General features: G+C 38.4%; 10 protein-coding genes across 13 annotated transcripts in view; 9 read left to right on the top strand and 1 right to left on the bottom strand.

The window, feature by feature from the left end:
• LOC140932330 (uncharacterized) overlaps positions 1-2,525 on the top strand; it is a 7,099-nt gene extending 4,574 nt beyond the window's left edge. Inside the window, exon 2 of the mRNA XM_073381952.1 lies at positions 1-2,525. This exon is cut by the window's left edge and continues 1,688 nt beyond it. Coding sequence (XP_073238053.1) covers positions 1-1,479 — 1,479 coding nt within the window. The 3' untranslated portion in view covers positions 1,480-2,525.
• Positions 2,526-5,135: 2,610 nt separating this feature from the next.
• On the top strand, positions 5,136-6,239 carry LOC140932331 (uncharacterized). The gene has a single exon (XM_073381953.1). The coding sequence runs from the start codon at positions 5,136-5,138 to the stop codon at positions 6,237-6,239; it is 1,104 nt and encodes a 367-aa protein (XP_073238054.1).
• A 16,120-nt stretch (positions 6,240-22,359) lies between these two features.
• Positions 22,360-23,340, top strand: LOC140932332 (uncharacterized). The gene has a single exon (XM_073381954.1). The coding sequence runs from the start codon at positions 22,360-22,362 to the stop codon at positions 23,338-23,340; it is 981 nt and encodes a 326-aa protein (XP_073238055.1).
• Positions 23,341-32,383: 9,043 nt separating this feature from the next.
• On the bottom strand, positions 32,384-36,824 carry LOC140931154 (protein LSM12-like). The gene is made up of 4 exons (XM_073380902.1): positions 36,575-36,824; positions 34,713-34,953; positions 33,913-34,036; positions 32,384-32,706 (listed from the first exon to the last, which is right to left on the bottom strand). Exons 1-4 carry the CDS (start codon positions 36,807-36,809, stop codon positions 32,665-32,667), a joined length of 642 nt encoding a protein of 213 aa, XP_073237003.1. The 5' UTR covers positions 36,810-36,824; the 3' UTR covers positions 32,384-32,664.
• Positions 36,825-37,031: 207 nt separating this feature from the next.
• Positions 37,032-56,789, top strand: LOC140929751 (uncharacterized). Its single transcript, XM_073379464.1, has 22 exons — positions 37,032-37,051; positions 37,411-37,520; positions 38,715-38,790; positions 39,758-39,946; positions 40,435-40,599; positions 41,162-41,284; positions 42,444-42,567; positions 43,538-43,993; positions 44,494-44,713; positions 45,732-45,797; positions 46,557-46,633; positions 47,165-47,239; positions 47,326-47,366; positions 47,852-47,966; positions 48,530-48,570; positions 50,029-50,197; positions 51,641-51,712; positions 52,457-52,538; positions 53,312-53,373; positions 54,399-54,470; positions 55,469-55,690; positions 56,586-56,789. Exons 1-22 carry the CDS (start codon positions 37,037-37,039, stop codon positions 56,675-56,677), a joined length of 2,664 nt encoding a protein of 887 aa, XP_073235565.1. The 5' UTR covers positions 37,032-37,036; the 3' UTR covers positions 56,678-56,789.
• A 1,527-nt stretch (positions 56,790-58,316) lies between these two features.
• On the top strand, positions 58,317-77,728 carry LOC140931155 (rac GTPase-activating protein 1-like). The gene is made up of 24 exons (XM_073380903.1): positions 58,317-58,653; positions 58,932-59,032; positions 59,152-59,192; positions 59,427-59,487; positions 60,524-60,657; positions 61,368-61,449; positions 61,923-61,961; positions 62,305-62,331; positions 63,172-63,204; positions 63,793-63,892; positions 64,476-64,566; positions 65,629-65,674; positions 66,843-66,893; positions 67,015-67,060; positions 67,336-67,430; positions 67,523-67,579; positions 68,686-68,750; positions 70,209-70,269; positions 70,985-71,096; positions 71,565-71,670; positions 72,295-72,427; positions 73,275-73,416; positions 75,144-75,231; positions 76,782-77,728. Exons 1-24 carry the CDS (start codon positions 58,560-58,562, stop codon positions 76,849-76,851), a joined length of 1,875 nt encoding a protein of 624 aa, XP_073237004.1. The 5' UTR covers positions 58,317-58,559; the 3' UTR covers positions 76,852-77,728.
• A 1,609-nt stretch (positions 77,729-79,337) lies between these two features.
• On the top strand, positions 79,338-87,565 carry LOC140931156 (uncharacterized). 2 transcript variants are annotated; one of them, XM_073380907.1, is made up of 2 exons: positions 79,338-80,330; positions 85,051-87,565. In XM_073380907.1, the coding sequence occupies exons 1-2, from the start codon at positions 79,616-79,618 to the stop codon at positions 86,598-86,600; spliced, it is 2,265 nt and encodes a 754-aa protein (XP_073237008.1). In that variant the 5' UTR covers positions 79,338-79,615; the 3' UTR covers positions 86,601-87,565. The 2 variants fall into 2 exon arrangements, with proteins under 2 accessions (XP_073237008.1, XP_073237007.1); XM_073380906.1 differs by lacking the exon at positions 79,338-80,330 and having other exon boundaries at positions 83,962-87,565.
• Positions 87,566-91,749: 4,184 nt separating this feature from the next.
• On the top strand, positions 91,750-110,937 carry LOC140931157 (receptor-type tyrosine-protein phosphatase N2-like). Its single transcript, XM_073380908.1, has 22 exons — positions 91,750-91,932; positions 92,050-92,097; positions 94,113-94,145; positions 95,193-96,113; positions 97,368-97,419; positions 99,058-99,146; positions 99,266-99,339; positions 101,290-101,429; positions 102,285-102,351; positions 103,601-103,725; positions 103,845-103,899; positions 104,122-104,175; positions 104,829-104,922; positions 105,553-105,626; positions 106,055-106,132; positions 106,626-106,688; positions 106,837-106,899; positions 107,010-107,081; positions 107,511-107,605; positions 108,336-108,454; positions 109,460-109,533; positions 110,160-110,937. The coding sequence occupies exons 1-22, from the start codon at positions 91,848-91,850 to the stop codon at positions 110,229-110,231; spliced, it is 2,547 nt and encodes an 848-aa protein (XP_073237009.1). The 5' UTR covers positions 91,750-91,847; the 3' UTR covers positions 110,232-110,937.
• A 3,499-nt stretch (positions 110,938-114,436) lies between these two features.
• LOC140929752 (uncharacterized) lies at positions 114,437-118,363 on the top strand. Its single transcript, XM_073379465.1, has 5 exons — positions 114,437-114,728; positions 115,749-115,824; positions 116,602-116,676; positions 117,922-117,973; positions 118,122-118,363. Exons 1-5 carry the CDS (start codon positions 114,519-114,521, stop codon positions 118,273-118,275), a joined length of 567 nt encoding a protein of 188 aa, XP_073235566.1. The 5' UTR covers positions 114,437-114,518; the 3' UTR covers positions 118,276-118,363.
• Positions 118,364-121,772: 3,409 nt separating this feature from the next.
• Positions 121,773-137,500, top strand: part of LOC140931158 (uncharacterized) — a 39,148-nt gene continuing 23,420 nt past the window's right edge. The window contains exons 1-4 of one of the 3 annotated variants that reach the window (XM_073380910.1): positions 121,773-121,918; positions 128,878-129,007; positions 136,309-136,377; positions 136,830-137,029. In XM_073380910.1, coding sequence (XP_073237011.1) covers positions 128,986-129,007; positions 136,309-136,377; positions 136,830-137,029 — 291 coding nt within the window. In that variant the 5' untranslated portion in view covers positions 121,773-121,918; positions 128,878-128,985. Of the gene's footprint in view, positions 121,919-128,428; positions 128,629-128,669; positions 128,805-128,877; positions 129,008-136,308; positions 136,378-136,829; positions 137,030-137,500 lie in introns of those variants that run through there. The other 2 variants (XM_073380909.1, XM_073380911.1) reach the window with 2 other exon arrangements.

Genomic DNA, 137,500 nt, shown 5'->3' on the forward strand with positions numbered 1-137,500 from the left:
CCGTGCAACCCATCCGGGACTTGCCACTGTGGAATTGTCGTTAGCGGAACTAGATCAGCTACTGTTTGTGATAAGTCGTGCCTTTGTCGGAAAGGTAGTAAAGACCGTTTTTGTTCACACTGTCGTGAAGGTTATTATAAGCAGGGAATCTTGTGTCATGCTTGTCCAAAGTCTGAAAGTAGCGTCTACATCTTGGCAGCTCTTGTTGTGACCATGGTGGTTTTAACCGTTGCATTTTATTTCTACCAAAAGAAACGTCTCCTTTCCATTTTAGTCGCCTTTGCTCAAACCATTATTTTGTTCGTGTTAGCCATGTTCCAGTTCATTCCCGGTTGGTTTCTTGAACTCAATATAGTATACCTTTTTGTTGGTCTAGCTGGAAGAGGAAAAGCATCAAGAGGGATACTCAAGATCAGCGTCTTTTATTTCCAAACCTTGGATGCTCTAATTTCCGACATGGATATTTGGCCGAAGAAGATTCTTCAAGCTCGGCGATACATGAGTGGTGTGTTTAATCTTCAGTTTTCAGGTTTTGCTTGTGTTTTTCCAGTTCTATTTACTCCACTTGGTGAGTTGTTATCCCTTATTCTCTTTCCCGTCATCTGCATTTTGTCCATTTGGCTGTATTTTTCACTTGGGTGTTTGCTTCGTCGACTTTGGAATCCATTTGAAAGGTTCTTCCCATCTCGAAATACTTGCTTTCACCTTTGCATTGTATCTCTTAACCTCACTTATTTCCCTATTGTGAAGAAGACTGCCACTGTCTTGGCGCCCTGCGACGAAGACAACAGCTATCGTTACTTGCGAGAGGCACCGTGGCAGGGATGTGGAGGTCGCACTTACACCATCTTGCAAGTGTTTGGTTGGTTCGCCTTGACACTCTATGTCTTTGGTGTTCCTCTGGGAGTGTTTTTACCCCTTTTATGTATATATGTTCGGAAAAGAGAAGAACTTTCCGAGGAAGAACAAACTGTCTTAGACAGCTGGCTAGGTTCCATATATCTTCCATACAAGAAAGACTTTCATGCCTATTTTGAGATACTCTACCTCATAAGACGCATGCTAATTGCATTCTCGATTTCTTTGATCCCGAGAACATCACCGTATCAAACCACTGTAACGAGTTCAGTTCTAATAGCCTGTATGTGCTTTCAGCTTTTCTACAGGCCTTTTAAAGATTCTTACAAGAAAGTTCCGTTAGAAAATACAGCCGAGACCATCGTACTTTTAATTTTGCACTTCTCTTTCGTAAACGTCAGGTATGCGTTGCAAAATCAAGCTGCATCCAAGTCGATTGTTTGGATGCTAATTGTTGTCAACTTAATGGTACTGAGTTTTATAGTCATTTCTTTGATCCTGTTGCTTGGTAAAAGAGTCCCCACACAACCTTCAGGAGAACCAACACATCATGCCTCTGGAGCTTCCGGAGAGGAGAGCGCTGTGCTCATTGAAGATGGATCAGAGGGGCCAAGCAAATGAACAGCTGCCGTGAAACTGCTAAGAAACGTTCTTTTTCTGGTGATAGCAGAAGACTGAGATAACGCAATTTTCCAAGGGCTTCACGGTTTCAAAATGGCGTCAGGAGAAACGCCGCCATATTGGAAAACGAGAAGACTGCCCTGGGGAAAGGTTGTTTGCGTGTAACAAAGTCAGGGAAACACTAGCTTTTGTTTTGAAAAACAATTCATTGACAGTTGTTATATAGAGTTTCTATTTAACAACTGTCGATCAATTGTTTTTCAAAACAAAAGCCAGTGTTTTCTCTGACTTTGTCACACGCAAACAACCGAGGGTCTTAAGTGCTAGCGCTGCATATAGAACAGGGTCATCGACCAAGAAGATGATAACCTCACCAAATTGTTTTTAACAATAATTGAGCGATTTCTTGCGCGCTGATTGGCGGAGAGCTATGTTCAATAAGAGTAACGTTTTTTTGCTCTTTCTCTCGCGCGCGATGTTCCGAGACAAATCCAAGAAAATGGACGTCAAAAACTGTTAAGAGAATGTTATTGTGAAAAGCAAATCGACAACCATTTTCCATGATCTGTACTCTCATCGACCATAGCAATGACGTCAAAACTTTGCAGTGAAACTACTCGCCCGCGGTTTGTGGTTCCACTTGAGTTTTGAACATTTTGAAGTCATTTCTATGGTTGATAAAGGTACATACCACGGAAAACTGTTGTCGATTTTTTTAAAGAGAAACTTAAATCTCTTCAAGTCACCCGCGTCGAAACTATTTGGGTTAGGAAGCAGGAACTGAGGAACCGGAAAACTTTGCTTACCTCTGGTAAAATCCAGTACAGTACTATTCAGTAACTTAGCCTCCTTTAGGAAGAAATGAGCTCCTTTCAAACAATGCCCCTCAGAAAAGTAATTTTAATTAATCTAAACAGCTAAATAGGATGCAAGTAAGGGATGGGCAGATATGGGAGGGACAACCAAAAGGCAGCCAACCTTCTTGTGTTTGTTATTGTAGTCGTTTTGTGGACAATTTTTTTTCTTTATTTCCCTTTTTTTCTCCCTTTCAAAATAGATATATGTTGTAATGAAAGATAAATTTTAGTAATCGATAATTAGACTTAGTGGTAACGAATTGTAAATGTCTGTAATGAATTGTAATTGTTTGTTTGTAAAGAATAATAAAAAAAAGTACAGGACTATTCAGTCCAGTTTTATTAAGATGTATCGACCAGGACCACGCTATTCCGTACCCCTGTTATAACCGGGACACAAACTTCTCAGTTCAGGCCGGGCAACAACAACAACAACAACAATAAGCTTTAAAATCTTTATGACCGTAAATTTTACAGTATTGCGAAAGCGTACGAAAAATAAAAGACTAGGATAACGATTAAAAGCTGCATTAATATACACACAAAAATATAACAAAAGGCTCAAAAACAAGATAGATTTATTTACAAAAAGGTCAATCATGTATATTGGAAAACAAAAATGCAAACATGAGAAGCCGAGTTTTCAATCAAGTTAATATTAATTAGGGTAAATCAATATAAATAATCATTTCATCTCAAAGTTTTTGAAGTAAAGTATCGTGGACGGATATTGATTTTTAAGTTTTCTTTGTCGGTTTGGAGTTTTTTCCCATGCATATCTAGGATTGATCTCGAGCTTTAAATTTTTTTTGCTCCTTTACAAATGTATTCAGAATATTGGTTTTAATCTCCAAAACCGGTAAGCAGTGAATTTTATGGCCTGGATGAGATGGTTATTTGCTAGTTCGATGAACAAGGCAATAAGCCTCCCCGCAGACGTCCTTTGGGGTTCGTTTGTCACGCATTCATTTCTCCCCCACGGTCCGTGGGGGAGAAATGAATGCGTGACAAACGAACCCCAAAGGACGTCTGCGGGGAGGCTACAAGGCAATAAGTATCTTTCCTCTTTGTCCCATGACATTCCACAATAAGAATATATCAAAGATAAATCTCTTCCACAAGGTGGTTTATAGCGGTTTATTTTGCTATGTTTCCAGTCTCAAAATCTTGACCAAACTTCGATAACTTGTAGGCGTCTTCAGCCATCGAAAAAGAGAAAATCTTATCAGAAGAGTTTAATGAAAGCATTCATTCATTTATTCGTGCCAAAATTTTGATTGGAGCAAAAGGGAGATAAAATAGAGAAAAAGCGAGTTTAAACTTCAGACATATGAAACCATTTCAGTGCGAGGTATTTGGTAAAGTCTTATTCGGAAACCCTTCACCGAGGAATGACGTCACTATAATTAAGAAGACCGACCGAAGATCATAGGGTCTTTCGACGGATGTTATTGAGTGTCGACCTCATTATGTCTGCATATACTGAGACAAAGTCGTCGATGAACTAAAACAAAAAGAGGCTTGTTAGCGCTGGAATTCTATTGTCTTTCACCTCAGGGTCGTAATGGGCCGACCATTTAACTCTTGAGGGGAGGGGGGGTGGGTGATTTTGAAGAAACATTTCCTGCAAGCGTTTGTCGGAAGAAAAAAATTGCATGCAGCACAAATGTAATAGAAAGCTTATGGGAAAAAAGGGAAAAAATATCCTGCCCACCAGACTGTTAGGGAAAAAAAATTCTTGATGACCAGAAATCACCCACCACCCCCGCCCCCCCCACCCCCCTCTCAAGAGTTAAATGGTCGGCCCCTAACATGGTATATGGGCTCAGGGCTCAAAGCCCTAAATATGAGTAGGATCATAGGATCAGGGCTCAGAGGAAAGGGCTCAGGGCTCAGAAGAATGGGATCAGGGATCTCAAGGCTTTTGAGCCCGAATCATTGATCAGATTTACTACACGGTCTAACAATCTCTTATCACAATGTTTTTCCGCATAATAAGGTTTGTGTCCATAGAATTTCCTGTCCGAGGTACATTACCTATTCTTGCTTCCGGTTGGCGGCAGTTCCTGTCATACGAAGTCCTGGTTGTTTGACGAAAACACGGTATGAGCATATTCGCAAAAGTAGGTGACGTCACCGGACAACATTTATTCATTGTAAGGGACGGACCATTAGAAAACTTATGCGGGGGGGGGGGGGGGGGCGAGCAAAGTACAAAAAAAATATTCGCGTAAGGGAAAACTAAATGAAAAAAATTCATGCACGCCAATTAATCCTAAAAAATATTCATGCTATTGCGTAAAAAAATTCACACAAGTTGATAACGAAAAAAAATTGCTGCGGCTCGAAAATTCCCCTCCCCCCCATAACTTTTCTAAGGGTCCGTCCCTTACCAAGAGCCATAATGGCACATACGCTCAGAATTCAGACGTCTCTCTCCCCCACGCCCCCCACTGGTTAGGTGTTGCAAGCGTATAACATTTCAGACTTGCGATTTCAGACTATTTTTTCAAGGGTAAAGAGAATCGCTCATTATACCGAAGACTTCGTTATATAGAGGTAAGTTATGTCGAGGTTCGACTGTATTATGAACCACAGGCAAACAATTTTGTTCTTAGAGGGAATGTATGTCTGAGAAAATTATTTGCCAGACGTCCGCCTCGGAGTTGAGGGCCAACAAGACAACGAATGTGTTGAAATGTTTCATACATGCATACATGCGATATTTGAAGTAGTGTACACAGACTCATCGCTGATTGTGTATTCACGTTTTGCAGATAACGGGAAGCCCTTTTCAAAATGAAAATGAACTTTAACAGGAGGCTCGTTTGGCTTCCTGTCATCTTGATTCTGGGTTCATTCTATGGTTACATGGTACTCAAGACCGAAGACATTAGTGACACAACTTTCCATGAACCTAAACTTCGCTTCGTTTATAACCATAGTGTCCCTAGGACTTCGAACGCCAAGGAAAGTGTAGCTAGTAACAGTACAGAAATTGATGGTGATGAAAGGCTCCAAATCGGCCATTATGTTGCTGGATTTAACTCGTCCCTAATCGGAAAAGAGTTCAAGTTTGATAGTTCAGATTTAGCCTTAGTAAAAGCTGTTCTTCGGGACCAAACGTTTAAGCGAAAGCCAGTCGAGTCCATAGATGCCAAGACCCCATTTTTCGATCTGGTCGCTCCAGTAACTGGGTCTTCCAGTAACCACTACGGAGAATTTAAGCATCATATCGAAGAATTTAGAAAGCAATTTCCAGGAATAAAATGGTTTTTCTACGATCTTGGATTAAATGACGCGGAGATTAATGAAGTAAGAATAATGCCTGATGTAGTGTACAGAAAATTCAACTTTGATGCATACCCCCAACACATTCGTAACCTGCATAATTATGGTTGGAAAATCCTGATTATTCAACAAATGCTGTCTGAATTTGACGGGACAATGTGGTTTGATTCATCTGTCAAGTTCACAGGAAATCAAACAAATGTTTTAATCGAGCTTATGTCCCGCCACAATACGGGTGCAGTGTTTTATGTCAGCACAACCGGTCACTCCATAATAACCGCTACGCATCCAACAATGCTGAAGTACTTTCCGATGGAAACGGCAGGAGCAGTTAAGGACATGCTACAAGGTGGTGCAGTGGTTTATGTAAACAAGGATGAAGTCCAAAGACGTGTCATGAAATGGCTTGTTATTTGCGTGCTTAAAGAAGACTGCATTGCTCCACGAGGTTCAACTTTATATTGTGGGTTTAACTTTCCTCGAGACAGGTTTGGCGGTTGCCACAGATATGACCAGTCTCTCCAAAATATACTTATTTCAAACGCTTATAACTACGAACAGGAGAAATATTTCTATTGGAATGATTCTTTTACCATTATAGAGCGATCATGATCTAAAGAGGATTAACAGGATTAATTCACTATACTTTCAATTGTCATAACTCAAACAAGTTGGTCAGTTGTCGATCAAGCCTAGTTACGGTCTGTTTTTAACGACGGTATTTCAACTTTCGACGTATTGATTGTGTGTTCTAAGCTATGAAGTGGCAAATTCAGGCGAGAAGATTCCTTTAAGTTACGCTTTTATACGAAAAAATGAAAATGTCCATCACCAGACAATGCTTAAACTCTTTGCATGACTGATGAAAAGCGCTGATGAAAATAGCAATATTGATATCGGCGCTATATAAGTATTATTATTATTATTATTATTATTATTATTATTATTATTATTATTATTATTATTATTATTATTATTATTATTACTTGATCACTTGATCAGCGCGCGCGCTCGCGTTCTACTATCCCTGAGGAAAAAAATGGAGACTATTCGTAGCCTAACTTTCGGTAAACACGAAAACAGTTCAAAAGTAAACTGTTTTCGTGTTTACCGAAAGCTGACCACGTGATCACAGTCATGCAAAGAGCCTATCGGAGCCCGCTCCTTGCTATTAGTCCAGTCAAATCGTAGTTTAATAGAATATTGTGATTCCTACATTAGTTCAGTAACATCTGTAAACCTGAAGAAGGCTGGTATGGCCAGCCGAAAAATATAAAAAGTAGGTTGAGTTTGATCGTCCGGGTGAACGTAGTCCTGAATAGGACTGTTGTTGTTGACAGTGACTGACGTTTCGACAACCCGCGAGGTAGTCATCCTCAGAGTCAAAGTGAGTTGTATCACGTCAGTTGATGGTATTATACACTGGTTGTTGATCTGATTGGTCAATTACGTCACGAAGTTATTGGTCGTCTGTCAGTTAAGCCGTGATGTTATTGGCTATGAAGACTCGTAATCAGTAATTGGTGCGTTTCGATCCGTCTATTGTCACAGTTTTAACTGTTTAAAAACAACGACTGACTGTTTAAAAACAGTCGTCAATTGTTAGTCAAATTGTCAGTTCTCCAGTCGTCCTCTCGTAGTTAGTTTTGCTTGATATCGTCAATAAGTCGTTTGTACGGCGCTGGTAACTGTTGGCTACGATCAGTGAAGTTTGTTCTAAGTTAGTAAACCAGCTTTCTAAAGTAAGACGTTGATAGTAGTCTGTAGAATACTTTATACATGTCGTAGAGTCCCAGTCAATATATTGTTATGAAAAAACAATACAGGTTGTTCTGAATCCCCTTTGCAGTAGTCTTCGGACCTCTCGTTTTTGGTTCTTTATATTTTGGCTGATTAGGTCTCTTTTCTAGAGATCCAACGTTTACAACTAGCAGGATCTTTGTCCACGGTTTTTGCAGTTAATTCAATCCTTTACTAAAAGGAACGTGAAAAAATTCCTGTTTGGAGTCTTAATTTCAATAATTTTTTTAAAGTCTTTGGATGATTTTTCGGATGTTTTTAATGCTTAAAAATTAGGGGGATGTTTAAAACTTTAAGAAATTGATAAAGATTGGTAGTTGTTAAGAATTGAAATCAACCTCGTTCCCAGGCAACGGGGCCGATCCGTTATTTTGATTGGTTGATTGATTTAGGTAATTCATGTAAGAAAATGGCCATATGAAAATAATTTATACATTATACCGAAATCGAAATGGCGGAAAGTACGTCGACTCCAACGAAGATTTCTGCAAGAAATCGAGTTCGCAGGCTATGTGGCGGGTTCTCATGAGAGTCGCTATATGCTTTCTGGCCCACCTCCAAAGCCAGAAAAAGCGCCCTGGGGACGAGGATGACCCTGCGTGACAGGCGTTCGAAAGGGAAGGGACAAGGAATTAGGGCGCCCCACGCGCTCTCGCGCGCCTAAATTCCCCCTTCCCCTTCCCCTTTTAACGCCTGCCACGCAGGCTATAGGGAGGTCGGAAACAAGAGTGATTATATGGACTGTCCGCCAAAACTAAAAATGGCCGTTGTAGAGAGGCGGCCATTAGTGGAGGTTGCTTATTAGTTTCTACTTTTACAATTTATTTGTTTATTTTTTTTTTGCTTTGGTCTGTTATCTAGTCCTCATCCATATTACGATTTTCGTTTCATTGATTTCTTAACTGTAAACTTTCCTTAGTTAATAGCCTTAGTCTTTATTTTTATATTTTGCACGCATTGTCCCGCCTCGAATAGCCTTACTAGCTGCGGGCAATACTTCTGTAATTTTATTGTTGCATCTGGATTTTTGGCGTTGTGTCTGCCCGTTTTAATACGTTAAGTATTCCCTAAACGGAATTTTTTTTTTTTTATGGCAATATATTTTATGTGGGGGATTGTTTATCAAATCAGTCACTGCTGTTTTCCTGACATCTTTTTTGAAAGAGGCTTAAAAGTTTAGTTTTCGGTTTGTATTAATTAACGATATTTCACAACGTTTATTTTTAGATTTGACCTGAGATGGGAGGTTAAGAGGTTTGTATCGTAAACTATTTACTCTGAGCATAAAACTTCAAGTGAGATGTTTCGATCAGCTAAGTTTGTGGATAACTGTAGACATCGATCGCCGGTTATTTACACCTAGCGTTTGTTTCCAAAAATATGTATGAGTTTTTTCTATTTCATCTCTCTCCCTCGTGGAGAAATTATCTTTGCCATAAGCACCCCAAACTTCTGTACCATAAAGTAAAGTAGGAAGAAAGAGGGAATCAAAAAGCATCGAAAGAGCAAGTGGTAATTTTGTGAAATTTCCGCGATATCGGCGAGTTGCAAATATGGATCTACGTGTTTATTGTTCTAAAACTGTTTTGCAATCTCTGAATTTGCCTGTAGAAGAGAAATTAACTCCGAGGTAAGTATAATTGTTAACACTTTCGATGCTGTTATCACTAATGTGAAAGCAATATTTGTTTTGTGTTGATTTTCTACACTTTTGTTGGAAAACTAACTTTTGTTTTCTTTGGGTTTATGGAACTAGTAACCAGTCATTACAGAATTTTCCAATAGCATTTTGAAGTTCGTCTACAGGTAGCCCAAGCTCGAAATATGAGCATCGGCGAACATCGGCATTGTTGCGTAGCATTCAAAATATATGGATTTGTATGGGAAAAAAACCTATCGTTTCTGTAACCTACGAAAACTGAAGGATTTCAATAAAAAACAGCTTACCTTACTTAAAATGTGTGTTACGTCTCTCCTGTGTGGTCCACGGGCCGATTTATGGCCGTTTTGTTTACATAAAAACCAATAAAACGGTTCATTTCAACTGAACTAAATTAACGAGCTTACTCCAATATCACACACTCTTGGGTTGCGTTTAAGATGTTTACTATGTAGTAAAAGCTGTTTTTTTCCTTACTCCCGGCTATTTTCTTCAAGCTCCCGATAACTCGTACTTTTTTCGATTTCCCTTGCAGGTTCGAGTCATCGGGAGTCGACTGTATTTCATTAAAGTACAGTTGAACAGCATGGGTGAAAGGCTGCATCCTTGTCGTACGCCTTTAAGGTAGTTCAAAAATTCCGTTCTCTGATTATCAATCTTAATCAGAACATTTCGACTTAGAGTGAGGGAGTTTTAATTAGATCATAGAATCTTCCACCTATGTTATATTGTAAGAATTTGTAAAAATTAATTTCCGTGACCATCCTTTTTAATTTTGAAGTCGATAAAACACGTAAATAGTTTCCCTTTAGGAGTATTTAATACATACTGGACAATTAAAGTTCGTAGTGTGATTATATCAGAGGTGCGATGGTTTGTTACGAAACCTATTTTGAGCAGAATGTAAAATGTTTTATAATATTCCGTGTATTCCGCCATTCTACCGAATAGGGTCACCCAAATATCGAGGAGGACATCTTAAAAAAAGATTGGAGACCTGTAGGATTTTTAAATCGATGAAAGCGCGCGTCTCACTCGTTTTGCAACTTCAAGTAAACGCATGTCTTACAGATAATGAATGGTTGATAATGTCCTTCCTCTTAGGTTGTTATAGTTACGGAAAAATCAGAGTTTAACTCGGAAGAAACATTAGACTCTTGCACTAAAAGAATTTCAGAAACGTTATGATAGCTCGAGTGTTTTGCCAGATTAGGCCTCGATTCATGCCAAGCCATTTTAAAAATATCTCTACACTTGTATAGTTTACTAAATGGAATTTTATTGACTTCAATTACTATTCCAAGTAGTCTGAATGAATATCAAACATTTATAAAGGTCTTAAAACCCTGGGCTTAAAAGTACTAAAGATAGAGGCCGTATGTTCCGTTGGCGTCGTTGCAGCGAATGCGGATTGTCAGACTGGCAAGGAACTAAAAAATTATTATTGAAATTCCGACAGGCGACACGAGAATGTTCCGAAATTGCGACATAGCTGGCTGTGAAATTCAGACGGGGGACACGGGCACTCCCCCTAACAGGGCCTCTGTAATAGAAGACGACGTTCACTTTCTTTTTCAATGTCCTGTATACTCTATGATTAGGAATAAATTTTACTATAAAGTCAAGTCACTGTTTCCAAATATTACCCATTTACCTATAAACGGTTTGATCAATGAACTGATGAACTCTTCTAAATACTTTATCAATATACAATTCATAAAATATATTTCAGCTTGTTTTGTTGTTCGTGACAAATTATTAGTATAAGTAATAGCATCATTAGTGGTGATATTTGGCATAAATACCACGAGTGATATTTCAAAATTGGTATACGTAATTTCACGAGCCGTTATAGGCGAGTGAAATTTGAGACAATTTTGAAATATCACGAGTGGTATTTATGTCAAATGTCACGTACAAATCATGCTATTATTTGTTAATACTACTACCTGCAAAGGATTTGTAATTTTCACATGTAGGTATTTCAAATTTAGCTGAAATACCACTGCTCTAAGCCAATCAAATTGCAGAAATTTCTCATGTAGTGGTATAATCAAAGTAACGTAATTGCCCTATGTTGTAATTTTGATTCCTAAACATAGCTTTTGCAGTTCTGTATGTGTTTTTATGGTCATGTAAATAAACCTCGTTGTTGTTGTTGTTGTTGGCACATAGTAATATAAGTTAATGTGCCACCTGGTCATCAGCCGGACAGAAAAATGTCAGAAAACAGCATTTCTGGTTGCAAAACTTTGTTGCTTTCGTTAACATTAATATAATATCACTTAACTGTTAACTTGATCATTTATCGGTTAACTACTAATTTGTTGGCCAATTATCAGTTAACTACTATTTATTTGGCCAAATATCAGTTAACTGTTAACCCCATTCGCACCCTCCAGTAAGACACGTATTTATTTTTCATTGTGCCGATATACCGATTAACTATTGAGTCATTCAATGAATTACAGGAACTTCGGCTGGACGAGCGTTGTCCTTGTTAGTAGCACTGGGCTGAGTCGTGCAAATATAGAATGTTGAGATTGGACTACAGACTGTAGACTACGAGAGAAGGGGCAGAGAGGGAGACAACACGCAAAGATTTTCTTGTTTTCATCACAGTTCACAAAAATGCAAGTCAGTTTTGCATGTGATCTTATCTTTAGAACAATGAACAAATTCTTCCATACCTTAAGGAAGCAATTACGTCGGGTGAAATTGGTGTACAAAGTTTTGGTTACACAGGTTTTATTTTTTTCGCTCATGAATACTTATGTCAAATGTTAAAGAAATAGACAGAAATAGTAATAGCTCATTTATTAGATTTAGAAGATGGACTTCTCCGACTACTGATCTGATGTAGTTTGAAGTATTGAAATGTCGTTTTCATTCAGCAAATGCGATACAAAACCTCGCATAAACAAAGGTTACACAGGTAGAAAGACACACTAATCAGTTCGAACAAACATTGAAACTTTTCAAGTGCGAAGAGAAAGTAAATTACCTGCATGATTTCTCTTCTCCTCGGTTGTATATAAATACCACTCGTGATTACCTATATTAACAATTCGTGGTATTTATGCCAAATATCACTACAAATCATGCTATTACCTATACGGTCCTATACAAATTGCCAAGTTCGTGACAAAATTCATACGGTTCGTACGTGGCAAACTTCGAATCATACTGGAACAACCGAAACAAGAAGACGATTGTTAGCGCTAAAGCTGCTTACTAAACTTGGAGTTTTATTGTCTCGACTAATCCAGGAAGATCAAGGGAAACTCTGTTCGCAGGGTAGCAGTCACGAGAAGTCAGCGTTATAATATAGGAAGGTAAGGCGGGCTTCTTTAACTTCATTGCTTGTTTCAGTGATCAGTGGGTGTTCTCATTCAGGAACTGAACAATACAAAAAGTAATATTTTGGATTATTGGGGAAAGTAAAGCTTATCAGAAAAGAAGAACGAATTTTGTCCAACGTTTTGTCTATTGAGCACAACGATGTCTCAGAAAAATTGTTTAAGTCTTAAAATATATATAGTGCATGCGGCATCAATAGAGTTGAGTTCTGTCCGGAAAATCGTGTAAAATTCACGTAAAATTGTGAAGCGATTAGAAGGAAAAAGTTATCGTATCACAAGTTACTAGGTTTAATCATTGATAAAGATCTTAGCTTTGAAGCACACACAGATGAATTATGTAGGAAACTGTCAAAACGACTTGGACTTTTGAGGAATATATCTCAATCAAAGACACAACTTAACTTTCTATCTTGCCACTATAAAGCCAGTTATGCTGTACCTGAGTCCAATCGGTCATCGTGTAATAAAGAATTGCTAGAAAGAGTCTTACGGATGCAGAAGAGAGCTGCACGCATTATATTGGACGCTGAAAGAACAACACGCACATTAATTAACAATTAAGAATGAGGCTATGAAGAATTATGGAGATCGAAGAGGGTGCTATCGGTCTCGACGGATAACACCCTCCGAGATCTCCATAATTCTTCATATGATACGAAAGCCGAATTCAATAATTATTTTATTATTCATTCAAAATTATAACTCCTAGTTTAAAAACATAGCTAAAACGTGCTTACCTCCATCGATTCATCGATGTTAAGTTCAACTCCGATAGTGCACGTTTAGGGTTGTTCAGCTCCTCAAATATTCTCCAAATAGCAGATGCCACCCTTCGAGTTGTCTTCTTACTGTTCTTGCCATGTTTTAGCTATTATTTCGCCTAGTCTTCTTCGAGTCGTTATTACTAACCTCAGTAACGCCTGAATCGACTGGCCGTTCATGCCGTACAGTGACGTCACTACTCCTTTGCTTTAATTCATGCAAAAAGTAACGAACCTGTATTCAGTGGTCACCTCTATTAAGCGGACGCGGACACTAAAAAAAGGTGTCTTTGGGTAATTTTTATTGTTAAAAACCTCTATTAAGCGGACACCGGACTTTATTGACAGTAGTAGTATTGGATTGCGTCCTTGAAATAAGTACTGAAGTTAGTTAAAGAAGCTGTGTCACGAAATTCAGCCAAATTAGGAAATTACAAAATGCCCGTTAAAGTAGCAGAAACATTAAAATAACCGCTTAAAACATTAAAGGAAGGTTAAAATAACACAACAGAAACAACAGATGCCACGGATGGGCAAAACTGAAGAAGATTGAAACGGATTGAAATTAGGGTTTTTGAAAACTGTTCAGCCTAACAGTTTTTCAAAGTTGATCCCTGCTGCTTGCAACTTCAAAAATAATGCTCAGGAGACATATTTGTTTGTCTGGGATCTCTGATTTTGTCATTTACATGTAATTTCTTTGCTTACTTTAAGTACCATAGCGATTGAGGGCGAGTAATTGGCAAAATTAAACAAAATGAACTGTACTGCCACGACACAGCCCCTTCAATTTTTTTTGCATTTACAAACAAATTAAAGTTAGTGATTAAAGGTAATGAACTTGAACTCTGGATAGCTTCTTTAACAACCTGCAGCTTTATCACAGTACAGAGTAACCTCTGAATGTTGATCGTCAACAAACATTGCGCAATTTTTACAACCTCTTTTAAGTGGATACCCTCTATTAAGCGGACACTTGGGAAGGTTCCGAAAGTGTCCGCTTAATAGAGGTTTCAGTGTAGTTTTTAAATAGTTAAAATTTCTAAATAAGACTCTAGATAGTTTTCTAAATGATATTTTTGCTTGTTTTTAAATTGCATCTATTGATGTTAATTTTTATCTTTTTATAGTGATAGTGTAAAATTATTTTAATATTAATTTTGTTTTTCTATTTTATAGAGGGCTACAAGTTTATCAGTTTTTTCATAACTGTCACGTGTTTACCCTCTTTAAGTAAAAGCGTTACCTGACCTCATAAAGGCGTTAACTAAACGCTCTCAGACGACTGAGACAATCGGGAAGATTGATGGCCATCCCAGAAATTATCCCTTTTCAGGACTTTTATTCCAGTAATCGAGAATAAATTCGGCCTGGATGGCGCTGAAGTCGCGAAAAAAAATAATACAAAAATGTTCGCACCGCGTATGGGCGCTGTTTGAAACAAGAAGCTAAGTGAGCGCGCAATTCAACGTCGTGGTTGTGGAATTATATGTACTTGCGAATGCAGAGGAATAGTGAGAAATGATATTTTTCCGTATACCCTTGCGTGAAAATACCCTTACTTTTCTCCTTTGAGTAACAAGACGTCTTAACTTCTTCATCGGAAGGCTGCTAGGTGCATGTCCGCATTTCGATTGTAATTTCTGTCATAAATAAATTGCGCACGACGAGATATCAGCTCCACTTCCTTTAATTCCTCTATAACAACACTTTCCTTATGTACAGTTAACCCCACACCTTCTCCAGCAACGTTGCTAACATCACTACTCTATTTTACAAAACTTGCTGAAAATGCACAATCTCCACACCGAGGATAATTCATATACAACATCGCAACATAAGCTTTAATAAATTATTACATGAAAAGCAGTAACACGCAATAGAAACACAAATACAAAAACCACTACTCTTCCGAACAAAACTAAATGAAGAATAATGATAATGATGCTCATACCACAACGATCCACAACGGTTACGAAACCACGGTAAATGCGTTTTGCTTCTCCTTGTCATGCCTTGTCGACAATCTATCGCTTTCCGAATCGTTTCGTCTGCACGCAACGCAAACAACCATACCACTTCCTCGATCTTCCTCTTTCGAATCACTCTTGCTGCAATTATCTTCAGTAATCACTCTTATCGCTATACACATTTCTGTTCCCAAACTTTTTCCATGAAGGCGTGTAACTTGTGTAACCTTCCGGCCTCACTTCGGAAGCAACTTAGGTTAGGATATTCTTCAGCGTCGCAAATCCTTTAAATAAATACTTTGCCCTCCGCCTCAAATATTTATTGTAGCCGAAAGAACTAGAAGTGATCTCGCGATATCTTCAACTCATTCCGGTGTCACCACGTCAAATACCCATCAAGCCGACAAGAGGGGGGCGTAAGGGTTTGCGGTGATGCGGTTTTGCGTTATTTTTGGTGCGGTTTTGCGGTAATTTTTATTTTAACTCGCGGTATTGCGGTTTCAAAACACTAAGCGGTTTGCGGTTATTACAACCTTTAAGTCGCGGTTTTCGGTGAAAAAAAAGTGTCTGCGGTGATAACACTCTTTAGAACGGTCGGCATCCGGTTGTTTTGCAAGCGCGAGCCAAGTGTTTTGTTTTACAACGCATCAGGGTTCATTATATCAGCTTACAATTTAACTCTGTGGTTTGCAATTACGGCCTTTTCCAGTTAATACTTAATGTGATTAACCGTTTTGGCTAATGACGCGTCGACTTCGTGAAATTCCATGCCGGATGTTAGCTCGTACAGCCGTACAGCCGTACAGCCGTACAGCCTCGTGTTCTCATTGCTTTGATTCAATTCGCGACAATGGCAACTGAGGTCGTCGAGGTCGCAACTGAAAGCGAAGAGGACGTAATAATTAATTGCGTGGCAATCTTCTATGAAGAAGGAAAGGAAGGGGAGAATTTCAGAAGAGCTGTACGTTTTAACAATCGTCTTCTCCACTGAACGTGAACTCTTTACGAGACAAGAAGGTCACAATTCCAGAAGAAACATTTATTCCGCGTTCCACAACTAGCACAGGGTCATCCAAAGTAATCAGTCACCCAATGTAAGACGTACAGGATCAGTGACAGAGTTTTTCAAATTAAAGTCAAGGGAGATAATCGATACTCGTTCAAGTACATGACCAGCATACTTGGCATTTAGTTAGTAGTAAATAGAGTATAACAGTGTAGTACAAGATATCGTTAGCGTTATGATGGTACGTTTAATGCTAACGCACAATGTTATCAGAATATATCACAAGTCTTGCTGACGTCAGCTTTCATATTGTGGCCTACATGTACGCGGTTTCGGTATTCGGGAAAAAATCCTATGCGGTTTGCGGTTTTTTGGCGTATTTCTGTGCGGTTTTGCGGTTTTCAGACCCCCCTTACGCCCCCCTCCGACAAGTAACAAAACTAAACTTGTGTGCCGAATCTTTTCCCATACCTCGTGCATAACTTATGGCTATTTTACCTTGCATCGCAGTGGCGCAATCGGCTAATCCCTCAATTTAGAGTCTCGTCTGATGTGACGGGTCACACGTAAGCCCGTTCAAACCCTTGGTAAGGTAGCCTCCCACGCAGACGTCCTTAGGGGTTCGTCACACGTTCCTGCCCCACGAACGTCTGCTGAACTGAAAAATTAATTCCTTTCCCATTGTTCGCAAATATCGGCTGGAGATCACATGCAGATTATCGGGGATCCAATCAGTGTTGTTGAAGAAAACGTGTTGACAAGCTAAACACACACGTACAAGCTCTGTAGAGTGTTATACGTGACCAAATATTTTTGCTCCTTATGAGAATATAGGAGATAAGCGTTGGCTTTTTGTATATTTCTCTCTGTAAAGGCTGATTAGGTGTCATTTGTAAAGTTGTTTTTTGGGCGATGCAACGGCGGAGTTACCTTGCAAGACTGAACAGAAGGTAGAATTTTTTTCACACGTTATTGTTTTGTAGGAACGCCGACTTTCGTTCAGCAAATTTAACCTCCGAAGTAATTTTTTTCAACGAGATTCTGAGGGTAGCCACTAGTACGAACGCTTGTGAGTTAACTAAGTAGTCTGTTCTAAAACTGTAAGGTCTTCACCTTTCATGCGACCTTTCTGCACTCTTCTGGAGCTATATAAAAAGTCAAGCGCGAAATTTCTCAAGGTCCAAAGTGCACTTCCTAGATCTGGAAGTCTGCTGTGATTGGTCTACGTTTTTTTTCGCTCAAGTCAGCAGACGTTCGTGGGGCAGGAACGCGTGACGAACCCCTAAGAAAGTCTGCGTGGGAGGCTATTGGTAAGGCAGTTATAGTAATTATTTATTCCTTACTTCTTTCAGAAGTAATACTTCCTCATAATTATTTGTTTCGCCTGAAAGAATAAATCAAAGAACTCGAAGATATCTCGAACTAATTCCGAAGCAACTTCGGGACATTCGGAAGCAACTTCAGGACATCCGAATGCAACTTTCGAACATTCCTGAGCAGCGCGAATCCTTTAATTCGCGCTCCGCCGAATTAATTAGAGAATATAATAATAATAATAATAATAATAATAATAATAATAATAATAATAATAATAATAATAATAATAATAATAATGATGATGATGATGATGATGATGATGGTTTATTAAAATACACATGGTGGCATAAAAACTATGAATTACAATGTGCTTACATAAGTTACAACTAAAAATAAAATTACATTTGTTTCAGACGGACTGGGATTACAGGCTATTTATAAGTTATTTACAATTCAGATATAGATAAAGGACAATACTAGAGATAACTAGACTCGCAAGATTAGTTAATTTTCGCCATTGCTGGGAAAAAAACTAGAACCGAAGCGTTTTGTTCTATACTGGAAGCGGCTAGAACTGCTACTGTTCCTAAGATGGAAAGAGTGGCATTCAGATCGCACGGGAGGGAGAAGGCGGTGCAGCTGGCAATCCGGGTTATTTCTGATATTGTGCCACACTTTAAGACACAGGTGGGCGCGTCTATCCTCTAAACTGGAAATGTTGGCTTGTGCAAGAGCCTGTTGATAGTGGAGGTCAGGGTATACGATTCGCAGGGCCTTCTTCTGGATAGCTTCAAGCTGGTCAATGAGGAAGCGAGGAAGGCAAGTAGCCCAGACAACAGAAGAGTATTCTAGGACAGAGCGAATCAGGGCGCTATAGATGGTGACATCAAGTTCTCGACGTGATACTGTCTTCGTGGAACTCTTCTAGCTTCTCGATGACGCAAAACCGAGAGAAAAAGTAGATAGCAGGGCACGAGGTTCGCTCTCCGAATAAAAATCATCATTATGTTTGGCTTCAGGCGGTGTGCGTCACGACCCACAAGGGTTCAAAAAAACAATTTAAAATGTGCCCCAATTCAATCGTGACACGGTCGAGTACGCATCTCCAGAGAGAGATGAATCAAAACCTGGGATTAAAACACTGCTTCCTTTTCTGACAAACAGTAAGTAAGAGAGCGATTTGGAGTATTGTTAATCCGGTAAACAAGCTTTAAAAATATTACTCTCTCGCTTACAAAGTTCAACAGACCTTTTTTCTTCTTTCAAAACAAAAAAAAAAAGAATAATAAGTGAACAACATGATACATCCTTCCTGCATACTAAGCATTATAGTTATTGAAACGTATTTTATTTAGTAAAGATGAGTATAACTTAAGTAGAAACAGTAGCGTTAGGGAATAAAATTGGAAGAAGCTACGTTGACACAATAATTACATACTGTTTTATTGAGTGGAGTAACATGATATGTGCAGAAATATATTTCGGCAGTTTGATATTTTTCTTGGAAGTTAATAAATGTTAGGCTATCAACCTTGACGTTGCACGAAACATAATTTAATTGCAGATGTTGTAAATGAAGCCGAGGTGATTTCTTAAAATCGTTTGAGAAAATTTTGTAGTAAACAATTTGCGTTTTTTTTACGTACGAATTGTAAAAGGGCCAAAGACCAACATCTTTACGTGCAAATTGTGTGCATGAGTTATTTTTATAATTATATTTAAAGGAAAACGACCAAGCTCTGCTCTACAAGCTATATTATACTATACTACAAGTATCGTTTACAAAATTGAAGGTGTGCAGTCTCGATTTGTGAGCCGCCCCAGGTCTTAAATTCTGGTTTGGCATACACACCCCAAATTTCACTGTTATATGTTAGAATAGGGGAGATCATAGTATCAAATATTTTACAGGCGAGAGCTGCTTTTAGTTTGCTAAGATTCGTGTGTCGTCTCAAGCTGAAGAGGGCATGAAGAGCTTTCTCCCTGAGATGTTCACATGACAGCCAGTTGTCACGTGACAGACAGTTGTCGTTGATTGGTACAACTCCCCGGAAGTGCCAGTTCTTCTCGGTCCCCTCTTGTTTCTCTTATAGATTAACGACCTAGGAGAAAATTGTACCTCTAGGAGGCGTCTTTTCGCTGACGATACTTCGATATACAGCACAATTGAGTCTTATAATGATGCCGCCAAACTGCAGTCAGATCTAACAGCACTTCAAGAATGGGCCCAGAAATGGCAAATGAAATTTAACCCCAGCAAATGCCACGTTTAAGAATATCGAGGAAGCAAAATCCTATTGAGTCTAACTACGTCCTTATGGGAAAAGTTTTAGATTCGGCTACCCACCACCCCTATCTAGGCGTAGAATTGTCCCGAAACCTCGATTGGGGCCAGCGTGTAAATAACAAAGTCATGAAGCCAATCGATCACTCGGATTTCTCTGGCGAAACCTGAGCAGTTGTCCTGAGGGAGTGAAAGAGGCAGCCTACAAAGCCCTTGGTAGGCCTCACGTGGAAAACGCTAGCTCAGTTTGGGATCCACACTTAAAAAAACGTGTCAAATAAATAGAGGGAGTACAAAGAAGAGCCGCACGCTTCGTTAAAAACTGTTACACGCGGAAACCAGGAACAGTTAAAAACCTCTCGAACGAATTAAACTGGATACCCCTGAAGGTACGAAGAACAATCTCGCGGTTAACCTTATTCCACAAAGCAATTCATGGTGATGGCGGCCTGGTCTTCCCCATCCTCGGAGACCCAGGGGCAATCAGTCGGGTCGGGAGAAAAGGCGGGACGTAAATTTTCAAGTACGGGCAAAAGAGCCCGGATCAAAGTTCGCCCGCAATTTTGCTCTCGCCTAATTTATTTGATTCCTAAAAGCCTGTTTCCGAGGCCAAAGACTTAGTGGTCACCTTAGAAAAGCGAACAATATCGTACCTTTCTGTCTCAGCCCGGATCAGGGTGATTGATCCGTTTAGCCAAATGAAACGAGAATGCAATACGATATTGGACGATGCAGACTCTGCGAATCGTACTAACTTTGTCGCATCTCTCAAGGTGACCAATAACGAAAAGTAAACTGCTAAACGACACCGAAACCAGCTTTAGGCGCGCACTGATTTCAAAATAACTGTCACTTGTGTTAGACAGAGAATTGTGGGTAGGGGCGGAAAAAAAGACCAAAGAGGGAGGGAGGGGTGGGGGGAGTTAGAAATCTGTCTACAGCCACTTTTACACAAATTCCTAACTACAAAACAAGCAAAAAAACGACATTAGCAAACAATACAGTAAGCAGGCGCTTAGACAAGACAGGGGAAGTTGAGAGAAATTACAAAATGTTTGCTAACCCGGTTTTCAAAAATCCAGGTAGATATATTTACCAATATTTCGGAAGGCACGGCCGTCCTTCAGTTCTTAAGACGCTGAAGAAGGAAGGCTTCGTTCCCCTGCCCCACCCCCGTCATTCGTTTTTTTTTTTGCTCCTGTCCCAGCTGGAACCTCGCGAGGAAACGCTTGCTACGCAGGCTAGGAAGGCTGTGACTTCCGAAATATTGGTAAATATATATTCCCGACTGTAAAATCGGCCTTGCTTCTTTTGTTCAACATTTCATTATGTACTGTGGAACTTAACGTTTACAAATAAATTACTTGTAAACGACAGAGACCAGAAAACCGTTCGGCTAGCTTCGAAACGTGTTTTTCGGCAAAATCTCCAGAGGCGAATGGGTTAAGTACCAAGCTTTTTGAGAAAAATCCACTTTTCAGCAAAACAACTGAATCTGGCTATTTACTCTTTTTAATGTCAAATCAGGTGAAAAAATCGGCAAAAGGCGATTTTTAGGTTCTTTTTAGCCTGTTCCAAGCGTTCAGATAGTGGAGAACGGTGCGAAGTAAAGAAAGCGATGAAAAGTAGAGGGGGACTCGCTTTATTTTTTCGCACTCCTTTTTACTTCGCACCGCTCCCCACTGTCTGAACGCCTGGCACAGGCTAGGTTCTTTTTTATTAATATACGCGCGAGCTATAATTAGACTGCCTCCTCGGGATTTCGCCCTCTGGGCGAAATCCTTGCGAGGCCAATAACTGGGGTAAAGAGAATCGTTCGTTATACCGAAGACGTCGTTTCATAGAGGTTCGTTCTGTCGAGGTTGCACTGTACTATGAACTAGAGGCAAACAATTTTGTTCTTAGATAGAATGTATGTCTGACAAAATATTTGCCAGACGTTCGCCTCGGAGCTGAGGGCCAACAAGACAAAGAATGCGTTCAAATGTTTTATACATACATACATACAGTCGACTCACGATAACTGGAACCCTCGTTAACTCGAACCTCGCGCTAACTCGAACCAAAATCGATTTCCCCTGGATTTCCATCATACATTCACTGTAATTTTACCCTCGGTAACTCGAACCCTCGATAACTCGAACTCCCGCTAACTCGAACCAATTTTCGTTCCCCTTCAGGTCATTTTCTATATAACTTTACCCTCGATGACTCCTTCAGATTTATAATCTAAAAGTATCTTTTAATTTTCACTTGACATTTCTACAATTAAATGTGATTAAAATATTCACTGTGCAGTAAAAAGTGTTTTTTACCTTACACTCAGCAATTTCCTTCGAACTCCCGGTAACTCGAACTCCCGATAACTCGAACCTTTTTTCGATTTCCCTTAAAGGTTCGAGTTATCGGGAGTTGACTGTACATGCGATATTTCATGTTGTGTTTACAGACTCGTTACTGACTGTGTATTCATGTCTTGCAGATAACAGGTACTCAAACTGAAATGAACTTTAACAGGAAGTATGTTTGGTTTCTTGTCATCTTGATTCTGGGCGGTTTTTTCTATGGTTACATGGTACTCAAGACCCAAGACACTACTGACAAAACTGGCTCCGTTCACAACCATAGTGTTACTAGGACTTCGAACACCAGGGAAAGTGATGAACGGCTCCAAATCGGACAATATGTTGCTGGATTTAACTTGTCCCTAATCGGAAAAGAGTTCAACTTTAATAGTTCAGATTTAGCTTTTGTAAAAGCTGTTCTTCGGGATCAAACGTTTAAACGAAAGCCAGTCGAGTCCATAAATGCCAAGACCCCATTTTTCGACCTTGTCGCTCCCGTAACGGGGTGTTCCAGTAACCACTACGGAGAATTTAAACATCATATCAAAGACTTTACAAAGCAATTTCCAGGAATAAAATGGTTTTTCTACGATCTTGGATTAAATGACGCGGAGATAAATGATGTCAGAACATTGCCTGATGTAGTGTACAGAAAATTCGACTTTGATGCATACCCCCAACACGTTCGTAACCTGCATAATTATGGTTGGAAAACCCTGATTATGCAAAAAATGCTGTCTGAATTTGACGGGACAATGTGGTTTGATTCATCTGTCAAGTTCACAGGAAATCAAACAAATGTTTTAATCGAGCTTATGTCCCGCCACAATACGGGTGCAGTGTTTTATGTCAGCACAACCGGTCACTCCATAATAACCGCTACGCATCCAACAATGCTGGAGTACCTTCCGATGGAAAAGGTAGGAGCAGTTAAGGACATGCTACAAGGTGGTGCAGTGGTTTATGTAAACAAGGATGAAGTTCAAAGACGTGTCATGAAATGGCTTGTTATTTGCGTGCTTAAAGAAGACTGCATTTCTCCACCAGGTTCAACTTTATATTGTGGGTTTAACTTTCCTCGAGACAGGTTTGGCGGTTGCCACAGATATGACCAGTCTCTCCAAAATATACTTATTTCAAACGCTTATAACTACGAACAGGAGAAATATTACTACTGGAGTGGTTCTTTTGCCATTGTAGAGCGATAGTGACCTGGATTAAGGATGATTATACTTTCAATTGTCATAACTCAACAACTTGGTCAGTTGTCGGTCGATGGCGGTTACGGTCTGTTTCTAACGACGGTATTTCAGCTTTCGACGTATTGATTCAGGGGCACCTAACGGCAGTTTTCGGAAAATATCTGTTCGGAAGACGATTTGAGATCTAGAATTTTCGGAACATTTATTGTAAAATTTCTTGCTTGCCTGCCTCTCCTAGGATTTTCGAACATCTACACAATGGTATAATTTCCCATTTTTACGGATTTTTACCCTAAAAAAGGCCACCTAGAATTTTCGGGAGCCTTTTCCTGGCTGAAATTTTCGAAAAGGTAAGTTTTGATCCCTATAATTTTCGGATCACTAGACTTTCAGCTAGGAAATCCGAACAGATGAAAGTTTTTAGGGGATAAAAATATGCCTATATCTGCCGTTTAAATACTAAAATACGTTCAACAATGCTTTGTTAAGTGGTTTTGAACTATATCCTCGTTGGGTGCCCCTGTTGATTGTGTGTTCTAAGCTATAAAGTGGCAAATTCAGGCTAGAAGATTCCTTTAAGTTACGCTTTTATACGAATCATTTAATTTTGTTTAAAGTTAATCTACATCAGAGTAGGTATTATCATTTTTCAATTTTATAATCGACTGTTAGCATCATCATTATATTTTATTTTGTTATATAGACACGAGTGTTTTACTGGAAAATATACCACTCGTAAAATTCATAAAAACTACATCCGGAAACCGAGTGGTTTATTTTCCATAATCTCACAAGTGAGTTTATGGATGACGTAATTTCGGTCATTTCTCAGTCTCTATCATTTTATCGATGTCTTTTTGTCTATATAATAAAAAGAACATTACACGGCGGCTTGAAGATATAAATTTTATTTTCTCGTGGCAAAAACAATATTTTACTCACTCGCTGCGCTCGTTCGTAAAATATTGTTTTGCCACTCGAAAATAAAATTCATATCTTCGCGCCACCGTGTAATATCCTCTATTTATTACGACATTCAGTGGCGGATCCAGGGGAGGGGTCCGGGGCTCCCCCCTTATTTTTAGATCAAACTGAGGCCCGAGGGGGCAAAAAAAATTTTTTTGGAGACCGGCCCCCCCCCCCTTATCTCGGGGTCTTGATGACCGACCCCCCCCCCCCCCCTTATCTAAAGGTCTGGATCGGCCACTGCTGTTAGTGCAGTCAAATCGTAGTTTAACATCAAACTAGAGGCAAAAGAATTTTTTCAACGCCATTTTATCGTGGGATGACTACTTAATAACATACTAAAAATCCGCAAAAAAGAAACTGCTTAAAGGATCCGTGTTTGGAGTCTTTATTTCAATAATTTTTTGAAAGTCTTTGGATGATTTTTCGGTTCTTTTTAATGCATAAAACTTAGGGGGATGTTTAAAAATTTAAAAAATTGGAAAACATCGGCAGTTGGCAGCTCCTGCAGTTGGTTAAAAATTGAAATCAACCTCGTTCCCAGGTAACGGGTAGGAGAGAACCCTGGGAACGAGCTTGAATTGAAATATGAAGGTAACTGCCAACGAGTCAACCGAGCTAAGAAGCGAGGTTGCCTCGGCGGCAGAATTATAACGCCGTGCAATGTAGGCAAAAACTCTCAAATTCTGCGTAACCCTCTCAAATTTGCAGTTTTGACCATATTTGGGTGTAAGTAAGACCCCATATTTGGGTAGTGACGTCATGGTCTTGTATTTACAACTCGTGGTCCGAAATTGGGTGATTCAGTGTGCAGCTGTTCGTTGTCGGTTCAAAAGGACCTAACTGGTGAGCAAGCTTTAATACGATTTCTAGTTTGAAAGGGCAATTAGTGCTCTAGTTTGCTTTATAAATTGCGTTTAAAGCAGCAGCTGATCAAGGAATAGGGTTCTACGCTCAAATTTTTGTCAGAACTAGCTTGTTCTTTGCAGCTCAATTTATATATTGAGGTAGCTTGTTCGCTTCTCGACTCAGAACCAGTTTGTGAATTGAATTTTAAGCGGTAGTCGATCAAGGCATAGGGTTATATTCTCAAAACTTATATCAGAACCAGCGTTTTCTTCGCTGGTCGATTTACATTGAGCCAGTCCTCACCTCCCGTGAGGAATGCAACGTATTTGCGAAATTTTTTTTTAGAATTTATTTCTGTCTTTCGAGAGATTTTGCCAACCAGCATGTTTTTTTTGCTGCTCGATTTACAGTGAGACAGCCCTAAACTCCCGTGAGGAATGCAACGAATTTGCGGACCAATTGTTTTGAAGACTATCATTATGCCTTTCAAGAGACCCTTTGTCCTGTGACACTCGCTCATTAGATCTCTGTATTTTATTCAAGTTTGTATCTTTATACCTCTAATACATTCCGCCCAATTCTTGCGGACTTTTCACACATTTTACTTTACAGCAATTTTTTTCTTATGTATATATTACCACGCGAAATATTTGTCTTATGCCTAATTACGCTGTTGCTCGGAATCAAGAGCCATAATAATTTAATTATTATTTTTAATTTCAGCAGTGGAAGGCCTCATTTGAACTATATTTTTCTTTCTAACGTTTATAGCTTATTTCAGCTCCAGGCCTTATTAAGTACAAATAAATATATATATATATATATATTTTTTCTTTTTCATGTATGTAATTAAGTACAAGGCGAATAAGGGTATTGTTGTCGTTGTTGTTGTTGATACAATGGAATTTTCCATGAAACAAAAGTGGTAACTTGGTCATATTTACCAACGAAGCTTCAAGCCATGTTGTTATTGTTTAATAAAAGTGAAAGCCTAGAATGTGCCAAAGTTGTTGCTTTGATCCATTGTAAACCTCCAAATTTAGATATGAAAAAAGATATCGCGAACATCTCAATTCTCTATTTTCCAATTGCCCATAATACACTCTGTTTGCCCCCCAAATTCTGCATAAACCATTGTTTTTAAATGCTCCAGGAAGTATTGCATTTTCCCAAGAGCATTTTAAGACAATAAGTTATGCAAAATTTGGGGGGCAAACAGAGTGTATTATGGGCAATTGGAAAATAGTCAATAGGCACATTCCACATGTACAAAAGATAAACCATAATAACCCAAAATGTAACTGCATGCATTTTCTTAGGCTAAATAAGGTGAAAGAAATCGAACGTGTGTTTTTGTAATAGACACTTAGTTTAGATAGATTACAATGGGAACTATTACTGTACATGTACCTGTGATTAATGTAAAAATTGTGCCTCACGCAAGGATAGTAGAAAAAACCTCTGTATACTTAGAATCGGTGTTAGTTGATCGTTGTGTTACGACCGTTAAATGTGCGGTGAGAATTGTACATCCCAGTAGATTGTTGGATTGGATTAAATCGTGCTGTTACATCGAAAGATACAGTGCTCTTGATTTGTTTGAACCAGTGAGCGGGGTTCTAAGAATTCCGCAACGCAATCTACTTAAAATTCATTTCTAGCTGCGACATTCAGCAGGTGCACCCATCGAGAATATAGTTCAAAACCACCTAAACATGGCGTTGTTAAACGTATTTTAGTATTTAAACGGTAGATATAGGCATATTTTTATCCCCTAAAAATTTGTTATCTGTTCGGATTTCCTAGCTGAAATTAAGTCTAGTGATCCGAAAATTACAGGGATCAAAAGTTACCTTTTCGAAAATTTCAGCCAGAGGAAAGGCTCCCAAAAATTCTTGGCGACCTTTTTAGGGTAAAAATCCGTTAAAAATGAGGAATTTTATCATTTTTTAGGTGTTCCAAAATCGTTGGAAAGGCAGGGAAGCAGGAAATTTTAAAACAAATGTTCCGAAAATTCTAGATCTCAAATCGTCTTCCGAACAGATATTTTCCGAAAATTGACGATGGGTGCCCCTGACTAGTTGGGCATTGCCTATTTACACCTTGATTACATCGCGAGTTTGTTTACAAAAATATGTATGAGTTTTTTCAATTTCATCTTAATTCTCCCTCGTGGAGAAATTATCTTTGCCATATCTTCTGAACCATAAAGTAAAATAGAATGAATTAGGGAATCAAAAAGCAAGTGGTAATTTTGTAAAATTTACGCGATATCGGCGAGTTGCAAATATGGATCTACGTGTTTTTTCCTTTAAAACCGTTTTGTAATCTCTGAGTGTGCCTGTAGAAGAGACATTAAGGGTGCGTTCGATTGGGAAATCCGGATTTAGGCTTTCAAAATCTAAATCCGGATTTCCCAATCGAACGCACCCTAAGTCCAAGGTGAGTATAATTGCTAACAATTTCGATGCAGTTATCATTAATGTGAAACCAATATTTGTTTTGTGTTGATTTTCTATACACTTTTGTTAGAAAACCATAACTTTTGTTTTCTTCGGGTTTATGGAAAGTAACCAGCATTACAGAATTTTTCGAGAATAGAAATAGCCTTTTGAAGTTCGTCTGCTGATTTTAAGATTAGGATCAAATTCATCAGCATAAAAAAAGGAACGTCAGGCGGGTCCCATTAGGCAAAATAAATGGGTCCGTTTCATCCCTATCAAGCAAAAATGGTATTTCATTTAAGTACAGGTTGAACAGCATGGGTGAAAGGCTGCGTCCTTGTTGTACCCCTTTAAGGTAGTTCAAAAATTCCGTTCTCTGATTATCAATCTAAATAGAACATTGCGACTTCGAATAAAGGAGTTTTAATCAGATTATCGAATCTTCCAACTATGTTATATTGTAAAAGTTTGTAAAAAAGACCATGACCATCGTGACGATAGCGAATCGAAGGCCTTTTTTAATTTTGAAGTCAATAAAACACGTAAATAATTTCCCTTTAGGAGTATTTAATACATACTTGACATTGAAATTTCGTAGTGTGGTTATATCAGAGATGCGATGGTTTGGTACGAAACCTATTTCAGCAGAATGTAAAATGTTTTGTTTGGGGGACATGTATTTTAAGTCTGTTGTTTAGGATCGAATTAAAAAGTTTTCCCAGACAACTGCTGAGACAGATTCCTCTATAATTTGATGGATTGTTCTTGTTTCAAGATTTATAAATCGGAGTAATAATTCTTCACACCAATTGCAGGGGAAAGTGGTCACGTTTCAGAATTAAATGATCAATTAAGCGCCGCACCCTCGCCGAAAATTATTTAACAAGCGCCGCGGTGCTAATTTGGGTGTTTACTAATAAACGCACCATGATGATCGGCGCTTGATAAATAGAGATATCAAAACCATATCGCTTGAGAAATAAGACCTCTACCAACTCGTGAGTTCTAAAGTGTTAATGCAGGGAAACTTCAAATTGTGCATACCTAATACGCGCCTCACTTAATTCTCTCTATATTCCCCTCAGTGTTTTACCCGTAGTTTTCCTTTAACAGTGAAAATGTAATAATCGCCGCGGCGCTTAATCGATCATTTACGGTACCGATTTTCAGCAGTTCGTTACAAATTTTTTCTGGGCCAAGGGCCTTGTTAAACCCAAGTAGCTTTGACATAGATTCGATTTTAGAAATTTAAATGGGGCAATCTAAGCAATCATGGATGTTTTTCACTTCTTCTAAACGCGGCGTGTCGTCAATTACAGAGGTAAGATTTGTGGAAGATGTTGATATAATTGGGATCGAATGAAGTTTTTTAAAATGTTCCTACAGGCCATCTACGGGAATATCAAGCTTGTGATAAGAGGCATTGTCTCTTTCTTTTAATGTTGTGGCTGGCTTCGTTTCATACAATTTCGACAATTTGAGATTTAGTTAATTTGTTCTTCTCTCTCTAAGCACCCTTAGCGCTGTTCCAAGGAATGATGCAATTCCAGCCTGGGCCCGGTTCCTCGAAAGATGGTTAAGTTTAATCCAGGATTAAGGACATTAAGCCAAATTTTAAACAATGTTTTCTTGTATAACAACATGTAAGTCGAACTTACAAAATACTGTTGTGCCTTTACCTTGAAAAAAAAAAATGATACCACAACATGTTACTCTAATATAAGCAACGCATTGGAAGGTAAATACAAAAGGTGGAACAAATTTTTATCCTGGATTAGCGCTAATCGGCCTTTCATGAACCCCGTGCCTGGTAATCTTGTCCTGCACGTATTTGTGATTGTCTTCGATTTGTGTCAAGAAGATCCCCTAGATTCCTTTTCTTCCTTCCCATCGTTGAGGTTTTCGTAATCCAATCGATGGCCAGGAAGTACAAGAAAATGTAATAAGAACAGCCCTGCCAGACTCAAGTCTGACTTTGACACTCTCAGACAATTTGCCTCAATGCAGGACGTTTCCTGACAACCTCGTTCCCAGGGCACTTTTCCCTGGCTCTTTTTCTGACACTTTTATATAAGCGATTCCAATTCCAAGTCGCAATAGCCACATACAAATTCTCCAGTCTTAAGACTGTTTTTCTTCAGATTCAGTGAGGGGAGTGCGCAGGAGGAACGAGGGCAGCAGACCGCTTGTAGTCTACTCCAGACTGGTCTCCATACACTTCCTTAAAAAATAAGTTGGGTGAATTTGATAAAAGATCAAAGCATTTTTCCTTAGATGCCTACTTTATTAATTCTCCCAACCTTTTCTTTTCATTGTGTATTGTTAGGAGAAAATTGATGTTGGTTCCTCTTGGGACGTAAATTAAAGGGTTAACGCCTGGATAGTGATTTACATGTAGCGGCATGCAGTGGTTAGCATTATATAACTCTTGAACAACTGGGGCCTGGTGTACTGGAGCCTCCTGGAAACAAAGGGTGTGGTGTGTCTGTGACAGTGAGTGGTGTGTCTGTGTCAATGTCAGGGTATGTCTGTGTCAGTATGTGGTGTGTCTGTATAGGTGTAAGAATTGGGCAGAAGGGGATTTCAGGGGGGACAGTAGGATCACTAAAAACTGAACAACAATAGACTGACTTCCACTTTATAATCTCTGAAACAGTAACAGTTTTAACTAGTGATACTGTATAAGCATCAGACTCTTACATCTATTGAAAAGAAGCTATGGTGGAAGCGCAACAGCATAAACACAAGCACAAGGAAAAAAAACCTCTGGTACTTATGCTTGGGTTTAAGCTGCTTTCCTGAGAAGAAAGTATTTTTGTCATTGGACGTCTGCTTGAGTCACTAGTAAAAACCAGGCTCAACACTTTATGTACTATATCAAACGCTCAACACAGTGTTCCACCTGATATCTAGATGTCACATCCACAAGTGACTTCAAAACAAGGAACACCTGTGTTTTCTTCAACCAGGTTTGAGATATCTGGATATCAGATAAAACGCTGTCTTCAATGGTCAATAGAAAACTTAAGATACATCATTTCTCCCCTCTAACCCAGGAGAAATGGCTAAGTTAACCGGGGTCAGAGAATAATGATGCCAATCAGGAAATCATGGGTTTCCTAGATATTACTTCGTCAGGAACATGTTCGCCTACCTACACCCAACAGCAGTAACAGTGTATCTTAATTTTCCTACTAACTCTAGAACAAAATTCAAAGCTTATGCTTAAAGACCTTAAGACGGAATCTATTAGGAAATTGAGTAATTTTAGTTCTCAGTGGACAAAACCCTTGTACCAGAATATTTTAAGCCATATCGTATTCTTTTTTACACCTCTCAAAGGCTATAGATGTAATTAGTTATCTGTAATGACGCGAAAGACAATTTCTTACAGGAGCCCGAGAAAATAAATTTCAAATTTCACAGGAACTGAGAAAACACAGGTGAAATTGTCATGTGCAAGACTTTATTTTGTGAAATTTGAGGCTTCTGAAGTTTGTTTTTGGGGCTCCAATAAGAACCTTTTCTTCAGAGTTATTTCATACAACTTATTACATTTATAGCCCTTAAAAAGTGTGAAAAAGAATGCCATATGCTTGAAATTATTCTGGTACAAGGTTTTTGTCAACTGAAAATTATAGTTACTCAATTTCCCAATGGATTTCTTCTTGAAATTTCATGGCAGTTAGGTTCCGACATTGAAACATCCTTTACAGTAGTGATTACTGTTTTTTCCTCTTAAAGGAGCTGTGTCATGAAATTTACCAAAATTCAAACAGTGGGAAAGGCCACAATACTGAGTGAAACATAAAAAAAAACTGCTGAAAACATTGCAAGAAGGTATAAATAAAACAGCAAATAGAAAAGGAGTCATGGATGGACAAACTTGAAGAAGACTAAAATGGATTGAAGTTGTATTTTTCTTAAACTTGTTAGCCTAACAGTTTTCAAACTTCATTTTTGTTGTTTGTAACGTTTGATTTAATGCTTGAGAAACATACCATAAAATTCCGAAAATAGGCCCCACCATGTATAAGCCCCCCAAACTCGTAAATTATGTAAAAAGCCCTCCGTTAAATTGCCCTTCTAAATATAAGCCCCCCGGGGGCTTGTAATTGGAAATTGCTCTCAAATACAAAGTAAAACAAAGCGAAAACGGTAAATTTCCTTCCAACTATAAGGTTAACCCAATCGATTTTGAAACGTAAATTTCCCTCTGTAGATAAGCCCCTCTGAATATAAGCCCCTCAAAAAGGGCCTTTGAAAAATATAAGCCCCGGGCTTATTTTTGGAATTTTAGGAAGCAGTGCTTTTCACATTAACAAGTAATTCCTCAAGTTCCATAGGGGATAAGAAGGTGTAATTGGCATTATTAAAAACTGTCAGAATCATTGAATAATGCAATTCCAGAGCTCTGATTGGCTTAGCCATCATATCATGGTATGAGCCATTATACCATACTCTCCAAATAATTATGGTAACTGTATGCATCTACTCAAAATTAAAAACAAGCTGAAAATTGGTTGTTTTACAAATAAAGTCAAGAAGAATTCTCAATATTTAGTGGGCATTTTTAAGAAAACAATTATTCCACTTGTACTTGTTGGATATGAGATGATTATAGCCAAAACGGTGCTTATGCACCTCCTTGGCTATAATCATCTTATATCCAATGCCCACTCGTGCAATAATTGTTAATTATAAACAAAAATATAATGAACTAACCATCCATGACACAGCCCTTCAATAAATTAGTAATGAGTTTCAGAAAGACAAAGACTACGTCAAGATAGTTACAACACTCCTTTAAAAATGTTCATCCACAATGACAAATCCAAGAATCAAAAGACCACTATAAAAACAGTGACTCCTATGAAAATAAGGGTTCGTCTTTGGAAGAACTTGTGTGATTGATTCTTCCCCTCGGTGCCTTCATCACTATGAACTTGCCAAATCCAGTCCAGCCAGAAAAGGCAGGTTACTGCAGGGACGATACCATCTGAAGATCAACCTTCATCCTTGATAACGTCACAGACAGTTCCATTTTCAGCAATCTTAATGAGCTCTGATGTTATCCAAGGCCATTTCTCTCTTCCTCGTTATGTTTCCTGACCTACGAATACACATGAGAAAGAAGTACTTGCTTGTCAATTTAAAGAGGGTTGATACATTAAGGTCCAAAACTGTTTCCTAATTGGCAAACCTTTGTTGACGTAATTTATTTGTCTACTTTTTTAACCAGTTAACCCGTGGAAGACGTTCTCACATGTACAAATTACATGTAGGTGCAAAAGTTGAAAGAGCTGGTTATTTTGCGAAGTTTGTGCAATTTTCAGCTCTTTGCAATCAATAACAAAGGAAATAGCAGCAATCAAAAACTGCGAAATTGCTGGGTTGCAAAAATGCTAATGAGATCACATATTCTTTGTATACTTTTGAGTTTTTGGAAGAGAATTTCTCCGAAAAGAATCGGTATATTGGGCTCAAATTTTCATGGACAACTGGAATTGTTATAGTCTTTCAATATTCAATGATTTTATTTTAATGGTTTGATCGGGAATGAAACGCATATGTTAATAAGGCACAAAATGTAAACAAAGATTCACTTATATGGCCAACTTTCTCCTCGTGGACACTTCACTAATATGAACACCCCACTTTTATGGGGCAGCAGCTACAGTACTGATCAAAAGTAAGTTACCAACCTGTGGCAAAAATAAAAAAAGATTGTACTGCCTGCTACATGATTTGCGTGCCACAGAAAGTGACTCTCCTAGTGCAACCCCCTGTAAGTACTGTAATTAAAATTCTTGCATGATTTTAATGATGAACTGTAAGGCTTTACAAAGTGATGCTGAGTAACAAGTGTAAAATAAATTATAACCAATAGGACTTGTTTCTTGTTCTTTAATTAATGCTTACAGTGCAACTACTCAAACCAGGCACTTGCAAGAAGATTATTCAGTCACAACCCTTTTTTGAAAACAAAAGATTCAAAAGATTCAAAAGATTCAAAAGATTCAAAAGATTTTTGTGAACAGAACAAGAACATTAAGAAATTGAGAGCTGTTTCCTGAAAGGTTAGGTACCTCATAAGTTCAAAGGATTTTAAAATTGCATAGTTAAACCTTTAATTTTATCGCATTGTTTGCTACAAAAACTTGAGAATCTTTTGTGTTAAAAAACGTTGTAATGGGATGATCTTCTTGCACTGTAATAAATGGAGTTGACTATGCCCTTTAATCCTGACTACAAAAGTAGTTTACTGTTTCCGAAAATCAAGCAAAGTTCAGTTTCCTGAAAAACAAGAATTACTTACAATCTTGATGATGTGTTCTCGTGATTTTTCATTGCCATAGCAAGTACTCTCCTCGTACGGTGGTTCAATTTTTACGTCACCCATGACAACAATGGTTTGACCGTCCCACTTAACATCATTAAAACTGTTGGTAAAACAAAACAAACAAATAAAAAGCAGAGATGTTAGGGACTTTCAAATTCTTATTCAGTTACACAGTATTGAGAGGGAAAAATTTCATGTGAAAGTTCACTGTGCATTTTTTCAATCCATTTAGTCCCGAGCTGTATTATGCACTGGCAAGCAGTACTCCAAAATGCGACTCTTTCATTATTTGCAGCTCTGTATTGTAATGTTAACTTGATGGTGTTAAAAAAATTATGTTAAAATCAAAGCAAATAGATGAAAGATTTACTGTGTCTTTTGTGTGTAAAATTATCTGACTTCAAGGAACATGTTACAATAATATTATTCTAACATGTTCCTTGAAGTCAGAATTATTGTGTGCCTTGCAAGCAGGTGTAGATCTAGGACAAATACTGACCGATCTCCAAAATAAGTGCCAAAGGTGCAAGCTTCTAGGGGGTCCAGGGCTCTGCTGGGAAAGTTTTTGGATTTTTAACTCCTATAAGACCCCTTGCCTGGGTTTCCTTGTCATTCACATGGGATAATGGCCAGATTTCAACTAGGAAAGTGTTTCTAATCATTAAAAATATATCTATTATGAAAAATCTGACAGATTTCTGTAAAATGGTGGAGGCCTGTGTGAATTTGTGCCTTGCAAGGTGAAAAATTTCTCAGAATAAACACATCAAACTTACGTTTTATTGATGGTATCAAACAGCTTTTGTGCTCCTGGTGTTACATTGATTCCAATTTTGTCTGCTGCCCGTCGTTTTTGCTCCAGAGCAGTATTTATTTTCTTATCAAGTTTGTCCACATCTACGATAGGCAGTGACTGTGCTGGTTTGGTGGACAGTTCAATAACTTCAAGGCTTTTCATAAGGCCTATGTTTAGCATCTTAATGTCCATCACATTTTTCTTGGTATTTTTTGTTGATTCTACAACACATTAAGGATTCATCAAACGAATCACATGATATTTGCAAAGTTCAATGAAGGAGCTATATGTCACAATAATTACCCTCTGTGACTTTCCAAGTCCAAAAATTTATGTTTTCAATAGCGTGAGATTTTTAGTTCGAAGCAATTATTTTTCATCAGCTCTGCTGTGAGTAGCCAGCACTTCTGTAATGACTGGGTGGTGATTTTGGCTAGTCACCAGAGCTTATAAAGAGCCAATTAATACAGCTTTTACGCCCTAACCCTAATGCAATAAAAAGATTACAAGAAGTTGTCTGAATGTCTTGTGACATTTTTAGCTTTTTAACTAGATTTAATTTAATATTTTACATCAACCAATTTACACCAGTGTGTTAACTGTAACATTCTGGCCATCTAAACAAAAATCCATGGTTACAGCTTGTAGTATCTTGAATGCTGCCAACTTTTGAATCTTTTATGTCACCATAGATATTACTTATAAAAGTAAATATATGAATATAAAAATTAATAAAATTTACCTCCATGGTAAGATGACCAAATAGTTTTAGTTCTTTCTGTTTGCTATTTATTCAAAAGCAAAATGTCAAGATTTTCACTTTTCAAGCCAGTTTAATTGGAAATATTGCCTGGCCCGCAACCTTGAACTTAAATCTATGTAAAAGGCATGTAGCATTTACATAGTTGAACAGTGCCAGCTTTTTTTTCATTCAACCATGGAAATTTTTTTTGCAGAAGGATCCCATGTTGCAAAAGGAAGATGATATGTTGCATGCCAAATTTTGTACTGTCAAAATTCATCCACTTTATACCATCATAAGCACATAAACAAAAACATAACCTATTATGCAATACTTAAAGTATTGCATGGTATAAAGTAATTTTACTCTCCTATAAAATCAGTTTCGATATAGGTGTTGTTACCCATTTTTTTTCTCCCACACCAACTTTAAGGGAATTAACCCTGAAAGCAAGGGCCTTGACTCTCAAATACTATTCTCAGCTGCATATAAAATGAGAAACTCATATTAGCAACTGCTTAATTTAATGAGTCTGCTGTTCAGATATTAAAGCTCTCTCTTGAATTCTTCCTTTCCGGATGATCTCACGTAACGTAAAGAAATTTTAGATTTCTTTTCGGCTAGGGTAAGCTGTAAGTATAAGCTCAACTACTCAAAGTAATAACAAATTTAAGGTCAACCTTTTAGCTACGTGCTTGCTTGTTTGATATTTTTTTCGTTTCCGAACACACCAGATCATATCGAAGGATCAAAAAATGAAAACCTTTTTTTCATAGGATCTTTTGTTATGGAATAAAATTTCTCAAAAATCCGTCTCTTGATCTTCAAAGATGGAAACAAAGTTCTCCTTGTAGTCAAACACGAAGTTAAGTTGAAGTTGTACATGATTAAACGTAAATTCTGACATTTGCAGAAAGATAAAAAAGTAGTAACATCGATGATAACTTTTCCTACAACTCTCTTGATCACTAAACATGAAAAATTGAATTGTTATGACAAACAAGGAAAAAACTTTTCAAAAGACACATTCATGTGTCTATCGACCAACTACATACGATATTTAACCGCCAAACACAACTCATCGGAATGAAAAAGGATACTTATGATCAAAACTTTGGCTCCGTAGTCAAATGCCACAACTTCTCCTTCAATCTTTTCATCTAAGCAAGTTGTACAAACCACTTTAGTACCCGGTGGAATGTCTCTACTTTCCTTCGCATCTCCGGTAGCCATATTTTCACCGGTGCTTTTTACCCATGCGTGAAAAATGCAGGAGTTCACAAGGCTTCTCAGTTGTTGAGAATCTATATCTCCATCAAAACGCTTATGGAACATTTTCCCTTAAAAATGATACCTAATCTGATCCAAACCTGGAGATAAAAATAAAGCGTCACTATCTTAAGACTTTTAGACAACGAGTTTGTGCCCTTATGACATTTATCAAGGACATTTTTAAATATTAAGCGCTGGTATTGAAAGGTCTTTTATTTGAATTTCTCCTCGAGGTACTACCAGTAAAACCCGCTGACACATTTTCAGTTTCACAAAACGAAAAAATAAAGATGGCGGACGGAATGGTGAGTTTACGAGTTTCTTTGCATTTTCCTAGCTAGCAGAGCTTTGTATCTACGTTTTTTTTAGTTTAAAAGAAAATTTTTTGTTTTAATTTGAATTTCTTTCTTGATCTTGCCCTTGGTACAATGCAGAAATTAGGACTTATACAGGGGAAAAGAAAAATGAAAGGGGATATTCCTTGAAAATCTTAGTAGAGCTTGCTAAGATCTCCTACCATTGTGTTCCTACGGACGGAGAATTTTTAATTTAAATGATAGGCGTAACAGTTAAAAGACTGATGAAGCTAAGGTGATTGTGTAAACTTTTACTTATTACTGAACTTTATTTATCATTTTTTGTCTTTGAATTGATGAAATTGTAGAATAATATTGATGAATTGTTAGTTGGTTTGGCATCCATGGGATTTGAATGGGAAGACTGTCAGTCAGCAATAGAAGCTGGAAATAACACACTGGAATCAGCAGTGGAATGGTAAATATGCTGCTTATCAGACTCTCTAAAATATCGTAAAGTACTAAATGCAGAGAAGATCATTAGTGCTAGTTTATATTAGATGGTACGACTTTTGCTTATGACTATCGTGTACGACTGGCATATGTCATGAGTTCACATCAGATTGTGTCGTGTAAATGAGACCCATGACATCCATACAACATGTGTGGATGTCGTAAGTGAAAAACTGTTCGAGTATGGATGGTTGAAAAATCATGAAGCATGCTAGTTGTGCATGATAGTCATAAGCAAAAATCATACTGTCTAAATTGTCCTTTAGAGATACCTACATACGCAACTTGTGCAGTTGCGAAAAGAAAGCCTGAAAAAATTAAGCAGCACTCTAACCAATTGAGGTAGAAAGTGAACTGGGAACTGGTCATCAATTTTTTTTTTGTAATAAACCCTACCTGGGAAAGATGAAGATGAAATGATGAGGGGTGGGGGGACAGCATCCTTGTGAATGTAATGGTTTTTTTTCTGAAAAGGGCAATTTTTATACCCAGTTCTAGAGACAAAAACTTACCTTGTTCAGCAGCACATAACTGTATAGCCCATACATGGGAATAACTCCCCAAGAACCCATTCTGATTGCTACTTGGATATGATTCTCAGTCATCAAATTAAATTCTTTAGCCATGCTTGTAAGTGGCCGTCTGATTTGCTTCCTACTAGTTGGGGTTTTTAATCATGGTTAATAAATAACGGGTGATAGATGTCAGGTCAAATATGGACCACTGCCTGATTAAACCCACACCCCTTTCCCCCCCCCTCCCCATCCCCCACCTCCTTGCCCAGAGTAATAATTATAAAAAATACTGCTTCAATGCCTTTGATTATTGTCTTTGGACATTGGTTGGCTGTGTATTTTATGGACTGGTGCGACAATTATTGAACTAATGTGTGGCCATTGAACTACTTTCTTTTTTTAATCTTTTCCTGTTCTCTCAGAGAGAGATTATTACATGCCTTATTTACTTATCTGAAATATTACCTCAACAGAGCTACTCTGTAAATTTAAGGTAAAATAAAGTTTATGTTATGTTATGTTGATGATGTCTTTAAGCTTGTTTAGGTTTATGAATGAGCTATTGTGTCTTCATTGCATCACACTGAAACAGAAAGAACAACAGGTGATGTAGAAGCAAAGCATTTATTTAACCTGTTTTCCAGGTTGATAAGGAAACAAGCTGATCAAAGTGGTGCAACTAGAGAAGAAATTAAGTCTGATCGAGTGAAAGAAAATAAGGTATGCCTTTCTGTTTTCTTAACTCTGTTGAGCACTTTATACAGTCATTATGCCCCATTATGTCTTAAAAAGACTGTGAATAAGTTTCATTTCGCCAGTTATCTGGAAGGAACCTTCTGTTGTAGCTATGGTGAATGACCTTTATACAGTTAACTGTAATTTTCTACAACTGCTTATAAAATGGTTGAGACTCCTTTGTCAAATAAGCACTGTTTTGACTGTTATTAATATACCTCAGCAGAAGAAATCTTTTGAATACAAGGGATTTCTTTCCCTCTTCAACATTCAAAGTTATCATTCAATACTTGCAGGGGGTGTGAGAGGTGGGGGATGAAAGGGGTATGAAACAGGTTTATTTTTCATATTGCTGCATCCTCCCTCAAGCAGAGCTGCATATGTTGGTCATTGAACAAAGAATGACGGCATTTATGCTAAGACTCGCTGGTTGTCCACGAGTCCTGTATGTGGCACATATCTTCCAGTCTCCTGTACAGATCACCAAATCGCCCAGATAAAATTGAATTTTTAGCTTTTCTATGCTTTAGTTTGGAATTTAGTCCATTTTCCTCAAAAATAATATTATTCATTAATTTTTTCGATCATTATATGACTTCTGTGGCAGTTAATGCAATTCTTCAGTGGCTCAAAAGGCAAATTTTTATAGTCTGTACCTCTTGTAAGACTTTGTATAATGTCCTGGGACACATCCATGGTATATTATGGGGACTCGGTTACATTGTGTTTTTGAGGGATGGGCCGAGGAGGGGGATTGATGTTGGGGGCACTGTAAGGGTCAATGTGATATGTGATATTTCCTGGTTTGTCCAATTAAAATTGCAACCTACTTGTGGTCACCATTATATTTCCTTTCTGAGAGCTTGTTAGCTTTTTTTGGCTTGGACTTTTTGATCTCTACTTTGATTGGTTCATTTTTTCCTACGTCTGCTTTGATTGATGTTTATTACAGTCACAAGTTACTTGTATTCCAAGTCAAGAACCAAGCACATCAGCTGGTGGTTCTGTGCAAGTGCCAACTCACTTGTCAAGTCGCTACACAGTCAGTGAAGAGCATCAGAAAGCCAAGCAACAGTTTATGGAAAAAGAAAGAGAAAATGCAAGAATGGAAGCAAAAAGAAGGAAACTGATGGAAAAAAGAGTAAGGACATACCACATTGTTCATTTTCATTCATTCATTCTATAAGGGGTTCCTTGCAACAATGGCAAACTGATGTTTTTGCATTAAAGAAGCTCTCTTGAAGATATGCCATTTGATCTATTTTTTTGTATCAGCATTTGAGAATGAAAAGTGCTCTACTTTCTTTGCATTACAATATTAATACATGGATGTCCATATTGAGAGCCTCCACCCCAGTGTCTTTGTAAACAAGGTTTGACTTAGGGCAATGGAAAGTGCGGCTAGTTAGTGTACAGCCTTCTATGCAGGAGGTTTTCAATGCAATTCCCGGGTGTGACCTCAAATTTTCAAACTTTCTGTGTAGCTTGTAGTAGCTTACTACCATAAAATGGAGCACTAATGTAGAGACAAATGTACCTTTGGCCTCAGGTTTGTCAGGCTTATGTGTACTGTTCCAAGTAACCGAAATTGAGGAAGGACCTTTGACCATATCATCTTGTTTCCTGTAGGCTCGACAGGAGATTCTTCAACAGATAGCAGACGACAAGGTGAACAGACATGAAAGAAGACTAACAAAACCTGGAACACATCCAGCCACATCTCAACCTGCTATCAGTGCTAGCAGTGGTACACCAAAAGAATGCTTGAAGGATCGGAAACAGTGTCTGCTTCAGGTACCATATTTCCTAGAATAAGTACCCATGCTCTAATAAGCACCTTCCCCTGAATAAGCACCCCTTCTAGGCTATAATAGGGAGCTTAAGCAACAGCGACCGGCGATGGCTACAAAAACTTCACTTAAAAAGTGAATTCGTGCTGCCTCAAACTTTATGCATATTCCATTTCGTTTAATTTGTCAAATGTTGGCAAATTTTTTTGGAGTTGAATTCTAAAGGACGTTCAACCGGATGATCATACTCAACCTACTTATGATATGACTCCTGGGTTCAAACCTTTCACAGTATATATTTTGTTCACAGAGCGATGAAGTCTTACTTTGTGAATTATTCTGTAGAGAGGCTCTTGGTAACAGACAGTATTTTTCTCTGATAATGTTCATCTTTGCCAGGTGGCTCTCTAACTTTTTACAAGGCGGATAAAATCAAACAGTGCATCCTGCTCGACAAACAAGATTCCTGATTAAGTAGTGCTTTCCAAATAAAACCTATCAAGAAAGGCAAATAACATCACTTCTTCTGATGGAGTTAAATATGTTTCTTACAAAAACTGTTTCAGATCAGAGGTCCCACTGGACTTCTTAGAAGAGAGACTTTTTCTCCTGATGCTAAACTAGAAGAAGTAATGCTGTTCATCAGAAGCCAGTACCATCTAACCTCTGACATCTATGATCTGTTACAGGTATGAAACACTAAGATTAACTTTTCCTTATATTACAGTACTGAGGTGATATACAGTCAACTCTCTCTTAACGGACACCTCTATAAGACAGACGCCTCTGTAAAACAGACACCTAGAGTTGGTCCCTGCCTTTCTTTACTCCCTTTATTTGACTCCCTATAAGATGGACACCTCTCTAAGACGGACACTTAGTGCCGGTCCCAAAGGTGTCGGTCCTAGAGAGAGTTGACTGTAAAGGCAATTGAGAATTGCTGATTGTTGGAGTTGGAGTTGTTGAGATTTGCTACTCAAGGTTACCAAATTGAAGGTTATGCAACTGGCTACAGTCGTATCTTAATAAGCCTGCATTTTTTAAAAGCTTACACTGTCAATTTTTCATGATTTTTTTTAAATTTGAGAATCAGCTTTTGAAAACTAAAACTCAAATGGTCCATCTTGCCTGCTTGGAATTTCCAATGTTTTTAATGCTAGAAAAAATGTTCTCTTGGTGGGCCATGTAATTAATCTTTGGAGACCAAGCCCAAGATAAGTACTAAAACAATGATTTAACAGCGAACATAACTAAATTTGGAAAGAATTAAGCTGCTCTATCAGAGGTTACTTGTTGATTTCATTTTTAGCACCCTTTCAACATTCAACATCTCTATGTTTCCACATCTTATAAGGATGTATGCAGTGAAATATTTTGTATCTTTGGGGATCCTTAAGTGTTTGGGTTACAGGATAAACGGTAACAAAATCACTGGGATAAGTGGCCTTGCATCATTATTGAGAACTGGCTTTAAACCATTTTTATATAACACTAAAAATAAACAACAAACAACTTTATTTTATTTTAAAATCTTGGTAACAAAAACACAACCGTAAGTAGCAAAGGCTATTCTAGGCAAGGTGTGTAAAAATATTTAGGTAGATTGGTAAAATAAGATGTAAAGAAAAAAAAGTGTTATAAGAAAAAGGAAGATTAGTTAGGTAAAGACAAAGACAAAGTCTTCTTGCTTTGTTCTGCCCCCTTTCCCACCCCCACCTCTGCCCTAGAACAAGAGAACCAGAAAAAGGTACCCATCCCTTGACACAATGGGCTAGACCTCTCTGGCATGTTGCCTGCAGGGAGACTGTAACAGGTGTCAATAAATAAAAAAAGAACCCTTTTTTGCAGCCATTTCCTCACAGGATATTTACTGCTGCTGACATGTTGTCGACACTAGCTGATCTTGGACTCAGCCCAAGTGGCTCACTTGTGGTAAAGAAGAAAGATTGCGACCAAGCATCAACAGGGACTGGTGAGTCAGATGTCTCTTAAAGTGTTCTACAGTGGAACGCAGTCAATACAGACACCAAGGGAACATGTGATGGTGTCTTATTAAGTGGGTGTCCATATTAAGTGAGCTTTCAGTAAAAACATCATGGACGCATGGCTTTATCAATATGAGGGTGAAAGTAGACATTTTCGCATTTTTAAAAATTTATTGTAACTGTAACAAGTTCATCGTCAAGAAACCCTATGATCAAGCGGTTGTCTCTAGAGCGGGGTTCCACTGTAGTTGATTTTCAAACAAAATATTCTTGATGGAAATATATAACAAGATCTGATATTAAAAAGATATAATCTGGAACTAGTCATTTCAGCTTTTGCACGGTGTCTTACTCTTAAAGAAAGGAACAAGTCATTTTACATCACCATTCTGGAGCAAAATGGATGTAAAATTTGATGAGGAATAGAGAACATGTGGTTGCATTCATTTCTTATCTTCATCCTTTAGCCATAGTGGTGGTAAAATTTTTAACTTTAAATTCAGTCGAACTTCCATGTGCAACCAGCTCTTGTAAGCGACCACCTCCCATAAATGACCACTAATCCAAAACACCAAATTTTCTCAGTCAAAGCCTTACAGTTGGAACCTCTTGTAAACGACCACCTTCTGCAAGTGACTGCGACCACTTTTTGGGCCTGATTGTTAATGATTTTCCATTGTTTTTAACCTCTTGTAATCGACCACTTGATGCATTCTCTGATCTCTGTGTTTGCTGTGTGCACTATGATGAACTTTAGAGACAACATGGAACTCCAGATGTCATAATTTAGACATTGCATGCAATAAATTATCTTCCATAAAGTAGACGTGCCTGGACCTCTTCTTGGAAGAAGCCCCCTGTGGTTCGGTTCTTGTAAACGACCAGCTCCCGTAAGTGACAACTCAGTCTTTGCATTTTGGGTGGTCGCTTAGAGGAGGTTTGACTGTATTATTATAGGTCATGATTCTGCTGAACTGGATCCCAGTGGTATACCTACAGCGGTATCTACATGTAGAAATGAACTGAGCAGTCCTGGGAATAGCAACAATAGTCAACCATTACACAGAAATGATGATAGTGATGATGATGATGATGATAATGATGATGACGGTGATAATATGCACAATTCTGATGAGGAAGAGCAAGAGGGTGTCCCCAACATGTTAAATAGAAGCCCTCCACCAGAGTTACAAGATTTCCCTGAAATACCTAATCCAAATGTTCTGGGTATTGGGGGATTTAATAATGCTATTGCAAGGGGGCGTGGTCATATGTGGGGAGCAGGTGTCAGACTTGGTGCAGTGGAGCATAACCCGCACAACATTGATCCTGTGCTGAGAGCGCAAAGCCCTGGGGAGTCAGCTGTTAGAAGATTGGAGATGAGACAACATTTGCAGCGTAGGCCTGAGACAGGTAAGTACATTGTAGTTAATGAAGTTAATCTTAAAAAATCAGCCACATCTACCATTTTCATAGAACAGAAATACCAAAAATTGAGGCTGAAATCTCAGTTTATCCTGGTGAAAAAATTCTGGAAAGACAAGATGGAAGTCCATTCCTCCTTTGCCATTCCATCTAGAATCAGGGTTGAAAAAAAAAAAACACTTGAATTTCAGCTTGTCCTTTGGGCAAGCAGCACTCACAGTTTGCCTGCCTGAGGCCATTAGTTAATGATTTTGTTAGAGGATGATTTGCCTGTGAGTTTTAAAAGTTACTTTAGTTATTACCCCACAAGGAAATTTACTTGTCTCGGACTACCAGACAGGAGTTTCTTCAAGCCCTGAGATTGCGGGGAGAATTCCTTTGCCCTTTGCCTTTTTTTTTAAACCACACTTGCTCGACGGTGTCCCCAAGCTCATGAAAAATATTATCAATGGTATTCTTGAAAGGCTTTTTTTGTCACCTTATTAAAGGTACCAGTCGTGTAATTCAACAGGATCAGCCAATTCTCCATCGGGATGTTCAACGTCTTGAAGACTTGTGTATCAATCATGTCGGTCACCGTCTTCCTGGACACCAAAATCCCATCAACAGCCTGGGAACACTTCCTCATGCTGTGTGTGACAAGATCCTGATGCATCTGATGAAGAATAAAAGTCTTTCACCAAAGGCAATGCAGGCATTTATCTCTTGGTATGTTAATAGCCCCTACACTTCAATTAGTGGGTGGCCCCCCTCCAAAAAAAAACATAAAAAATTAATTCTCTTAAGAATCTCCTAAGAAATAAGTAGTACTATGCAAACATTCTGTGATAGAAATTTTCTTTAAATGGTAACACCATTGAATTTCATCCACAGATTTAAAAGGTTTAGTGATGAATAATCTGACCATAACATGGTCTGGTAGTGAACAGTTAATACATACGCTTGTGTAATGATACATCTGAAACTAAATGGACAACATAGTGAGTAAATGTTTGACTTATTAGGCCAGTTCAGCCCTCCCTCTGTCACTCAATGCCATCCACCTCTGTCACAGAATCCTAGGGTTGGGTGATAGAAAGAAGAGCCTTGTTGAAACAGGACTACAGAAGTTTTGCCATCATAGAGTGAGGATCAAAAAAGTGATGTAGAGTCCTATTTTTGGGCGACCAATTTGATACTAGAGAGTAGAATAGACCTATTTGGCTAACTCAATGTTGTAACCAATTCAAACCCTTTGGGAATAAAACGTTTTGTTTCAGGAATTTCCATATCATTTAAATGTGAATGCAACATTATAATGTAAATACAAGTCACAAAGAATCTTATCCCCGGGAGATTTGAATTGGGTACAACATTGAGTTAGCCGAATAGGTCTATTTTGTTTCCTCTCTTTGGTTGTTATGCTTTGGCAGAAGACAATTCAAAGCCTTTGCTTTACACTTCTCCCTTTTATGGAGTATAATTTAATAGCAATAAGTAGCTTCGCAAGTGTATGTTGATATAAATCAGATTAAAACAGGGACATGGAAAATCAACTTCTGACTTGTTTAACATCCTTTTAAAAAAATTAAGTTTAGTCCTTCACGAGGTCCTGCGATTTACTTATTTCTAGTATTATCCTTTTTAGTGAAAAAAAGAAACTTGCCCAAATAGGCTGGTTCAGTATTATCAGGTTTAATCTCATAGTTTTTAATAATTATTTTAAATTTTGTCATTTTTTCAACAGTGGCTTGCGCAATGTGAAGTTGGATTGTTACCCATTGGTTACTAATGAACTGCTTATAGCTCTCAGGTCAGATGTTAATGCTAACATAGTCATCTTATTAGTGAACTACTACACCTGTATATTATTTTCTGTATATCAAAGTTAGTTTACCAACAGTGTTATTGGCATCAAACATTTATTATAAATATCTCAGTTTCTAATGGCTTAAATGCATCAGCTAATTTTTCATAACTAGCAAGTGTTGAACAAACTTAGAAGATATTTAGAAGGTTAAAACCCTGTTTAGGAAAAGCTTTCGTAGTATTGTATAGTATTGTGTCCCTGGGAATCCTGTATTGTGTCTAGACTGCAAACAGTCGTCCTTCCTTCCTCTGAGAGCCACACAAGGCAAGTGAAAAGTCAAAATTATGCAAATTACTAGCCACTCATCGCTCAAACATGCCCTCATTTCTCTTACTCGCATTCTACCAGGTCTCAAAAGGAAAATGAGAGACTGTTCACAGTCTATATTGTGTCAAACTTGCTGAACATTTCAATCTCTACCTTTTCTAATTTTTGTAACATATTTGCTATTTAAAGTCATGGAGAAAGCAATTGTGGCACAATCACTTTACTTTTTTACTTTAATGACACTGGGTTTACTTGAAGAATTTCAATCATTCCGATGTCAAAGGGGAAAAGGCACATGAAAATTTAACTTTTAATAATATAAGGATTTAAAAGTTTAAATGGTCTCATTTTAATGCCTTTTTAGGAATTAACATTGACATGTACGCAATTTGAGACATATGTATGGCTACACATGAACTCTTACTTTTTATCTAGGTTACACAGACATCTAACTCATCTTAGTTTGAAGGCATGTCCTCTTATAACTGACAGAGCACTTGAAGCTGTCGGAGGTATTTAATTTTTTTTTATTTGCTTAAATTATTCAACATTGGCCATGTATCCTTTTCCTCTAGTTTGTTTCGGTGGATGTCAAATATCCTCTGATTTTAACATATTTTGACTTTTCATTTCACATACTTTGCTTTTCAGTATTTTGCAGAAAATGAATTTTGTGAGATTTTTCCTAATTTATTTTTGCTGTAATGACAACTTCTAACTCAATTTTATGACATCACCTTGAAAACCATCTATAGTTTAACAGCAACCATTTCTGTGTTTGGGAATGCTAATTAAATATTATGCTATGTTATGTTAGGCTAGCTAGAGTTATGGAGCGGTTCTACTGTTGAAGATGGAAACTAATGATAGTGTGTTCGTACGGTCAGTTACTTTATTCAAACCTGCTGGCTACTTCAATTTTTATTGAAACTCCTGCTACACTACTTGTAAATTACAAGTGTAATTTAAGTTTTATTGAATTGACCCAAGGATCTTGGCGTTCTTAGGTGGTACCATTGATGACTAGTTCTATTTTTCTTTAGTTCTAAAGAGGCTGAAATCACTCAACTTGAGTCAGTGCAGCCAACTCACTGACAAATGTTTCCACCATATTAAAGGTAAGGAGAAAAGACAGATGTGGGCCCACAGTTTTAGCTTTTGAAAAAGGTTCTTTGTCATTCTGTTATTGTCTGTTCTCTTGTAGAGCTTCCATCTCTAGCGACATTACAAATGGATATGACCAAAGTAAGGGAAATATATAATTTTGTTAAAAAAATGAAAAGAAAATAGTCCTTTCTATGACACGTAACTCTGACACCAATCCTATCACCCTAGAAACATCAACATATGATAATCATAATAAGACGAATGGTAGCAAAAATAATTTATCCAGGAGCATGATACATTCTTTTCAGGAACAATGTAAAAGGATGTGGCCATCAAATTCTCTAGAATATGGAAAATAACTTCTTAGAAAAAACAGGATGATGGAGTGCCAACATATTCACCCTTCCTACAGCAGTGAATAACTATGTATGTGGGTCAACTCTTTCGTATGATGAGCGGCATCAATACAGCATAACCTGGCTCTCCTACTGTGTAAAAAAAAAAAAAAATGAATATTGCAACTCTCCCAACTTTTCGACAAGAGGAGCCAGTCCGTCTTCAAGCCTACATCTGTTATCATGTTGTCAGCGCTCACTGTAATGTCATCAACAATTTAATTCCAGATAACTGATGCTGGAGTTTGCCATTTTATGGAGAATGCTGCATGTTGTCCTAACTTGGCGTACATTAGTTTTAGTGGAACCAACATCACAGATCACAGCCTTCAAGCCATGCGAGGTGGGTTTCGGGATTCTTGATTCCTGAAGATAAAGGAAATATTGAGGGATTGTACTCAGTTCAGATATACGTTTATAACACTTAATTTTTCATTCAAAATATATTTCTCCATTTCTGATTGGCTCAAATTTCCTGGCTAATTCTCCATAACCAGCTAGTGTTGACCAAGTTTGGAAGAAATTCTATTCAGGAGTACGCCCACTTGGATAATCGTAGTTAATCTATGTACATGTGCAAATGTTTTATTTATTTATTTATTTGCCACACAAAAGAAGTAAAAAAAACAGCAGACAATATAAAGCAACTGGAAAGAAAAAAGAAGAGACACTAGAAAGCTTATGTGAGACAAGGCCTCCAGGTTGTTAAGCAGCCATTTTGATATATAATTATTATTCGTGATGTGTTTTCCTTGGAAAAAGCATTTAGAGATTTGGCTACCTTTTTACTATTAAGAGCAGGTCTATGACTTTGTCTCGGGTCCAAAGTTGGATTGACTTCTGTCACTCTTCTGTTCTTTGTGTGAATAGTTAATTTCTGCTTTTTGCTTTGTCAAACCAATGTAGACCTCAAAGCCCTCAAGGTTCTTGTCATTGGCAATACAAAGGTAAACTACAACAATGTACATTTTTGTAGCGTTAGTGTAATTGTAACAGCACTTTAACATCCTGCCCAATTTTCTCCTATGTATATGAAAGCACTGCTATAACTTAGAGAATTGTGACAGAGCACAGGTGGCCCAAGCTCACCTCACAAGTGCTACAAATGTGACTCTACTAGGTTTTGGGGCATGTGTGTTGTGTTCCAGTGATCTGAACTATAAAGATGAGTATGAAAACAAGAGTGTCCAGTCTTAGAAAATTACTTTTTTCTGCAACGATTTTTAATTTTCCTCTATTTAGTGTTGCATTTGCTGTTTTTCGTCACTGCCTCTCAGGTTGATCTAATGCATTTATGGTGAGTTTTTCCATTGTGTTTCCACTGCTAAGAAAAGCACAACACTCACTGTAAATGCTAATAAAGTCACGCTGTAGAGTCACATAAAAATAGTGTCATGACTCAAAATTACTCTATGACATAGACCTGGCCTGTCCCATTTCATTTATATGAACTATCCACGTTACCATTATCAGATTTTTATGCACCTTATATTTTTTTATCCTTTAATGCTTACTTTATATTGTGCATGTTTGTAAATACAGTCGACTCCCGATAACTCGAACCCTCGGTAACTCGAACCTCGCGCTAACTCGAATCAAAATCGATTTCCCCTGGATTGCCGTCATACATTCACTGTAATTTTACCCTCCGTCACTCGAAACCTCGATAACTCGAACCAATTTTCGTTTCCCCTCAGCTCATTTTCTTTATAATTTTACCCTCGATAACTCGAACAATGTTTTGAGCCCTCAAAAAGTCGGGAAAAAAGCCGTCTTCTGGCGTCCGAAACATTAAATTTTGGATTTCCTATTGACGTGTTCTAGCGGTATAGTTTACTAGTGGAGGCTGATGTTGATTGTCACAGGCTAACGTGAAGCAGCTTTACTTCTCAAAACAGTAAAACGCATGCTCTGTTTAGGCTATGTTTTGTTGCGTTACGTTCTGATTTATAATCTAGAAGTATCTTTTAATTTTCACTTGACATTTCTACAACTGAATGTGATTAAAATGTTCACTGTGCAGTAAAAACTGTTTTTTACCTTACTCTCTACTATTTTCTTGGAGCTCCCGATAACTCGAACTTTTTTCGATTTCCCTTGACGGTTCGAGTTATCGGGAGTCGACTGTACATCCTATGACTGGTTAGTCTCCTTTGTTGAGCACCATGCATGTGTCTTAGTTTTCAGTTTGCAGCTTTCCCTTGCTGACGTTTTGTCCCCCCTTCCCACCCTCCCCACCCTTTTTCAAATCTCTTTTCAACTATGTGTTACTCAATGAAGTTGCTTAAAACATTTTAAAAAGACATTTGAGTGTGATCTTGGGTAGCCTGTGTACAGAGCTTCTCTAAGGACTGTCAGTAGTTAGTGGTGGATTGATGAGAAGCGTGGCTTATGATTTTTCCTAGATCTCTTCTTTAGAAGTTGTCCATCAGTTACCCCAGTTGGAAATTCTAAATGTGTCACACACAGAAATATGTGATGATAGTTTGGTTGCATTGGAGAATCATCCATCCCTTGCGTCATTAAGTCTTCTCTCAACAAACGTCACTGATGATGGGCTGTGTCATCTGCAAGGTGAGATCCTGGAACTACTATTCGCCACTTTAGAGGCTAGAAAGAAACTGGGTAGAGTTAACTTTGGCTAAGACGTCTGGGACTGTGACGTATACTAGGGACAGGGAAAAATAGAGACCTTTCCGCGAACCAACGTCATTTTGGCGGGTAAGTGTGGTAGCCGTCATCAGTCTACTACGAGTTTTAGCGAGAATGTGGTAACGGCGAAAACAAGTTATCAAATGTTGGAAATTTTATCATTTGGCGCTCGGGAGAGGGCTTAGCCTCCTTCAACGGAAAAAAGCCTGCTAACTTTTGTGGTGAAAAAAAGTACATTGAAACTTTCCGGGGTGTCTGTTTTTAGAGAATAGACGAGAAAACTTAAAATTAAATGTCGTCCTCGTTAGCCGTCCTCGTCCTTGAATCTAAAGCTGTCTATTATTGGCCAGTAACTGACCATCCCATCCCTAGTAACCATCCCAGAAACAATAGCGGGACACATTTCTGCTCCAATTCCCGCCTTTTTTCTAAAGTGGGGAATTTTTCAAGTATTAAGCACCAACGTTAAGACACCGGCAGATTGTTGACTCTTGTTTGCTGCTTTCAACAAGTTTTTCTATGTTCTGAACAACAACAGGGTTTATTGAGAGTTTCTGAGGCCACTTTATGCCATCAACTCAGTTGATGTCACATGATTTTTTTGTGCCTCTCTCATAAAATAGTAGATTAGTATAGGTAATAGCATGATTTGTAGTGATATTTGGCATAAATACCACGTACAAATCATGCTATTACCTATACTAATCTACTGTTTTATGAGAGAGACACAAAAAAATTTGTTTATACTACTACCCACAAAAGGTTTGTAATTTTCACATGTAGGTACTTCAAATTAAGCTGAAATACCACTGCTCTAAGCCAATCAAATTGCAGAAAATTCTCATGTAGTAGTATAATACTGATAATTATTGCTGACTTTAAGCCTTAAATCTTTGGGATGATTGCAAAAGTCAAGACAATCAATACCAGCCTGCATAGAGCTTTCCTTTAGATTGGGGTTCTATCAGTTGTCTGGATAATCCAATGTGGCATCAGAAGTGTTTCCATCTGATTGTCTTACCTAGCCTGTGTGGGAGGCGTTCAAAAGGAAAGGAAATAAGGATTTTGGGTGCAGGAGAAGCGCGCTCAAATCCCCCACCCCGTCCCTATACGAAATGTGTTCAGGTGAATTGTAGCCTGTGTGGCAGTTATTCGAACAAATCATTTAAACACATTTTGATACGATTTGGGCTCGAGCCCCCTTAGATCTGCTATCAGATATTGTTCAAGATTGGATACAATGTGGTTCGTTTCCCAAGGGTCTTCCGTTATCTGCAATAATACGTTAAAATCAACAACATTGAAGTTTGCTATGGACGGTCTTACTAAAATTATTTGTTATTTGCTCACTGCTTAAATTCAAAGGTTTGAAGTTGTCTACTGTAAAACTGCCCAACAGACTACACATTACAGACCAAGGAATAAACAATATACAAGGTAAGGAAGATGAACTATAAAACGCAAATTTTTTTTCCTTACTTCGTGGATTTATTGGTAAGATATTTGCCTTGTTTGTCTGACCTGACGCCCTAGTAGTCAAGTTTTCTAGGCCAAGAAAGAGCTTGTGTAACAAAATGTATTCGGTGGCACGGAAAATCACGAAAATTTCCCAGCACTGTCAAGCGCCCTCTACTTCTAAAATGGAACAATAATTGACGGGTATTTTGGCAAAATGAACAATATTTGCCTGTTGCTGATGTGCGTTTAAAGCCAGCCAATTTGTGACTAAGGGTGCTCCATATACCTTGGTTTATGCTGGCTTAGCTAACCTTTTCCAGGTCTACTTTACTTCTGTACGGCTTTGCAAAGTTCGGTAATAACCCACAATCCCTTGCATGGCCATGTCAGTCAGACATGTCACTAGCTTAACAAAGCATGACGTGTAGTCAGCGTCCGTACTTTGCTTTATTTTCAGCACTGAGTAATCCTATGGTAAAATGCGACCCAAGACATTTGGGGAGAAGACAGCATTTAGATTTACTTAGCTTAAACTTAATTGCAATAATGCATTTGTAGAATAAATGATTTTCTCCGTTGCAGGCCCCCTTGGTAGTTAAAACAATCTTGTCATGCATTGCGTATCTTGCAGGACCCCCCCCCCCCCCCCCCCCCCCCCCCTCCTGGTTACTGACACTGTATTGAAATGGTACAGTGATAGCGTTAATGATTTTTCTCTTGCAGGACTCCCGTTGGTAGCTCTTGACCTCTCAGATTATATTCACATCACAGACAATGGTGTTTATTCAATAGCACACATGACAAGGTAAAAACATTTGATATTCCATGTTTTGAAGAACCCTGCGAGTAGAGGCTACTCTTTTCAATAGAACTATCCCAAATAAGTATCCCCTGGTCGAAGGGTAGTATTAAAGAACACAGTTAACCCGAGCTCACTGTTTGTGTCATGTACGGATTTCTTATGGGTAAATATAGAGAACATATGGGGCGAAGTTTAGGTCTTGATATTTGCTAGAAAATGGAAATGAAAGTCGATGAAACTTACCATATGGCGAGTTGTTGTTGTCGCTAATTTGTACACGAAGTTTCGGGAAAAATTGTCTCCTTCACCTTTCCTTCGTAGTTTTGGAGACTATACTAAACTTCGCCCCATATGTTCTCTATATTTACCCATATGAAACCCTTACGTGACACAAACAGTGAGCCTGGGTAACCTGTGTTAAAGATCAGCGGTGAAGTGTATTTGAGCAGTTTAAAGGAGCTGTGTCACGAATTTTATCAAAGTTCTAACTATAGGAACTGCCACCAAATTGGGTGAAACATAAAAGTAATCGCTTAAAATATTAAAAGAAGGTATTAATAACACAGCAAATACAAAAGTAGGCACAGATAGACAAACTGGAAGAAGATTAAAGCGGATTAAAATTGCTAGTTTTTGAAGACTTCTTAGCCTAACAGTTTTTTTCAAAGTTAATTTTTGTTGTTTGTCGCGTTTAATATAATGTTGTAGACATGTTTGCCTCCTTTTCGTTAAATAATAATTTAAACATTCCATTGTTACCCTAACCCTTTTCTTAGATTAACGCAGTTGTCACTTAGCAATACAAAACTGACAGATGATGGAATGAAAAGTTTAGCAGGTGAGGCTATATTTTATTGCTGAGGCGCATAATGTTCCTGTAGAGAGTTCCTTTTCAGACACAATTCATGCTCAAACAGTACTTCCACACTTGGCACACAAATGAGGTTAAATACAATTTAACGCAGTAAACAACAAAGAACAGCCAATATGCTCATGGCGGCCAGCGGCAGATGAGTTCGGCGCATGCTCCGAGCACTCTCAGTCGTCTCAAAGCACATTTCCGTGTATTAAAGCTGACAAAGCTGGTGGCGGCTTTTTTCTGTGCAGTGCGTTCTTCATTTTCAATTTTGCCAAAGCCTGAGGGATCCGGTGTGGTGTGGGGGCTCATCGCTGGGGGTTTCATCTCGCCACCAACGAAATCGCCCCAAAGAACCAAGGAATAACTCTTAAATTGTTGACACAGTTTAATACGTAGGGGTTAATACGTAGCGTCATCTAGGGTTTTTACTTTTTCGACAAACTTATTCGAATTTGCAGTCGACCTAAATACAAATCTGTTTATCCTTGCGTCGAACTTTTTGCGCTCTTAATTCTCCAAATGCTTCGGTGAAAGTAGTAAACTTTGACTTTTTAGAGGTGAAAAAAACTGACAGAAAGTTTCACAACCTCCGGTCATTTGTTTGAAATATAATAAAACAGTTGCCTAGTCCCTGGGCCTCATTATCCCGCGCGGCCAAAGCGTTTCGTGTCACGTGGTCCATGGGAAAGTAAAGGTTAAGAGAAAATTTCTGCTCATGAAAGTTCTTTTCATTTTCATTTTTGGAGACGATTTCGTTGGTGGCGAGGTGACCGGATAAATGGCTGGGTTCCGGGAATTACCAGTCATGGGAGCGGCTTTCTGTCTAGGGGCGGGCTGGACACAGTAGACGCCCCCTGTAGATATTACAGGCACCTCTCTTCATTACACTGCGACGCAGTTGATAATAGGACTTTATCCGGAGCCTCAAAAGTTAGTCATCTCCAAATTTGTCTTTGGGATCAAAAAAGTCACAGTAATTTCTTTTTTCTGGTTTCCTTCAACAGCACTGACTGAGCTTGAGGAGCTGAATTTGGACAGAACGCTGGTAACGGATGATGGGTGTACTGTGCTCTCATGTAAGTACTACCTGCTGTCTGGTCAAATTGTCTCCTCAGAAAATTCACTCCAAAGCAATTCTCTCTCGCAGACTATTTGCTCCCAGACAATTCGTCCCAACTTAACTCCAGACTCGTCCCAACAAATCAGTAGACATGTCAGATTCATGTTCCAAGATCTCTTCCAACTAAGATTGTCCAATACCATCTCGTTTTGTACGTCGAACGCACTTGTCCCCTAAGCAAATTGGCCCGAAACAATTCTTTGTCGCATAGACTAGTTGCTCCCAGACCCAACTGAACTCAGGTTCGCTCCTCTAAATTCTGTGGGGATGCCAAAATCCTGTCTCAATATCCGTTCAGTCAATCAACGAAGGTTACCTAGTACAATCATGCTCCATTCTGTAATAGGAGTGCATTGTAAGTCGAACGCACTTGTCCCCTAATAAAATATGCCGCTAAACTGAACAGTTCCCTATCACATGGAGTGTTTGCTCCTAAAAAATTCTCTCCAACTTAACTCCAGACTCGCCCCTGCAAAACTGTCCTCTGAGCAAATTCCCCCCCTCCCCCTCACCCCAAACACTTCTCTTTTGCAAAGACTATTTGCTCCCAAACAATTCGCCCCTACTTAACTCCAGTTTGCCCCTGTAAGTGTGCAGCCAGGTATGCCAGAATCGTTTCCCAGTATCCGTTCAGTCAAGCAACGAAGGTTGCTCAATTTGCCTAGTCCCTAGGCTTCATTATTCCTCGCGGCCAATTCGTTTCCGCCCGTTCGCCTCGGATACGTCACCAAAGTGAATTGACCGAGAATGACTGGGAAAACGCCCTACAGGGACTAGGCAAGAACACAATTACGCTCCATTCTGTATAAGGAGTGCGTTGTACGTCAAACGCAATGATCAGTCTGTAAAGTAAAGCCGTTTGGATCAGTTTGATTTCAAGACAAATCTTCACACATGAAGACTTTCACTTTCAACTCTTTAACTTACTTTAGGTTTGTTTTCTGGCCCACACAGGTTTTAGACACCTGCGTATTCTTGGTTTATCATCCAAAAGAATAAGTAACAAGCTTCTACTGAATGGCACTTTAAACGAGTGCAAAACCCTAACGCAGCTGAACTTAAGCAGAACTAGGATATCAGACAAGAGATTAGATCAGCTGGTACTGCCAGTGCTGAGTCAGTTGAATCTTGATTGGACAAGAGTCACACCAAGCGGCTGTCTTACACTTCTTACAGGTATTGATTCTCTTCGGACCTTTGGGTCATGAAGGCGATGGGCGCGCAAATAAGCTGAGTGAGCAGCGGTCAGCGGTGGGTGAGGGCGGTAAAGCTGTGAGGAGATTGGGGCGGGAACAAGATATTTATTCTTGTCGCGGCTAACTCGCGGCTTCACCGCTCGTTGGAGCTCACTTTCGGGCTTCGCCGTTCACTAACCTTAGCTTGTTTGCTTGCGCGCCGAAGAAAACTGGCAGCTATGCTGACTATTGAATAGAAAGTGGTTTGTTGGATTTTGATGTGGCATGTTGTTTTAAGCTTTGTCACTTTGTCATGGCCTTGTTTGTTCGGTTGTTTTTGAATAAAGGGAAATAGCCATTGTTGCCTTTCTTGAGTTCTTTTACTGTAGAGACCAAACTAAGGGTTGCTCATTAAAATAGAGTTAAACCGCGTGCTAGTCCATTTTTGCTGGCAGCGTCTAGGAGGCTTAAAGCCGCATTAGAATGAACTTGAGTATCAGGCTTTCTTTTCTTGTTTTTTCTATTTTTTATTTTTTTTTATTTTCTATTTTTTTATGATACTCAGGTTACATTGTAGACATAAGAATACCATTTAGTTGGAGCTTGATGTTATGCCCAAATATATGCCAATATAATGTGTCTAACCCTGCTAGAGCGTAATAACCATCGAACCAATCATTACTCGAACTAAGCATATCTGACCTCGCGCCCCGCGCTAAGGGCGGGAAAAGCGAAAGAACAACCCGATTGGGGAGACAATCCCGTGGTACAGGGAACCTGGAGATTTTCGAACATATTTCCACATACCTTTATGAAACTGAGGCGAGAATCGCTCCATTTTACGTATTTTTTGTTACTCCTTTTAAATTTTTTTCGACCCTTTTTGCTATGTTTAGGTTGTCCTTCGCTTAAAGCCTTGAGAACAAATAATTGTACGCCGCCATCTCAGGATTCCGAAGATTCAGACGAAGAACAACAGCAACAATGAGGAATCGCCTTCAAAAGCAGATATGATTCTTACTGACAAATTTTGCTGTCTTCAACCCTCTTTCACAGATACACAACATTTTATAAGATAAGAATAACATGGTGATGTCTCTTAGTTTGCAACCATGTGAAATACATGAAAATAGAGTTTAGTTCCCAGCCGCGGAGAGAAATGCTTTTGTTCTTAACAACCAACATGGCCGCCGTGACCTCACGTACAAGCCAGCAATACTTTAGATCTATGGCGATGCAAGCTGTAGTCAGATTAGCAATTGTTTTTGTTCAGGTTACTGCTTAATCTTTTGAAGAATACCACTGCTGACTGAAGTTGTTTTTTAAGGAAACAATTAGGCAGTAGACCCTTTCAAGAGTTCCAACGTTTGAACAGGGCTCTTTAGCAAACATTTATCTACACTGCTGGAAAGACACCTTAAAACGCAGAACTTTTTCGTGGTTTGTCAAAAAAGAGCAAGGATATATGGCTTCGTAAAGCCGCAAAATTTTACAGACGTTTCTATTGGGACTCATAAACTTGAATTACTGCGTGACTTTACAATGTAGTATCTTCGTTAATTTTCAGCAAATCATTCTTAAACTTGGCAACTTTGTAGCCTGAATTTCAGCCATCTTCTCGAAACTGTTACCATTCATAAACAGAGTTTTCAAGTACGAACTTAGAAAAAATATGCGGTTTACTCTGCTCACAGTGGATTCTTTTCGGTACGGTTTTTAGTTTTGACGAAGTCATCCACTTGGTTGGCTTGTTAAAAAGCCAGCTTCGCGAACTTCAGCGACGCGAGCGAGTTCGTAAATGACAAAAACCTTGCCGGAATGAAACCTAAGCTAGCATCGTAGTTGTGGTTAACAAGTATTAAAAAAAACCATCCAAACCAAGCAAGTGAAGTCCAAGTGATTTCTCCTTCTCTATTTAGTGACGTTGGTACACACACAAAAACTGAACGTTGTGTTTTTTCATCAGCTTTTCAACATGATTCAAATGTATTTGTACTTGAAGAGAACTAGAACGTTGTTATGGTTTATGTAAATGGTCCATGAAGGACCTTCCTTTTTTCCTCGCAGTGTGAACGTTGTTACTATTTTACTGAAACTCTGAAAATTCAAAAGACGAACAATTTTATCGAAGAGTAATTTAAGTATCTTTTTAGAACTAAAGGAGACATATAACCGATTTAAGTGGAAAAGAAATGGATAAATAAACTATGTTTTTCGAAATATAATTTTGGCTTAGTTTTGACCAATAGAACGAAAAAAACCCAATTATTCTCTTTGTGACCTTTGTGTTTTCTCAGAAACATACGAGTATTTGGTTGTACGTTTCTGGTTTTCTACATTCCAGACTCAAGTGATCCTAAGTACTGTGCAAGAATTGCCTGCATTAGGCATTTAGATGGCCGGGACGGTACAAGGAGAAGTCCACGCTCCTAGTAGCTGTCTTAAACGTGCAACAGATTCGTGAAAGAAAAACCGCGCCCGTTCTTTTCTGCTGAGAGTGATCGAATCGAGAGGCAAACTGGAGAGAGGCCCGCTCGAGTCAATCCGCCATACTTTTTCCTTTTCTTTTTTTTTTTTTTTTTTTTTGAGCATTGAAAGAAAACCGGTCGTGGTACTTAAGAAGAAATATTTCAAGAACTTCACGAATGACACGAAATATGACATGTTGAGCCCGCGAATGCAGTCCTGCGGATTTGGCAAGTCAAATCACGTGAGTAGAATAAACCGCGTGATTTGATTGGTTGCTGTCGTGTGTTTGAAAGAAAGGGAGGGAAAAAACGAACAACATGGTTGCATGACAGTCTTGTGAAGGCGGTTTCTTCTTCGTTCAAAATTGGTTTTTACAGTGTGTTTTTGAGGCGTTCAAGCTTATGAAGGAATCCGTTATGTCTGTCTCCTCGCTTGTTGGAGCTTTTGATGACATCGTTCGCTCCACTTCAGTGCTCGCCGAAGGAATTGAAGGAGGTTTGTGATCCGATTCTTCGCTCGTTGTTCTGTCATTGCTGGATCAATTGTCCATAGTGTTGCTTGATTTGTCAGCAGATAAACGCTTTTTGAAATTATGAACGTTACTTTGACTTTCTTCTTCTGTTAATCTTTCTTCTGAAATCTAACGAGCTTTATTCAGGAATAAGTTAAAAGCAATTCAATCAAAGCAACTTGCAAAGCTTTCAGTTCTTGAGTTCAGTTCTTGAGAATACATTGACTTAAAAGAACATTTGAATCATTTTACCCTTTCCTAGAATTCATTAAGTTCGTCACACAACAAGAAGAATGTCGGAAGAAGTGGCTTTCTGCCGAGAATGAAGCTATCCGACTAAAGCAAGAGATCGCAAAACTCCAGGTAACATGTTGGACGTTTTTAATCATTAATAAACGAATAATCCTTTGGTGGGCTCTTTCATTTAACTTGCTGTTCAGGGACTTGAGCTCAAGTTTTAACAATTTAACAATATTTTTCAGGCAGAAAATGAAGCACTTGAAGTTAAGTTGAAGCACGCAAGGTTGGTAGATAAATGTTATAACAAAATAACAAAACTTTGACATAAGAAGTTTAAAGAAAAACGCATGTTTGAGCTTACGGTTAGAAAAAATTCCCACTTCAGAAACCAGAAAACCAGTCAAACATTTGTAATGCTGTAGTGGTCATACAGCACGACAGAGATTGATATAAGAAGATGCAATACTGTATGTTTTTTTTTAGGGTTGGTTTTACACAGTTTATCTTTGCTTTCCAGGAGCCAAGTTGAAATAGAAATCAAGAAGAGGATGAAAGCTGAAGCAACTCAAGACCATTTGGTAGGGATTTACAAAAATTAATATCATAAAATCTACAGGCCCCAATGGTTGATAAGGTGGATAACTTAACTTTATCCATTGGATGAAATCTATATCCAGTCAAAATGCATATTGGTAACACTTATCTGCTGTATAGTGATTTATCCCGTGGATAGTGCTATCTTATGTTTGAACAACGGGTGCCATAAAATAGTTACTGTATTCTTTTCTGAAAGGGCATATATCTGGCTAAGTCACCATTTTGGTTGGATAAAACAAAAATGTGCTTGAAGTCAATCAATAATCAATGCATTTCGTTTCCTAAAGACAGAAAAATTACATCATGTATGACAGGTACAGGAAGTGTAGGTTGACTGATTACTTCCATCCCTTCACATACATAGTGTGCAAAGGAAGTTGTGTCCAATAACCCAGGGCTAGTGGATTTTGCTATTGGGTTAGCAAATACTCTTCTTACCTTCAGTGCCCAACTGGCGAGTGAAGTATTTTTGGGATTTCAAATTACAGAACAACTGTTATCAAAGTCTTTGTTTTGGTTTAGTTAAAATGACTTTTGAGCTGGTACATGCTAATTACAGCTTGTTTGAATGGTAGGCAAGCTGTAAAACTGACTTTCTTTGCACCCTGCATCGCAACAAGAATATTATTTTGTTTTTTTACTTCAATTTACATTTGCTAAAATATAGATTTTATTTATCTGCAAAATGATAGTATGGTATTAACTTTTTGTGGACATCATGTCCAACCACAGATTAAGATTTTGTCAGAAATTGACCAATTTTATTCTGACCCCTTGCCTAGTCCCATCTATTCGTCTGGAACAAGCAGATTTTTGTGCTGGACAAAGACCTTTTTAAGCTCACAAGCAAAATGCGCTGGAATTCAAGGTTCATAGTCGTGTTGTGAGATGCACACCACATCAATCATAGAGTTAGTCCCTGTCTCTCTGAGATGGAAACAACTGTCTTGCACAGAGTGGCTGTTGTATTAGTGTCAAGTGACTATTAAAATATTGTTGTTTCATGTCATGTTACAGGAGAGACAAGTAGCATTGATCCGCGAACTGTTAAATGACAAGGACACCATGAGCAGGTTAAATGACAATGAAAGACAGACACTAATGCAACTGAGCCAGTGTCACCATGATGACATGACCAGTCCAAGGAAAAGGTATGGAAGCCTTAAGTCAAATACTTATGGAATGCAACAGCTCAGTCAAAATGTTTTTCTACGGTAAGCAGAATAACAGGGTGCAAAAAGTCAGTAGCTTGCATATATTAAGGCGTTTTGACTGGGCTGTGTAACATTGCCTCCCCCACGTTTGTTGATGAGTAAAACAAGTTTCCCAAGTAGTTTGTTTAGAGACTTTTGGTGCTGTATCATGGACAGATTTGTTTCCCTGTTTCTGCCAGTAAGTGGTGCCTCAACATATTATCATTGTTACAATCCTTTCATGAATGCAGTCATGGGTCATAGATTTTCACAGAGTGATACAGTACGAACGTCCAATAAGTTAAACACCTCTTGTAGAGCTGTAATTAAGGATTGTAACCTGTAGCTCTTGTTATGGCTGAGATCACTTCATGTTGCTGGTGATCAATGAGGAAAGCTTAAGGTGAAACTATAAATTTTTGTGAAATGTTTAAGGTCAACATTCATTTACTAAGGCCCCTTCAAAACTTAATGACAGTCCTGTCTTGGGTCAATTTATTGGCCAAATAAGGGCAGTATTACTGCCTAAATTTATAAAGACCACTAATTATCAGAAAGCCATTTCAAAGGGTTGCTGAAAATTAGTGGTTTGTTTCAGAGCCTAAGTTTGTATATAAAGGTCATTGCTGTAACAAAAATGTGATGAATAGTTGTCATATTGTCATCAGGCGCTTAAGTGTTCAGGATGAATCCACTGGATCTATCTTATCTCCATCAGATATCAGTTACGACAACACAGAGGATGACTTGGTAGGGTTTGCTAATAGAAGTAAACAGTCAATTCTTGTCTTGCAGATACTTTGCTATAACGGACAGCCCAATAATAAACTAGACAGTGACATTAATCCCCTGCAAAAAATAAATAATAAGAAGAAAACAGATGTTTGATATAAATGAATCCTCTCTATTATGGACCTTTGCTGTTAAAGATACGGACTCATGGTCTTGAGGGTGTCCAAAATAGGCAGATTTAGCAAAGACAACATAATGATAGTGACGATTGCACACGCAGATCTAAAAACCAATTTTAACCAATGGCTGAGCATCAGATTGAGAACTGGAAAATACCTTTGATTTTCCAATGTTTTGAATTTCATTTTACCTTGCATTGAACCCATATATTTTTGTTAAGTAACACTTAAATTGCCTTTTATTAGTTACATGTGATAGGCCCAATGCATGAACACCAAACTAAAAACATTTACATGCTTTTATTTTACTAGGATGTCTCTCAACCCAAGAGAGTTTCAATACACAGAAAGGTACGGAAAACATTAGAATTCAGCCTTTAAGTAAATAAAAAATAATTATTTTGTTTTAGTTATTACATTGTGTGTGTTATAAAAATACCAGGAGACATGGGGCCCTGATTCAGCTGTTGAAAAATAATATCTGCTGTTTGACATGGCAGTGAATTAGGGTTATGTAGTTAACAGATACCATATGTTGATGAAAACACAGTTTATTTAGGCTGTAATCATAGTTAGTTATAGAGTTGAATGCAATTTTTATTGTTAACGTGAGGAAATTACATGGTTAACTACTTACATATACTGTGGTAACACTAACAAAATATTTGTATAATTTTATTCCCTAAATTTGCAGCCTCCTCCTACAGCTCCAGAGCTTGATGTAAGTTAAACCCAGTGAAGTTATAATTGACGTTAATTTGATAGGCAGTAATCTAACATTTTAAAAGTACTGTGTTTATTCCCAGTAATTATGTAATTATGACATTCAACAAAAATTCATCCAGCTTCGCAGATGTAATCTAACCCCAGTTTGTATGTCTGCAAGCAGCCCTGCTATGGCTGTTCTAAAGCCCCAACAGTCTCAACAAATTACCACAAATGCATTTAGAAATTTCCTGTCAAACTGATTGCCAAATCAACAATGGCTTTTAATTTTTAACAGGCTAATCATGGCGCGTACTCAAATCCTAGTACGCAGGTGGGGGCCTAGGATACAAGGATTTTGAAACTGTTTCACAGATGAACTCAACCTTCTGGGCCCAGTTGTTCGATGGCCGATTAGCACTTAACCCAGGATTAAATTTAACCCCGGTTTCTTTTTCTTGTGTTCCAAAGCATTTTCTTGGATAAGTTTCTCTGTTATTTTTAAAGCTTTCAATAATCAACTTGTAGACAAAAAGGATTAAAACTGAAATGATTTTTAAGCTTTCATATTTGAATTCAAATCTTGCACTAACCCTGGCTTATGATAACCCAGCTTTGAACAACTCGGCCCTGTTGGGTGGGCTATCTTGAAATATGCAGACTTTTATACAGTATTTCCTCAAATCAGTGAGTGCCTGTGCAGCCAAAAAAGTGGGTACTCCATCATGAGCAAATCCTAACTTCAATTAGTTGGAATTATTTGCATACATTTTTTTCAGTCGAGAAAATTAATCCAAGTTTTTTTTTGTTATTCTTATTTATTATATTCATTTATTTTTCACTTTATTTCTCTCAGGTTACTCCTCCTAAAAGGCCGAGAAAGGATGAGGTAGTTCTTTATTCTAAGAAAATGATATTAAAATAAGAAATTGTTGCGATTTGCAAAGTACAAACTTCTGTACATTTTATGGTTATTCTATGTTTAAAATTTCACATACCCCCAGTGTTCTTACCAGACTGCAGCATTGCCGCACTTTTTCAAGAAAATACTGCACTAAAATTAGCCTAAGTGCACAAAGAAGAAAAAACCTATTACAATATGCACGTAACTGAACATACACTTAGGTACATTTCGTTATGATATAAGCCAAAATTTCATTAGAAAACACCCACTTTGTTGAATTAGTGGTAAATGTATCTAAAAATTGCGACCTGCTTTTCTCCCCCATTGCCCCCTTTAGCAGGTCCTGTGGACCCCAGGATAGAAAATCCTGTTAAGAACACCGTTGACTGGTGCATGGTTCTCATTGGTGATTGTTTTGCTTGTTTACCACTGATCCTTTTTGTTAGTTTGTATTTATGACATAGATAGGTCCAGTTGAGGGATGATTTTGTGTATGACTTACATGACTTAATAAGTTTTAAATTACTCAGTGGATATATTCGTTATTTTGACTTTTCAATTTGTGAAATACAGCATGATGCTCCAGTGATTGTACAACCCCTTATTCCAAGCAGTCCAGTCCATGTTCCAGCTTATCCAAGTCAACAGACCTATGTGCAACCATCCGCTCCAGGTACCCTTTTTAATCCTTGAATAGAAATTTTATTCTCCACGCAACTGCCGTTTAAATTAAAAACAATTCTGCAAGAATTTCAAGCCCTGATACTTACAGTTCTGATGCCATTAACTCAAAACTACACCAAGTGCCAAGACTGTTAAAATAGTTCGTATCTTTCTACACACTTAGCAGGATTTATATTTAAGTACAGGGCTCAAAATAACGGTCGTTTTGACCAGTCATTTTTGGATGCGGACATTTTATAATATTTTCCATATAGTTGTTGCTTAATGCGTTTTACTCTATAACATTTTTCGTCCGGGCTAAAAAGTATTTGGCCCGTCATCGTGACTGGCGACCTGCTGTCCGTTATTTTGAGCCCTGAAGTAAGCTCAAGATTGCTAGCCTGCGTGCAGGTGTCTACTATTTCCTTTGAAAAGGCGACGTCTGTGCACAGGCTAAGGAGATTGCCGGATTGATTTCGAATCGAAATTTGAGGAGCTTGTCAAATGTCTGTGGTAATGAGAGAGGCTGCCACTGTGTTTCGTTTCTTTGCTGTCCCACCTCCTCATCATAACAAATCATGTTATCTTTCCAGTTGATATAAATTACCGAGACCCATACAGGCATGCCATAAGAGAGCTTGAGAGGTACACCAGCCCAAAGAAGGAAACTCCACAAATGCAGAGGTAACTTGTTATCACTTTTTGTATTCTAGTAATTATGATACATCTCTGTCCTACTTACTCAGCTCTGCTTACCAGAGTCCTTTCTGAAAATACCATATTTACTTGATTAAATGGAAGCAAAATAACCAATAAACACGAGGTCCAATCGGAAGGATGCAGCGTTATTCGAAGATTATATGAAAAAAAAACTAGATCCAACTTGGTAATCTACACCTTTCTGTTTTACAAAATTCAAATGATTTACCGTCAGTGTTGTCGGTGATTTAAGAAATGTGATTTTGAAATACAAGGCGCCCTCGAATAAATACCGCATCAGAAACGTTGAAAATTAAATAAGCGCCGCGGTGTTTAATCGAATAAAGAAGGTACTGATTCAATAGAAATGAAGCGCATCTATGCCTTTTTTCATGGCTCTGAAGCTCACCCTTGCGCTTTCCCACCACAATTTTCACCAGCCAGTTTGCATCTGGCAGTTTTATTGCAGCTCAGTGAAGAAAGCATTTGTGGTGAAGCCGCTGGAGAAACTTCCCCTATCCCCCTACCCTCCCCGGACCCTTTTCTCTTATTAGAGAGTTTAAGCATCACGTTCACGGCAAACGGAAAAGTCAGATTCACGTTGAGAATTTCTCAAATAGAAAATGAGAGCCTACGTGTAGCCGCACCCTCCCCCCGACAAAGGAAAAATGGATAGAGGGAGCTCCCTATCTCCGTTTTTCTTTTGTCGCGGGGAGGGTGTGGCTACACATAGGCTACAATTCTTATGGATAAAAAATTGCGTGAAATTACTAATTTATGTGTAGAAATAATAAACAGTAAAAAACGACAAGTAAAGAGGAAACTTGGTCTCGTGGTACAGATTCGCGTTTGCGGCTTGACGTAAACGATGCTAACCCTCTCTATTACGGCTCGTTTCACGGCGAATTCTTCACAACAACCCAGTGAAACTGATTCCCAGATTTACTTGTGACACTCAAGTTGGCAGTTAGCTATGCCTGCACAAAAAGTTATTAGAGTGGTACTGTTGGGCTGATGATTAATAAATAAACTGTTATATTTTTTCAGAATTATTTCACAAACTGGCAGCATAGGACCAGCTAAAAAAGACAAAGTAAGTACCTTCATAAAAATTTGAAAATTATCGTTTCACATTCCATTTCAAAATAATGTAAACCCAGAGCTCAAAATAAATTTGGGACTGTTGCCTAACGTGATTACCGGCCAAGAAATTTTAGCTCGGTCACTACTAGCCTAATAAGCAAGCAAAAACATGAAGTGAAAAAAGATACTTGTTCTCTCGAAACGTAATAGTGTGAATTTTTTTTCTGGTCGGTTATTTACGTATCTGTTAAAATGTACCCTGGGTGCCAGAGGCTTTTTATGCGCGGTTTCCGCTTTCGGTCAAGTCTTAAAAAGTGAGTGGCTTCGCCGCTCGTGTCTTCGGCCTTTGGCCGACAAAACGAAGCTCCCCGTCGCACATGAGAAAAAACCTCTGGTACCCAGGGTAGTCATAATGACGGGCAAACCGAAACTTTGTCCGGACCAATGGTAATCCTGACCGGACATTGTCCGTTGACCGATTGTTATTTTGAGCCGTGAAACCCACACTGAGACCGATGAATTTGTCCCCTTTTACTGAAACTGATCTACACATGTCTTATAAACATACGAATTGTCAAAACGCCAACACTAATTGTACCGTTAATAAAGGATAACGACTTGTCAAAGAAGCTTCGCGATTAGCGCCATTGGTACGATTGGTATGCCATTGGTAACTGCAAGCTGATAGCGACACGGGCCTCCCGAACAAACACGCAATGAATGAATGATTGGTCGATTGCGATTGGTCTCATTGGTTTTACGAAGTCAGGGTCGGTTTACACTAGAAAATATTTTTTGCGGATTCGTGACGAATCTGGCGCTGGGAACTGTAATTACGTAATTGACCAATCAGATCAATAACCAGAGTATAATACCATCAACTGACGTGATACAACTCACTTTGACTCTGAAGATGACTACCTCGCGGGTTGTCGAAACGTCAGTCACTGTCAACAACAACAGTCCTATTCAGGACTACGTTCACCCAGACGATCAAACTCAACCTACTTTTGAAATGACCCCTGGGTTCAAACCTTTCACAGTCATTAAACTTTGTTGTTCCTCCCCCTATAGCCTCTGTTATACTGTCATCATACACTACTCATCATCAGATTATCATCATACAAATACCGTACAAAATTGAAGTATAAACGTTGTTTATCATTATCTTTTTTTAGAAACATGCATTCGTCTCCAAAACTGTAATCAAGCCTGAGAGCTGCCAGCCGGTAAGTAAGATTTGAACACCCCTCTCCCCCATTTTAAACTTCTCATAAGCATTTTTTGCTTGATTTTTGAAGTTTATCTTGCTTCGCTGCGTTTAATTTGTTTACTGTATTGTCTCTACAGTGTAACAAGAGGATAAAGTTTGGAAAACTAGCCTTGAAGTGCAAAGGTAATTACAGCAGTCAATTTATGGTTGAATTGGCGTAGTGAAGGAGGCAAATTATTAAATGTTAGAAGTTTTATCATTTTGCGAGTGGCAGAGGGCTTAACCTCCTTAGAAAAACAAAACCGTGTTGTTAACTTTTCTGGTGAATAAAGAATAATGCCAGTCTTTTTCGGGGTGCATTGTTTTGAGAATACGGGAAAAAAACTTATGTCAAATCTTGTCCTCGTCTATAGGACGCTGTTGTTAATGGCCTTAAAGCTTCGTGCTTTTCTTTGCAGATTGTCGTGCTGTGTGCCACCCTGACTGTAAAGATCAGCTTCCGCTTCCTTGTGTGCCCTCTAATGACACTCCAGGATCTGGCAGACGTCGCCCAGTAAGCGCGAGACATCTTTATACACACCTTACATTCAGTTACATGTCCATGTCGGTTTTGTTGTTCTGACGACTGTGTCTTTGTTTTGTTAGGATGAAAACATCGAGTTCTATGCTCCCACTACGAGTCCTATGGTGCCAGAGATTGTTGTACGTATTTTATCATTAGAGAGCTTTAGATTCGAGGACGACTTCGAGTACTAGATTTTCTCAATATTCTGAGTATTGCGCGCGCGTGAACCAGCGTCATTTTGGCGGGAAAACGTGATAGCCGTCGTCATTCTACAACGGAATTTAGCGAGAATGTCGCAGTTGCACGAACAAGTTATCAAATGTTAGAAGTATTATCATTCTGCTATCGAGAGAGGGCTTAACCTCCTTCAGTATAAATAACGGTAACCGTACTAACATTTTTTGTAAAAAAAAAAAATGTAAAATAAAGCTTTCCGGGTGTCTGTTTTTTTAGGACAGGCACACCAACTTTAAGTTGAACGTTCTCGCCCTCAAATCTACAGCTCTCTATTAAAACGTTTCAAAACTGAAGTCATTCCCAAACCCTATTTTCAGCTGACATTTTGCGACGCCACCACTGGTTTCTCCGCGAAATGACGTCTGGGAAACGATTGTAGAAATTACACACTGATAACACGTCACTGACCTGATCTGGGTAGTGCTTTTGATTGGTTGAAGCAATTCTCCCTCGCGGTACGACCAATCAGAAGCACTACCCAGATCTGGGTAGTGACGCGTCATCAGTATGGAATTTCAGCGCTCGTTTCTCAGACGTCATTTCGCAGGAAAACTGCTGGTAGTGTCGCGAGTGTCGGCTGTTTACTCAGACAACCATTTAAGTCGCATAAATATTGACCGTTGAAGACACTCGTGCAGCTTTGCTCTCTCTTTTGTGTGATAAAATTCTCATAAACCTGCACATCTGGGGTGAATTTGATAAAACTTTTATAAGTGTAGCCACTATTTTAGAGTCTGAAAACAATAGCTACACTTGTAAATTACGCTTTTAAAAGTTTTATTAAATTCACCCCACCATTAGACCAACGCGGAAATATAGCAGCCTATGTTAATTTAGAAGTAGAGGACGTAGAAGAAAGAAGTTTAGTGAACAGACACTTAAGAGCACATCTCAACTGTTTCAATGTGCCTCCATAAAAATAAGTGAAATGACTTTCCTTACTGCTTTCAAAGCAGAGAAAAAAAATGTAACTTTTAGCCAATCTTTTTATGTGTTTTCTGCTTAGGTCAGATGCGTTGAACAAGTTGAACGTCGCGGACTTGCCGAAGTTGGAATCTACAGAGTGCCAGGGTGAGTTCAGAGTCTAAAGCAAAGAGAAGAAGTGAGTTTAATTTCAAGAAGTGTAGTTACAGGAAAGAGTAAGAAAAATGATAACTCGCGCCACGTTCCCGCGTCACCAGACGAATTTTTGACCGGTGTTGCGTTCAGACGGAACCAACCTTACCGTACGAAAATTTAGACGCCAAGCCGTTCAAAAATTTTGAACACCAATATCAAGGGCAAACTTTTTAGCCGGTACGGTCGAAAATTTGACCGGCACATTATTAGCCACGATGACCGTCTTAGGGTGTGTTCCTTTAGGTGAATCCAAAAACGGATTTTAGATCTAAGAACGGATTTCGCGTTCCTTTCGGCAAATCCAAATCCGGATTTTTGATCTGGTGAATCCTTTTTGAAAAAGGATTCATTGGATTTGAAATCCGAAGAATCCAAATCCAGATTAATGGATTAGTGATCTGCGCTGTTCCATTCACAGTGGATCCGAAATTAGTCAGATGATCCAGCGGTATTTCCAGTTGAAGTATTCCCAAAGAGGCCGTAGAGTTTCCTCGTTGCTGTCATTTGCCGTAAAACATCTGAAAACATTATAAGATTGTTCCTGGTACATTAAAATATCCATATACTAACCATTTGTCTCCAAAGATTGCTTGAAATCAGAAATAAGTAAAAGTAACAAATGAACTGCTGTCTAACTACAAACTCGCTTGTAGACGCGACAGGCACTCGATCGTGTTACATAAAAACATCCGAGCTATGGAACTGGATCAAACTGGCCGACATTCTTTAGATAATTTTAATTTTAATGCGCTTCTTTCTTTGTCTGTTTTATATGTTCCATCGTCGCTATTCGAACTGCCGACCACTAAATTCTGCACGGTATAATCGCATAATTTGTCAAACAGTAGAAAACATGTCATTTTTTGAGAGGCTGTCGTGCATATTGCACGCGTTGGCGAAAGGTTACCAAGGTTACAAATCCAATTTCGGATTTCACGTTCCTTTCGACCGCGAAATCTGGCAAATCTAGGATCAAAAATCCGTTTTTGGATTCGCCGAAAGGAACACACCCGTCGTGTTTTCTACGGCCAAGTCATGGTTATGTTGATGAGTGGTAACTCAGCAGGGAGACGCCATTTTGGATTTGTTCAAGTTGCGCACTGCGCATGGGCAGGTGATAAAGCTACTGACAGAAGTTCACGTGAACTGACAGAAGTCAAAATTCAACTTGATTGGCCAGTTTCCTGTGAACAGAGCGAAAATATTGAACAGTTCCTTGTGAACTAAATTCGTCTGGTACCATGTGAGCGTAGCCGTAAAGCCTAACGTTCATCGGAGCATTAGTTAACAGACAGGATAAAAGGATCGACAACGAACACAACTTCATTTTTCGGCAAAATAGAATCACGAATTAATCTGCAACTCGTCATGGTGATTTTTGTAGTCTTATTGTGTGCATTGTACTTTCAGAGCTGAACGAAGTGTAAAGGAATTAAAGGAAAAGTTTCTGCAAGGAAAGACCACTGACTTGGTAAAGTGAAATAAATGTGATTTTCCAGATGGTAGTCAGGATTCAAGATAGATCAGGATCGATATAGTTTTATTTGAAATACTTTTTTCGATGTCTCTCATATCTTCGTCAATGATGATTTTGAAAATAAAAAAAATGTGCACATTTTTAACAACCTAAATAGGCATGCACATTGAGTTATGATCACAGAAGAGTGCGTATATGGCACGGTAACACATAATTTTTGCAAATATTCTGAAAATCTCTGCAAAGAGTCACTTTTCATGACAGTATGTAGAGGGTTACTGACTGAGCAGTATTTTCCTTAGTCTGGTGTGGTAGGTGATTGAAAGGAAAGTTGGGGATGAGACCCGCAAGAACGCCACGTTCTTTAGACTTCCAACAGTCCCTCGGCCTCAGGATTGCCGCGTGGGCGAACCTGTTACATCTTCTCCCTCGCGCGTTACTCTCTCTCGCAGGTAACATGTAGGACCCGCGCGACAATCTTGAAGGACTGCTAGCAATCTAAATCAGTCTAGACGTTCTCGCGCGTGTCTTTCCCTCGAAACGCCTGCCACGCAAGCCATACTTTCAGAGTGGTCTTCTTCCGAAAGAAAACTATTTGCATTTTTTTCTTGTTGTAGTATTCATTATTAAAATTAACGGTTTTGTAAGACACTTGGACAAAGAAACCGTGTTTCAGAAGTTTTTATAATTATTCTTTTTTTGTCCACAGAGCAAAGTTGAAGACATTCACGTTGTGTGCGGATTGCTCAAAGATTTCTTCAGGAAACTGGCCGAACCACTCCTTACGTACAAACTTTGGTCGGCATTCGTGGATGCTGCAAGTAAGACCGTTAATTAAATACCATTTTCAACTCCCGGAAAGTTCAACTGTATTTAACTGAGCGAGTTGGAATAATCTTGATTAATTAGGCCATTTTCGAGTTCCCCCGAACCTCTGTATCAAAGCGAGTGTAAGTGCTCAGCCTTTGATATGGAAATAATTTTCATTCTCCTTTAAATGAAACTCATTTTCACAAGAAAGGTTGTACACTTGGCCTCATTTTGAAAGTGAGGGTTTTGGAACTCGGAAGTGGCCTATTAGTAGGAACGCGAACTCTTTTTTTTGTTTTGCTTTTATTTCGCCGTGCGCTGCAAAACTCAGTCAATCAGAGCTCAACGCAAACACGTGTAACCGGCAGAAAGCGCGGTAAAACTCATAGAAGCGATTCACGATTGCTTTTGTTGTTTCTTATTGGCTGAAAAGTGTCGGGAAAGAGGCTGAGCGCGTGTTTCTTTCTTTTTTTCTTCAGACAAGACAGATGAAGATGATAGTGCGAGTGCTACATATCAAGCGGTCAGCGAACTGCCTCAAGCGAACAGAGATACACTGGCCTTTTTGATGGTTCATTTACAAAAGTAAGGCTCTTTGTATGAGCATTTTCCTTTTGCTTGTCATGTAATTTCCTCCAGTTTCTCAGCGCAAGAAGATGGTCAAGTTGAAACGTACCATAGTCATTTCGACTTTTTTTCTATCAAAAGCTGCTTCGTTTTTCAGTCATTGGTTTTTTTTAGTCGTGTTTCGTAGTATCGAGATGCTATCCGGCAGGATTGTATTTCTTTCAATCTCTTTCGTTTTATTTTACAGTCACACCCCTTCTATCGGCATTTTTTTCTCAACAATTGCATTTAAGGTGGATTTCTACTATCGCGTAATTTTTACGTACGCACGAGCTTAAGTTTACGTGCGTAAATAAAATACAGTCATGTATGTTTAATGTCAATGTTTCATGGGAAACCTTCAACTCTTTCGAGCATTTTCTCTCATCCACTTTTTTTTTGCGTAATATGCCATTTCTTTGTTCCAAAAACCCTCATTTTCGAAACGAAGTTAAGAGTAAAACCTTTCTTGTGATATTGAGTTTCATTTGCATCAGAAAAATAAAACGGTTTCATATCAATGGCTTCACTCATAGCCTCGCTTTGAAACAGAGGCTTTGTGCAACTAGGATATGGTCTATTAATTTCTCCATTCCTTTTTAGGGTGGCTCACTGCACCGAATGCAGAATGTCGTCCAGTAACTTGGCCAAAGTTTTTGGCCCTACTCTTGTCGGAAACTCTTCAACGGACATTGAACCAATGCAAATGTTACAGGAGGCGAAATGGCAGCCCAAGGTAATGTGAGAGTTCCATCTTTAGCCTGCGTAGAAGGGGCGCTCGAGAAACCTCTGTTGCGCGCCCCGATCTCTCAGCTGTTACTTTCTAGCGCCTGCTACGCTGCTATCTTTTCTTAGCCTCCTTTCTTGGTTATTTAAACCTTATTTTGAGATTTCAGGATAGCTATTCCAGGAACGCAGACTTTTAGGAGTAAGAAAGAAAGAAAGCCTGCGAGCAACTTGAAAAATGAGAAAGAAGCACTGATCTTATTGGTAAGGAGCTTAAGCAACGATGGCGGCCGCTGCGATCGTGAACATCCCATGACGAAATTTTCATTATATTTTCCAACTTAGATAACGTTCGTTAAGAATTCAATTTCCAAAAGAATTTGCCTTCATCGGACTAATTTAGCGGGGTGTAGTTATCCGATGTCGCTATGAGGCTTGAACAAAAACGTGAATTCACTTTTAAAGTGACGTTTTTGCTGCTGTACCCCGTTGCACTGCCGTTGCTCAAGCTCTTTAATCTCTCTTTAGTCCTCGCCCCCTTCTTTGTCCTTCTGCACCTGCTCTAAGTTCTGTACGACCATGGTTAGAAAAAAAAAGAGTTTATAGGAAACCAGGAGATGGGCTCCTGAGAAAACTAACTCGCGCTAACTTCGCCCAAAATTGTAGCCTTAGAGAAGTCTTGATGCTCCAAGGCCTAAAACACTAACCGTGCCTTAACAAAATGCCAACCTCATTACATGACTAGTAAAACGTTCATTAACGTGTTCAATTAAAGTAGAAAATTCAGTCCCACAATGTAAGCTGGAGTAACAATTTATTTTTCGTGACAACTGAACGTATGTAATTGTGGTTTATAGGTTGTTGAGCGACTCCTGTCGATGCCCGTTGACTACTGGAACCAATTCATAAACACAGATGATGAGAACATACGATCTCCCCCATATAACCCTTCCACACACCGGGCGGACGGAACTCCTATCACCCCCGAGTGTAGACCAGGTAAGATTCTCCTGAATCCGCAAATCCTACCTAACAAAATTATGTAACCACTACGGCAGCCTGTTCCACGCTTTCAGATAGTAGAGCGCGGCGGTCAGATGGTGGGGGGCGTGTTAAATTGTACACCGGGAAAACGGGGAATTTTTTTTTTTCGTGAATTTTTCTCCCGCGCTCTAATATCTGAACGCCTGGGACATTTACGGAAGAATCAAGGTTGGAAAAGGCAGCTAAAAAGAAAAAAAAAGACGATTCGCAATCGCTCTGACGAAGGGTTAGCGCAAGAAACTTCAGCTTGTGTATCTCCCTTCCATTGCCAATCTACCTTATGAACTCAGCTGATAGACTACGAGCAGTCTCTCCTTTTTCTTAGTCCGTCGTGCGAGACAAGAAAACGACCACGCGCGTGACTAAAGGCGAAGGCGGGAGAGATTGCCGCCCTCGTTTGACACATCTAAAGTTTCTCTCATTGCCCTCAATCAATCTGAAGAAAAAGAGAGACTGCTCGCAGTCTACTCAGTTGACATCATATAAACACTTTGGAAAGTAAATCGTGAAAACTGACGTGAGAGACGCGCGGGGAGTCACTCGGTCAGGGCTCGAAATTGCTACTGATACGGTCGCCAATGCGACTAACATTTTCTCCATACCGACTAAAAATTCTTCTTAATTGGCGACCAGATTTCTCTATGATTTAGATTTAAATTAATTAAAAGGGTAAAGTTGAAACAAACATTTCATCTTATCTTGCTTTGCTTTCGTCATAAAAGAATTGTGCCAAATCGCATAAAAAAAGCCAGTTTACCTCCAAATTTATACCGACTTCTGACCGCGATATTTTCAAACAATCAAATCTGATGGATCACTCGATAGTATGAGCTGCGTCATTTACATTATGAAAACTAGCGACAATGTTTACCCAGTTGGTTGCCAAAAGGCGACCAGAGGGTTTTTTTAATTTTGAGCCCTGGAGTCGGTGGTGATAGCCGAAATCTAGACCTGACAAAAGAGGGTGGCAGGTAGCCTGCGAGAGCATCTGGTTTTTTTGGCTTAAAGCGACGACCGGAAATATGTCTGCGGCTCGCAGGCTAGGCGGAAGGGGGTCTTTGAAGATATGCTTACAGGTTCTCTCTTCTTCTTTTCCCGCCATCGCCCCTTCCCCAGTCTACGAGCGACTTATTTTCGCTTGGCTTGTCACCAGCTGAGAGCCTGGCACCAGCTTTTTGGGTGTCAGATGACGTTTTTGAAAACTTGCGTTAAGTTAGCTTCAAGTCTCTCACCTTACAGGGGCTGTATCACGCCTATCTTGTTCATTGGGTTGTTAATATTGCCAATAGCGCGTCTTTATTGGTGAAGGAACTTAACGTTAGCAGGAAATTACTAGTAAATAACAAAATCACAGCTGCCTTTATGCTCTGATGACTCCATACAAATCCTTTTAAAATTGGCTTGGATCGAAACGTTAACGATCCAGGCCTATTTTAGAAGGATTAAAATGGAGTCATCAGAGCATAACAATGCCGTATCTCCCCGCCAATTTGCCCCAACAGGCTGATCTTTGAAAAGCTAAAATATTTTGGGTCATTATATGTTTCCGGGAAACTGCCCACCTACCCCTCCCCTAAACCAACATTAACACTTACTTCTCACTTGGGGCAAAATGTTGGGTTAAGGGAGTAATTTCTGGAATTTAGTGTTTTTGACGTCTCGCTTCTTCATTCTATTTTTAGTGCCCGAAAGCATGCTTGGACCAGTAACATCGGGCAAGTCTGTGAAGAAGAAAGGCAGCATCCTGTCCAGGACTCCTTTGACACCAAGGTAATAATAACCTAGACTGCAAAACAGTAGGTTTTTTCCTCAAAACTAGTTTAGCAGGGTGACATTTTCGCGAGAAGCGCCTGGGGCTCACACGCCCCAGTCTCACTCTCTACCTCGTTTCCATTTTTCTCTCCTACACCGGTAGGAGAGAACCCTTGGAACGAGGTTGTCTCATCCTCGTTACTCCGCATCTTGACCACTCGCGCGCGCGCGATCTTAACTTTGACAGAAATAGGCCGGGGTTGTTTCCCAAGTTGTGATTAGTCAATTCGATTTTTAGATCTGGTGCGCGATCGTCGGGTCGCGTATGGTAGGGGGTTGGGGATTTTGGAACATGCACTGAATTTTTTTGGTACTCGTAAGATGGAAATTTTGTTCCCCTGGGAAAGTTTTTTGTTTTGGCGAAAATCAATCTAAATGTGTAATACTTAATAGTTTACTTAGGATTTTGTTTTTGTTTTCGCCCCTAACCCCCTCATAACTTTTCTTCTGGTCCATCCCTGAACTTTCAATGTTTTTTTTTCTCAATTAAGTTTTATTTGGGACCAACCAGCGAAAATCCCTCAACACAGCTGGAAAGAACGCTTTAGAATAACGTTAAGTTGTATTGTGGGTGGTAGGGGGCAAGTTCGTGCCCCTTACCATACAAACGTCTGTAAGGTTTTGCAACTTTGTGGCGCACGCAATTTCTTCGCTTTCCTTGGACGTATCACCTTTAAACTTGGTAAGTTACCTTATTTTTAAGGCCCTCCTCCAGCCGTGTCGATGGATATTCGCATACTGCTCTTTATCAAAACTTGTAAGGATCTATTATGCTGCTTCGGTGAGCGAAAAAAATGACAGAAGAACTTGTTCTCAGCAGAAACTCATTTATTGACGAGTAATATACTCGCAGAATATTAAAGAAATGTTTGAGGAAAGTATTGATACTGTTACAAAAGACTTGTTGCGATTGAAGCAAAAAAAAAATCCCGGCCAACCAGCCGCTTTTCATCACTTCCCGACGCTTCGTTTCTCTCGCGAAACGTTCCTCCTCCAGCGGGAAGCGATGAGCGTGCGATATTTCAGCTTGCTGGAACCGCTGTGTCAAGTGTCATCTCGTACTTTGAGTGTCTAAAGCTCTTTGAAATAGACATCGAAAGAATACGATTTTTTTTGCTTGTAATAGTTCTACTATTGAATCGCCTCTCTTAGTTTTAATATTTTCTTTCTTGCGATGAAGAAAGAGGAAAAAATTTTGTTCGAATTTCCCTAAAACATCTTGCTTGGGTGGACTTAAGTTTGCCGAAAGACTTTCGCGTTCAAAAGCGATGTCCTGGGGTCTACAATTTCTCTTTAACATGGTTTTTGGAGCTGAAGAAGAAAATGAGATTGGGAGGGTTCGAAAAGTACATATATGTTTAAGAAAATTTTGAAAAACAAAGAAGAAAGGTCAGTAGACGAAGGTTAACGACTCTAAAACGGGAGCATCAATATCTAGCGAAGTCTTATTTATAGCATTGTGCCTGTACGTCATATAGTAACCATTATTCTGTCTTACTTTGTGTTAGGTTCGGAAGCAAGAGCAAGCATCCTAACAAACGGCCGACGCACTTCTTTGCTTCTCCGATGTTGAAATAGATACCAAGATGATATAATTAATTTTAGTGGTAGTACTGGGTCTTTGTATAATAGTTATACAACCTTTATAGTTGATACACACCTCATGGTCACTTGTGTGACCCACCGTGCCATACGACATTTTAAAAAGGCCGATACGGATGTAAGTGTCTCTTATTGAGACACAGGGATGTCAAAACCCGATTCGTATCGCGAGAAGGAATTTAAGGGGTATGTTATCAAGAAAAGAGTATTTCTCCGTTTGCGAACGAGTTGATTTGTTATTTTGCGGCATCAGCGGATAGTTTTTGACAATATTTGTTTTTTAGGATGAGTTGCTACATGTCTGTCTTTCAAACAAGTGTTAGGGCAGCTACTTTCATTTACTGTTTTGTTCCTCATAGTTTAAATAAATTCGTCCAGCTAGGAGGAAAATTAATGTGCCTTGTAACTTCGTGCACTAGACTATGAGCAGTAACATCTCTCTGTTGTGTTTCTGGGGCTTTTGAAGCCTCAATTCTTGCAAACTATACTCTCATTACAAGGCAAGAGTTTGTACCATACAACAGTTAAAAGCACCTAAAACATGAGTACATTGTTCACTCAGTTTTATTTGGTTATTTGCTAGGCTTGTATTCCTTTGTACATCAAATAAAAGCCGGGGACCTTGTTAACAGATTTCGTCAGTATACTAGACTTGCTGAAAATGCCAATATTACCAGCACTCATTTACCACGACGAACAACTGGGAAACAAATTATGTACATTTATGTAGAAGTACACTTGTAGTAACTTTAATTTATCTTCCTTTATCAAGATCGTTGACTGCCTCCTTTGTAATATTATTTACATAGATTAAACCAACAGTCGCATAATTTGCAGACTGGTTTGCGACAAACATTTGTGTCTAATGTCTTTTGTACACAACCAAATATATTTAAAATGTTTTAACGTTAAAGCGTTATTGAAGCCTGTTTCTTTCTTTGAAGCCCTTCTTCATTGGCGTTAGTTGTGATAAGGTCTACTTCACTGCACTTCTCTTAAACTTTCATTTACTAAACTATCCCATCACCTTATGTGTCTTTTAACTAACTATCTGATCCTTGTCTTTTTAAATAGCCTCAAGTTATTTTCAAAAACTACTGCTCTTTGACAGAACCGGAAGAAAAATATAGCTTGTGACTTGAACGTTCTAATGTTGAATCTCTAGATTGTACCGCATAAGTGTACCTCGTGACATAGTAAACGACGTTCAGAATGGCTAGATCTTGTAAGTCTGCCTTCAGCTTCTTAAAACCAGACGATCGCTTTAAAGCCGTATCCAAGGGGCATCAATTTGCCTGAAAACATTCTCGTCGTGTGAAAAGCTTCCGAAACACGATATGCAAATGCAATCTGTTGTTGACTTTGCTAAATCATCGAGCTTTCGTAAAGAAATGCAATGTCCCTAACAGTCCGTTTGGCTTAAATACTCACACTGATAGCTTGAATGTATATCTGTTACTACATTTCCAGAAACATGTTTTGACAAATCGCCTCATAGTTATAATTTCCGCTTTCTTTGCTGCTAAAACACAAAATATCTGTTACCGACTCTCTAACGATGATAGTGTGATTCGTAGTGGAATCTGAAGTCACGAGAAGAGTGAAAACCTCAATACTAGAAAAACCTGACCCGAACCCAAAAATAAATATAAATATAGCGATCGATCAAACCTTAATAGCAAGTTTACCAGTCATGTACATTTATCAGTGCATTATAACGAGGTTAATAACAACAAAATAAGGGATTTTGGTGAACTGTTGGGAAAAATTAGCAGAGATTCATGTAGTGTGTACCCAATAAATTTTATCAAAAGAGCAACAACCTTCTTTTCAAAGCAGTCTATTTAAATTGGCAAGTATCTGTTTATCAACGTTTCTTAAAACAGAGGTTATCCTAAACTAATGTGAAACCCTGCATTTCAATTAAAAATGTCTAGTGTAATTGCCTTATGGCGCAGTGTACGGCCTGCGATCAAGTGCCAAGTACTCAGAGGGGATCGCGAATATACTGTCCTTTCATTAGCCTCTATGCTACAGTTATATCTTACATACATGAGAAATACGTTTACAAAAAGTCATGCAAAACCTTATCGCTGCATTTGACGGAATATTCTGCGGACTCTAATCACACACGTCACAAGCTCCTAGGCAAGCACTAACTTCAAGCACGGCGGGGAACTTGAAGCGCAATCTGTAACGGTGAAGATTCCTACATAAGCAAATTCTGAGGCCAAATTTGCAGCCCATCTGGTCGAGACCTTCAAATCTTGCAGTGAATTTTCTCCTCGTAAAATGACCCGATTTTCATAACCTCGACGGCGAAGTAGGAAATCTATGATGTATTTCAATAACAAGGCAGTAGATTTCACCAGCCAATCAGGTGGCGTTACTCTCATATTGACCAATCAGAGCGTGTTCCTGGGGCTACTGAGCTTAGCGGCAAAGAGGCGTGCATTTGAGATGGGGTTAGCTGGCTATAACGTGAGTTTGAAGCATAGAGTGACTTTAGCCTTACATATACAGAGCAAATCCGCGCATTTTGGACAACGTTAAGGTGAAAATTAGGAGATATGTACTGAGGCCTAAATATGGGCTGCAAGTAGTCGCGGTCTGGAAGTTTGCTTTGACCTCAAAGCGGCTGATTTTCAAGCAATCCGTGGCCCAGGTTTAGCACTAACGTCTGCTACTGGAAGCTAGCGGATAGTGTTCTCAATAAATTGAAATATCATTTGAAGTCAAGATGAGCATAGAACCTGCAGCAGAAGTACAGAAAGAGCTACCTAAGTGTGGAAGGCTCGTGTTTCGTGGGGTTGAACTGGCATATTTGAACATCGATGGGGAATACATGTTACCTCTGGCGGAGTTACTTGCTTTAGTCTTGCCAACAACTCCGAGGGCTACAGTATTTACAAGAATGGAAAAGATGAAAGTTCGCAGGCATTTCTGCAAACGTGATGAAATCAAATTGCTCAAAACAGTCAATGGCATAAATGGTTTGTCGGCAAACTGCACTTTGATTTCAAAGACAGAAGTTGATAAATATTGCTCGATGTATATCGACGATTTGAATGAAAGAGGTGAAAGAAAGTGTTCGGAGGATTTTACGAACGAATCGGAAATCGCTGGTAAAGAACATAGTGTTGAAAACTACGATGGTAAAGGTATTGAATCGACTGAATCGGCCTACCACGACAACACTAAAATCCAGAACAAATTAACAGTTCTTCATAAACAAAAAAGATCTTCGCCGCTGAAAGCTAAGTTAAAGTTGACCAAAATCTGTAACAGCGTGAAACTGAAATCGGCGCTTTCACCCGATAGCCATTGTTCACAAACGTCAACGGATAATGCCAGACTCGCGGCCATTGACTCACATCTTTGTTCCTCTCTTGCTGCCGTTTCGTCAGAACTGCTGTCGTCGTTTCAGGCGAAAAGTCCTTCACATTCACCAACGGGCAAAAAGAAGAAATTGCGTCGGGCGAAAAGGCCGTCAAGCGATGCGCAAGGCAAGAACGAATTTGGTGAATTTGAATCGCCATTAAAAATTCCCGAGAGGAGTGAATTGAATACGCGTGAACAAGACACTGACAAAATAAACGAACAGTGTCCGTCCCGCTCTTCACGTTGTTCGCTTACTTCGCAACCCTCACAGAAGCAAGAATTAGATTGTTTTATTTCTGCTACCTCCTCCAACTACAGCGGTTATGCCTCGACGATACTTTCAAATGCAAGTTCGCCGACGAAGAGGGATTTTATAGCTGAAGACTTAAGCGAGCTACGTAAAAAGGATAAAGAAACTAGAAATAATCGCGAGCATTCATCGCTGCGCACAAAGCTCCCGAAACTTAAAACGCCAACGAACAGTACATATATGTTTAAGAAAATTTTGAAAATCAAAGAAGAAAGGTCAGGAGACGAAGGTTAACGACGCCTGTACGTCATATAGTAACCATTAGTCTGTCTTACTTTGTGTTGGGTTCGGAAGCAAGAGTAAGCATCCTAAGAAACGGCCGACGCACTTCTTTGCTTCTCCGATGTTAAAATAGATACCAAGATGAAATAATTAATTTTAGTGATAGTAATGGGTCTTTGTATAACAGTTATACAACCTAAATTGATACACACCTCATGGTCACTTGTGTGACCCACCGTGCCATACGACATTTTATACCAAGGCCGAAACGGATATTAGCGTCTCTTATTGAGACACTGGGATGTCAAAACCTGATTCGTATCACGAGAAGGAATTTAAAGGGTATGTTATCAAGGAAAGTGTATTTCTCCTCTTGCGAACAAGTTGATTTGTTATTTTGGAGAGGCAGCTGATCGTTTTTGACAGTATGGTATTTGTTTTCTACGATGAGTTGCTACATGTCGGTCTTGCAAACCAGTGTTAGGGCAGCTAATTTCATTTACTATTTTGTGCCTCATAGTTTAAATAAATTTGTCCAGCTAGGAGGAAAATTAATGTGCCTTGTAACTTCTTGCACTAGACTATGAGCAGTAGAGTCGCTCTGTATTTCCGTGTTGTGTTTCTGGTGCTTTTGAAGCCGGAATTCTTACAAACTTTACTCTCATTACAAGGCAAGAGTTTGTACCATACAACAGTTAAAAGCGCCTAAAACATGAGTACATTGTTCACTCAGTTTTATTTGGTTATTTGCTAGGCTTGTATTCCTTTGTACATCAAATAAAAAGCTGGGGACCTTGTTAACAGATTTCATCAGTATACTAGACTTGCTGAAAGTGCCAATATTACCAGCACTCATTTACCACGACGAACAACTGGGAAACAAATTATGTACATTTATCACCTTTATGTAGAAGTACACTTGTAGTAACTTTACTTTAATTTATCTTCATTTATTAAGATGGTTGACTGCCTCCTTTGTAATATTATTTACATAGATTACACTAACAATTGCATAATTTGCAGTCTGGGTTGCGACAAACATTTGTGTCTGATGTCTTTTGTACACAACCAATAACGTTAAAACGTTATTGAAGCCTGTTTTTTTCTTTGAAGCCTTTCTTCATTTGCGTTAGTTCAGATCAGGTCTTCTTCACTGCACTTCTCTTAAACTTTTATTTACTAAACTATCCCATCACCTTATGTGTCTTTTAACTAACTATCTGATCCTTGTCTGTTTAAATAGCCTCAAGTTATTTTCAAAAAATACTGCTCACTGACAGAACAGGAAGAAAAACATAACCTGTGACTTGAACGCTCTAATGTTGAATCTCCAGATTATACTCGGTAAGTGTGAAAGAACTTCGTGAAATGGTAAACGACGTTCAGAATGGCTAGATCTTGTAAGTCTGCCTTCAGCTTCTTAAAACCAGACGATCGCTTTAAAGCCGTATCCAAGGGGCATCAATTTCTCTGAAAACATTCTCGTCGTGTGAAAAGCTTCCGGAACACGATATGCAAATGCAATCTGTTATTGACTTTGCTAAATCATCGAGCTTTTGTGAAGAAATGGTTTGTGACGTCGCTATTTGAAAAGGAATTCTTGACTTAGCTTAAACCCTCCTGAAAATTCTCGCGAGAAAAGAGTTCAAAAAGATTCTATTTATGGTAATTTGTGAAATACTGAAAGAGTTAGAGCCATGACAATCCTAACCTTACACAAAATTCACCTCAGCTTCGATCAATTTTGTAAGCGTGCGACACACGAACGTCGGAGGCCCGATATTTTGATGCTCTCAATTATGAAGTTTATACCATGCTTTCTTTTTAGAATGCTGAAGGATTTATGAATTTAGTTGTCCTTACTTAAAGCATTGATAATACCCGTCATTATCTGCTAACCTTTCGAGGTTGTTCCGACGGTCGAGAACGTCGAACTCTGTGCCGTCACGAGATGTCATGTCCCTAACAGTCCGTTTGGCTTAAAGTTAAATACTCACACTGATAGCTTGAATGTATATCTGTTACTACATTTCCAGAAACATGTTTTGACAAATCGCGTTATAATTTCTGCTTTCTTTGCTGCTAAAACACAAAATATCAGCTACCGACTCTTTAACGATGATAGTGTGATTCGTAGAGGAATCTGAAGTCACGAGAAAAGTGAAAACCTCAATACTAGAAAAACCTGACCCGAACCCAGTTTAGAACCTCACTGTACACTGCACAAAGCAATCTAATGCAAGGTGTTGTTTCGTCTATCCTAATTGATTCTTCAATGGAAGGAAAGACCAGTCATCAAAGATAGTTGAAATGGTTTGTACATTGCACAACACTTCAAAATTTGAGAGTTACTCCTTTGTTTTAATAAATTGTACAGCTCAGGTGTATTAAATATAGAGATCGATCAAACCTTGATAGCAAGTTTACCAGTCATGTACATTTATCAGTGCATTATAACGAGGTTAATAACAACAAAATAAGGGATTTTGGTGAACTGTTGGGAAAAATTAGCAGAGATTCATGTAGTGTGTACCCAATAAAGTTTATCAAAAGAGCAACAACCTTCTTTTCAAAGCAGTCTATTTAAATTGGCAAGTATCTGTTTATCAACGTTTCTTAAAACAGAGGTTATCCTAAACTAATGTGAAACCCTGCATTTCAATTAAAAATGTCTAGTGCAATTGCCTTATGGCGCACTGTACGGCATGCGATCAAGTCACAAGTACTCAAAGGGGATCACGAATATACTATCCTTTCATTAGCCTCTATGCTACAGTTATATCTTACATACATGAGAAATACGTTTGAAAAAAGTCATGCAAAACCTTATCGCTGCATTTGACGGAATATTCTGCAGATGACTCTAATCCAAAACGTCACAAGCTCCTAGGCAAGCACTAACTTCAAGCACGGCGGGGAACTTGAAGGACCTTGAAGCGCAATCCGCAATGGCGAAGGTTCCTTCATAAGCAAATTCAGAGGCCAAATTTGCAGCCCATCTGGTCGAGACCTCCAAATCTTGCAGTGAATTTTCTCCTCGTAAAATGACCCGATTTTCATAACCTCGACGGCGAAGTAGGAAATCTATGATGTATTTCAATAACAAGGCAGTAGATTTCACCAGCCAATCAGGTGGCGTTACTCTCATATTGACCAATCAGAGCGTGTTCCTGGGGCTATTGAGCTTAGCGGCAAAGAGGCGTGCATTTGAGATGGGGTTAGCTGGCTATAACGTGAGTTTGAAGCATAGAGTGACTTTAGCCTTACATATACAGAGCAAATCCGCGCATTTTGGACAACGTTAAGGTGAAAATAAGGAGATATGTACTGAGGCCTAAATATGGACTGCAAGTGGTCGCGGTCTGGAAGTTTGCTTTGACCTCAAAGCGGCTGATTTTCAAGCAATCCGTCGCCCAGATTTAGCACTAACGTCTTGCTACTGGAAGCTAGCGGATAGTGTTCTCAATAAATTGAAACATCATTTGAAGTCAAGATGAGCATAGAACCTGCAGCAGAAGTACAGAAAGAGCTACCTAAGTGTGGAAGGCTCGTGTTTCGTGGAGTTGAACTGGCATATTTGAACATTGATGGCGAATACATGTTACCTTTGGCGGAGTTACTTGCTTTAGTCCTGCCAACAACTCCGAGGACTACACTATTTACAAGAATGGAAAAGATGAAAGTTCGCAGGCATTTCTGCCAACCTGAAGAAATCAAACTGCTCAAAACAGTCAATGGCATACATGGTTCGTCGGCAAACTGCACGTTGATTTCAAAGACAGAAGTTGATAAATATTGCTCGATGTATATCGACGATTTGAATGAAAGGAGTGAAAGAAAGTGTTCGGAGGATTTTACGAACGAATCGGAAATCGCTGGTAAGGAACATAGTGTTGAAAACTACGGTGCCAAAGATATGGAATCGGCCTACCACGACAACACTAAAATCCAGAACAAATTAACAGTTCTTCATAAACAAAAAAGATCTTCGCCGCTGAAAGCTAAGTTAAAGTTGACCAAAATCTGTAACAGCGTGAAACTGAAATCGGCGCTTTCACCCGATAGCCAGTGTACACAAACGTCAACGGATAATGCTAGACTCGCGGCCATTGACTCACATCTTTGTTCTACAAACAGGGAAGGTTTTGCTGCAGTTTCGTCAGAACTGCTGTCGTCGTTTCAGGCGAAAAGTCCTTCGTTGCTCAAATGCGATAAACTTAATACCAAGAAGCGTGACAGGAATTTTATAAATTCACAAACAGACAAAAAGAAGAAATTGCGTCGGCTAAAGAAAAGGCCGTCAAGTGATGTGCAAGGCAAGCAGGAATTTGGTGAATTTGAATCGCCATTAAAAATTCCCAAGAGGAGTGAGTTGAATACGCGTGAACAAGACACTGACAAAATAAACGAACATTGTCCGTCCCGCTCTTCACGTTGTTCGCTTACTTCGCAGCCCTCTCAGAAGCAAGAATTAGATTGTTTTATTTCTGATTCCTCGTCCAACGACAGCGGCTTTGCATCGACGGTACTTTCAAATGCAAGTTCGCCGACAAAGAAGGATTTTATAACTGAAGACTTAAGCGAGCTACGTAAAAAGGATAAAGAAGCTACAAAAAATGGCGAGCATTCATCGCCGCGCACAAAGCTCCCGAAACTTAAAACGCCAACGAAAAATGAAATCAAAAGAGATGACGGCAACAGTTTAACTCTATCGCCTCCAGCCCTGTTACTAAAACGGTACGAGAATTCGTGGCTAGTGGAACAAAAAAGCCCCGTTAAAGAGGCAACGGACTGCTCGCATAAAAGCATTTTGAAAACTGAAGACAAGGGCGGATCAACTGCTCTTGTTGAGGAAGCTTGCGGTCAAACGAAACAAGTGCGAAAAAGGAGAAAAAGAAGGAAACCGCTAATTTCTCAAGAGGTTTCACTGATCGTCAGTGATTCACTCAACAGAGTAAAGCCAGACAGTGTACATAGGAAGAAGATAGCAAAGAGAGAGCAAAAAGCTAAGCTTATCGTTCGAGGCGGAGAGCGAACTTGTTTGAATGGGCAAGTTATCGGCGCCGCAAAAAAGTGTAACTTTTTGACCGCAAAAGTAAAGAAATCAGGGAAACAAGCTCAAGAAAGGTTAGCTTCAGATGACCAATTAAATACAGACAAACAGAGTAAAGATGACCTGTTGAAGAAAAACGCTGTTCTTGATAGAATTGTCGGGGACGCGTTGGCCAAATTTTTCGGCCCCAAACCAAGCTCTGTTTCTCCTGAATCCTCGGAGAGCCAGGAACCAGCAAAACCCAAGCCCTTAAAAACAAAGGTTGCTGGACCCGCAAAACCGTCTCTACAAACCAACAGCAAATTTAAGCTTTTAAATTTATTTGCCGCGACTTCGCAACTGGGCCTTGAGAATGGCAGCTTATGCCCTGTTTTTACAATGTCTTGCCCAAGAGGCTTTCAACCACCGTCGTCACATCCTTTATGGAACTGGCGACTTGGCGGGCCAGTTTTTCGTGAGTCCACGCATAAATTTCTTAAACCAAAACCAGTGTCGATTCCTAAACAGAAGTTTGCGTGCGACAAGGTGCGAAAAATAAAACGAAGGCGCCGGAGGAAGAAAAAGGTAGCAGTGTCACTGTCGGCGTTAACGAACAACTTGACCGCAGTAATCCCCGTTCCAAATGTTCTGGCAAATCACTCTAATTCTGCCTCAAAAGCGACCGAGAAGATCGCTTGTGGTAACGGTGACTTAAAACCAACCATTTGCGTTGCAGCTTCGAACACTGTTTCTTCCGAGTCTGAAATAGTAGTAAGTTAGCTTCTCGGTAGGAAATAAAGCTAGAATCATTAAATTTCATTAAAGGCATTCGGCTAAAATCAGCTTGTGGCTCTCTTTCAAGCGGTCAAATCAAAAGTTTTTCAACCGAAGTTAATAACTAAGCATTATCTAGCACGATTTTTTTTCTCAGTTTAGTCATAGGTTTCTCGACTCAGTAAAAATTTCATTTAGTTTGTGATTTATTATTATCATGGCGAGAACTTCCTGTTTTATACAGACACTGCGTACAGTTTGGTGCTTTTTTCGGCCAATAAAACTTTGAATTTGCTTTTATATACATTCGCTTCCGTCCGTAACAGTTTCGCTTTGTAAGGCCGATTCATTCAAGGCACTTTAACATCGTTGTGCTTTACTATTCGTATCTGCTTTGGGTTCAGTAATATCACAATTCCGAAACGTCATCCCTACACACACCATATAACCATGATGGTTACAACTGTTCACTACATGTTTGCGAAAGAGCTGCACATGAAAATATATATTCTAAAATATGCAGGATCACGCTTTAAAGCTTATCCACAGCTGGTAACAGTAACTTCAAGTTATTGCACCTGGTGGAGTTTTATTGGCACTTAAAGAAACTATATCGTTCACTATCTTCAAGAAGTGAGAACTATTTTTGCAAGATGTACTGTGTTAAATATTTTGCCAGTTTCTTTTTGTATTTCCAGTTCTTGTTTGTACTGTCTCCTTTCGTTGGATTTCTTTGCATTTTCACTTAGTTTCGTCCACGCTATTTTTATTTTCCTTTGATTTAAACATGGAAGTTGAATTTTCTCTTGAAATGCTACTCCAGCAATATGCCTGAAGGATCATAGCATAAACATTTCCTTTGAAATCATTTAAAGTTTAGTGATACATCATTGTAGATCCCTACAGTAGATTTTTGTTTCTCTCCTTTATAATACATATATGCTATAAGGGTAAATAAAATATTATTATTGGTGACTAGTGATGCTTGTAAGGTCACTTAACATATTAAGTGATAATGTAGTTGTAAAATTTGTTGCAGTCATCATAAACGGATTTAAATCTAGATTTCTCTCATATCCAGACTGCTTTAGTCAGTAATGTGCATTTGTTAGTTTTTTAAATCACCACACATTCCCTCAAAGAATTTGAAACCAGATTTTAACTTTTTTTTCAAGGGAGGTGGGTACCCAGAAAGGCTAGAAATTAGGTGACATTTACACTGATGCATGCCCCATATTTTTGGAGTTTGTGCAAGGGTATAATTATTGAGATAATTTCTCTACTTTTCCCAGCAAAGTCCTCCTTTTGGGGTTGTTTTGTTGGTGTTGCAGATAAGTGTGTGTCACCAAATGATGTAATACAAAAGACTGAAAACACTGAACAATATCCACTCTACAACATAGAGGCGAAGCAACAATGGTTTCCTCAATACCAACACAAACCCCCCCCTTACGACATAAGCCTTTCCTCCCTCTCATTCTTTGGCTTTTTAAGGCCTTGTTCCCTTAAAATATAATGAATGTCCAGCTGAACAATGCTCACCCCACCAGCTTGTATTATATGGGTAACATCCTTATTTGAGTCTATTATGTTTTGCAGTCTGTCAGCTGTTCTAATCCAGCTATTGCAACTGGGAAAAATCTGTTACTGCTAAAATTCATCGATATTTAAGTTAATTTCAGGTACATTTTGATAATGCTTTTGTGTTATTTTAACTTTTGAACGTATCAAAAAAGTTCCATTGCATCACCATGGCAAATGAAACTTCTTCAGCAGTACTATTGTTTATATTATTATTATTATTATTATTATTATTATTATTATTATTATTATTACAGTAGCGTTATTATTATTATCACTATTATTATTATTATCTGGTTTTAATTCATTATGTATTGCAAGTTGGGACTTCTCATAAATCTAAAGATATTAGGGGTTGGAGGGTTAAAATTCGAAGCAGAATATTATTGGTGCTGTCACAACAAAATCTCTTCTCATAGCTGAATCGGGTCTTGTTAGTTTGAGAGACGTTTTACTCCCTCTGTTTGTAAACAAAAAGGATTCCAAGATTGAAAATTTTGCAGTGTTACAATTCCTTTACAGAAGAATAACGAATTATCATCATCATCATCATTATCATTATCATAATTATTATTATCATCACCATTATTATTATTATTATTATTATTATTATTATTATTATTATTATTATTATTATAATTATTATTATTATTATTATTATTGTTGTTGTTATTGTTATTAATATTTTATTTATTCTATTTTTTGTGTGCCTAAAATGAAATTAAACCACGGGATATTGTCTGGGTATCTCACTACTCATGACGATTTTGCTTTGTTGACTCACTCCCTATCCTGCCTCCCGCCTCATTCCCTAACTCTCCTCCCAAAGGATGATAATTTAGACTTTCAATTTTCTACCCCTTATATTGTCTCTGGACTTTGATCTTATTTATAAGACGTGAGTTATGGCACTACCAGTTCACTTGATAAAAAAAAAAAACGAACAAATATGTATTATGTTTGATGTGACCACTTAATACTGGTCGTCAAACGTTGTAATAGCCGACGATTCTTTCAAAAATCTATCACCAAAAAGTTGACTGTTCTTGAAATGTCAGAAAAGTGTTTTTGTTGTCAGTTAACAGCGGTGATTACTTTGCAGAAGAATAACAGGGTAATTGACTTCAAATGATCCCTACATGCAGAAGCCCATGACCCTGTTTTCTGGTTGAATAGCCACGCGTAGCAGTGGGACGGAAAAAGTTTCGCGGACGCGCGTGCCCAGGGGGGAGTATACAGGGGAGCCTTCCTCCCCCTTCACGTGTTTCACTCGAGCGCTCTATGAAAGAGTCTATAAAAATTAACGGAAAAACTAACAAATGAGATCTTTTTACTTAAAAAAGGTAACACGGCCACTAACTAATGAGATCTTGTCACTAAAAAAGGGAACAAGGCCAATCAGTAGCCCGTTGCAAGCAAAACATGTACTGCCACCCGCCAGTAATACATTCTGTTCGCGAAAACGTTTATACGGCTCGCAGAGATGTTTCAAAATGTATTTTTTCGGCGGCTGATTTAATGAAAAATCCTGTAGTACGCTGGCAGACGCATTTCCGGTCGTCGCTTCTCTCCCTGGGGAGGGAGAGAAGCGACGACCGAACTTTATGCGTTTGCTGTTCGCAGGCTACCTAGTCTCCTTCGCAGCCGTTATAAGGGTCGTCACTCGTCACGCAACGCTCCTCCCCACTAGTTAGTGGGGAGGAGCGTTGCGTGACGAGTGACGACCCTAATAACGGCTGCGAACGAGACTACAGGCTACCTGGGTAGTAAACGTTCGAGAAAGGAAAACCCTGGACCTCACAAAAAATAAAACTGAAAAGTGGCAGACTATACACGATTGACGATGATGAGAATTGCGGAAATACAAATATGATCATCGCAGTGGTAATTGCAGTTGCAAATAAACCCGAAAAAAAAATTCAGTTTTATTTGCAATTGCTTAAATTGCAATTGCGACGATCACATCTTCATATAAAATTTGTCTTTCCACAGTTCACATTACCTTAATGTTTCATTCCTTTCACTAGTTAAGATGAACCAGAAACTCATAACCACTTATGAGTTTCTCGATGAACTCAATAAATTGGCCTGGTCCCAATGTATGGGCCTTCATAGCTCAAATGGTAACACCGTAAAATTCCGAAAATAAGCCCCGGGGCTTATATTTTTCAAAGGCCCTTTTTGAGGAGCTTATTTTTGGAGGGGCTTATATTCGGAGGGGCTTATCTACGGAGGGAAATTTTCGTTTCAAAATCAATTGGGCTAGCCTTATGGTTGGAAGTAAATTTACCGTTTTTGTGTTGTTTTACTTTGTATTTGAGGGCAATTTTCCAAGTGCAAGCCCCCGGGGGGCTTATATTTGGAGGGGCGATTTAACGGAGGGTTTTTTGCGTTACCGGTTTGGGGGCTTATATTTGGAGGGGCTTATACATGGAGGGGCTTATTTTCGGAATTTTAGGGTATCTAACTAGCAAAAGTTCATTTACAGTAGGATGCCTAAAATGAGTACAATTCTACAGTTTCGGCCGAAAACAATTTCCACTAAAACAATAAGGAGGCGGTTAAAAGATTTCCAAAACGGAAGAAAAAAAAAACAACAGGAAGTTTCTGAAATACACGATTGTTTGTCACAATTGATGTTACGATTATCATGGTCAAAAATATATTGTTCTGGTATGGTCATGACGTACGCTAAACTGAACTGTGTTAAGGTCTTTGTTTATATTATTACTATGGATATATTGTATGTAACGATCATTATATTAAATGGATTAAAAAGATATTTTTGTCAACGGCCTTCAGATTGGATAAGTACGTATAAAACGACATATATCAGGCAAAATCGTTCTTTTTTGCGTCGTCCTTGTGTGGACTGTCGCGAAAACCGTGAACTCGATCGCGGCAGATTTGTGACGTCACGAGCGAACAAAACCAAAAAATTATGGTTTTCCTCGCAGGCAGTTACGCGTGAAGGGTGCGTGGGAGTATTTTTAAACGAAATGAACGCGTCATTCTTTACGATTGCTTCTCTTTCATTAAAAATTACCTAAATTGCCACCTCTGGTTGAAGCACGCTGTCAGATATCGAAAACAGCTACTTTAAAGGGGGATATAGAAAGAGTTATTGGGGTACATTGTTTGATCGTCCCCAGATGCTATTCAAAATTAAGTCAATAAGACAGAATAATGATAATACTCTTTCGAGATAAAAAAATATTAAAATCCTCCCTTTTTGTATAATTGCCATGGATGTCATGTCCTTTTTCTTTTCTATTTTTTCCTTTGGTTTGATTTTGCTGCGTTGTTTTTTGCGTGAGTGTGCGAAAAACTTTTTCACGATTTCTTGAGGCAAAATTACCCTTGGTCTCTTGTGGTGACTCAAGAATATCATGTTGACGAATAAGGAAGTTTTGAGTAGGCGTTTATGTATGTATTCATTCAAAAGTGTACAGATGGTCGCGGGATTGGGAATACATGATTTATTGCGTTCTGATTGGTCAGAAGAACAATGGTTGATCGACAATTTCCGACAATACCTAAACATCCGGGGATTCGAGTTCACTTTTGTTGATGGCTGATAGAAAGACAGTCATGGCGAGTTCCGTGGTGGTAGTTTGTCATATATTTTAACCATGAAACTTTTTCTCCTTTATTAAAATCAAATGGAATTCTATGGATTCGAAAAACCTAAAGTTTATCTTTCTTATCGTGGTTCTAATCCTGGACTATGGACATCTTAGTGATTCGCCGGTGGCCGGTAAGTTTCTGTTCAACTTTAGACCAGTTGCACCCCTCTTGCGATCAAAGATTCGAGAACTCTTGATTTTCAAGGATGAAAAGTACACTCATTTATATTTGTGCTTTGTAACTTTAGGTTGCCTCACTTCGAGTGACTGTGGCTATGGCCAATACTGCGATGAATGTGAGTAAATGTTCAGTTATTGAGACGTTTTATTCGCGTCCTTGTTTTAATATTCTTGGTCTTTGATCGCCAACCTCGATCCATGTACCAAACTGTTTGAGTATTCTGCGGTCACCTGGTAGATCTATAAAAATCAAGAACATTTTATTCTCAATGTCATATGCTTCTATGTTATTATAAATTGTTCTCTAAGAATGTGAAGCAGGTTCTAGTGACTTTCATGAAGCTGTTTTTGACGCGCTTATTGATCGGCGTCGAATTTGTTCCAACATTTTGATTAATTTCGTTCTGGCTGGTTTGATTTGAATGTGCTTCCCGCCTGAACGGAATACATTTTCTTTTTCCTTAAATTTTAACAACATATCACCATTATTTTAGTGACAAATTTCTCTCGTATTTTCACTTACGAGGTCCTATTTTTAACGCTGTAAGATATTTAACTTTAGCCTGAATACCAAATAGTTGAATACCTCACGGGTTCAAAGCGATCGTTCCCGAAAATTATAAATTTGCATATGTTTTAACCGTAAACGGTAGTTTAGTAAATAACTATAATATCAGGGCTTTTTGCTTTATTCAATATTCTTTGTTCGTTATTTTGCATGTCTAATTCCTTGATCTGCAAACATAACATGTCGCACAAAAATGTATCTGAAAATTCGACGTTCTTTGCTCGACAGAAGTTGAGCATAATCGTTGAAGCAGAACTTGGTTTACATTCAAACAGTCTTCGGGCGTTATCACAGCAATCTTTGTCTCGTTGTTTACTTGAAAGTACATGTTCGTGTAATATCTCGATTAAAGGATTTCTTCCTTTATTGTATGAAAAGTAGCACTCGTAGCATTTTATGATAATTTACACACCAGCTTACTAAACCCAGTTATTCCCAACATGTCTTCCCTAGAAACCATTTTTGAGTTTAAGAATTTGTCGTTCTTTGTAGACTCAGTAAAAAAACTAAATAACGATTAACCAAAAAAACTATATTTGATAATTTTCTTAGCGGCTTATTGATTATGCGATATTGCTCCCCTTCTTTATGATGTTCTCGTTTCTTACAACATGGTCGTCTGGCAGGTTCACACGGCGGCTTACACCTTTTTTTGCTTTTTTTCCATACTACTGAACCATGGAAATACAAATAGCAAAATTAAATTCAGCATTTTAGATCACTGAATGTAAGGAAATCCTTTTTTACATTGTACAAAAACTAGACAAATCTAAAAACGGTATTAATTCAGCCAGAAACCGTGCGAAAAAAAACAAAACAAAATTTGTGAACAATTGTACACAAATAGTACATAATTGGCATAATATACTGAACTTATGGAGACCTTAGGGTGCCTGTTTTTTGGTGATAAGGGACAACAAGATCTTCCAAACACTCAAGACAGGGAAATCTGTCAAATCACTGTGTTTCCTCTTGTGTAATTTTAGATTATGGCCATCCCCATTTTTTTTCCGTTTAGCGTCGAATGCGTTTCCTGATATTGGGTCGGTCGGTCGGATTGAAAAAAAAAAACCTAAAAAAAAATCACAAGAAGTCTCGGAATATGAGGCCCTAGTACCCCAGAATGACGTTAAAAGTTAACATTTACATATTTCGATTAACAAATGCACACTAGCTATACTGTTAAAAAAATGGTCCTGTTTTTGTTCCTGTATTTCTCCACACTATCCTGTGCTCATTTTTCAGATTAAAAGAATTATTTCAAGTGAAAAATGGTTTAACTAGGTCGTTACTTCTTTTTTTTTTTTGAAAATGCCAAAAATCTGAGGCAGTCGGACGACGCTAAACGGAGAAAAAAAAAAGAGGATGGCCTATGGAAATTGCAATGTGAATAAGAAACAAGAGAAAAGAAAAATGAAATGAAAGAATATTCATTGCAGCCTATTGTGGCACATGTTGCTTTCATTCTCAGACATCTTGAAAGTGGCATTCATTTGAGGATTTACAGAGAAACTGATAAAACTGAATGGTTTTTCTCATTTTTACTGTCCCTGTATGTTGCAGATTTGTGTAAGAGAGAAGTAGCTGGCCGACAAGGTAGGATCTATCCTAGTTTTGTAAAATTAAAAAAAAAAAAACATTTGCTTGCAAATAAAATTTTATGCAACAATTGAACTAGTTAATTTAATTTTCCCATCACGTGACAGTGCTCCAAGCTCAGTTTTTTTCAAAGTCACCTTTTGGCGACCTAAAATTATAAAATGGTTGCCAGACATAATATATTGGTCGCCATAAAAAAAAACACATTTGGTGTAATTTTACATGAAGGTTTATACTGCCGACCACATTGATTACTGGAACTTCATTTTTCGCGTGTTACATGTGAAGGTGTTCCGAGTTGATCCTAAGGTAAGCTGATGTGGATTTCTGAAACAGTTTCCTTCCGTAGAATTGGTTCATATTTTTGCCAAGTTTCAGCAGCTTTTTCTGTAGCAAATGGATCTCCAGCAGCAGATAAAGAAACCTTATACACCTTGGCTCACGACTGCTGAACGCAGGTCGCCAAATTGGCGACTTTAGTTACAAGTTTAGTTGCCATCTTTTTTTAACACTGTACTCGCCATGATGACCAAAATGGTCGCAGCTTGGAGCGCTGTGTGAGGAGAGTTTGGGAGCATGGAACTGAGGATAATGTTTTGAAATTTGAATCTAAATGATGCCCTGTTTTTGCAATTCTGCTAATGAAAATGAAGCATAAAAAAACATTTTCTTGTTGGTCTGCAGCTGACAGTTTTGATTCAGGGCTGTGCTATAGCGGAGCCCAGAGGCCCCTGGCGCCTAACTTTTGTTCTTGGGTGACTAGAAAATCTTAGTTTTTTCATACAAATCATATGCTAGGCACCCTAGATTTTACAGTTTTAGAGCACCATGTTCTCTTCTATTTTCCTTAGAGCACAGCCTTGTGATTAATTGACAGTTAAGAGCAAACCATGAAAGAGAATGTAAGGGTGCTGCTAAAATTTGGCCTGATCACGGGTTAAATTACATCGAGACTTGAACTCATGATCTCTGTATTACATTCCCTATGTACAATATTATGAATCACTCAATCATATCTTTGCATTACTGATTTTTTCATTGTAGATTATCCATCTTATGGCAGAGGAGAGATACCAAGAAGAATAAGTTCCAATGAGTACTATAATTCCAACTATCGGGAAGAGTTTGATAACAGGGATGACATCAGACTTGATCAACCTGATAATTCAGAATGGTATGCAGTTGAGAGTGACTATGATCGCAGAAAGGAGGGGCGGAATTTAGGACCATTTTTTCCAGTTGAAGATTTACCTTCTGACAGGAGAGTTCTTGACGCTGAGTCATTGCCCCCTATTGGGGTTGAAAACTGGGACAAAATTAGTATTGGTGCAAAGCATGGTACTAACAAACAATCCAACCGAGATGAATACAAAAGTCTTCCTTATGATTACAATAGTTTGAAAGCCCCGAAACATATACGACAAAAAGAGGATTCTGGTTCTAAATCTGCACAAAGTGTTGGTCACAGAAGGGATTCCTCTAAAAATAAGAATGAATTTGTAGACAAGAGTCTTAAAGATTCTTTAGGTGACAATGTAGACTTGGCTTCCAAAAAAAGTGAAATAATGCAGGCAGAAGACAATGTCAGAAGCTTCCCTGTAGATAGCGAAAAGAAAATTCCACCAGTCCCATTAACTAGCGAAATAGCACCGGACCATGATAATTCTGGTCTCCAAGACAATCGCATGCAAACTGAAAAGCAGGCTTCTTCCGAAGGAAGGAGAGAAGAAGGAAAAGTCATGGTGAAGGGCAAGGTAAAGAAGGTGAAGGCGGACGTAGTCATCGATCAAGGGCCTAATCCAGAGAAGACTTATAAACGTGTTGAGGATTTTTTTCAAAGCCAGAGGGAGAGCTCCATAGTTGAAGTTCCTAATTCAGTCAAGAAGGAAGAGGCGTCAAAGCTGTACAAGGATAATTTTGTTCCAGTGAAGGATGATGCCAGTGATCATGTCAGCAAGGAACAAGGTGAGAAGACTCATGATTAATGGATATGTCATTGGCATTGAACTATCTTTCTTTAAAATGGGCTCAATATGGTCTTAACTCTGGAAAAATCTCACATGAACCTAATGTAGTGGCCTTATAGCCAGATTTCAAGTGACAGGGATGATTGAATGGCGGCAAAAATCAAAACCCCCCAAAAAATCCCTGGACCAAAATTTAACCCCCAAAAAATCCCATGCCGAATTTCGGAGCCATAAAAATATATTCACGGATTTACGCGGCCGGGATACGCAGGAACTATCACGAATCTTCAGACTGTTTTGAGTACCCAAAAAAATCCCTACTTAAATCAAGCTAACCAAAAAAATACTTGCCAAAATTTTTTCAACCCCAAAAAATACAGAAATTGAAAATCTCAACCTCCCCAAAATTCCTTCAATCATCTGTGTCACTTAAAATCCGGAGTACCCCACTGGGCTGGTCTCCTGCTCCATAGGTTAGTGGTAGAGCATCTGGCCTAGTAACCCTGAAGGTCATAGGTTTGAATACTATTGGCAGTAATCCAGGGGCGTAGCCATGCCAGCCCAGAGACCTTTAGGCCTGTGCTTACAAATTTTTGGTTTAATCACTCTGCCGCTTGTAATAAATTATGGATTGTTGGGGTGAGCTAAAAATCTTAAGAGCTCAAGGTGTTGGTGAGATCAGTGCGTATTAGTCATGCGTGTAATTTTCAGGATATGTGGAAATGAAAGTCAGCCAGGCCTCCAACAAGTCAAAAAAGTAGGCTACCCCCCCCCCCCTGTACTGAATCCTATTGGGAGTACAGTGGAACCTTGATGTAACGAAGGGCCAAGGGACTGGCGAAATTTTTCTCGCTATAACGAGGTTTCATTATAAAGAGGGTTTTTTTCATATATTTTGCTATTACCGGGGTAAAGAAAATAGTTTGTCATACTAAGGATTTGGTTATATTGAGGTACATCATATTGAGGTTACACTTTAATCACTTAATGAGAGCAGTGGATTTCCCTCCAGCTTACATGAGCATGACCCTTAGCTTAACTCTCAAACATTGTTGAAAACCAATGGAAAATAAAAACCAAAATAGGCCACGCCCAAGCTGTTCAATACTTGAAATCTTACTAATTGCCCACCTAAAGGTGAAAATGAATTCTGCAGCTTCATTGGGAAGGCTGTTGTTTGCATTTTTAAAGTTTAATTCTATGTATGGAGTGTTATAACTGTTGTCATAACTTATTTCATCTTCTTTTGCAGCTGATTCTGATAATTTAAAAGAAGGCAACATCAAATTGTCAATGAATCAGAAGTAAGTTCTCCTCCCCTTACACTTCTACTTTCTGATGATACAGGTCATGTAAGTTTACAGCCGTGAGAGATTCTACAATCAGGAACAAAATTAGTGGAGACACTTCTCCATTTCTGATGTTTTGCTGAAAAGGGGAAAATGATGCTTTTTCTCCCCCACCCCTTCCATGCAAAGTTGTGCTGCTGTTTGCTACCTGTAGGAAACAACCAACGCTCCGTCCTTTAATGGATGGGAGGGGAAGGGGTGTGGATTGTTTTGTTCTCTGAAGTTACCCAATTTGAGGACAGTGTCTCAATGATTTTATCGTCGATTGTAACATGCCTTAGATCTGATCTTTCAGTGAGGCAGACAAATACAGTCAAACCTTGCTTTGCAAACATCCTCTTAATACGAACACCTCATTATTACGGACAGTTTGCTTTGTCCCCGGGGAAAGAAAGCCCTTACTTTTTCTCTAAATCCAACCTGCTTAATACGGATATCCCAGACACTATCTATGGCCCCCTCAATGTCCTATTTAACCCATTAAGCCCCAATATACCCATACAAATTCTCCAAACTGACCTCCATACATTTCTTTAAAGAATGAGTTGAGAGAATTTCATAAAAGATCAATGCATTGTCACTTTGGTGATCATTTTATCAATTCTCATAACCTTTTCTCTTGACAATGTATGGACATTGTTAGGAGAAAATTGATGTTGGTCACCATTGGGACTTAAAGGGTTAATGGAGTTTCACTGTATGATGGAAAAAGAAATATAAAAGACATGCAGTCTCGTTCGACCATTAAAAACCTAAAGGATGTCCCTAAATTAGAACACCCATTAATGCCCAGTAGGTCCTGCAGTCCATTATTCTTGTATCCATATCACTACTGGTGATTGTTTCAGTATGTTACACTATACAGCTTACGATACTTTCTCATGCATGCTTCCTCACAACCTCTGTACACTCTAAATCTATACAGTGTAACTGCAGCCCAGGCCAAAATAGTCGCAGCCGCACTTCAGAATGCCCTTTGGAACTCTGCGCCATCCCCTATGTTTACTGTGATAAAGTAAGCTAATGATCATGATATAAAGATAATCTGTCCATTTTTAACACTAATTTTTCCATCACCTCAGTAACTTTCTTAAGTAACACAGCTGAAGATTCAAGATCCTCGTGGCCCCTAAAATAATGTTTCATAGGGGTGGCCAGTTCCTCATTGTTAGTTACCAGGTTGTTGCACCCTTCAGAACTATTAGTTTTGTTTTAACTGAAACTAACAGATAGCGTGCGTTACAAACATCGGATAATTTTATGTGCTAAAGTAAACTAAGGGGACGATAGGTGGGACCATAATAAAATTAAAGAATCGACCAAAAAAGACTGCTTCAAATACAATATTTCATATTGCAACATGAGTTTAAACAAACAAGATCTTTAATTGGACGCCCGCCACTGTGACAGATTACTCTTAACATTGTTTTCAAAAATTTATGTCTTCAGAGAAATCTACATGTAGTTGACAACGTGGTTACTAATTTAGAGGATTTGGTCATCAATGCAACACAGAATTATTCTACGATGCTCATGTGTTATTACAGTGTTAGCTGTTTATATTAACAGAATGTTTGCTTGTGTTTTCAACAGGGTCAACAATGCAGAAGTGAAGCTTAAGATGGCACAAACACAGTACACGCTTGAAGAGCCCAGGGCTGTTGCCGAAAGGATCAAAAAAGGTATTAGTTCAAATAGACTTTAGTTTTTGAGTGCTACACGCTAAAGGACCATATAGTGAGCCGTTAAATCTTTTTTTAAAATTATTTTTGAAACTTTGTTTGTGGTAATATCTTTTCAGAACCCAGTGTGAAGGATGAAGTTGCACGGAATAGTGGCCTAAAGATCAAGGCAGCTGATTATGAAGATACTCCAGTAAGTCTTAAATTAGTACCCTGTACAACCACTTATGTCAACTTGTTCTTTCAATGGCCCCTCCCCCCTCCTCCTCTTTAACCTCCCTTGCAATTGGACATAGTGCAAGAAAGTTAGAGAGAGGAGTAAGGGTTTGGGGTTGTGTTGTCGGGGCATTAACCCTATAGCATTGTTTTTTTCTATGGACTGTTCTCCATAAATTTCTTATGACCTTAATGAGGAATAAGTCCTTCCTTTAGTTGTCAACTTCTTTTATTTTTGGGAGCTTTGTGCTTGATGTACCATATTCATGCAATAAGTTAGGAGAAATAATATACATTGTTATGTTGGGTACTGCTAGGTTTTAAGGAGAATTGAACTGCTAAGGGATTTACAAAAAAAAAAAAACAGTGAAATGTACCTTGACTTGAGTTTGAGTTGATTAACTACAAATTGAGCCAATGGGAAAGTGAACTTAGTTTGAGTTATTAGGGGGTTTAGGTGAAGAAGTCTCTATGGTAACCTTAGAGCCTATTTCATTGTTTTAGTCTTTTACCAACATTTTTTTCCTTCATAGTATTATATGTTAAGCCCTAAAAGTTATTATTTTTAGCTCTAAAACCTACACTTAACAAAGATTAATTTGAAGAACTTTTAAATATTTTCAAACCTTTCTGCTTGGATATTTTTCAAGAACTACAGGTTGAACATGAATCTATTGTGTGATTTTGTGTAACTCAACAAAACTTAAATTTTACTTTAAAGAACAAGCTATTTAAAGTATTCATCAATCAGTTACCATATATGGGAATAGCTCATAAACTATTCAAGTGCTGTCATATGAATTAATTATGAATTTAGCAGAAAGCTTTCATTTCTTATTGTGAATAATACATCACAAAGAAGCCTGTCATTGACTGAAACACTATTACTGCCTAGTCTTAGTGAAGAATAAGACTTATGTGCTAAATTTATGTGAGTATTTTTGTGTAGTTCAATTGAATTTATTTTCTTCCTTATTGAAATTCAACGAGGTGTAAGATGTGTTTTTTCTAATCTTGATTTCTTTTGACATCAATAGAGAAATCCTCTTCACAATAATTATTGTAATTTTCCCAATCCTTGGTATTATTTTTTATACCATGCTTTTTCCACATCTTAAACAAGTGTTTCCTTCCTAGGCAATTGTGAAACAGGTTTTTAATTTCAGTTTTAACTTGTTTTTTGTTGTGTGAGCGAAGAGACTTTTGTTGGAAATTTTGTTTCTATTCAAAGATGAATTTAGAGATCATGATGTAAATCAGAGAAATTTAGTTTTATTCACTACTTTTATAATAACTTTAATTATTTAATTTTTAAGTTTAAAGTGTTTTTTGAACAACACTGTAATTTTTCTTTTTTAAAATATAAGATTATATATTATTATCTAATTTCAAACTGATTTACAAGATTTTTTCTCACTATTTAGTTCAGATTAATCTCTCGTAGTTTTTGTCTGCTAGATTTTTAATTTTCTCGATATGTTCTTCTGAACACTGGAACAAAGCATTAATTTATTCCCTCACTCAAAGGATCAACCGTCTTTTCACTTTCCAAAGAATTTCAGATAATCAGGGATTTCACCATATTCAGCTGCCTCTGTTTTTGCTGCTTTGTCAAAAAAATTTCTGAGTCATACATGTACACTGTTTACAAGTAGCCATTACGACACCTAAAGAAGGATCATGAGGTTATTCCTATATGAAGTTCTCTCCTTACAGGCAACTCACCCAGCCAAGGAGTGGTTACCCACACCACTGACCCAAGCCACTGGGGTCTAGGGCCCCTACCTTTTTTAATTTGAACCGTGCTGTGGGTTCTTTTACCTCTCACAAGAACCATATAAGTCAAAGTGCTGTGGGACAGGACCCTTTTGGTCAGAAAGACTCTGTGTCCAAATTCTAATGGAAAGTGCTTCTTTATTACTTGCAGAGCAAAAATGTGAAAAGTGGACGGCCTAAGACGTCAGTGGAAACACAGCAGCCAAAGTATTTCCTTATCACTATCATTGTTGTTGGTTGTGTGACCGGAGTTGTGTTGACAGCAGTTGCAATTTACCTGATGATGAGAAGGTATGACAGCCTCATCCTTCTGGAGAGCAAAGGGTACTAGAAAGCTTAAGAAACCACAACAACGAAAACGTCAAAAAAACAATTGGTTCTTTTAGCAAAACAACAGCTCTGCACATGCATCACGCTGTTTAGTGCATTTCCTTGACATCCACTGCACGACTACACCCTGACATTTTATAGAGGAAGTGAACATATGACAGACAGGTCTTTTCCTTCTCTTGTTTTGAACCTTGATAAAGTCCTTCAGAATTCAACTCCAGGAAAAATCACCTTCATTTGACAAATCGAAGGGGTTTATGTAGACACAATTAAGTTTCAAAGGGCACATTTTTTTTGTTTTCACTGCTGTCATCGTTGTTATTGCTTAAGCTCCCTGCTTCTAAAAGTACAACCCTGAAAGTGTTTGTTGTGTCTATCTGAATGGGATTTTCAGTGTCCCAAATGTCTCTGAAAGAGGACAAGAGACAACATCAAGTATTCATCAATCTGCCATGTTTAATGCCCCAGGATTCTTACAGTGCGCATGTCTTAATGTAAAACTATGAACATATTACACTTGAAGGGTCAAAGTAAAACTATGAACATATTACACTTGAAGGGTCAAAGTTTAATAACAACAAAGCTCGAGGGCTTCCAGCATCTAAATCACTTTCCCTTTGTTAGTGCAAATAAGATTGACTGCTACTGCTCAAAACATCAGCTTTTGAATCTGTCTTTCTGTCGGCAGTTCAACTCGTGAATATCTTTTTATAAGCCTAATTTTGTTTTTGTTTCTTCTATTTGTACAATACCATCCACCATCCATTCTTTGTTTTTATTGGGTAACCCTCATTGTTTTTCAAATTTTTTTGTCAGGCACAAAGAAACAAAGGGTTTCAAGCCAGTCACTCTTCCTGGTCAGGAAGCCGCTGCAGACTACCAGGTAAAATGATTTGAACCATTAATTTACCCATCCAACAGAAGACAAAGATGTATTGGAGAATGCATTTATTGTGTTAGTACTGCAATTATAAGGACTCTAGCAGCTGTCAATGAACCCTGGTACCATACTTTTGTTCTTGGGTGACTGGGAGAATGGAAATCTGATGCATAGCACCCTGGATTATATGGTTTTTAGAACATTCAGGGTGCCAGTTAGCACTTTAAGTCCCAATAGTGAGCTTCATCAATTTTCTTTTAACAATATCCATACATTGTCACAAGAATTAATCAAATGATCACCATAGAGAAAATGCTGTGATCTTTTATTAAACTCTCTCAACTATGTATGAATATCAGTGTGGAAAATTTGGTTGTGGATATTGGGGCTTAAAGGGTTAATAATTATTTTTTTCCAGACAGCCATGCTCAAATCAAGGCTGTTCAGGGCCGAATGGGTTTTAAAAGTAGCTGTAGTAGCACTGTTGTAGCCCACTTAAACAGCCTTGAAATCTAATCTATTTAAAAGGGACCATTTCACAGCACTTTAGTCCACTTTGTTTGGTTTTGCTAATCACTGCTATGAAACTTGATGTTTGTGAAGAAATTTCTAAATTCCAAAATCACGGTTTTGTCACAAGATATGTCTCCTAAGGGTAATATTCAAAGGCACCTACAACAGAGATGAACTTTGAAGAAATGTTGGGCTGAACTCATCTTTTTCAATCCATTTCAATCTTCATTAATTTATCCATCCACGCATTCTTTTGTACTTGCTGTTTTATTTGAGTTGTTTGTTTTTTTCACTAAGTGAAAAAAACAAACAACTCTTAATAGAGTCTTAATAGAGTTCTAAAGTGATGACATCCTAAAAATTAAATTTGTGAAATTATGGGATTTGTCAAGATATTCTAAAAGAACAAGACACCTACTTGACAAAAATTAGCATTTCAGGGCAAATTGTCTCTGAGATATTAGCCCAGTTATGCTCTGATGACTCCACACAAATCCTTCTAAATTTGACTTGGGTCTAAACATTCAGACTCAAGTCACAAATTAAATTTTTTATGACGTCACACATTAGAATTCAATTTGGTTGCCAGTTCCTGATATCTGAAATTGGCGAAATAATGTGACATTTATACAAGATGTAAGGGTTAAAACTCATCCTAAATCAGTCATGTATGGGTTTTAAGGGTGAAAGATTATGGCTGCATAGCTGTTTTTTTAACCAGCTTTGTCACTTTTTATAGGAACTTTGTCGTCAACTGCGTGCCACTCAAGGTTGGGACAGTGCACCTGTAAAGACTACACCCACACAACATGGTGTTGAAAAAGAAAAGGGACTGGGAAGTGGACGTGCTCCCAAATACTCCTGGTATGTAAAACTGTGAATGCAACTTCCAGAAATGTATAATGATTCCAGTAAGTTGGATTTTTTCCATTCTTATCATTGGCCTGATAATTAAAAATACATTATTAATTATTCTGTTTCAGGAGTGAGGAGCCTGTTGTCCCAAATATGGACATTTCCACTGGTCATGTGGTTTTGGTAAGTATACTCATCAGTTGTTGGTAACAAAGATGATAATGTGTAGGATAACATTACTGGTGGTTGCCGGTTTTCTTTGTTATAAGTAACTAACCTGGACATGAATATAAGGACTAACCTTAAAATTATATCATTACACAAGTGCAAATATTTGAATATGGGCATTGCCTGTGCACCATACTAAGGAATAACTAAAATAATTTTGCCTTTCTCTCTCATTAGGCTTACATGGAAGATCACCTTAACAATAAGGACCGGCTAAACAAAGAATGGGAGGCAAGTATTGGAATGAGTTTCTTTTTTCTTTTTTCAAATACAGCATGACCTCTGGTCCATGATGAAACATCTGTTTGGGTGACTGCCTTGATTTTGAGTTATAGGAACCAAGATTTCTTTTGAAGGAGGCTTACAACAGTTTATTAGGTCAATGTTAACTATGTCCAACCACCATCAGTATGTCCCAATGCCCATGATATTGTTACTAGTATTCTGTGGGCTTAATTTTGCATTTTAAGGTTGTGTTCAATTGACAGCATAATTTTTATGGAATACGAGAAATGGAATAAACATGATCTAGGGATCACTTGTTTTGGCATACATTGCATTGCAATATGTAGATGTCTGTTTAAAATAACATATTCTGATATCTGTAGTGTATTCATGGTTCAAAGGTCATAGTAAAACTGATGGAGCCTCTGGCTCAGAAGATTGTGCAAACGCCTCCCACGTCTTCGACATTAAATAAATTATTCTATTCTATTCTAAAAACTTTGCATAGTCTTATTCCAAAATATGGTCCTCATCTTGATGCCGCAATCCTTCCTCGATACTGTACTGTCAGGTCAAAGCAGGGACAGATAACTTGTTATTTTACTTGTGAATTTATTTAGGGCTTAGAGGCATAATGATAATTTTGATTTCTTCTGTAGGCTTTAAAAACTTATGAGGCTGAACCTAATAGCAGAGAAGTTGGGAAAATGGAGAAGAATCTTCGCAAGAATCGCTACGGTGATGTGCTGCCATGTAAGTTTTATCCTGTTCGAGATTTAGATTTGTTTGAAACTTGGAAAGTGTTTTAGAATGTGAATCGAAGTGGTTGCCCAACTATTGCTGTAGCCAACTACTTTGGTGTCTGTTTTTTTCTCGAAGCTCATAAAACCAAAACACTAATGAGTCTAGATCTCGAGCCACTCTCTACGAGAAGGTCTTTTCATCATTGCATTACAATCCGCAGCGTCTTATCTGAGAAACTGATTTTAACTTTAATTTTATCAAAAGTCAAGCGGTTCATTCATGTAAATAAGATGCTCCAACATTATCTTTGATTACTCCTTCCCCAAACTAACTGGGGAAAACAAATATTTATCTATCTTTCTGCAAAAGACTGGAACAGTCTTCCACCAGATATGAAAGAAGCATGTTTTTTAATCTACTTTTAAATCCAAGCTAGAAACCTTTTTAGAAAACCTGAACTAGTTTTAAACTTTGTTACTTCAATTTTAAGATTTTTACCCTTTAAATTTAGGAGTTAATTTTACTCTTTAGCTATTAAATAATTAATTAATTTAGTTAATCTATGAGGGCTCCACTAAAAACCACCATGGCGAGTTGGGCTCCCTCTTTAAATATTCTTATTTTTTGTTATTTTTTCAGATGACCACAATAGGGTTCTTCTGAAGGAGACTGCAAGTGCTACTGGTTCTGATTACATCAATGCCAGCTATATTGTAAGTGATCAAACTCCAAATTTTCCTCTTTGTTTTATCCATTTGTTACCCAGTTATAACAAAGTAATGTTCACGCATCCAACCTTGTTTGTGGGGAGAGGGGAGAGGTTGGTCATTTGTGATTCAAGAGAAGGTCCAGAAATACAAATAGTCAAGAGACATTTTTCCATGATTGTAGGGGTGGGAACCATACCCGCTATCCCTCCCCTCCTTCAAGATTATGGGCACAAGAAGCTTCATTTGAGTCAGAGAGAGAACCTTGCCCTTATGTCAAGCACTAGATCCTCCACGTCTTGTTGTAAGAATTTATCATGGTGTGATACGCCATTCCATGCTTCAAATATTGTTGTTTCATCATGACTTTGGCATTGAATGGCTTGCTTTGTTTTATTGTGGTGTGTACTCACATTACATGTGACTCTCAACAGATGGACCATGATCCCAAGAATCCTTCTTACATTGCAACACAGGGACCCCTAGCTCAAACAGTGTCAGATTTCTGGCAGGTAGGGTGTTATGCTATGAGCATTGTAAATTTTAAATTGTAAATATCTTATTATCCACTCCCCCAGAGCTTTTCAGGGCCAATTTACAACACTGGTTGGGGGACTTTTGCCAGACTGCTCATGGTGCAGTTTACAAGTAATGAAGGAATGAGTTTGAATTTGACCCGGGACTATGTCCCTACTCTTTACAAACAGTGTTTGGGTTCTTCAATGTCCCACAGAATTTATTATATGTACAAGGATTGTGAGACAGGGCTTACAGTTCAATGTCCTTATCCAGGAAGACTACAGAAAGTCTAACCATTTGCAAATATCATGACAAAGCATTGCTTTCTCCTCAGTTATTTTTAAGATCTGGGGTGTTGGTCTGGCCGGGGTTTGAACCTACATACAGCCTCCCACTCACAGAGCTTGTGCTTATCCAGTTGAGCTAACAAGCCTTCAATTATTTTCATTCAGTTTTATAACCCGTTTCATTTTGTTGCCCTTTCAGATGGTGTGGGAACAAGGCGTGGTAGTTATTGTTAACTTGACTAAGCTTTCAGATCTTGGATTGGTAAGTGCTGTCCTCTGTCACTTTTAATGGCCAGTTTCAAATTGTTATTGATATTAATTATTTTTATAACTTCTTCTAAGATTTCAAATTCTGTGTCGAGTGCAATTAAAGGATTAGAAATTAAACCATTGAAATTTTTCTTTTACAGCCCCAATGCCATCGATACTGGCCCGAGGAGCAGCAGCCAATTGTCACATATCGTATTTATGAGGTAAGTTGCCATAAGTTAACATAAACCTTATGATTTGCCATGCTTTCTTGTGCAAATGTTGATATCGTTTAATCTGCATCAACCCTAAATGTCTTGTGTTCACAATTCAGGTTCACCTTGTCTCGGAGCATATATGGTGTGAAGATTACCTAGTGAGAAGTTTTTACTTGAAAAACCTACAGGTATACACATGGTCATACTAATGAGCATTATATTTTTTTCTTATGAAATAATGAGTTCCACGGTACTTAACAGGGAATGGTGATTTAAAAATATACATGCTATGCCAGCATGCAAAGAAAGTCGTGTCCAGTAGCCTGGGGCTAGTAGATTTTGCTATCGGGTTAGTGAATTCTGTTCTTAACTTCAGTGCCCAACTGGCAAGTGAAGTATTTTTGGGAAATTCAAATTACAGAAGAACTGTAACCATGCTGCTCATCAAAAAATTTTTGGGGGGCTACTTAAAAGGGGCTAGTACCTACTAGAAACAATTTGCCCGAATAGCAAGCCATAAAACCGACTTTCTTTGCACCCCCGGCTTGCTTTGTTAAGGTAGTTTTAAGTGATTAACCTTTATTTCAATGTATCCTGTTTGTTTTCCCATCTTGCAGACTAGTGAAACAAGAACTGTTACCCAATTCCACTTTCTCACTTGGCCGGATCTTAATGTTCCTGCTACTCCTAAGCCGCTTCTGGAATTCAGACGGTAAGAGTTGTAAGGAAGTGACTTGTTCACAGAGTAGTGTTGTTCTTCCGTCAGCACTGGTAATGACCTTGACATCCCCCTTGATGCCATTGATTATTACCTGTTTTTTCTTGGCTGCTTCCGTGCGCTTTTCTTCAGCTCACTAAGCTAGCACCCTCACTGTTACTTATCAAAATTAATGAATCTCAGACGCCACAATTATTTTAAAGCACCCAATGATAACTTATCATGGCATTACAGCCATCTCTCTTTGCTCCTTGTCGTGAAGAGCAAACGGAGATGGCTGTATTCACAGGTAACGACGTCTTTCTTTAAATTTGTCATTTATCCTCTTGTACACAGCCACTTGCTTGACACTTACGTTACGTTATACTTAGAACTTTTACCGACGACACAGAACTACATGTTACCTAACGAAGAAATTGCTTGCAATAAATTCTTTTCCAAAAAGTAGATGAGTCCTGATGTCTCCCTTTAGTTTTGACTTTCAATTTGTAAGCAGCCTTTGACTCTATTCATTTTGAGTGGATACTTGCAGGGGTTTACCTTGGTCCCAGAGCTTTTTCTCTAAATTTTTCATCACTAAAGAGAGAGTGAGCTGCAAATCAACTCGTTGTTGCCACTTTGGGCTTGCTCTATCTTTCGCGAAGAAAAATTTCATGAAAAAGCTCTGGGACCAGGGTAACAGGGGTTCAACTGTGTTATAATCAAAGGATATGTTATTCTTTAGAAAAGTGAACAAGTGCTTCAGAGGCCGAGCCTCTCCAGTTGTTGTTCACTGCAGTGGTGGAGTAGGGAGGACTGGAACCTACATACTCATTGACATGGTGCTGAACAAGATGATGCGAGGTCAGTGCAGTGGATTACTGATTAAAAAAAACGTTTAATTATTAAGTTAAAGGAGTTTGAACCAGAATTTTTGTGATTGCTAGAAACACACTCTGGAAACACGTTTGAAATCAAAGAAACCCAAAAATGTTGGTTTAGTCTTACTTAAAATAATTCTGAATTCGACAAGGGCAAGTGTTGAACATGAAAACGTTGGCTCAATTTTTTCAAGTTGTTTTCCATATGACAGTCTATTGTTTATCGAACCTTGACATGCATGCGCACTTTTTCATTATTACTCTACTATAGAGTGTTTTCACATGACATCACGACGGTCATATTGGTGTTCCTAAACAATGAAACGACGGCCATGTTGGTGTTGCAAACCAATCCTGTGGAAGTTGAACTCTTTTCTGATGCAAAAACTTTCTTTTGTTCCAATAAATTAGCACAGATGCTGGCCACGTGACTGAAAACGCTCTATAGTAACTTAACTGCAAGTGCATGTCTTTAAGTTTTGATTAAACTTGTGTTCACAGACAGTTGCAAAGAATAGTTTTAGCGAGCGTTTTACCATATTATTATGACATTTAGAAGCTTATGAGGATCAGCTGATCTGCTTTTATTGGGTACCTTCAGAAACTTAACTCAAAAGCGGTCTGGTACCTAAGAGAAACAACACTATTGTACTTACTTGAATGAGCACTGCATTTGGGAGCCAAAAGACTACTAAGTACAACACCCTCCAAGAAACAATGCAAAGAAGAATTCCAAATAGGAATTTTAACCGCAATCAAGTGAACACGTCCATCAAGTAATTGTCACAGAAGTCTTTAGATTTTAACTAAGGCACATCACGTAGTGAAACTGGCAAACAGTGTTCAATGAGTATTATTACAATAATATTGTATTCTTTCGGTATGTGCATCAATCTCTAGTCATGAAATTACATATGAAGGGTTGTTAAGCAAACAACAGCTAGAAGTTGCATGACATTGGTGAGACTGTCCTTGACTTAATTCACAGGTGCTAAAGAAATTGATATTGCTGCTACAGTTGAGCACCTGCGTGACCAGAGACCATCAATGGTTAAAACTAAGGTAACGAACGTTAGGATTACTTCTGTGTTCTTGAACAGTTTGAAGTGGTTATTCTGAGATATCAGCAACAGCTTTAATCAGTTATTAAGTGCTGGTGTTGCCCGGAATCCGTTGCCTGGATTGTTTTGATGATTCGTTGTGGAAACACCTCTGTTGTGATGCTGGACAAGTGGCAAGATTGCAGGTAGTGGGCAAAACACTGACCCCCAGTCCATGGACTACCCATATAGACTACTCTAAAATGGACTATGCCCCTGGCCATGGTTGTTCAAACGTTGGACATCGCTATCCATCGGATAAACCACTATCCAGTATAAGTATTAAGAAAACCGATTGCGCTATCCACTGGATAGCGTTATCCACCTTTTGAATAACTGGGCCCTAAAGTTTAGTGATAAAGGTTAGAAAACTGAGTGAATCAAGTTTGAGGTCAGATTTCTAAGTATAATGAACCTAAATGGAATCTGATTACTCAGTTTGCTAACCCTAATCACTAGACTTAGGCGGCATAGTCCATTTTAGGGTATAGGCCATATGTAGCGAAATGTATGGGGACAAGTTTGAAGAATCTGTATGTTGATATTGGGGCTTAAATGGTTAAGATATTGTTATTTTGTTCTTTTTAGGCCCAGTTTGAGTTTGCACTGACAGCGGTTGCTGAAGAAGTGAATGCCATCCTCCAAGCTCTTGCCAAGTAACTTCTACACTCACTACAGTCAGCACTGTGTACCATTTTAGTTTTATCTGCTGGACATTTTAATTTGGCCATTCAAAATGGTTTGGTTCTTTAAGATGTTGGTTTACAATAATACTGTTAATAATACAATAATTGAATGAATCCAATTCTTGTTATAAGTTGTAGCGAAATCTACAGAGTAGGTGAGGACTTAATTTTGATGAGAAATTCATTTATTTATATATAATTTTTATAAAATGGTAAAGGTTTTATTTTGATAAGGTTATGTTCGTATCACAAAAATATATCATGTCGGCTTAGAAAATTATGAAACACTGACCAAATTTGGAGCCCTCGACACGACTCGAGGATTGTTTCTCATTCACATAGTTCACGAGTCACGCAAATGTTGTCACGCGTTTGTCACACTCGATGAAGAACATCTTTCCCTCTCTATAACATTTGTCCCGGTCTTTTCATTTTAGGTTTTGTTCGTAATCAGGGACAGACATCTAAGTGTATAGATAGTATTTATTGTATCAAAGTTCTTTCCCATAAATTTGGTATGTTTATGGAAAATTATGTAGGCTTGCGTGGCAGCCTCGTGATAGTTTTAGTATGTTTGCAACATTTGTTGCGTTCAATCGATAATACAGGCAACAAATTCCCGCGCGCAACTTTTCTAGCAACATTGTTGCGTAACATGGAGAGAGAGATTGTTTTTGTTTTTTTTTGTTTTTTGCAACCCGCCCGAGCAACAATTAGACTTGAGCTTTTCACTGTGTTCAACCTGCAACAGCAAATAATTGTTGCTCAACAAGTTACTAACGCGTGTGGCAAACCGAGCAGCATCGCTCTTCAATGTTGCTCGAGAAAAGTTGCACGAATATGTTGCCCGTATTACTGCACCTTAAGTTGTAAATGTCATTTTGTTTGTCTTCAATGGAAGAATGTTTTATCTCGAATCTAGTGAAAATTTTAAATTTGTTATAATTGTATGATATTAGCGTCGTCATACTTGCTAATCATACTAATTTTCGGTGTATATGTTTAATAATGGAAACACGTAAAACAACTACTTCCTTTATCTATGAGCTGCTGCAAATAGTCTGACAACAGATTGTTTCCCGTGGGCGAAAACAGACATTATGTCGTCTTTGAAATTTTAGTTGAAGAATTTTTATCCAACCTTCAGTCGTCACACTGCATAAAAATTTAGCAAACCTTGTCAATACGGTTTGTAGTTGCTTACGTGATTTATTGGGAACAAGGAGCTTGAGTACTCCATGAAAGTTTTTCAGTTTTCGTGATATTTCAGTTGTTTCTCAAAAACGTTTGACGGCTGCTGAGTCAAAGCCAGCCATAGAGACAACTGAAGCCGTGTATCATTATACAAATTGTTGTTCAGGGCCCAGTTGTTCGAAGGCCGATTAGCGATTACCCAGGGTTAAATTTTCTCAAAAACATTTTCTCGGATAATTTTCCCTCTTATTTTTAAGAGCATCCAATCATCAACTTGCTGACAAAAAGAATTCAAATTTCGCACAAACCCTGGGTTATCTTAACCCAGCTTTGAACAACCCGGACCAGGCGTCCTTCTGTAAAAAAGTGGACACTGCTTTCATCCCGCAATCAGAGCCTCCTTTTGTGAGTAAGTAAAAGAAAGACTCTGGATGCCTTTCGAAATACTGGTCCCAAGATCGTCGCATATTCTCAAAAAAGTGCATTGATGCCTTTAATGTCGTCCACCGTCTCGAACCGTCACTCGTTATTACCCAAAAGTATTAGCAAAATTATATAATATTATATGAATTCAGTGGCATATCACAAACAACAATTATTTTTATTTATATTTTTCTTGAAACAGTTTAGTTTGACTTGAACAGAGAGCGCTTGCGTCTCGTTCGATCTTTAACTACCATGCAAAGTCGTCGTCAAAGGGACAGCTCTTTCTGTTTGCCGAGAACTGAAAGGTTGAACGAAAATGACCGCATTTAACGGGGTTTGTAAGAATCTATTTTAGATTTATGTCAGAACGGTATTTTTAACTGAATTTTAAACCTAATCTGTCCGAATGTAGCTCGTCTTAAACATTTATTGATACCAACCAACAGACGTGTAGTTAGGTTGTATGTTTGACTTCTGCGATGTTCTCAAAGGAATTTGTCCTTTGTCGTTTTATAAATTATGCGTGCATGTGCCTGTAATTGAGACGAAATTTGAAATCAAAGCAACATCACCTGACTTGCAAAACCCGCAACTCGTAACTTCGCGGGGAAAAGCACATGGCTTACGCGGGAAAGTACTCCAAACGACTTATAGGGAAAAAACAAAACAACAGCTTGTTCGTTATAATATTGTATTTACTGCGTAGGATTACCTATTAATCGCCTTAGGATTTATAGTGCTCAGTTAAAAAACCGTTCCCATGACGTAGGTAACGATTTTCGTTTTCAGCAACTTTAAAATTGTATGAAGAGTCAAAAGAAGTCGACGAGGGAGAAAAAGACTAGGAATAATTTAGGCTCGTTTATCTATCGGGCCAATCAAATCAATGGGGTTAAACTTACTATACTATTCTACTTACTGGATATACTATTACATTTTTCCTAGACTGCGAGCAGTCTCTCTTTTGCTCGAAAATTTGTGTGCGAGCACGATACGTGAGTATACCGCGAGTATCGAGTCGTGCGGGAGCGAGTACGAGCCTGCACTCGCTCACAGATTCGAGCAAAAGAGATGCTGCACGCTGTCTACATTCTTCCTATCATAATACTAACTCCCTGACTGACTATTTATAGAGATTTACCTTGGTCTTGCGCTAATTTCTAAAGAGATGTCTGTGGTCTTAAGCGAAACTGGTAGTATTTGCTAGCACAGTTATGCAAAGTTCGCTGTGTAATGTGGCGTTGAAGATTCGAGCGGTTTCTTGGAAGGTAACGTTCGTGAACGCAACAGCTTATTGCAATCAAAGAGGCGTAAACGTCTTAAAATGCGAATATAAAAGTTAACGTTGAGACCACAGCTAATTCCTTTTTTAAAAAAAAGTCAAACCCCGGCTATGAAATCAAACATTTCTGTCCAGCGACATGCTTGAAGAATTTTAGATAGCCGAGCACGTTTGGTCGTTTTAGTAATCTCTGCTGATAACTTTGCACTGAAATGGCTTTTGATCTAGATCAAGCATTTGTATCCAACATTCTTTTACGAGCAAACGTTTGAGTTGAGCGGTAATCTGCTCAAAGCGGCATGTGGACCCTCTTTGTTCCGTGTTTGTGGTGTTTGGTCAAACTGAGGTTATTGTGTGTGACCAACATGCGTAAAGTGTTTGATAGTTTAGCTGGGGCTTTTGACATGATCATTCTGTTTCTCCTCTTATCAGTAACTTGAAATCTGTTGAATTTAAACTGTTATCGCTTCCCCTGTTCTGTTTTGGTTTGACTCTCAAAATGGAGAGAATAAAATTATGTTTAACCGAAAGTGATCTTTGGTGTTTGTGTGTTACTTAAAGGATGGCTTCCTCATGTTTGCTTAGATCGTCAAACCTACATTGTATTTGGCTGAAAAGATCGAGATCGAAATCACAATTCCAGCTTTCTTGCAATGTAACTTAGTAAGAAATTGGCCACAACGGTGATAGTAAGTCAGGACGACCTGTGGGTTCCGTTAGATTACCTCAGTTTAGGCGCAATGAGCAAAAAAATATCTTGAGGCGTGAAATTTTATCTGTACCCTTTTTTATACAGTAGGTCATCATCTTTTCGCTATAGGCGCGTTTTCTCTGCGCCCCACTCTATCCCCCTCGCTCCATCAATGTATACCAGTCAATGAATGCCATTGTGCGCCAAACCCTAACCCTAACCAAACTGAGACTTCTGCTGGACATGCCCTGTCTGATTGTCCTTTTTAATTGACGCTCTAAAAGCAACGAAAATCAAGTCATCGCTGACTTTGTTTCAACCGTCCACATCAACGATCGCTCATGGGCCACTTTGCATTTGGCAACCCGCGCAAATCTGGCGGGAAAATAAACAATGACGTCAGATATCATCTCGCTTCCAGGTTTCTGAAGACACAGAAAACTTTTTTTCCAAAAAACGGTAAGGTTGCACCGCTTACGTTCTTTTTTTCGTTGTTTTTCGGCTATTTTTTTGCAAAAGCGTATCCTGTTAACGATGTTAAACTCATTGCCGTCGTATTAGACCTCACAGGATAATTTTTGGCATAAAGTTTATCTTCTAAGTTGTTAGGTCCCTTTTCATCTTCTTGCTGTAGGCTTGGCCGCTACCTGAACTGCTTTTAGTGTTAAATGGCCTTGAAACCTGAAGATGCTTGCAGCGGCAGCGAGTTTCAGTTAGACTTTGGTACAAATATGAGCTTCCAACAAGCCACTGGGAATCGTAGTCCGCCGGAGCCACGAAAGAGGACAGCACAACACGATAAAGGGCATCCACGAAATGGCGAGGCATTTATTCAACCAGGTCCACCCAAGAAGCAAAAGGGAATGCATTCAACACACGTAAGACTGATTCAAAATGCTTGTAAATAATTAAGGTTAATTTCCACACCTTTGTTTCGAGCTGTACAGGCTCTATCTTCCCTTCCCAACAGGTAATCTTCTGTTTTCCAATGAACTTAATTGATATTTATTTATTTATTTAGGTATCTGTAGATCAAAATATTCACATTAATAAAACCATTCTGCTACGATTAGCCAAACTTTCTTGTTTCTTTTTCTTCTGTTCAGCTTCTAAGATAACACGTACCACGTACCTTCGCTTTTACATGCATCTTGCCTTAATAAAAAAAATGGAGTAGTTAACTAAATAAACAACTTGAATCTGGGCCAGGGATAACTGAGAAACTGAATTTGAATTCAATATGGGAGCTGAAAAATCAAATTCAGTATCATTTTGTCTACAATTTGATGACTGGGTGCTCTTAAAAAAATGCAGAAGATTAACCAAGAAATGCTTCTCAACAGAAGAAAAAGTAACGTGGATTAAAATATTTAACGCCAGATTAGTGCTGAATCGGCCTTTGAACAACTGGGCCCGGAAAATTTGTCCAGGCTCTTGCTAGGACTAAGTGATGATGAGGGATATCAGGTGACAAGCTATAGTCCGCAAAACCACGATAACCACCCCCAAAAGACGGTCTCTCAGTGTGATTAGCAAGTTATTTTCACATGTGAAAAGATCACCGTTGCTACGGCTACATAATAAATCGCCTCTTTCGTAGCAAAAAAACATTTGAGTAAAATGATTTGGCATTTCATTGGTGTTTATATAATTTATTTAATGTTATTTTATTCCCGAGTCCATCTGCTCGAATAATGTGTTGTAAATATGCCTTTTCTCTCCTCGACTCGATTTCGTAATTGTTATGCTATTTGCGGGTGGGACAATTATGTACGTATTTGTTAGTTGAGTTTCGATAAAAATAATTGTTGTTGTTGTTGTTGTTGTTGATGATGATGATGATGATGATGATGTATTAGTGTGCGAATTTGTTTTACTTCTTCTTTTCTTTTCTTAAGTTACCAGGACAGGAACGCAATCAAAATAATACGATGAGTCCTTCCGCTCAAACTGGATCGCATACAGAGCAAGGAGGTAAGGAAAACCCTGTCTCTGGACTAAATATAATAGACAGTCATACCTCTCCACATGAAACCTGACGTCTAACAAGAGGGTCTGGAAGGTAATCTCGGGACCCGGGATTTCACCCGAAACAAAACTTGGAATTCGAGAAAATGCAAAATTCATTTACGGAATACGGCGTTTGACCTCTTCTCGGGAGGCGGGATTCGGCGAAATCTTAGCATGGGATGCGGTATTGGGAGAAACGATATTCGGGATAGAGATGGCAGACGTTCGGGATGTGGGTTTGCCGGGATCAGGACCTCCCCCCCCCCCCCCCCCCTTCCACTTTCAGACCCTGTTACCTAGCAGCTAGCCTCTCTACAATGGTCACAGCCTTGTGGACAGATGTCTAAGCGACCGTTGTTGATGCTGTTTATTTTGAATACCAGGAAGTAGCGATTTGACGAGACATCAATCTTGGGGTATAAAAAGATGAAACATTTCTGTTTAACCTAAACTGTTCACAGCATAAGTGAATCTGATATTACCTTGTACAGCCCGAGCTGTATACATATGTGATGAATGGCCGTGGTTAAGATGCTGGCATTTGGTTGATAAGATTGAATTTATGGGCTATTCCCTTTTACATCTCTTCCGCGCTTAAACGACAACAAGACCTTCCCGGCCTTGAATAATCTCCCCAGAAAAAATAAAATCAAGTACGTAAGGGGTCTCTTTTACATGATACAGGCTTTAATATCGTAACTTATTTTTTAAAATCCATTTCACTTCTGTCTACTAAAACAGGGTCTTTCATGCACCAGGATAACAGTCATTTAGGAGGTAGCGATGACAAAGCGAGGCTTGAAGCAGTATTACGAGGTGATTTCAGCGTACTTTGTTCTTAAAGCTGTCCATGTCATAACACAACAACAACAAGAAAATATCTCAGTTTTTGCCGCAAGGTTGTTACAACGCGGGCTAAGCAACAACAAAAACCCAAACTAACCAGCACAAAAACAGGTTTCCAGGACTGATCATGTTAGCCCCCTCGCAAAAAACTCGTGATACAGTGTCTAAATATATGAATAAAACAATGGTACAGTCAAACTCCATTGATACGGACACTGAGGGGTGGGGGGGGGGGGGGGGCATAGAACTGAAGTACCCGTATTAACACTGCGGGTTGAATTTAAAGAAAATGTAAGGTCTCAAACATAATAGAGAGATTTAGAGTCACGTTTAAGGCAAACGGCAAAAGTCAATTCGTGCCAACGTGAACAAGTTTTCTTCTTACTTTTCGTTTACTGTTCATTAATGTTCCAAAAATATCACTCGTTCCTCGTTAGTTTTGTCCATAAGAATCGTTTTGGACTGTTTTTATCTGCTTATTTTCCATTTTGAGAAAGCCTCAAGTTTATCGTTTGCCGTAAACGTGACGCTAAACCTCTCCAACTTTTATCGGCCCAGCGAGCTTCACTTAGGCCTAAATATAAAACCGGGGACCGGGAGCCCGGGCCCCTCAAGCCCCTCCCCTAGATCCGCCGGCGCAGTCGGTTAAATCTTAATGCGGAAGAAAACGGCTAACGCCTGGCGTTTGATGTTAAAGTCAGCCCAGTTAAATTCTTCAGGCCTAAATTGTTAGAAGCTAATAGTTACGTAAGACATCCGGTTTCATGCTAGTAGCTAGTCGCTAGATTACCCATGGAATTAGCCTAAAGAAATGTTGACACCTTTGTTATGTGTTTTTGTGGACTTTCGTGGTGCACAACGTTCAATATATAGCACTCCTTATCATTTTGATCCTTTTGACCAATATAAACGCCGCCGCATTAATTTATTCAGTCACATTTGTGAACAAAAAACAAAGAATTGCATGTGCACCATCAGGGAGCTCCCAACTTATACTGTAGCACTGTTTTTTTATCTCTGATGTTTGCCCACTTTCATAACCTTCACTCACTAAGTTTGAAGGGAGGAAAAAAGTAGTTAGGGTCACGGACACACGATTCTCAGAATCTTTCCCTTTTATATGAAATTGGCCGGGACCGCTTCTAACATAAGCTAACACGGGTGTAAACGAAACTTCTAACCCAACATTAACGTTGATTTTTTTTAATACCGCAGACCTTGGACAAGATATGAAAATGATTTATTTGAAATGGGCACAGCCTTTTGCGTAAGTACCCCTTGCAGTAATTTATGTAAAATGACAGCGGAAAACTCAGAGAACCGTTATGGTACTGAAGGTATAAGAAAAATAATATGCGTTGAAAAAGGTAGATTAATACATGGGTCTCGTTTTGTTTTTTTCCTCATGTTTTCAGAGAGGGCGAGGCTTTTGAAGGGTTTTGTCCCGCAAGACTTGACGAGCTATTGAAAGAGGCGTTGAGGTTGGAACAGCACCTCAAGAATCAAAAAGAACGTTTGAGGGAGAGGTTAACCCTAATTACACGAACTTTACAGGCACCAGTGTTGTAACATAATTTCTTACTTGCCAAAGATAATTTTCAAATTTTTGGTAGCAAATGCCTCTCCACTTCGAGGATCTTTCTTCCTCATGAATTTCAGTGATCAACAGATTCAAAATTATTTCATCTCTCTCACTCTCTCTTTGTACGTTTTTAACTTTCCTTTTTAGTGTCAAATACCACGATGTAGCATACACGTCTGTTTTTTAAGGACATCTCTCGTATCTTGAACTAAGTAACTTTTCCTGCTTAATTGAGTTCCTTTTACCAAATAAAAATGGTCAATATAAAGCCCTTTTCTGGTTTTACTATTTTCCAGTGCTTTTCCCATCCTCTATCCGTTAAGTCCACTTGAGTAGCAGCGCTCAATATCTCATAATTAACTCATTCTAGATATAATAAACGTGGTAATGTTTTTAGTTCTTTATAATTATTACTATCTACATAACTATTCGTCACTATAATCGCTGCTGCCTTCTTCAGACGAGGACCACAAAAGGACTTTCTTGCCAGAAAACAATGTCAACCTTTTGCCAAATTGTCTGAAACTGAGGCTTTTTTCAGGAGGAGTCTGGATGTCTACATGTTGGTGGCTTGCCGTGCACAGATCCCGCTGATGGAGCTTTTGTTAATATTGTGCCTTTCATATTTATAACCTTCTCCTTCTATTTTTATCCACTACTTTATTTAGTATCGAAAATTGATACAGGTTGCCAAGTAAAGACGTTAGGAAAGGACTGAAAGGAAGTAAATATAAAGCACGCTGGACTGAGTAAAAAACCGGAAATTAAATGGTTTGGTTAAAATCAAATCCATACTTTGAAAATGAGCAAAAAATTCTCAATCTAGATCTAATAAAATACGTTTTATTGATTAATAAAACATCATTTCATACATGTTAGTCAAATAGACCTTCATTGAAAGCAACATAAAGTGAGTTGAACCTCAAAATAAAAAAAAAAAGATAGATTGGTTTTCGTTGTCATACTCCTTATCCTTGTGGTAGATTAAGATTCCATCCCGAAGGGGATTTTGAGTTGAGTATCATTCATCGTTAAACTTTTCCTGCCCAATGATCTGCCACAGGTCTTTTTTTTTATTAGGCAGTCTGGACCGTCTTAAAAGAACTTTGTATAGCGTAAGTTTAAGATGGAGATTAGTCAGTAAAAAACTGTTAAGTTGTTAATCAACTTAACGGTCTCTTCTGGCGGTGTATGAAGTATCATAATGAAATGTCAAGGAGAGTAAAAGCCCGCGACTAAGAACCTGTTAGGCTAAAATTTACCAGTTGAGCCTCCTCTATGAAAGAATCTGTTAAGCCTAAAATTTTAAACAAGTTCTTCTTTTCTAAAATCTATAAAAAAAAGATCTGTACACTTGGGCAAATAAGATAAATCAACATTCAGAATCCTCTTTGGAGACATAGGTGCCTTATCACTCCAACTGCAATGTAAACGCCAATGTTTTAAAATCAATGCAGGGCTCAAAGTTAAAATTTGAGTTTGGGAGCACTTGTGCTACCAGGTGTAAATTTTTAGGCGCACTGCCGAAATTTTAGGCGCACAGCTGAAAATTTTAGGAGCACAGCTTATAATGTTGGGAGCATCTATTTCAAAAGAAAAAGTAAAAAGCTTAACAGTGCCGCGTTTATTTGTCATCTTCAGTTTGTTAGTTTTACTTCAGTCCTGTGATCGATAAAACACAGTCGATTTGCTACGCAGTAATACCGTTGTGATTTTTAATACTAATTTCTCTTTTTGACAGTACAGTTGTGACTAAACAAAACTTACACTTGAAAAACAATTCAAAACTGACAACAATGAGTGTGTCGAACGAGAATGAAAATTAATCTTTAATGAATTTGTTAAATGCGCAATGACTTACATGTAACTGGAATACGACTTAAAAAACTTTCTTCCCTGGAAAAAAAGGCTCTTAATCTGCACTGTTTTGTTTTGATTGACGTTAAAACTGAACGTTCGACATGATCGTCCATGGCGCAAAAAGTACGTGTTTCGTTCGTAGCATATATTTGCATGTGTCAGCGGTGTTTATTACAAAACTGAAGAGTCTGGGATGGGGTAAAACATCCAAACGAAAAAGAACATTCGAGTTCGTAGAATCCATTGGGAGAAAAGACCAATTAAACATACACCGTCTTTCTAGTTCGAGTTCGTAAGTATAGGCGGAAGTAAGTCAGTCGCACTGTGCTTTGGGTTTTACGGCGCACAGGTGCGATTACACATGAATTTTTAGGCGCACAACCAAAAATCCAGTCGCATATGCGACCAGTTCGTCGCTAACTTTGAGCCCTGCAATGAAATAAAGTTGTCATTGATACAATTGCAACAGATGTTTATGTTATGTCCTGAAGTAGGACTTAACTGAAAATTCTTCGAGGTCAATGCTTTAGTTCTTCTTTTATGGTCATTTTTGCATAGTTTGGTATGTAGATTTTATGTGAGGAATAAGCTGAACCACTAAATACTCTTAGCTATATTGTATTTTTAACTACCATTTATATATTAAGAACCTATTTTAATAGCGGCTAACTTGGAAAAATCCAGGTTCTTAGTCGCGGGGTTTTACTGTGTTCTGAATAACGTTTTGAAAAATACGTTTGTCGTCCCTGATGTTTATAAAAAGCTTGTGTTTTATTAGTTTCGAAAACCTTATTGAGGACCCGGGAGGGGGTACAGTATTCCCTATAATGGCTGATAGTGGGTGATTCCGCCCGAAAGGGGTACTTTCTTAAGGCTTCAGGTATTTGAAAGTGTAGGGGTTTCGCTAAATGAAGTATACGGAAAGGGTAAGGAAATTTGTCATTTCGACCTAAAGGGTCTAACAGAAAGATTTTATGGCTGTGACTCCTACTCCGACTCCGTTTCTAGTCAACGTCTTTAATTTTTCCCGAGGATTTAGCTGCTTCATGTCCTTAACGGCGAGGTGTGTGTGCGAGGCAGCTGGGTTCTATTATACAAACAATTCGACACAGTTTACGTGTACTTTTACCAGTTGAAAATAACATGTCATGACAACTGCCAAAAATTCCTTTCAGTGAGAGCACTTGAAAGACAGACGTCAATATCAGTGCCTGACTTTGCAGAATCTTGGAAAAAATTAGGTTGAGCGTTTGAAGTATGTCACGTCTTAATAGTAGCTTACCCCTGGTTAATATCCTACACCGATGACGGCAAGAGCTGCAAAATATGGGTGAAATGCCATGGTCCGCTCGTTACTCCTCTATCTTCCCAAAATGTCAGTGCAAATTTGTGTCATAAACATTTCATTTCCGTTGTCTGCAATTTTCTAATTATAACAATAAGTCCATTTTTCTTTCGCATTAATTCTTTCAACAATGCGTCATAACTTCCAGTCTCCGTTTTGTAAGTTAATGATATTAAGTCAGGTCTTACCCTGTTGATTTCATGCCGGACAAATGTTGTTTTTAGCGACTTATATCAATCCCAATAATTTCATATTTGATTCGTTATTTATATTGTAAAGGAAAGCCAAATCACGGAAGTGAATGATTATGACGGTACATAACTGCACATACCTCTTCTCTGAATATTCCATGCAATGGTGTCCTTAGAGGTAGAGAGCCTCGGATCAAAGCTTTGAAAACCGCGAACAAAAGAAAATAAAAACTGGTAAGAATATTTTATCTTTAGCACAATTTACAAGATATCTTAAGGCAAATCTCAGTTACACTGTTGTGCTCTCGGGAGAGTTTGAAACTTCGTCTCAGTATGTATTCATTCGTTCGGATTCATACGCAGTCTTCAAAAGCGTTTGAGCTCCTTTCGAAGCACTGGGTCCTTTTTCAAACGCTTCTTTTCATTGGTATATATCCTCAGGTTCAAGACTGTCCGTCATTTTCTCTTTATCATATGTGAACTGACACTGTTGCACTTAAAAAAAGTTGATATCAAAACTTCGTTTCAAGCTTTTAAAATTCTCAAAAGATTACGAACATGGCAGCAGAGGGGTTCCTCTTTCAGGCGCATAAATCAGCCTATATAGGACCTGGCCGTTCGCCGATAAGATGTTGTAATCCACAGAGCCTTGTTAATGGAGCAAGAAACGTAACAAATTGAATGATTTTGCTCATTTTTTAATATTTCCTAGTATTTTGGAGTAATGCGAGTGGGCGGGGGGGGGGGGGGGGCGTCTATTAGACGGGGTCTTCTGATACAAACTTAACATCGCAGTGGGAGCGCTTATAAGACATGAGGGCTCTTTTAGAGGGGGCGCAAACCTGGTCAATTAGATCATTTAAAGTAATTGTATCTTTTGCAGCTGAAGTTTATCGTAGGTCGATCAAAACATGTCTTGCTCAAAATTTTAACTTGTCCATTTTTTTCAGAGATTCTTGTTTGTCTGTCTTTTCCAAACCACTTGGTATAAACTATCTAAGTAGCAACGAATTACAGCGGCTAAAAGTTATAATAATACAGCTGGGGTAGTAAATGTTCCTGTATTTATTTTTAGAAAGCTTTAAACGATGAAAACATTATAAATTGTTGTCGACTTCTCCATTCTCACCCAGATGAGCCGACTTGTAAAAGCTGGTGAGATGAAAATGTTTTAAATCAGCGTTTTCTCCAAAGAAGCTACTTGTTGCGGATACTTTTGTCACGTACAACTGAACTGAGTAAATGAAGAACCTAAGGCCCCGACCACACGTATCCAGATATTTTTGAATCCTCAACTTTTTGTTTCCGGATTTCCACATGTAACCGTATTCAAATCGAATAGGTCACTTCCGAGTTCCAAAATTCCTCACTTTCAAAAGTGCACAACCTTTCTTGTGAAAATGGGTTTTATTTGCATGAGAATGAAAAATCATTTCCATATCAAAGGCTGAGCATTTAACCTCGTTTTGATAGAATTAAGGCACAGGGGAACTCGGGAATGGCCTATTTTCCCGTCCACGCGTATCCGACCTGTATCCGGATTCACTATCGTAACCAGGACTCATCTGGGAATATTGGCAACGGGGCATGCGTCGAGGTCTCCATTTTTACTATCTGCAATTTGATTGGCTTAGAGAAATGGTATTTCAGCTTAACTTGAAATACCTACATGTGAAAATAACAAAACTTTTGCGGGCAGTAGTATAAACAAATAATAGCATGATTTGTACGTGATCTTTGGCATAAATACCACTCGTGATTTTTCAAAATTGTCTCAAATTTCATTCGCCTAACGGCTCATGAAATTACGTATAAGAATTTTGGAAAATCACTTTCGGTATTAATGCCAAATATCACTACCAACTAATCATGCTATTGCCTATACAAATACAGTATTCACGGTAAAAACTGTCGGGACCCAATTGTTCGAAAGGTGGATAACGCTATCTCTCGCTATCCACTTGACCTGACTTCATGGCGAACGATTAGAAATTTCGTATCGTCAACTAGAAAGAGTCTGAAACAAGGCTACTAGGAGTGAAGTTCCAAGAGAACGTTAAATGGCATGATCATGTCAAGGACATCTGTTATGCTTCTTATGGAGTCTTACACACACTGCGAAAATTAAACCATTTTACGTTGGAGACTTGCAGAGTCGCTTGTATTATCGCGGCTCGACCACGGGGTGTCCCAAAAGTTCGTTCTCCTAATTTCATGAGCTACAACTTTTGATAAAAACCTTATTTTTACATGAAATTTCCAAAAGATGTTTATTGCTCTATGGGGTACATGTATTCAGAAGTTCAGTAACCGGCATGCCCCCCCTTGTTTCTTTTTAATCACACTCTGTAGCAGTTGCGGCATTGAGTGGGATAAGTCATGTAGCGTTTAGAGCCCCAAATGATTCATTTTAAGCCTTTTTTATAACCTAGTGTGCAGGAGCCACTTCAACTCCCAAACAATATAATTTTTTACATTAGGCAGCTGAAAAAAAAATATTTTGGACATTGATCCAAGAAAAGATAATCATCCCGGCCCCTTTCCACAGAAAGGCTTTTGTACTCCTTTACAAATTTGAGACAAACTGAACGCTGCTTGGCGGACTAAGGCCCGTTTCAAACGTCGTGCTACTGCCGTGCTAAAGTCGAATTTGATTCGATCAATTGAGTTCGGCACGGCAGTAGCACGACGTTTGAAACGGGTCTAAGTGCTGGGGTGCGATCCATTCAACCAAAATTTCCGGAAATTTCGGTCCAAACTCAATGGATCGGTTCGGTCCTGCCGGAAAATTTTCGAAAAAACTGGTCCACCTTTTGAGCTGGACCACTTTTCCCCGTCGGACCGGTCGGAATTTTGGTTGAAAGAATCGCGCCCCAGGTTTTTTTTGCCAACTCAGGGATCTCCAAACTTATAAATTAGCTTTTCATCAACCTGCTCCAGACTTGCTAACTGTAGTGAGAGCTACCTCGTTGGGTTTCCGCTCTTTTGTACCTAGCCTTCTTTAAAACTATTTTAGCGGTTTTATTCAGGACTATCGGTCTTCCCCCTCGTTTCTTGTCTTTAAGACCTTCATTTCTAAATGACCATCTTACCGCCCAACATTCGGATTCTTACATTGTTTTTAGTACTTTCTTTAACTGATAAGCCAGTAGATCGAAGTATACATGCTTATGCTCTTAGGTAGCTGAGTGTTTTTTCGTTGAAAGGGTTTATCTTTCATGATATTCACAGAAAACATGGAAGGAGTTCGAGAAATTCGGGCTGCAAAATACAAAAAATACATAGCGGAAAAATTTACTTGCGCATGCGCACCTTTGGCGCGAAAGTGCACAAATCGAATATTCGAGTCAAAAGATGGCAAAGCAAGTACAAAATATTAAATTAGATTGAAAGACACAACTTTTGTTTAAACTATTTGCTTATCAAGTCCAATCGTACTGCGTTTCAGACTTATAAAGTAGCTAGAGGATCGAACTTTTGGGACACCCTGTATTGTGACTTGGTCTATTCACCTTTGCTAGGATCCTTGTTAAAACGTCTTCAAAAAATTGAATTTGTTGCCGCAAGTTTTGTTTACGGCAGATAGATAGGTAAATGATATTGGAGACACTTTAAAGCTGAACTGGCTCCCAGCTGAAGAGAGAACGGACTTTCATTTGCTTAAGTTGACATTTAAAGCACTTCACGCTAAGCAGTGGCCTTCATATTTAAACTTACAGAGAGTATCTATAAGTAGAAGTTTGCGGCTCTTCGGGCTCTATAAGATTATACTAGGAGCAAGTTCCTCTGGAAAAAGGAACCTTCCAGGACACTGCGGCTGCCTGCCTGCTATCTTAATAAGTATGACGATTTTAATTTATTTAGTTCGCGCATTTAAAAAAAACACTTAAAGAACCGGGCACAGGCCAGCGTATCTTAATTGTACTTGAAGTCCTATTCATACGATCATTGTAAATATTTTCTCTTTTTGATCGTTATTTGTTCTATTATTTTTTTAGTATATTTTTATTGTGAACATTTGATACAAATTTTTTTTTTTAGTTACAAGTAATAGATAAAGAGTCACAATGTAGAACCCTCTTATTAAACCGATAACTTACTTACTTACTCTATCCAGTGGATAACGCAATTGATTTCCCTAATACTTGTCCACTAGATAGCGATTTATCCGGCAGATATAGCGCTATCCAACGATTGAACAACCGGAGCCTGGGCTAGATCTTGTTATGTCATCGGATAAAAAAATATCCAGATTCCGGATTCATAGCGGATTAAAAAAATTGGGGATTCATATGCCGGATATGGACGGAAGCCGCTTACGGAAAGAAAACGTTGTGGATTAAAAAATATCCGGATATGTGTGGAGGGGGCCTAAAGCTTACTTGAATCCTATGTAATGTTTCAGGTACAAAGTATACTGATTTTCTGAAGTTTGAAAATGTGGCTAAGCTTTGTGATCTTACTGCGCTTTTCACAAACATGCGAATTCTGAAGTTCAAAGCCAGCTGACGATTGCGTTTTTCGCTGCCGTCAATCATCTTAACGGACCTCTTAGGAAACAAAACTTTACTTTTAATAACAGGTTCAAAAGGTCATGGTTTCTGATTTGTGATTGGAGGATTTAGATCCGTTTTGTGTGTTTCTGTGGGCGCTTTCCATTTAGGAAAAAAACCGGAAATTTCGGCGGGAGCAAAAGTGGAATTTCCGAGTGGTAAAAAGTTGTTCCATTTGGTCGTAAGCCCCGGTACGTCGCGGTGCCGTCGAGAAACGAGAAACGTGAATGGAACACAACATTCCATTCGGAAATTCCAACCGGGAAAACGGGCCCACCTTTTCAGATTTTCCACTTTTTCTGGGAATTTTCCAGTGGGATGAACCGACGAAACGTGTTCCATTTACCGCCGAACCGGAAATTCCGGAAATTTTGACTAAATGTGTTTCAAGGTTCGTTGCTTGTTACGGCAGCGAAAAACGCAATTGTGAAGGCGGCTTTTGAACTTTAGAGTTCGCATGTTTGTGAAAAGCGCAAAAGCAAATCATGAATCGTAAAGCAAAACATGTAGGTATTTTCACTTGTTGATAGAACAAAAATCTTAGAATATAAACATGATTAGCTTTAGTTTGTATTATTAGTAAAAGGTTCGAAGATCAGCATACAGTCAAACCCCGCTTATAGACACCCGTTTAATTCGGGCAAGAACAGTTTACTTTGTCCCTGGGGAAAGATTCAACCCGCCTCATACGGACATCCTGTTAAAGGCTCGCTCCGCTCGCCAAGAGGTCGACTTGTAGCAAGTCTATGATCTGCGCAGGTTTAATAGTTGCTGGCGTTTTATAATTTGTAATGGTTTTTGAATTAATTTGCAGTGGATCCTTTCACATACCAATTTCTACAGCCTCTCTAATCGGGACAATTTAGAACTGAACTGAACCAAAAGTCAGAAGTGCCATTGCGAGACAACCCAATCTATAGCCATATATTCTATCCGACTGGATAACTACAAATAGTACACCTTAACGGTCTTATTTTCATATAACTGCACTGTTACCGGACGAGAGATGCCTCTCAAGTAAGACTGACGAATAAAGTTTGCCTTTATCTATGTTCAGTGAGAATTGTTTTCGATCTTTAGGATTTCGACTAAGAGCGTACGCAGCAATGAAAACATACTGTAAACCTTAAGGACCTTACGCTATTGCCCTTTCACTCTGGCTAGCCTGCGTGGCAGGCGCAAAAAGGGGAGGGGGAGGGCAGACGGAGAAAAGCGCAAATGGGAAAAGGGAAGGGAGCGTGTCCCCGTTCCCTCTCTTCCCAATCCCCCTCTCCCTTTTTCTCTTCCTTCCAATCCGCTGCCACTTTAGACGCCTGCGACCCAGGCTACACTCAGGCGTATTCCGCTTTAATTTGGAAGTCTTTATTTCACTGTTTGTAAGACCAGATACACCCACTCCCTTATCATTCCCGACTATTTCGTCGGATCAAGCGCTGTCGAAAAGCTAAAATCGACTGTTCTTTTTTCAAATTGTTTGTCGAACAATTCAAGAATCCTTCCCTAGACTTCAAAGTGGCGAAAGTCTCTCGATTAGATCTTACTTTCTTGAAGGTGGTTTTAATTTAATTGAAGTTCTTTATAGTGGTAAAGCAACTTTCTGGCGAGTAACCTGGACCTTAAAAAACGGATTGTGTCCCAGCAAGAATAGCTTTGGACGGTCAACTTGACCAGCACCTGCCGGAAAATTATTACAAGATTCGCTTGGGGTAGGCACTTAAGGGAGAGATTCGCAACTTCTAAAGTTGTGCGGCAAAACTTACAGCCGTAGTGAAAAATTTTTGATGGCGTGTATTCTTGCAAAATCATCGTTCACTTTTTTTTTTTACAAAAGTATAAAACTTCAACTAAAAGATATTTATTTTTTCAACGTTTTTGTTTACAGGAGAAGAATATTGCGTGAAACAAAGTGAGAACGTTGACCCCATGCCCACTCTTCTTTTTTTTCCACGAACAATGATCACAAATGTGATCAGCTCGGCGTTAATGACGTCAAGCTAATATCAAACCAACGTCACGATTTTAGGGGTTTCGGTGAATTGACCTCAAACGTTGGTAAGGAAAGGTCAAGAATGAAAAAAAAAACTTACTTTAGTGCGACTACGTGTTTTGAATAACTCTATAAAATATGGAAAATTTGTCAGTGAATAATTCGCCGACACCGTGTGGTTAGACAGCTAAAAAGAGTTCTATTAGCTATATTTAGCATTGAATAAGTTATGGTGGGTTGCAGAAAGTGCGAAAAATAACAGCGCTCGATTGGGCCAGATTAGACACGTGACCAACCTTCCCTTCCGATCAATGTTGTACTTTGATAGACGCCAGTTTGCTAAGTGATTGTGTTTTTGAGTCGCCCACTGACCACAGCTCGAACGAATTTCGGAAGCTTGAAAGGTACAGCTCTCCGTCTTTTATGCTCCGTCAGTGATCTTCTCGTTTCCGTGCTCAACGAGCTAAAAGCCCCGGTGGCGCGCGCCATATAGCTCGAGCTTGAACTGAGCTTACATTCAGCATAAATTTTCTCCGCCATATCGAAGTCGTCTTCTCTCGTCATTCGCTTTCGTTTGCTGGTGAAGTTTTTATTTTGAGACTTGGCATTGATTCTGCTAGGTGACTGCTAATGACAGTGTATTTCTTTTTCAGTTTGGTCATGCTTAGGACGGTCTTATCTGCAGTGGAAGGTTTTTAGAAGTCGTCACACACAACTCCACCGCATTCCTCAGACACAACAGATGTAGGGCAAATTCAACGATGGATCCAACCGCTGAATCAGGTGATTTTCTGTTTATGTTATTCCCTTGTGTCCTTTCCAGTCATATTTAACGTTTTCATGCGTTTGAGCTTTTGCTATTGTGATCTAGCTGTTGCGATGGCTAAAGGGCATAACTCGAACAGAGACATGCGATTTGTATTGATTTGAGGGTATATAGTTTAGTAATTTCCCAATATTTTGACTCACTGCACCTGAAGTAACTTTCTATGCATCTTAGCTAATTCCACGTCCTCATTAAGCCGAAAAAAAGTACACCTGTGTCTTAAAATGAACGAATCCGCCGCTTTCCTGAAGCGATTGTCTCCGTGTTCGAAGTGCTGTGTTTCGTGATGCGTTCGCCGGAAGATTGAAATGAGTTACCGATAATTCTTCGCTGTCGTGTTGTTTACAGTGTTTTATATAGATTGTCTGCTGAATCAGTGGACTAATTTCCACACAGAAATTTGTGTTTCTCTGTTTGCTGTTGTTGATTTTACTGCAGACTTTCGCATTTTTTTAAAAGTGTTTTAATTTACTAGTACGTATGATCTAGAATAGCGTGCTTGAAGGGCAGGTTGTTTTTGTTTTTAAAAGTTTGAAGATAGGCTACATGCCATTTTTTTCTTATGTTCGATAACTTGACGAATTTGATGCCAAATAGACGTAACAGAAGTCATGAACAAGTGTAAAATTCACTCTTCTAGCTTTATCGTTTATGTGATGTACTATTTTGCAGTAAGCTTATTTGAGATGTATACGCGGATGATACCTTCAAAAATTAAAATTCGCCTTCTCCGGCTGGAACAAAACACATCAACTTACAATTAAACTTATTTAGGATTGTCTTCTCTTTATGTGTCACGGTTGGTGTTTCTATCCCGTTCAGGAATAATATTCCTGAGCTTTATAGCAAAATAATCTCCAAAGAGTTCAGTAGACGATTACCATGGTGAACTTGACAGACAAAAAGCAAAATCTTGTTTACTGATGAAAGCATAGATTCACCTTTACGCTTTATCTGTCTTTCGTGCGAAAAAAGGTCCTGGTGATTATTGCTTTAATCTAAAAAAAGGATAGCTTTATTTAGTATTTTGTATTTTTGTCAGCTATTTATTCTGACAGCATCGTTAGGCTAGCAAGATCTTATAGTGTTATAACGAGTAAGGTCTTGCGACACCATCACCATCACTTACAGCTGTGATGGTTTTATTTCGTGCGACACTTTTCCTATCGGGTTATTTATACCTTTTGAGACCATAGGTGGTATGTTGCAGTTCTTTCATCCTCCTTGGTTTAAGGGATATTTGAATGTAAAAACTGTATTTGTCAATAACACATACCAGTGTGAAATTCAAAGGTGCTTATCTGGGTGATAATACTCTTTCTTTTGTATTCTTTAATAGCAGCTGATTATAGTACTAGTGTTTTGTACCATTAACGTGAAATCGAAAGTCCCGCAATGTGGTGCTCTTTTGGCTTTGGTATGCTATATTAAACAGAAATCTATTGCATTAAATTTCAATCCACGTTTATATTTACATACAGCTTGTTTGCACTTTCCAAGTGCAGCATTTTGTATAAAGAACTGTTGAGTGAACTTTGAGAAGACTTAAGATTAATACTCACTTGTAGGATGTCCATTTTAATTGTTTGTTGTGCTTGTACATTGTACATCAAACAATCGCACAAGATCCTCCTTCAGTCTTCAAGCAAAGAGATTCCTAACGTACATGAAGCTAACCTGTTGTTTTCATTCACATTCCCTTGGAATACTTACATTGCACCACTGTAGTATTATTTTTGAAAGTTGATATGGGTTAAGAAACATCTTTCCTGAACTTAATGTACTCTCTAGTTTCCAATTGCAAGTGAAAATGATGCAGTGATTCTGTTGTTTCCCCTCTAAAGATGATGATTGATGTTTTTGCTCTCTTGATTGCTCTCATGGATTCCCAAATGCATTCATAAAAGTGTTTGGAAGTTGTTAAGTTCAAAGTTTTGTAAATGAATGTAAACCACAAATAACCAGGACTGTTATTAAGGGCCAGGGATTGAGAATTTCCTCTGGCCACTATGAACGTAGTGCTCAGCTATTTTCATAGAAATAAAAGGAAAAATACAACCTAGTGAAATCCGTAGCTGTTTCATTCATTGTCTTAAGTACCCAGCAACTTGACATCTTTAGTAAGAGAGTTTACAATATAGGCACTGTCAGGTTCTCCCTGTTGTCGCATATTAGCAATTTTAAATAATTTAAACCAGGTCAGCTTGTGCTATAGCTTTATTCATGACATCTCTCTTAACTGATTACCTAGTTGTTAGTGCAAAGGAAATAGCTATAAGCCTAGTTTTAATCTGATAAAGTTGCAATTCAGGGGATAAGAAGTTGGTAGGTCAATCCTCATATCACCCTAGATAAACCTCTTGCTTGCTTGCTTGCATGTACACCGTCAGGGTGCAAAGAAAGTCATTTTTAAAGCTTGCCATTTGGGCAAGCTGAAGCTAGCATATACTAGCCAAAACGTCATTTCAACTAGCCCCCAAAACATTTTGATGAGCAGAATTGATTTCACAGTTCTTCTGTAATTTGAATTCCTCAAAAAACTTCACTTGCCCATCGGGCAAGTTAAGAACAGAATTCACTAGCCTGATAGCAAAATCCCTAGTCCCTGGCCATCGGTCATTACTTTCTTTGCACGCAGACCATATACTTAGTGGCTTCCCTCCTTTTGCTCTTCATGGCTCATTTTTGCCAATGGGCCAGCGTGAGAAAAATCATTTTGGTGTGGCTGGTGAATTTTCAGTTTCTGGATGGAACAGATTGTGAAACAAAACTAAAATAGACTTGTTGAGGAAATTTACTTGGTGCAATTCAGTGTTTTAAACAGGTTATTTGAAGTAACTGATAAAAAATGAAGAATGGAGATTGATTCTCTTTTGTTTGTTTTAATGCAGTTTATTTTAAGGTAAAACTGTTATGCATGAAGTCAAATGAATCTTATTTATTTACATCACATTTTATCTGGCATCGAAAATAAGGTCAAGAGGCCTTCAAAAATGTCTTTTCCTTTTTGCACAGTGATGTTATATGAAATGTTAATAGGAAAAGTAGCATGTTTGGTATTGTGTAAATCAAGCCTACTCTTAATAACTGTACCTAGAATGTAGTCTAGTCGTTTTCTATTAGCTGTGGTCATTGGTTTAATTAAGATGCAGGGTTGTCACTAAGATTTCAAGTTGCCATGTAAATACAACAAGTAGGCGGGGAATCAAACAGCTAGGGATTTCTTTTGGTTCTATTTTCGTTCTATTTCCCGATAAAAGTAGCCGGGGGGCCACTCTCTTAGTAGCGGGAGAAAATCCCCGGCCCCCAGCTCTTAATGACAACCCTGAAGATGCATCATCATCATCGTCATCAACATCATCATCATTCGGCCCTTTGGTCAGGAGGCTTTTAACAATCTTATTTCACACATTCTTGTCATTGCATTTGCAAAATCTTTCCTGTCAATTTCCAGAGTCCTTTGAGATCATATTTGGGAATGTCATTTTCCTTGAATGAACAGGGCCACTTGGTTTCTATAGAAGAAGGGATTGATTGATCTCACCATTCGCCCGTTGGCAATGACAGGCAAATTAGAGACAGCACTTTGTCAGTGGACAAAGAGTCAACGTCTCAACCCAATGAAAGTTTTCCCAGCTATATTAACAACAGTAATTTACATAATAAATAATAAAGCAATTAATTCTTGTATATGACAGAAACAAGTGTTCTGACACAACTAAATAAACTAAATAAGAGAAAAAATAAAACGTAGAGAAGTAAAAGTGAATTAAAGTAAAGCAGACATTGGAGTAGTGGATAATAGCCAACAATGGGCTAGCATATAGTTTATAAAGCCTGGAAAAATATCTTTGTCTTTACATTATGATTACAAGAGGTTAGGTGTTAATGAACTGCTCAGAAAGAGGAAGAAATTTGACTTCTTTATTGAAATGTAATCACTACATTGTTTTAGGGAGCTTCCCCCAAATATTAGTAATAAACCTTTTTACCGATACGGCGGCCATATTGAATTTATTAGATCTAAGGAGTATTATGGGATGCCCAGGGGGCTTTTGCTCAGTGTTAATGTGCACTTTTTGGGCAAAAAGAGAACTTAATTGTATATTTCTCGGGAAAAAGGTGATCATTATTACATCCAAACATGGCACAATGACATATTTTTCCCATTACAATCTTTTTGCAGGAAAACTTAAAGAAAAATTGGCCCGAAAATTGTGCGTAAATACTGAGCGTGTATATCGTATTGTGCTCACGTGCCCTGGGCATCCCTTAATTCTCCTTAAATCTAATTAATTCAATATGGCCACTGTATTGGTAAAAAGGTCTATTTGAAAAGAGGTTTTATATTTAATTTTGTTCTCACTCTATTTTTGTAAAAGTTTATATTTCTTGAGTATCTAGTATTTTAAGAGTGCTTGTCACTAATCTACTGCAAGTTATAGTAAAACAGCTTAGTAGGTGGTTTCTATAACACTTGTTTGCAAATTCAAGGTCATGAAAGTGGTAGACAATTTTTACCGTCAGTATGTCTCGTAGATTATATGTACAAAGTTGTAGAAAAGGCACTTTCCATAATTAAGAGGTGGAGGATATTACGTGGCCGTGTGGATATTCTTCTCGTGTTTAAAAAATATTGTGTACCTACAAATGGCCATGTAATGTTCTATTTAAATATAAACACCAGTGAAATACCAAACCTTTTCACTTTATTATTTTTTGCTGAAAAGGCGCAATCATATTGTAGCCATAGCAATGGAGATTGTTTCGCGTGTAAAGATATCATGTTTTTACTTACCTGGTATTTCATTGTTGGTTATGTAATAATACAGTACAAAATTGTGGTCAGCATAATTTTTCAGGGTAGCATGTTCAATATATATAGAACATAATATAGTGCAGTTCTAGACATTCAAGTGTGTGGAGAAAGTCCTTTGTTGTGTCCATTTAAATTGCACTTTCTCAGCAGTACTTTTGCATTTTACCATTTATCTCTATCGTACAAAATAGAGTTCTAAAGTGATGTTGTCATGAAAGTAAAAATTATTGTGAAATTATGGGATTTGTCGGAATATTCTGAAAAACCAAAGTCCAAAAGGCCTCCTTGCCTAAAACTAGCATTTTGGGGCAACTTGTCTTGAGATACTAGCCATGTTTTGCTTTGATGATGACTTCATACAAATCCTTCTTAGCTTGCCTTGGTTCACAACTACTGGTTAGCGTGGATTTTCCCCAAATTTTATTTTTGCCACCCTTAAAAGTAAGGGAGAAAGAAAACATCTAATGTTCAACATTTGGTTCTGTCAGTAAACAGAACGTAGTACAAGGAAGTCATTGATTTTCAAAAATTCTTGTATTTGTATGTATTTCAACAAATCATGGCAACCTGCTCGTTTATTGTCTTAGGTGTTCTGTGATCAGCCAGTTTTAGGGCTTTTTGGATCCTCTTTCTAAAAATAAACCTTATTAACATAAATTTAAAGATCACCTGCTCCAAGTGAAAAATATACCCTCTTAAAATTTTGTCAGTTTTGCTGCAGAAAAATAATATAATATAAAAGGTGTATTTTGTTTTTTGTCGGTAGTAAAAATGATTCCAGAATAAGATAACATAATTTATTATATGCATACAGAGACTTACTTACTGAAAAGCCATGTCATAAATTTTGTTATGCAAATGAGTTGAGCTAATCAGAGACACCAACATGGGTTTCACGTGCGAGGAAAGATGTTTGCCCGGTTTGAACAAGGAAGGATGTTTTTTCCTGTTAAAAAAGTGATAAAAAGTGTATGCAGAGAATGGATTTGAATAGCTTTTTATAATCATATTGTCACATATGAGGATTGTAGAGTACTTGCAATTCTACAGTACAAGAGGGAAAAGGTATATTGAGACTTCTAATTTTAGCTTTGGTAGCCATTCTCTGCTTTTGTTATTCAAATAGCAGAATGCCATGAACATGCATTGTTTGCTGTAGATCCAGAACAAAATGCTATAACTTAAATGCAAATTTCAACTTAAAAATATCCTGATTCTTTTCTGTCACTTTCCTTGTCATTCCATGACCAGTAGTTAAAATAGATCAGTGAGTACGTTCAAGTTTTCTCAGCTTTACTTCCAAAAGTGATGATACAGTTCAAACTTCTTTTGAGCGAACACCAAAAATGCGAAGAGTTAATAGTCACTTATGGGAAGTGGTCACTTAAAAGAGTCAAACTGCAGGAGGTCTTTTACGAGAAGAAGTCCAGGCACGTTTACTTTTTTAGAGAGATTGTACTGCATGCTGCAGCTGTTTTCTAGGTTACAATATACATGTACATGTACATTTATGTAAATCCAAGTTGTTTCTTAACCCTTTCACTGCCAGAGTACTTGATGGAGTTTTTTAAGGTGACTCTAACTTTTAAGTCTGTGGACAAAATCCTATGATGTGACCATTCAAATGAAAGCTCTCTTCTTGTACTTACACTTGGTGCTGTTTGTTTTTTATTTGGTTAAAATTTGCTCTTAGCTAAATTTGGCAATGAAAGGTTTAAAGTTCTCCTCATACTCTGAGTAGACCATTGAATCAGGTGGTTGCTTACATGTAGAAGAGGTTAAAAACAGTGGAAAATTCTGAAACCTAAAAACATCCTAGAAACATCCTAAAAACAACCTAGAAACATCAAAATGAAAATGAACATTCAAGTTAGTGGAATCCATTAGGAGAAAGGACGAATTATACATTCCCAGATGAAAGGAAAACAATGTAAATTTATTATTTAGAGCCTGGTTGTGGTATTTCTACATAGTTACTTTTACTTTCATTGCTTGAAGCTACTGTTTAACGTCTTACTAGTTCCAGTACGTAAGTATGGTCAGGTTAGGAAGCAGGGAAGCAAGTCAGTTGCATTGTGCTTTGGGTTTTATAGCACACATGTGCGATATGACATGATTTTTTAGGCGTGCAACCAAACATTCAGTCGCGTATGTGACCAGTCAGTCATTAACTTTGAGCCCTTCTCCTTGCCAACAAAGTAATGTAGGTTGCTGTTTTCTCCCTTGTTCAGGTTTCCAGTTACTCCAGTTCTCTTTTCTTCTAAAAAAACCCTCTAATCTTTGAGATTGTGCTGTCGATCTCTTCAATTTCCAATTTGAAACACCAGTAAACAAATTCCTAATAGCTCCTTGGTGTTTCATGGTAAACAAAATACATTTACAGGAAAGCTCATTAGGGATGCAAACTGTTGAGCTGTAACTTATTGCGTTTTGTTTCAGACTCTCCCACAAGAGTGACGACTAGCAGTAATCGAGTTCCTGTGGTTCCACTGGCCCAGCACTATGCTGGTAAGCTATTTAAACATAAAACTTTAACCCTTTGATTCTTCTTTTGTGTGAGCCATTTCTCCTTTTTACATTTTATCCCTAAAGTTATAGCTTGTATCGATGATGTGTTCCTTCTCAAAACCTTTTATCTTTGGCTTTTTGACATAATGCACATGATCAATAAACAAATCTGCTGACGAGACGCGTGATTATTGCCTTGCAAGTTGTGAGAACATAATTTGGATTTCATTTGAGATAATGTATGTGGAGAAGTCCTCTCACCTTAATCACTCTACGTCAGTGCTAAACCCTGTATTCAACTCTTTTCCTTGCGCAACTGTCTCTTACTGTGATTTCCCCATTTTTCTGATAAATGTGCCCAATAAAGATGAGGTTCCCAACCTGATTTTAAGGTATCCATTCTAATCCTAACTATTATAAATAGCCAACTGGTTTGTTTATGTTATTTTCAGACATGAACAACCACTATGCAGCCTCTGTTACTCCAGAAGGAGTTGCTGTTCCTCGCTTCATTCTGTCAACTAGTCAGCAGCACCAGCTTGCAGAGTTCTTTCACCTAAAGCAACAACAGGAATTTCAGCAGCAATTGTTGTATCAGAACTTTCAGCAACAGCTGCAAGCACTACAACAACAACACCAGCATGAAATAAAGGTATCATAGAGTTGCAATCATTACCCTCAAGCCCCAATATCCACATACAAATTCTCCAAACTATTTTCTATACATTTCCTTAAGGAATTAGTGGGGAAAATTTGATGAAAGATCAATGCATTTCCCTTTTGGTGATAATTTTAACCAGTTTTCATTACCTTTACTTTGATTATGTACTGATATTGTTTGGAGAAAATTGATGATGGCACTTAGAGGGTTGAAATCTAAGCTGTTGAACAGTAATTTCCTGTGGTACTCTTTTGTATGTGACCTGAATCTAATACACTACTCACTGCTCTTTCAGCAGAAAGAGTTTGTGTGTGGCTATTTTTCCTCTCTTTGGTCTTACGTTTTTTTAAAAAAATGTGGTTAAAATTAAGGGTGTGCATTATACACGGGTAAATAGGTATTTTCCTCATCTTCTAAATTTCTGCTTGAGAAATGATACAGTATAGAAAAAGAGACCTTAGA

Source organism: Porites lutea, chromosome 3 (genome assembly GCF_958299795.1).
Source record: "Porites lutea chromosome 3, jaPorLute2.1, whole genome shotgun sequence".
NCBI lineage: Eukaryota > Metazoa > Cnidaria > Anthozoa > Scleractinia > Poritidae > Porites > Porites lutea.

Excerpts from the sequence above, each read along its gene's own strand:
- LOC140932331 (XM_073381953.1), top strand. The coding sequence starts at position 5,136 with ATGAAAATGAACTTTAACAGGAGGCTCGTTTGGCTTCCTGTCATCTTG.
- LOC140932332 (XM_073381954.1), top strand. The coding sequence starts at position 22,360 with ATGGTACTCAAGACCCAAGACACTACTGACAAAACTGGCTCCGTTCAC.
- LOC140931154 (XM_073380902.1), bottom strand. The coding sequence starts at position 36,809 with ATGTTCCATAAGCGTTTTGATGGAGATATAGATTCTCAACAACTGAGA. Across the intron at positions 34,954-36,574 it reads AGCCAAAGTTTTGATCATAA|AATCAACAAAAAATACCAAG; the intron begins GTATCCTTTTTC and ends AATGTGTTGTAG. Across the intron at positions 34,037-34,712 it reads TTTGATACCATCAATAAAAC|TTTTAATGATGTTAAGTGGG; the intron begins GTAAGTTTGATG and ends TTTTACCAACAG.
- LOC140929751 (XM_073379464.1), top strand. Across the intron at positions 40,600-41,161 it reads GGAAACAGTGTCTGCTTCAG|ATCAGAGGTCCCACTGGACT; the intron begins GTACCATATTTC and ends AAACTGTTTCAG. Across the intron at positions 53,374-54,398 it reads TGGAATGAAAAGTTTAGCAG|CACTGACTGAGCTTGAGGAG; the intron begins GTGAGGCTATAT and ends TTCCTTCAACAG.
- LOC140931155 (XM_073380903.1), top strand. The coding sequence starts at position 58,560 with ATGAAGGAATCCGTTATGTCTGTCTCCTCGCTTGTTGGAGCTTTTGAT. Across the intron at positions 63,205-63,792 it reads AAAGGCCGAGAAAGGATGAG|CATGATGCTCCAGTGATTGT; the intron begins GTAGTTCTTTAT and ends TGTGAAATACAG. Across the intron at positions 70,270-70,984 it reads AAGGAAAGACCACTGACTTG|AGCAAAGTTGAAGACATTCA; the intron begins GTAAAGTGAAAT and ends TTTTGTCCACAG.
- LOC140931156 (XM_073380906.1), top strand. The coding sequence starts at position 84,282 with ATGAGCATAGAACCTGCAGCAGAAGTACAGAAAGAGCTACCTAAGTGT.
- LOC140931157 (XM_073380908.1), top strand. The coding sequence starts at position 91,848 with ATGGATTCGAAAAACCTAAAGTTTATCTTTCTTATCGTGGTTCTAATC. Across the intron at positions 101,430-102,284 it reads ATTTACCTGATGATGAGAAG|GCACAAAGAAACAAAGGGTT; the intron begins GTATGACAGCCT and ends TTTTTTTGTCAG. Across the intron at positions 106,133-106,625 it reads CAGTGTCAGATTTCTGGCAG|ATGGTGTGGGAACAAGGCGT; the intron begins GTAGGGTGTTAT and ends TTGCCCTTTCAG.
- LOC140929752 (XM_073379465.1), top strand. The coding sequence starts at position 114,519 with ATGGCCTTGAAACCTGAAGATGCTTGCAGCGGCAGCGAGTTTCAGTTA. Across the intron at positions 114,729-115,748 it reads AGGGAATGCATTCAACACAC|TTACCAGGACAGGAACGCAA; the intron begins GTAAGACTGATT and ends TCTTTTCTTAAG. Across the intron at positions 115,825-116,601 it reads ATCGCATACAGAGCAAGGAG|GGTCTTTCATGCACCAGGAT; the intron begins GTAAGGAAAACC and ends CTACTAAAACAG.